Source organism: Tamandua tetradactyla, chromosome 7 (assembly GCF_023851605.1).
Source record: "Tamandua tetradactyla isolate mTamTet1 chromosome 7, mTamTet1.pri, whole genome shotgun sequence".
Classification (NCBI taxonomy): Eukaryota; Metazoa; Chordata; class Mammalia; order Pilosa; family Myrmecophagidae; genus Tamandua; species Tamandua tetradactyla.
This window is the reverse complement of record NC_135333.1, coordinates 16,255,051-16,380,723: the sequence shown is the minus strand read 5'-3', so window position 1 is coordinate 16,380,723 and position 125,673 is coordinate 16,255,051. Positions and strand designations below refer to the sequence as shown.

Genomic DNA, 125,673 nt, shown 5'->3' with positions numbered 1-125,673 from the left:
GGGGAATGCTGTGTGTCCGGTCACTGACGTGGCTCTGGGAGCTGTTCTGTACTGTTTCTGGTTATTTAGTAGTTGTTTTGGAGGACGAACTAAAACGTGCACATTGCTAAGCTGCCATCTTGGCCACACTCACCTTTCAACTTTTAAATCACTCCTTTATGGGGTACTTCTGACTTTCATAGCATCAGAGCTCTAACTCTAAGTCTCAGGTGTCATGTAAATATATGGTTTATTTTTTGCTTAAAACATTCACCTCCCTAAAATGTGATGATGCCATTCTTTCTCTCTTTCCTTGATTGCGTCCCAATCTCTACTTTTAAATTTGCTTTTACTCTTCTTCTATCCCCTAAATTTTCCTGAGAGCTTTGCTCTAGGCCCTAATCTCACTTCATACACTGCTAATGAGCTCAACCGTTCCCAACTCTGTAATCACCATCCACAGTTGCTGGAATCAGTGACTTCCAAGTAGATGGTTGTGGCCCATGCTTTTTGGCAAACTCCAGACTCATTTATTCAAATTCCTAACTAAATCTCTCCTTGGATCACTTGACATACTTAACACTAAGCTCATCTTTCCCTCAAAACCTCTTCCTCTGTTCTGGTCCCCCTCTTATTAAAAGATATTAATTTCATTCTCTCAGATGCTCAATCCAGAAACCTAGGAGTCATCTCTTTTTTTCCCCCTTATCTCTTCCTACATCTATCCATAGCTAATCATCAACAAGCCCTGTAGATTTTATCATCTAAATACATGTTATATCCAACTCACTTTCCTTCGTCACTACCACCATCACAGTCACCACACCATTCAACTGGATTACAACAGTTTCCACTCCAGCTCTGTACTACCCCACCCCATCCCACCCTCATCCATTTGCCCTACTGTAGCCAGAACATCTAAAATCCTATTATGAAACTTGTCAGTGGCTTTTCTTTGTTTTTAGAATAGAGACCAAAATATTTAACAGGGCCCTAGATGCCCTCTGTCACCTGGCCCCACCTAATTCTCACCCACTGCCACTTTGCCACTAGCTCTCTAAGTTATTTCCAAGATTTTGAAATATTTTAAGTGGTTATTGAAAAGCCAGACTTGGTAGGTATTAGTATAAAACAAACCTAATCCCTGGACCCATTCCGCCTCTCTACTTGATGAAATTATGGAGGTGTCCCATAACATTTTTGGCTTCTATCTGTCACGTGAATGGCATCATTTCAAGAACCTTAAAGTGCCCATTAAAAGTTAAATTAAAACTCCATATTTATTTACATTCTGAACTTCACTCCTTCCCTAGTTTGGGTTAGTTTGGGTTAATTCAGGCTTGGAAACTAGCAACTGTTTCTGACCCCTCTGGGTTGGGTCTGGGGGAGAGTGGTAGGATGGTTTTACATGAGTAGCATAGTTGCAATGTGGCATTGGTGGTTCTTGGAGGTGCTGGACACAGTGGGCCCTTCTGGACCCTCAGCCCCAGTCTATCCCTCATGCTCCTAGCTGGTACCCCTAGCTGGCACTCCTAGCTGATGCTCCTAGATGAAATCCTTTTCTAAGACGACCCCAGGCAGCACCCTGTCATGGGGTCCACATATTGTTTCCTAGGAAACTTGACCCTTTGCCCTACCATTAGTTGAGTTACAGCTCATTCTCTTACTCCTCCTCACTCTGCCCACAGACTGGGGCAGTTTTGCCATGGCCTCTCACCTTTTCTACTCTTTTTTTTTACATGGGCAGGCACTGGGAATCGAACATGGTTCTCTGCATGGCCTCTCACCTTTAAAGGCCCAACTTTATGTCCCCCCAACTCTAAAGGATATGTCACGTTTTCTCAAGGGCCTTCTGGAGCCCCCTCACATGGCTTGAGGTGAAGAAGCAGCCTCCTCATCCTCTCCCCTGTGGCAGAGTGAAGAAAATTCACACAGACAACTCTAAGGAAACTCTCTCGACCTCTTCATGAGGTTAGAGGATGGTGATCATCTAATATTGGTGGAACTGGCTGGGATCCCCTTTTACAGGCCCTGTGTAGATGGTCTATTCTAGCTAGTATTTCACTTGACAAAGTGAAGTGACTTGACATTGGTTGTTTGATATTTGGCATTTTGGATCTTATGGAAACTTTGACAATGAAAAGGGTTACACTTAACATCTGGATACAATAACAAATATTTCTAAATTCTGCAAAAAATTTCCCAATCCAAGTCACTGCATGAACTTATAAGCAATAAAAATACAGTTTGTTAAAGGAGAAATAATTATTCTCTAATTAGAATTATAATTTTAAAATAATTTAGTCTGGCCTTCATTTCTATTAATACAAATTAATGTGTTTTCATTGTAATTTACACCAGTGGTGTACATTTAAATTCTGGATAAAATTATTATTATTTTTTTAATTTTGGAAAATTTCAAATATATCCCCTCAAAAGAGGGAATAATGAGCTCTCAAGTGTTTCATCTAGCTTCAATGAGCAACATTTGGCCAATACTAATTTACCTAACCATGACCTCCCTTTTTTGGTAGAATTTTTTTTTTGCATGGGCAGGAATCGAACCCAGGCCTCTGGGATGGCAGATGAGAACTCTGCCTGCTGAGCCACTGTGGCCTGCCCACTAGAATATTTTTAAGCAAATCACAGGCATTGTATTATTTTACCCATAAATACTTCAGTAGCTATCTCTGAGAGAGAAGAACCTTTCAAAATATATATGAACATATAATTTCAATGGTATTATGGTACCTAATGCAATTACCAATAATATCACCTAGAGCCCAATCTGTGTTCAAATTTCCACGAATGTCTGAAAGGCCAACAGTTTGTTCAAATTGGGACTCAAACAAATCATGAACTACTTTTGGTTGTTATGTCTCTTAAGCCTGTTTTAATCACACCTCCCCCCATCTCACCTGCCATTTTTCTCTCTCCATGACATTTATTTGTGAGGAAATCGGGTCATTTGTACATAGAACTTCCCCTATTCTGGATCTGACTGACTGATTCTTAGTTATTTAACTTACTCTTCCACCCTCCTTATTTCCTGTAAATGGGTAATTAGCTCAGGAGGCTTGATTAGGTTCAGGCTTAATTCTGTTGACAAGATACCATTTCACAGTGGTGCCGTGCACTTCCTGTTTCTCACTTTAAAGACTGGTCAGTTGGTTGAGGTGCTGTCAGTTGATCCATCCATTATAAATTCCCTCATCAACCTTTCATCTAACCATTTTATTAGCTGTTGATGATTGTTGCTTAGATCCATTATTTCATTAGCAGGTACCATTTCTTCTGGATTTATTAACTTCCCTTCATTAACCTTTTAGTTGAAATACAGACAATATAGGAAGGCAGGGTAAATGCTTGATTTTTCCCCTTCAACAGCCAGTCTCAGAATAATGTGTTAATACACTAGCAGCCTCCAAAAATAACCAATGTGAGGGGTCTTTGTTTTCATTTGATAGCATTATGAACTCTTAGATTTGTATATTTAATGGCTTTTCAATCCATCGAACTTCTTCTCCTCCCCCCTCCCCGTCCTCCCACTGCTCCCCTCCTCTCCTCCTCCTCCTCCTCCCCTGGCTGTCAGATGATCATTTATTGAAATATTTTCCTTTATAGTTCTTAACTAGCTGGGCATCACTCTGCACCACTGTTGATGTCAGGTGGGTGGTGGCCATCAGCAACAGACTAGATAGTCCCCAGAATCTCTTTAATGGTTCCAGAGAGTTCTCTAGCTAAAAACCAGTGTCACATCTATCAGGCAATGTTGACAGTCTCATCAAAAGTGATATTTCCACTGTGCTTAATGATTTCCTGCTTCTTCCTGTTTCTGAATGGTCCATTAGGGGCTTTGATACCCAGGGCAGAGGCATCAATCTGGGCCTATCTGTTCTGAATGAACAGTTTCACCGTAATTCTTAGACCCTTCCGTCACCAGTTGCCTTAGCAATGTCATCACCAACCTTTTTTTGAGACAGACAGAGTTGATCATGAGGGCTGGGACAGCCATGGTGCCAGCACCCCCAGCAGTACATCTCAGGCACACAACTTTGATCTCCTTGGGGACAAACTTGGGCAGCCTGGTGAAGGCAGCTGGTGGTGGATGAACCCAGATGTGAGGTAATGGAAGAAAGCTGCACCCTGGCTTCCTAAAAACTGAAACATTGTAATTATTCTTTTTGATATTTCAAATTACCCATTATTGACCACTGAGAGCCTTATCAAGTTGATTCCTGTATCTTTGATAAGATCCCTGAGATGTCTGGCAGTTTTCTTATTTCTGGCACAGAAGATGTCTCTGGAACATCTCGTATATTTGTTGGTAGATTGAATTATTTATCCTAGGAAAAGGCATGTTCTTAAGCTTAATATAATCATGAGGGTGTGAACCCATTATAAATAACACCATTTGAAAGTGTTATTTTTAGTTAAGATTGTGGCCCAGCTGAGTGAGGTTGAGCCTTAATGCTATTACCAGAGGCTTTATGTAGACAAAGTCACCTGGAGGAGAAGAAACTGAAAGTCAACAGAACCCAGAAAAGAAAGAAGAAGACACAAGCATGTGCACTGCCACATAATGAAAAAGCCAAGGACCCAAGGATCCCCAGCAGGCAGCCCTAGCCCTTTCTGGGTGAAAGCATTGCCTTGCTAACACCTTGATTTTGGACATCTCTTAGCGTCAAAATGGTGATCCAATTAAGTCATATTGTTTAAGCCAACGTACTGTATGGTATTTGTTTTAGCAGCCAGGAAACTAAGTCCCAGACCTGGAACTTAGACCTGGAATCAGTCATTTCTTCAAAGATCCCTGGTATTTTACTAGATAAAATATTTGGAAACCAATGCCTGTTTAGTAGGTTAGCTCACTATTACTAAATAGCCTATTAAAAAGCAAATTTGTATGGGTTACAAGGTTACTTATGATTTTGGATTTTATACTTCTATCTCTTTTCTTTTATGCTGAAATCTTTGTTTTAAAGATATTATCATGATTTGCTGTATCCTGATACATACATACATACATACGTATGAACAAAACGTAAAAAGTATACTTATGAACATAAGAACAAAGGGCTATACACGATACACTTTTTATTCTTAGGGTATATCCCATGAGGGGTCGGTAGTCAATGCTTTGTTTTAGCTTTTCTGTGGATATGCCACCAGCTTGATATGTAGTTCAACTCATTTGTTTCAATTGGTCTAAAATTTTAAAACATTTCTCTGTTTTTTGTTGTTAATTGCATAATAAAAATATTTCCAGGAGATATGTTTAAATAAATACATTGAGTAAGTGTATCCAGGGAAAAAGAACTTCTCCTTTTGCACCTGTACCCTCCCTGTCCCCAAAATGCCACTAGGGCACACGCAAGTTCACCTGTACTCTGTGCGAGGCACTGTGCCAAGGCTTTTGAAGACACCGCTTGTCTTGATTTGCCAGGGCTGCTATTCAAATACCATACAGTGGGTTGGCTTGAACAATAGCAATTTATTGTCTCACAGTTTATCTAGAAGTTAGAAATAAAAAATCAAGGTTTTGGCAAGGCCATGCATTCTGTAGCATTCTGGTGATGGCGTCTGGCAATCCTTCAACACGTGGCCACCCATCTCTTTCTGTCTCTCCTGGCACTTACTTCTGTGTCCAGTTCCCTTTGCTTGATAAATTTGGGTCAACCTTCATTCAGTTTCTTCACACCTTAGCTAAAACATCTTCAAAGGTCGTGTTTACAAATGGGCTCATACCCACAGGACCAGGGGTTGGGACCTGGACATGCTGTTTGTGGAGGGTGTGCTTCAGTCCCCAACACCACTGCATGTTGTCATCCCTACTGCCAATCAAGCTAGATATTTTTATTACTATTTTGCAAACGAAGAAACTGCTTCTCAAAGAGGTTAAGTAATTCTCGAAGTCATACTGTTAATACATGGAAAATTCAGAATTTTATTACATATGTCTAAAACTTTGTATTCTTCTCCATTCTTTCATGTACTTGTCAGTAATAATCTTACAACACGTATAATACTTAAGTATGGAACTTTGTTCCACAGTGTTTCAGGGGAAGTTTACCATATGCTTATTTTCACTGCTTAAGAATGCATCTGAGTGTTCATAGCAGCTCTCTTGGTAAGAGCCCCAAACTGCAACCCAAAAGCTCATCAACAGGAGAATGACAATGACCTGACTGCTGCTAAGGTGACAGATTGGGTGAATTTCACAAATAGAATGTTGAATCAAAAAAGTTAGATATACTCTCTCTAAGCCAACTCGGCAGGTGAACTCACTGCCCTCCCCACTACGTGGAATGTAATCCCCAGGGTTGTAAATCTTCTTGGCAACGTGGGGCAGGACTTATGGGGATGAACCAGGACCAAGTCTCATAGGATTGAGAAAGCCTTCATTTTTAAAATTTTTTTTAATTTTTATTTTTTTACATGGGTAGGAATTGAACCCGGGTCCTCTGGCATAGCCGGCGAGCATTCTTGCTTGCTGAGCCACCGTGGCCCACCTGAGAAAGTCTTCTTGACCAAAAGGGGGAAGAGAGAAATGAGACAAAATAAAGTGTCAGTGGCTGAGAGATTTCAAACAGAGTCGAGAGGTTATCCTGGAGGTTGTTCTTATGTATAATATAGATATCCTTTTTAGTTTATGGTGTATTGGAGTGGCTAGAAGGAAGTACCTCAAGCTGTTGAACTGTGTATCAGTAGCCTTGATTCTTAAGGACGATTGTATAAATATAGAACCTTTATGATGTGACTGTGTGATTGTGACAACCTTGTGTCTGATGTTCCCTTTATCCAGGGTATGGATAGAAGAGTAAAAAAATAAGGACAAAAATAAATAAATAATAGGCATGGGGGATAAGGGGTAAAGAAAGTTGGGTAGATTGCAATACTTAGTGGTCAGTAAGAGGTATGGGATGTATGTTTTTTTCTTTTGTATTTTTATTTCTTTTTCTAGAGTGATGCAAATGTTCTAAAAATAATCATGGTGATGAAGACACAACTATGTGATGATATTGTGAGCCATTGATTGTATACTTTGGATGAACTGTATAGCACATGAAGATATCTCAATAAAAATATTTTTTTAAAAAGCCAGATATAGAAGTGTATATACTGTAGGTTTCCATTAAAAAAAAAAAGATCAAAAATAGACTAAATAAATCCAGATGCTAGAAACTGGGGATGGGGGTCAGTCAGTGGGAGGAGGCAGAGTGCTGGATGCTGGTGGTGTTTAATTTCTTGATCTGGGATTCAGTAACAGGAAGGTATTCACTTGGTAAAATATCATCTAGTTGTATAATTATAATCCATGCACTTTTTGTCTAGTCATTGTAGTAGTTTGAAGCTGTTATGTACCCCAGAACAGGCCATGTTCTTTTAATCCATTCCTGTGGATACAGACTTCCTGTGAGTGGGACCATTTGGTTAGGCTGTTTCAGTTGAGGTATACCTGCCTCATTCAGGGTGGGCCTCGATCCTCTTGCTGGAGTCCTTTATAAGAGGATAAAACACATACAGAACAATGAAACCTGGGAGTGAAGGAACAGCAGATGCTGCCGTGTGCCTTGCTATCTGACAGAGGTGTCCTGGATGCCAGGAAACTGTCTTCAGAGTCCAAGTATTGCCCTGTTGATGCTATTGAGTTGGACATTTTTATGACCTAAGAACTATAAATTGTAAGTTAATAAATGCCCATTGTAAAAACCAATCCATTTCTGGCATATTGTATTCCAGCAGCTTTAGCAAACCAAAACAGTCATCTTTTTAGTTTTGTTTGTTTTTTTAACCCTAAGACCTATGTTTTATTTTTTTAGATCAAAGCTCTCTTAAATTCTCCATAAGAAGTTTTGTAATTAATATGAATTATGAATTAATTAATAATTAAGTAACTAGTTTAGTGTTCTCTGTATTTGAGGAAACTATCTAATATGGAGGGTGTGCTGGTTTGAAAGGATATATGCCCCCTAAGAAAGCCATGTTTTAATATAAATCCCATTTCGTAAAGGTAGAATAATCTCTATTCAATACCGTATGTTTGAAACTGTAATGAGATCATCTCCCTGGTTGATATGATTTAGTCAAGAATGGTTGTTAAACTGGATTAGGGGATGACATGTCTCCACCCATTTGAGTGGGTCTTGATTAGTTTCTGAAGTCCTATAAAAGAGGAAATATTTTGGAGAAGGAGAGATTCAGAGAGACTCAGAGAGAGCAGAGAATGCTGTAGCACCACAAAGCAGAGAGTCCATGAGCCAGCAACCTTTGGAGATGAAGAAGGGAAACGCCTCCCGGGGAGCTTCATGAAACCAGAAGCCAGGAGAGTAAGCTAGCAGATGACGCCGTGTCTGCCATGTGCCCTTCCAGCTGAGAGAGAAGCCCTGACTGCGTTCGCCATGTGCCTTTCCAGATGAGAGAGAAACCCTGAACTTCATCGGCCTTCTTGAACCAAGGTATCTTTCTCTGGATGCCTTTTATTGGACATTACTATAGACTTGTTTTAATTGGGACATTTTCTCGGCCTTAGATCTATAAACTAGCAACTCATTAAATTTCCCTTTTTAAAAGTCACTCCGTTTCTGGTATATTGCATTCCAGCAGCTAGCAAACTAGAACAGAGGGCTCTACCAAAAGCATTAAAATGTGTTCTCTATCTTCTAAGAGCTTAAAATCAACTATCACCATAAGCACTACCTTTATCTCATTGAGAAGTGATCACTACATTTTCTCATTCATTCATCAGCATTTATTGAAAGTTCAACATGTCTCTGTGATTTCTTTAACAGCTATGCAATAATCTCTTCCACAAAGCAATTTAACATTTGCAAAGAATAGCATTACTAAAATCTGGACTAAAGGTGAGAGCTACATTTTACTTAGCATTTATGGTCCCGGAAATACACTAACCTTTATGTACCTTTTCTCATTTAATCCTCACAATAATGGGGTCAATATTATTATCTTTATTTAATGGAAAAGGAAAGGGAGGTTTAGAGAGTTTAAATCATTTGCTTGAGATCACAGAAAAGAGACTCAACTGAAATTCTCCTCTGTTCTCTTGGAGGCCGAGCCCATTTGTGTAACCACTTCATGGTGTGTGGAACAGGAGGTGGTAAGAAGGCACACTGCATGGCAGAGGGGCCGCCGGGGGTGTGAGACTGGCAGGGGTAGGGGGAAGCCTCACAGTTGTGGTTATCATGGGTGCTCAACAATCCAGGGGCACATCTGTAACAAAATGTGTTCCCGAACCTCAATGAATGTCACTGAGAAGAAAAAGAATGGGTTTTGGCTCAGGGGATGAGGTGAGGGGTCCATAAAGAGTGCTAGGGCTTAGGGAAAGCCCGATGTCCATTCAAGTGGTTATTCCTTAGCTGCGACCCTACAAAGATGGTCCTGCCAGTTCCTTCTCTCCTATTTCCTTTTTTACAATCAATCAGCATTCCACCTCTCCATTGCCAAGATACTATACTTACAGCATAAAGGATATCTGACTAATACCCAATCTCAGAAAATCACTGGAATGAGTGTGTTCTAATACACTTTAATAAGTGTATACATATACATGAGGACACTGTATTACACTTAGGGGATGAATGGCGATATATGGTAAACTGAAATAATAATAATTAGGGTTAAAGGTTAAGACTTACTGTTGAATTATCTATTATGGTCTTGTTGAAAAACTCTAAAACTCAAAGCACCTTTTTCTCAGCCTGTGAATAGTTCATAAGCTTTAATTTTCTGAGCCATATAAAGCATCTGAAGTTCATAATTTATTAACAGAAAGTAGTTATATTACTTGTTCTTTCCCTTTGAGAAAAGATAAGCAACTGTTACAGCCACTCTTTCTCACTTAAGATGCAGACCTGCCTATCTTAGCCTAAACTCATCATTACAGTTCTATTGCTACCACCGTTTCTACACTGCGCATAAGTAAAGATGGTTCTTAGATTAGCAATCACAACTCTGCCGTTTGACTCACCGTTGCTCCAAAGCTTTGACCCTTCAAAGAGCTCCTCTCACTGCACACTGGCACCCAAAATCTGTTGCCATTTCAGAATGGTCCTCTAGTGTTTCTTCCCCTCCACAGGTGGGCTATCATTTCTTCTTAGGAGACCACTGTGAAAACTTTCCACTTTCCATTCTGAACACATAAGCCCCTGTACTTTTGTTCTGATGGCTTAAACTTATTTTAAAGGAGGAAGTTATAGTATCTACACTTCATTTACACGTTGGACCTTATTTTCCAGATAACATTTGGAATTGTTCCATCCAGCACTGGCACTCATTGATCAAAGGACAATGAACAATGATCTGCTTTATCCTGATATTCATGTGACAGTGCATAAACATTTAAAATCCTTTATAGTGCAAGCATAGATGCTGTGGGTAACACATTGCGCACTCCAGTGGCCAAGCCAAGTAATTCTCATTACAGTATTAACTTCAACGTGAAAGAAAAGTTTCAAAAATCCACTGTGTATTTCTGTTGCTGTGAGAAGATGCTAGAAATCCTACCACTGCTTTCTTTATATGATTTTCAAACTTTTGTTTGGAAAATAAATACTGAAAATCACACAAGACAATTTTGTAGCCTAACACATCATTATAAGATGAACACCAGATCATTTGCACCCAGGTCAAGAAGTAGAATTTTGCCAGCCACCAAGAATCCCTCTGTGTACCCATACTAGCCGCATCTCCCCTCCCCACAAGAAACCACTATGATAATCACTTGCATCCTTATAGTTTTACCACCCAAGTAACCATCCCTGGACTCAATAGTTGTTTTTCTAATTTGCTATGACTTTAAGTCTCTTTAAAGTTCTCATTTCATCTGTTTCTCTTTCTTACAGTTTATTTGTTGAAAAACTTGAGTCCTTTGACTTGTGAAATTTACTCCAGACTAGATATTGTTGATGACATACTCTTGGTGCAATTCAACATATTTTAAATTTCCTACAGCTTGGCAGCTGGTTCCAGAGGCTTGATAACTTTTGAGTTCAATCCCTTTGGCAAGACTACACATGGTGATGTGGTCCACAGTCTGCTTGACTCTCTTTTGTTATGTTAATGGACATGATGCTTAATGTCCAAATCTGTTAATTCATTGAGAGTTGCAAATGGTAATATTCTAATTCTATAATTTCTTTTTCGCTTATTAGTTGGAATACTTTCATAAAGAGCTACTTCCCTTCATCTACCATTTGATTACCCAATGGTGGTACATTTCACATAAGAAAGGCAGGAGAAAATGCTTGATTCTTTCCCATTGTAAGAATTTGAGAATTTTGCCACGCAAAGGAGGACTCCAAGAGACGTTCTCTCATGCAACACGCAAGGGGTTTATTTTCCACACATGTGTGGGGCTCCCTGAACACGCAGGAACAGAGAGCCCCGAACCTAAGTCTGCAAAAGCTTTTTAAAGGGTAAGATGAGGGGGGTGGGGGTTGAGCATGGGTCACAGGTGCTGTTTTGCAAAAAAGCAGATAAGAACAGTTTTACAATAAGCATTTCTTAACAGTTTTACAAGTAACCTTGGCGCCAGGATTGTTTATCTTCAGCCTGATGGGGCCCATAATTCTTTTCTTTATAATTCTTAACTCACACTAAATGCATAGCCGTGAATATAAAATGACACAAATGCTTTTGCTGGATATTTCAGAAGCTAAAATATATGTAAATAGCTAAATTAAGCAGGAAAAATTAGCTAAATTAGCTAATTAGTTAAACTTTATAAAATTCCCTTTTACATTCCCCACTCCTTTTCGTATATATCTCTAATCTTAGAGATTTTCTGGATTATTTAACACTGAGAACTGTTGTTTGATGAGCATTAATTTGACATTTCCAATCTGCCCCTGTAAAAACTGTATAATTTTATTTAGAATACATGGTCCTATAGTTATTATTAAAAGTAACACAATTAAAGGCCCAACGAGAGCAGATAATAGCGTCGTTAACCAGGGGGACTTAGTAAACCAAGATTCAAACCATCCCTGTTGCGTCTCTCTCTTTTTTTTTTTTTTTTTTTCACGAAGGCGCTCTTTGAGTTTTGTCATGGACTTTTTAACAACACCAGAGTGGTCCGCATAGAAACAACACTGTTCTTTTAAAGCTGCACATAGTTTTCCTTCTTTAAGGAAAAGTAAGCTAAGTTCCCGCTTATTCTGCAGAATTACTTCTGAAAGGGAGGTTAGAGAGTTCTGAAGGGCTGAGACAGATTTTTCTATTTTTTTTTAAGTCTTGATTTATCACGGCTTGTAATTGACTGGTTTGTTGATTGCTACGTACAATGGCAGCAGTCCCTTTGCTTATACCGGCAGCGACAGTTACCCCCAGAGTGGTAAGATTACAAGGGGGTACCAGGAACGAAGGCTCCCCTGCTCCCTCCCAAGTTTTTATAGTCTTTCCATTTTCCCATCTGGATATTGTCCATTTCCAAGGCTTATGCGGGTTGGAATTGGGTTCCCCTGGGGGAAGGAGGAGAAGGAGTAGTAACCCTACGAACCCGCAGCTTGAGAGGATTGTCAGTCCTTTCCAGTTTTTATTGGGACTCAGAGGGCGAAGGCGCAAGTTTGAGATGAGACGCATGGATCCAGGATGCGATGCCATCGACCTTGACTGCGGTGGGGGTGGTCAAGAGTACCTGATACGGTCCTTTCCAGCGAGGTTTAAGAGTCTGTACCTGGTGGCGGCGGACATAGATGAAGTCTCTCACCTGATATTGATGCAGAGTTCTGTTGTTTCCTGGCTGGTAGGAGGTGGAGAGCTGCCGCCACAGGAACCGCTGGGCTTTTTCCAAGGCTCGCGGCCTGTCAAGCAAGGGGGTATGAAGGGAACTATTAATCTCTAGAATGGAAGACATGTCCTTGACTGGAGTTGGCGCTCCATATAAGATTTTATAAGGGGTTAGATTACACAAGAGAGCAGAGGGGGTATTTCTGGCTCTGAACAGGGCATAAGGCAGGAGCATGGTCCAATCTTTCAAGCCAGTCTCTAAAGCTAATTTGGTTAGGGTCTCTTTAATTGTCCTGTTCATTTTTTTACCTGCCCTGAACTTTGGGGTCTGTATGCGCAATGCAATTTCCAATCAATCCCCAATATCCTGACCACACCCTGACTTACCTGGGCTACAAATGTGGGTCCGTTATCTGACCCTATTACTTTTGGTAGACCGAACTGGGGAAAATTTTCTTCCATAATCTTCTTGACTACAACCTGGGCTGTTTTTCTCTTAGTTTGGTAGGCTTCAACCCATTCTGAAAAGGTGTCTATAAAAACTAGTAAGTATTTAAGTCCATATTTTGCAGGTTTAATTTCAGTAAAGTCGACTTCCCAGAACTGCCTAGGTCGAGTTCCCCTTAGTCTTTTTCCGTTAGGAGCTTTGGTGGGGTAGGCGTTCACAATTTGACATGCCTGACATTTTCTAGCTACGCGATCTGCCAGCTTTTTCCTTTTTGAGGCTGCCAGAGGGTACAATTCCCTCTGGTCTTGCAGGAGCTGCTGTAGTTTCCCTGTCCCCAGGTGAGTGAGCTGGTGGACCTGCTGTATGTAAGCTAGGGCTTCCGATTTTCCTAGGGGTGCAACTTCAGATAGTGTTTCAGGGGGTTGCTGGTTTTCTTTGGTTACTAGGACTAAGTTTATAAGGTTCCTTAATGCTGCCGCTTTTGCTTCTTCATCTGCTTGCTTATTACCCAGGGTTATTGGGTCAGAGACTCTTTGTGTTTGATTTTTTTTACCAGCTGAGGTTAATAGCCCTCTTTGTTGGTAAATTGCTCCATGTACGTGGGCAGTAGCAAAGGCAGAACGGCTATCTGTATAGATAGTTGCTCGCTTTTCTTTTGCTAATTTTAGAGCTTTTGTGAGGGCAATTAGTTCAGCCTTTTGGGCAGATGTTCCCTCCAGGAGGCTAGAAGATCAAATAACTTTTGTCCCACTGACTACCACCGCTCACGCTCGTTTCTTACCGTGTTGGAGAAAGCTGCTTCCATCCGAAAACCAGGTTACCTCCGAGTTAGGCAATGATTGGTCTTTTAAGTCTCTGTGGATTCCGGTCTCTTCAGCTAATATCTCTTGGCAAGTGTGCTGCACAGGTCCCGCGGTCTCGTCCGGGAGCAGGGTAGCGGGGTTTAAAGCTGACGGGGCCCCGAAAGTCACCCTGTCCTTGTCTAGGAGTATGCTCTGATAGTGGGTAATTCTGGCATTTGACATCCATCTATCTGGAGGCTGGTGGATTATGCTTTCCAGGGCGTGAGGGGCTATTATGGTCAGCTTCTGTCCTAGAGTGAGTTTGTCTGCGTCTTTTGCCAGGAGGGCAGCTGCCACGATGGCTTTGAGACAGCGTGGCCATCCACTGGCAACTGAATTTAATCGCTTGGACAGATAGGCCACCGGTCTTTTCCAGGGGCCTAAAGCCTGTGTTAGGACCCCTCTAGCCACGCCTCTCCTTTCTTCTATGTAGAGCGTGAAAGGTTTATTCACGTCTGGGAGGGTTAAAGCTGGAGCTGACAGGAGCGCTTTCTTAATGCTGTCGAAGGCTTCCTGCTGGGCTATTCCCCACTGGAAATCAGCGCTCCCTTTGAGCAAGGGGTATAATGGGGCAGCAAGGGCTGCAAACCCTGGGATTTACAACCGGCAGAATCCCGCTGTCCCTAAGAACCCTCGTAGCTGCTTTCGGGTCGTGGGCGGGGGTATCTGTGTTACAGTTTTCTTTCTAGCTTCAGTGAGCCATCGCTTTTCATTCTTAAGAGTATATCCCAGGAAGATTACTTCCCTTTTACAGATTTGGGCCTTTTTGGCCGAGGCTCGGTTCCCCAGTGCGGCTAGCTCACTTAACAGTTTTCGGGTCCCATACTCACAGTCCTCCTTAGTGTCTGCTGCCAACAGTAAGTCGTCCACGTATTGTAGCAAGGTGACTCTGGGATGCTGACTTCTGAAGGAGCTTAAGTCTCTATGAAGAGCTTCATCAAAAATGGTGGGGGAGTTTTTGAACCCCTGGGGCAAACGTGCCCAAGTCAGTTGGTTCGAGGATCCCGTCTCTGGATAGATCCACTTAAAAGCGAACAAGGGTTGACTGTCCTTATGCAAGGGCAGGCAGAAGAAAGCAATTTTTTTTAGATCAAGCACAGTATACCAAGTCTTTTCAGGATGGAGAGTGCTGAGCAGGTTATAGGGATTTGGCACAGTAGGATGTATGTCCTGCACTCTGCTATTTACTTCCCGTAAGTCTTGCACCAGTCTATAGTCTCTAGTCCCTGGCTTTTTGACCGGCAATAAGGGAGTGTTCCAGGCTGATTGACAGGGCTTAAGTACTCCCAAGCCAAGGAATTTCTCTATATGGGGCTTGATTCCTTCCCGGGCTTCCTTGCTTAAGTAGTATTGTTTTACCCGAATTGGAGAGGTGGTGGGCTTTAGGGTCATTATTACTGGGGGCTGATTGATTGCCAACCCTAACCCGGCAACTTCTGCCCAGGAATTAGGGAATTCTTCAAGCCAGGCCTGAGGAATAGAACTGCGGAGCTGTTCTGGTTTTATATACAGCTGATATTCTTCTTCGACTGGCAAGATGAGGGCAGTTATTACAGGTTGGCTTACTAGCGGGTTTAAAAATTTCACCTTTGGCCCCTTAGGATTGAAGGTGATTCTCGCTCTTAGTTTAGTTAACAAGTCTCTTCCCATAAGCGGGGCAGGGCACTCAGGGATAACTAGGAAGGAGTGTTGAAGCTTCCCCTTCCCCAGGTCCATGGTTCTTTTGGTAGTCCAGGTGCAGTAGCGACTGCCATTTGCTCCCCGCACCAAGGACCTTTTTGTAGAGAGCGGGCCTTTAGGTTCTTGGAGGGCCGATATTACTGCTCCCGTGTCGACTTCAAAATTAATTGGTACCCCCTCCACATTAAATTTTACCCTGAGCTCGGGGAGGGGTGCCAAGCCCTGACTCCCCTAGTCTTCACTTTCTAGAGCCAACGTGGCCGGCTGTTGCCAATTTGGGGGCCTAGTACCCCTCCGGTTTTTTTTTTTGGACAGTTTTTGGCCCAGTGCCCAGTTTCTTTGCAGTAGGCGCATTGGTCTGGATTAAGAGGGGTATGATAACGCCGGCCCGAGGGATTTTCTTTAGCTTGTCCTCTACCTTCAGTGTTTCTTTCAACTACTGTGGCCAGGATCTTTGTTAATTCTTTCGTTCTCCTTTTCTCTCTTACCAACTCTTTTTCCTCTCTCTCTCTTATAAAACATTTTTTCAGCTTCTTTGACTAAATCTCGCAAGGCTAGGTCCTGCAACCCGTCTAAGTGCTGCAGCTTGCGTCTAATGTCCGGAGCTGATTGGCCGGTAAAGGCCATGGCCACTGAGGCTCTTTGATCCTCTGATTGAGGGTCAAATGGAGTATACCTACGGTATGCTTTCATTAGTTTTTCTAAAAAGACTCAGGGCGATTCGTCCGCTCCCTGAATAACCTCTCTTACCTTGGCCAAATTGGTGGGCCGGCGTGCGGCTGCTCGGAGACCCGCTACTAGAGTCTGGCGATAGATGGACAGATGCTCCCTACCTTCAGAGGTGTTCGGGTCCCAATTAGGGCGGCGCAGCGGGAACCGATCGTCGATGACATGCTGCAGTTGGGTGGGTCTCCCGTCTTGTCCAGGAACTTGCTTCCTGGCTTCCAGTAGGATCCAATCTCACTCCTCCGTGGTGAAGAGAGTCCCCAGGAGTTGTTGACAATCATCCCAAGTAGGCTGGTGAGAGAACATAAGGGACTCCACCAATCCAGTCAGCCTAGTGGGATCCTCAGAAAAAGGAGGGTTGTTATTTTTCCAGTTATATAAGTCAGAGGAGGAAAAGGGCCAGTATTGTAGAGCGGGCATTTCTCCCCCATGTCCATCATCCACTGGAGGCCCGTACGGTCTGAGGGGGAGAGTGACCGCCACATCAGATGGGCTTAGTGCTCGTCTGCTTCGTGTACTATGTGCCGGTCCCGGTTCATCTGGGATCATCTCTTGGTGAACCTGCGGGGAGAGAGAACTAGAGGAGGGAGAAGGTGAGCTAAGAGAAGGGGGGTCCTGTACCGGAGCTGAAGGGTAGAGAGGAGGGGAAGAAGGACCTGCGTCGAAGAGGAGTAGATCCGATTGGGACTCCGGTAGGACTGCAGGAGGTAAGGAAGGATAGAGTTTCGGAGCTTGAGAAGGACCTGGCACCCTGATTGGGAGTACAGAGGGAGAGTTATGTTGACCACGAGGAGTAAGAAACGGCTTTACCCATGGAGGTGGGTTTTCACACAGGTCCTGCCAAACCATGATGTAGGGCTGCTGGTCCGGGTGGCCATACGGGCCAGGGCAGAAGATGACTGACTTGACGGCCCAAATCAAGGGTAGATGAAAAGCTCCTTCACAAGGCCATTCCACGTTAAAAGAGGGCCACCCGGCCGAGCAGAACGTCTGCTATTTGCCTTTTTTTTTTTTTTTTATAATAAGAGATAGATTCTGACCTCTTTTCCTGACCTCAGACCAGTGTCTTAAGGTCAGAGAAAGTGGAGTCGACATTCCCTGACCCATCTTCAGTAAAACAAAAACAATTCCCAACACACAAATACAGACAGACACACACAGAGCCGGCACACCACGTTTACACAGTTTCAGAGACACAGCTCAGACTGGCCTGATGACTGTGATCGAGTCTCCCCCGTCAGAAGGGAAACAGAATCAGAGTCGGCCCTGTAGGAAGCCTCCAGGCGTCCCCGGAGGTCCCCCAATCCCGAGGCGTCCCTCGGGAGAGTGACCTGCAACCCCGGACACGTCTGTCGGTTACGGTCGGGGAGTGCTCACGCGACTCTCCGACAGTCACTGCCAGTCTGACAGACTAAGCGATCGCACCTCAGACAAAAAGGCCTCACTTACCCCGAGAGAAAGAGCTGTTGGAGCCTCCCCTTACGAAGAGCCGATCTCGGTGGGACCTCCAAATGTAAGAATTTGAGAATTTTGCCACGCAAAGGAGGACTCCAAGAGACGTTCTCTCATGCAACACGCAAGGGGTTTATTTTCCACACATGTGTGGGGCTCCCTGAACACGCAGGAACAGAGAGCCCCGAACCTAAGTCTGCAAAAGCTTTTTAAAGGGTAAGATGAGGGGGGTGGGGGTTGAGCATGGGTCACAGGTGCTGTTTTGCAAAAAAGCAGATAAGAACAGTTTTACAATAAGCATTTCTTAACAGTTTTACAAGTAACCTTGGCGCCAGGATTGTTTATCTTCAGCCTGATGGGGCCCATAATTCTTTTCTTTATAATTCTTAACTCACACTAAATGCATAGCCGTGAATATAAAATGACACAAATGCTTTTGCTGGATATTTCAGAAGCTAAAATATATGTAAATAGCTAAATTAAGCAGGAAAAATTAGCTACTGTTAAACTTTATAAAATTCCCTTTTACACCATAATTTATCATTTTTCAAGATAAATAATTGGTTCTCTAATGTCTTCCAAATGTGATTAAGTTTTTACAAATGTAATTATGACCCTAAGAAGTTAAACACATTTGATCATTTTTTATCTCTTGGAATGATTGAAGCACGAATGATCCCGTCTTTGGCAAGTGGATGCCCCATTAGTTTGGCTTCCAAATCTTCCTTACATGACCCTGTTGTCTCCCATAGCTTCATTGCTGTCTAATATATAGAGATGGCATGACAAGGCTCAGCTTGTTCATTTCCTGCCTGAAACCAAGGATCAGCCATTTCTTCAAGAAACCTTGGTTTCTTTTAGTAGGAAATGGCATTTCAAGACAATAATATGGATACTAGAGCTGTTCATTGCTACTTTGTTGCTCATTGTTTTGTTTCTGGGCCTTGTTTACACACATGCACTCTCACACACATATGCATATACATATAATACAGTAAAATACCTCATGCGTTCATACTGCTACTTTAAATTCAAACTCACGACTACCAAGTTTTACTCAACTCTTCTATCTTATATCTGTGCATTCTTTCTTCCAAATTGAGAATATGAGTCTCAAAAATAAGTGGATAATAGAATGAGAATATCCCTGACTTTCTCATTTGCTTTATCTCATATTACCCATATAGCAGTCTCAGAGTAATAATGTAATACTATACCACGAATGAGATTGCTAAAACCATTTTAAAACATCCACTTTTGTATGCCACCCCTGATATCCCCCCATTTAAAAAACTACTGTACTATATCACATTGTCAAAGCATATGGCCATTACAAAATATACTCTTTCCTTTTTATTAGTCCAGTCCTGGCACCATGAGATCAACAATGCCATCCTCACCAAAAGGGGAAAAGAAGTATAACAAATAAGGTATCAGTGGCTCAGAGTGTTCAAATAGAGTCGAGAGGCTACTCTGGAGGTCACTCTTACTCAAGCTTCAGTTAGACCTTGCTGCCTATCATAATTTGCCAAACTCCAACCAAAACCATTCCAGCCAATCCTAAAGAGCACCTAAGGCATTAGATAAGATTCTACAAAGTTTCCATGCACTAGAGTAACTTTCCAGAAACCTACAACCTCCAGATGGGTCCCTGGACCAGATGAGTCCTGAAACCTAGAGGCCCCAGCCTCTCCAGAACATCAGATAGTTCCATCTCCCTACTCCATATTATTGACAGCCCCTTCCAACATGAAAAAGCTAGAATGGCCGTAATCCAAATATCCCTAAAGAGTGGGATAGAAAGATCAAAGGTGATGGTGGAGTTATACAGAGAAGGTAGGGTTTAACAAATGAATATGATTGCTGAATTATTAAATTGATATTTCTTTTAGCCTCCAGTATCTTAGAGCAGCTAGAAGTAAAAACCTAAAATTGTGTAATTGTAACCCATGCCAAACTCTGAAATCTGTTCTACAACTAATTGTGGTGCTGTGCTTTGAAATTTATTGCTTTTTCTGTAAATATGTTATTTTTTTACAAAAAAGAAAAAAAAAGTCAATTTTGGTGATAAAAAAATATTTGTTCTTTCTAGCCTCTTATATTTTGGAGCAGCTAGAAGGAAAACTCTGAGAGGATTGTATGGTAGCCCATGACAAACTCTGGGATCTGTCCTGTAACTACTTGTTGAAGAGTGCTTTGAAAACTATTGCTTTTTTTTTTCTTTGCTTTGTATATATGTTATATTATACAATAAAAAAAGTTTTAAAAATGCTCTTTCCTTTTTAACCCCATTTAGCATTAATTCCACAAGTAACTATGTATTTAATGGTTACCATCATTCTTTTTTTCATTGTCTTTCCAACAAAAGTTGTATTCATTACAGGTTCACCCTCCCTGTAAAAAGAAGGGGGAAAATATGACCAATTGTGTCCATGTGGAGATGTTTCATAACTGGTAGATAACATTTCACAGTGCCTACTTAATAAAATTCACCGTGCAACTCAGTGTACTCTCTTGCACATGTGCTTTGGAGAATTCCTCATTTATAACCACCCGATCTTTGTGGTTGTTATTGGTGGTGACAGGGAGAACACAGTAGAAGGGAAAGAGAAGGTTGGCCTGTCTCCCTGCGATTTACCCAAGATCTGAGTTTTTCGATCTCAGCCCTGCTGACATGTTGGGCCAGATAATTCTTTGTTGGAGGGGCTGACCCGTGCATTGTAAGATGTTTGGGAGCATCCCTGGCCTCTACCCACTAGATACCAGTAGCACTTTCCCCACCCTCAGTCGAAACACCCAAAAATGAATGTCTCCAGACATTGCTAAATGTCCCTGGGGCAAAATAGACCCAGGTTGAGAACAATTGCCCTAGAGGTTGCTGTTTCAACCTTCATGGATTAGGCACATTACAATTTTAAGCAGTTAACCACTGCTTATTTTAAGGTAAAGTCCTTATTTTAAGGTAAAGTCCAGACTAATTCAGTCTCATCTTTAATTTTTAAAATTTTAACAATATTAAAATTCCTTGAAAAAAAATCTGTGGCATGTGGGTGAGAGTTGACTTTTAATTATACCTCCATTATGATAATAGCTAATATTTGTAGCATACTATTCAGACAATTCACAAAACACTTTTAACTTACACTCTTTATGAACCATAAAGGGGTTATTACATCTTCCTATTTTATGGATGAGAAAACTGAGGCCCAAATGGTAAAGCGTACAAAGTCAGGAGAGTAAGTGGCAGGATGAAAGTACGTATTGCTGACCAAGCCCTTATCTTCACTGACTGTGTTTTAGCTCATTTCTCTCCTTAATGTGCAAGAAGAAACATACACACACAAACCCATTTCACACACACACTCTTGTTGCTAACTCTATGGAATGCTTCTTAAAATTTCCATATTATTTACTTTTATTCCATTACCGGAGGTTCATGCTGCTATTACATATCTGACCACCAGGTGGCGCGATAGTACACTTACACATTTCTTCCGTTGGTGCATCCCTAATTTACTAAATTCTTCAGCTAATTCCAAATAAGTGTATCATGCAACTCGGAACACCCCAAAGAGCGTAATGAGGATTAAAAGGTGAAGATTGAAATGTTGTCTGAAAAGACCAATGCAACAGGAATCATGGGAAAAGGGGATTTCCCTCCTTTGTCATTGAATTTATACGTAACAGGAAGGCAGATGCTTGACCTTTGCTATCATCCTTTTTGGGAAACGATTCCATAATATTTTACCCTTTGTGATTTTCAAATGATGTAGATATCAAATTAATTAAGGTCCCTGAAAAATTGCATTTGGATTACTAAGTATTTGCTTTATTCCAGAGCAATTAAAAAGTTCTGAGATGGAGAGGAGGGAAGTGTGGTATGGACACCAAGTAAATATAAGGCAGTTCCTACTTTCAAGGCACTTACAGTCTGCCTGTGGGAGAACAAATACCCTTGTGAAAATGAAGTGTAAGAACCGGTTTTTGGTCAAAAATCAAAATGACTTTTCAGATCATACAGATTGTAAGGCTGGGCTCCCCAGGAAGCAGAGTATGAGATGGAGTTAGGGAGGCAGAATGTTTATTAAGGAGTGTCCTTGGGATCAACACCCATGGAAGGGACAGGACAGAGGCAGGATCAGCTGGAGGGAGAATTGACTGTGATACTGGCCCATTAGCAGCCTTGGCCAACCCTGGGGCAGCTCTGGAGCTAGAGTTGTTGTGAGTTGGGCGGAGATAGTGAGGCCATTATCTTCCCAGCTATATCAGCATTGACTATGGGCCATCTCAAAAAAGGGACTTGGATGCCGTCTGTATGGAGTTCAGGAATACTGGAGCAGCCCAGACAATAAGTTCTTCCTTGAAGGGGAATGGGGGGAGGGTATCACACTGTCCACCAGGAGCTAAAGAAGATGTCTTCAACGGAGGAAGGGAGTTATGAGGTCAAGAAGAAGGGAAAGCAATGGAGACAACCAAATCAATAGGCTGAGCCCTCAATATTTTGGTTTGCCCCTATGAAACTTATTCCTGCAAAGGATAGGCTAAGCCTACTTATAATTATGCCTCAGAACCACCACCAGAGAACATCTTTTGTTGCTCAGATGTGGCCTCTCTCTCTAAGCCAACTCAGCAGGTAAACTCACTGCACTCCCCCGCCCCTCCCCCCCCACAGGACATGACTCCCAGGGGTATAAATCTCCCTGGCAATGCAGGACAGAAATCCCAGGATGAGCTGGGACCCAGCATCAAAGGATTGAGAAGTTTTCTTGACCAAAAGGGGAAAGAGAGAAATGAGACAAAATAAAGTGTCAGTGACTGAGAGATTTCAAACAGAGTCGAGAGGTTATTCTGGAGGTTATTCTTATGCATTATATAGATATCCATTTTTAGTTTATGGTGTATTGGAGTGACTGGAGGGAAGTACCTGAGACTGTTGAGCTGCTCCAGTAGCCTAGATTCTTGAAGACGATTGTATAACTATATTAGCTTTTACAATGTGACTGTGTGATTGTGAAAACCTTGTGTCTGATATTCCTTTTATCCAGGGTATGAACAGATGAGTAAAACATATGGATAATAGATAAATAAATAATAGGGGGGACAAAGGGTAAAATAAATTGGGTGGATGGAAATACTAGTGGTCACTGAGAGGGAGGGGTCAGGGGTATGATATGTATGAGGTTTTTCTTTTTATTTCTTTTTCTGGAGTGATGCAAATGTTCTAAAAATGATCATGGTGATGAATACACAACCATGTGATGGTATTGTGAGCCACTGATTGTACATCATGTATGGACTGTTTGCGTGTGAAGATTTTTCAATAAAAATATTAAAAAATGAATAAATAAACAGAAGAAGAAGGGAAAGCCCCTGAGGCAGTGGGCCGGGATGGGAAAGGAGGAAAGGAGGATTTGGTGGGAAGGGGTGCAGAATGCAGGGAAACCCAGAGGCAGGCAAACCTGGGGAGTGCTAGAGGAGAGAGTCTGACTGAAGAAGAGCGTTCAAGTTCTCAATCTGCTGCCTTCCCCGTTTTGTTTATTCCTGTGGGGAATGGACTGGGGGTGGATTGAAGGTGGGAAGAACTTGGAGGGAAGAAGGGAAGATTGTCATCTGACTTGCCTCTAAGGCTGTCATGTACTTAACGGCTCTGACTATTACTACCTCAAGATTAAATCTGACTTTGCACCTGGCCAGTCACAAGAAACCAAATTGTCAAGCTGGCCCTGTAGTTTCTAACTGCTACCTCAGGTCCTATTTTTCGCTACTGAAATACCATAGGTAAATGGTATAATGTTTTGCTATGCCTTTGCTACTTGGATTGATTGTTATTCAATCAGTAATGTCTTAGAGCTCACAGTAATCTTGTAAGAAGCCGTGGTTTCTGTTTAGTTGTTTCAGATGATGTGAAGTCACATATACCACTCTTAGGGTTCAAAGATAATGTACATTCTGAATAATATGATAATGAACCTTAAGCATTCATTGTTGCTTTGGAAATAAATTTGTTTTTAATGTGTTATAAAGATATGTACTAGTAGTTTAAAATTATGAAAGGAGAAAAGTATAAAGAATAAATGAAAATCACCAGAAATATTTCTTATATATACATATATATATGTATTTACATAACGTGTGTTTGTGTACCTATAGATTTAAGTTAGAAGCATAATGTATTTATAGTTTAAGTTTTTAATCTGGTTTTATTTATTTAATTTATTTAGTTTCAGTTGTGGTAAATACTTTCTGAAAAACCACCAAACTGTTTTCCACAGTGGCTGCACAATTTTACATTCCCACCAATAATGTACAAGGGTTCCTGTTTCTCCACATGCTCGTCAACACTTGTTATTTTCAGTTTTTAAAATAGTAGCCATTGTAGTGATTATGAAGTGGTATCTCATCATACTTTTAATTTACATTTCTTTAATGGCTAATAGTGTTGAGTATTTTTCATATGCTTATTGACCACTTGAATATCTTCTTTGGACAAATGTCTATTAAATCCTTGGACCATTTTTAAATTTTGTTGTTTGTCTTTGTGTTGTTGAGTTTTAGGAGTTCTTTACATATTCTGAATATTAAACCCTTATTAGATATATGGTTTCCAAATATTTTCCCCCATTCTGTAGGTTGTCTTTTCACTTTAGAAGAAGGATTTATCTTGGCCATTTAGCTATTTGGTTTTTTTTTGTTCCTCTATTACACCATTACTGCCTTTTTTGTATTTAGCTGTTTTTTATAGTTTACCATTTTGATTCCCTTCTTTCCTTTTCTCTATATTTTTAATTGCCTTAGTGGTTACCTTCATAATTGCAATGAACATTTTCAACTAATAACAACCTAGTTCAAGTAGTGCCAGCATAGTTTCAGTGGTGTACAAACTCCCTAACTCTGTCACTCCCCTTTATACTGCTCTTGTCTCAGATTACATCTTCATGCATCAGATTACATCTTTAGACCTCTGTATACATTATACATTTGCCTGTTAAGTCATATGGGGAGGAAGCAGTTGCAGGATTATATGTTTACCTATGCAGTTATCTTTATCAATGTTCTTTATTTCTTATTATGGCTTCAGATTACTGTCTTGTGTCCTGAGGGACTCCCTTTAGCATTTCTTGTAGGGTAATGAACTTTTTCAGCTTTTTAAAAAAATCTGTAAATGTCTTAATATATTTTTCATTTTTGAAGGGTATCTTTGGTGGATATAGAATTCTTGGTTGACAGTTTTTTTCTTTTTCTGTAAGGACTTTCAATATGCATTCCTATCTCTTCTGGCTCTCACAGTTTCTGATGAGAAATCCACTGTTAATCTTATCAGGGATCCCTTGTATGTTATAACTGGCTTCTCTCTTGCTGCTTGGTCTTTGAATTTTGACAATTTCACTAAAATGTGTTGGTGTAGTTCTCTTAGAGTCTATTCTGCTTGGGAATTCATTGAGCTTCTTGAACGCGTATATTCATATCATTCATCAGATTTGGGAAGATTGTTGGTCATTATTAAATATTTTTCCTACTTCTTGCTCTTTCTTTTTTTTGTCCTTCTGGAATTCCAGTGATGTATATGTTGGTATGCTTGATGGTGTACCACATGTCCCTCAGGCTCTGTTCAGTTTTCTTCATTATTTTTTATTTAGGCTCCTCATACTGGAAAATTTCAATCATCTTATCTTCAAGTTTGATGATTCTTTCTTTGCCTGTTAAAATCTGCTGTTGAAATTATGTTAGAACACTGGATGAAGCTGATGATAGAGGGAGGAGGGCTGGGGCCAAAAATGAAATCATAAAGAAAAATAGACAATAAAGACTGAGATGGTATAATCTAGGAATGCCTAGCGTGTATAATGATAGTGACTAAATGTACAAATTTTAAAATGTTTTTGCATGAGGAAGAACAAAGGAATGTTAATATTGCAGGGTGTTGAAAATAGATGGTAATTCATATTTAAAATTTTTAACTTATGTGTGAGACTAAAGCAAAAAATGTTTGTTTGGTATAAAATTTATATTTTGACTAGGGCATTTCCTAATATAAGCAGCTCTACTGCTGCTTTTGTCTAAGTGAGGTGGGAACAATTGCCACACTCAGAGCTGACCCTCCAGTGATCTCAGGTAGCTGACCAAAAGCTGTGATCAGCCCCGACACCCCTGGATTTTGGAAGACTAGGTCTTTATAGTCTACCCTGGCACCAGCTAGATGCATCAGGAGCCTGGGCTATAGTACCCACTGCTGCCTGCCATGTGGTTAGGGGTGGGGAGTGGTAGCTGCTGCATTGAGGGTGAAGTTCACCAACATTTACTACAACTTACCAGCCTTTTTCTCCCACTCTTCCTTGCACAGTGTCCCACTAGACTCCAAAGTTTCAAAATAGTTGTTCAAACAGTTCTTTTAGTGGAGGGGCTGATTCCAGGAGCTTCCTATTCCACCATCTTCCCATAATCCTTTCTTGTATCTTGTTTTTTTACCTCACATTGTACCACAAGTATTTCCATGTCTTTAAATATTTCTCAAAAACATGATTTTTAAAAATGATACAATATTCTACCAATGGACAAACCATAATATATTTAACCCTTCCCTTTATCATTTATTCAGGTTGTTCAAAATTTTGCTATTATACATGCCACTGTATGAATCTCTGATAATTTCTTTGCTATATTAATAAGAATCTGTCAGTTGCAAGTGATAGGAGCCCAATTCAAACTAGGTTGAGCAAAAAGAAATTGGATAGAAGAATTGCCTCAGGTATGACTGGTCCCAAGGGTTCAAACAATGTCCTCTTTTTTTCCCTCTCCATCTCTCTGTAGATAGGACTCATTTTCTCCTACTCTCTATAACCTTTCTATATGAAGCAGAGAATATGCATTTGGGTAGTTCCAGGTTCGTGTCACTCCAAATTATAATCCCCAGTGGGAAGACAGGACTTTAATCTCCAATTAAGGGTATAAAAATTCCTGGAAAGTCCCTGATTGCCCTTGAAGTATGTGTTGACACTCAGTTTGGACCAATCACTGTGTCTAGGGCATGGGCACCAAAATTGGCAGCCTTCACTAGAACCACGTGGTTGAATAGAAGGAGGGAAAATTCTCCAGGGGAAATGCATGCTGGAGCAAAGTCAATATATCCACCACAGTTAGTGTAGATTCCTAGAAATGGAATTTCTAGGTCAAAAGATTATAGATATGCTCAAGTTAGCTTATCTGTCCCAAATTTGCTACTTGACTTTGGTTCAGTCTTGACCTTTGTAAGGTCACATAGCCTACTTTAATCACTCAGCTATGTTATGAGGATAAAAATGCCAATAATATTAAAGGAATGTCATTTTGATTCAGTGTTGATGTTTCAATATTTACTTCCAAATATGTGACACTCTTTTTTATCAGTTAAAAAATTTTTTTTAATTAGAGAAGTTATGGGTTTACAGAACAATTAGGCATAAAATACAGGATTCACCACCCCACCATCAACACTTTGCATTGGTGTGGAACATTTGCAATTGATGAGAGCACTTTTTTTATGGTTGTACTGTTTTTTTTTTCCAGATTTCTAAGATTTTTTTTATTTTTAAAATTTATTTTGTATTATCAAACCACAATAACGTGCAAACATGAACATTCTTACCATACAAACATTCCATGTATGGTGTACAATCAATGGCTCACAATATCATCACATAGAACTATATTCATCACCATGATCATGTTCTAGAACATTTGCATCATTACAGAAAAAGAAGTAAAAAGAAAAAAGAAAAACTTGCACATACCATACTCCTTACCCCTCCCTCTCATTGACCACTAGTATTTCCATCTACTCAATAAATTTTAATCTTTGTTCCCCTATTTTTTTTATACCCGTTACCACTCCCTTTCATTGTTTACTAGTATTTCAATCTACTCAATTTATTTTAACATTTGTTCCCCTTATTATTTGTTTATTTTTAATCCATATTTTTTACTCATCTGTCAATATTGTAGGTAAAAGGAGCATCAGATACAGGTTTTCACAAGCATGTAGTCACATTGCAGAAGCTATATCATTAGACATTCATCTTCAAGAAACAAGGGCTACTGGAACACAGCTCTACAATTTCAGGCACTTCCCTCTAGCCTCTCTACTATATCTTAAATTAAAAAGGGGGTATCTATAAAATGTATAGTAATAACTTCCAGGATAACCTCTCAACTCTGTTTGAAATCTCTCAGCCACTGCCACTTTATTTTGTCTCATTTCTCTGTTCACCCTTTTGGTCGAGCAGATTTTCCCAATCCCTTGATGCTGAGTACCAGCTCATTCTAGGATTTCTGTCCCACATTGCCAGGGAGGTTTACACCCCTGGGAGTCATGGTCTATGTGGAAAGGGGGAGGGTGGTGAGCTTGCTTGCCATGTTGGCTAAGAGAAAGAGAGGCCACATCTGAGCAACAAAAGAGGTTCTCTGGGGGTGACTGTTAGGTCTAATTTTAAGTAGGCTTAGTCTATCCTTTGTGGGGATAAGTTTCATATGAACAAATCCCAAGATTGAGGGCTCAGCCTATTGATTTGGTTGTCTCCACTGCTTGGGAGAATATCAGGAATTCTCCAAATGGGGAAGCTGAGTTTTCCCCCTTTCTCACCATTCCCCCAAGGGGACTTTGCAAATACTTTATTCACTTTTTGAATCACTCTGGGATTTATAGGGACATCACTCTGGAAAAACCTACAAACTCTCATGCCCTATTCAAAGTTCCATTGAACTGTCCATATAAGCTATATTAGGAAATACACTAGTCAAATTATAAATTTTGTATCAAACATTTTTTCCTTTAGTCTCATGCATAAGTTAAAGTTTTAAAATATGAATTATCATCTTTTTTAATACCTTGCAATATTGACATTCCTTTGTTGTTCTTCAAGTAAAAACACCTTTTTAATTTGTACATTTAGTCACTATCATTGTACACTCTAGGCATTCCTAGATTATACCATTTCCATCTTTATTGTCTATCTTTCCTTCTGGATTTGTGCCCCCAGCGCTCCTCCCTCTATCATTCTCACATTCAACTTGATTTGGTGTACTAACATTATTGTGCTACAATTAGGTGGTATTGTGCTATCCATTTCTGAATTTTTACAATCAGTCCTGTTGCACAATCTGTATCCCTTCAGCTCCAATTACCTAAAATCTACCATATTTCTATCTCCTGATGGCCTCTGTTCTTAACTGAAATTCTCCAAGTTCACTCATTAATGTTAGTTCATATCAGTGAGACCATACAGTATTTGTCCTTTTGTTTCTGGCTAATCTCACTCAGCATACTGTCCTCAAGGTCCATTCATTTTGTTATATGCTTTATGACCTCATTCTATCTTACAGTTGCACAATATTCCATCATATGTATATACCACAGCTTGTTTAGCCACTTGTCTGTTGATGGACATTTTGGCTGTTTCCATCTCTTGGCAATTGTAAATAATGCTGCTATAAACATTGATGTGCAAATGTCCATTTGTGCCCTTGCCCTCATGTCCTCTGAATAGATACCTAGCAATGATATTTCTGGGTCATATGGCAATACTATACATAGCTTCCTGAGAAACTACCAAACTCCCTTCCACAGAGGTTGTTCCATTCTAAATTCCCACCAACAGTGAATAAGTATGCCTCTTTCTCCACATCCTCTCCAGCACTTGTTGTTTTCTGTTTTATTGATAATGGCCATCTGGTGGGTGTGAGATGGTATCTCATTGTGGTTTTGATTTGCATTTCCTTAATAGCCAGGGAAGTTGAGCATCTTTTCATTCGCCTTTTGGCCTTCTGTATTTCCTCTTCTGAGAAGTGTTTGTTTATGTCTTTTGTCCATTTTGTAATCGGATTGTTTGCTTTTTGTTGTTGAGTTGAACAATCTCTTTATATATTCTGGATACTAGACACTTATCTGATATATCATTTCCAAATATTGTCTCCCATTGTGTAGGCTGTCTTTTTACTGTCTTGACAAAGTTCTTTGATGCACAAAAGTGTTTAGTTTTGAGGAGTTCCCATTTATCTACTTCTTTCGTCAATGCTCATACTCTGGGTGTAAAATCTAGGAAACTGCCTCCTATTATAAGATTTATAAGATATTTCCCTTCATTTTCTTCTAAAAGTTTTATGGTTTTAGATCTAATGTTTAAGTCTTTGATCCATTTTGAATTAATTTTTGTGTAGGGTGTGAGATATGGATCCTCTTTCATTCTTTTGCATGTGGATATCCAGTTCTTCAGGCACCATTTGTTGAAGAGACTGTTCTGTCCCAGGTGAGTTGGCTTGACTGCCTTATCAAAGATCAATTGACCATAGATGAGAAGATCTATATCTGAACACTCTATTCGATTCCATTGGTCAATTTATCCATCTTTATGCCAGTACTATGCTCTTTTGACCACTATAGTTTATTAGAATAAAGTTGTTCATAGTATCCTCATAAATTTCGGTATGTTGTATTTTCATTTTCATTTGCCCCAAGATATTTGCCGATTTCTCTTGTAATTTCTTCCTTGACCCACTGGTTGTTTAAGAGTGTGTTGTTAAACCTCCATTTATTTGTGAATTTTCTAGCCCTCTGCCTATTATTGATTTCCAACTTCATTCCTTTATGATCTGAAAAGTGTTTTGTATGATTTCAATATTTTTAAATTTATTGAGACTTGCTTTGCGATCTGGCATATGGTCTATCCTTGAGAATGATCCATGAGCACTTGAAAAAAAGGTATATCCTGCTGTTGTGGGGTATAATGTTCTATAAACATCTGTTAAGTCTAGTTCAGTTACTGTATTATTCAAATTCTCTGTTTATTGATCCTCTGCCTACATGTTCTGTCCATTGTTGAGAGTGGGGAATTGAAGTTTCCAACTATTATGGCAAAGGTGTCTATTTCTCTTTTCAGTGTTTGCCTCATGTATTTTGGAGCACTCTGGCTCAGTGCGTAAATACTTATGATTGTTAAGTCTTCTTGTTGAATTGTTCCTTTTATTAATACATAATGTCCTTCTTTGTCTCTTTTAATTATTTTATATTTGAAGTCTAATTTGTTGGATATTAGTATAGCTACTCCTGCTCTTTTGTGGTTGTTGTTTGCATGAAATATCTTTTCTCAACTTTTCACTTTCAATCTATGTTTATCCTTGGGTCTAAGATGCATCTCTTGTAGACAGCATATAGATGCGTCCTGTTTTTCATTCCATTTTGCCAGTCTATGTCTTTTGACTGGTGTATTGAATCCATAAGCATTTAGTGTTATTACTGTAAGGGCAGTGCTTTCTTCTACCATTTTGCCTTTTGGATTTTATATGTCATATCTAATTTTTCTTCTTTTTATATTTACTGTAAAAAAGTACACCCTTTAGTATTTCTTGCAGAGCCGTTTTCTTGGTCATAAATTCTCTCAGTGATTTTTCTTTGAAAATGTTTTAATTTCCCCCTCATTTTTGAAGGACAATTTTGCTGGATATTGAATTCTTGGTTGGCAGTTTTTCTCTTTTAGTATCTTAAATATATCAACCCACTGTCTTCTCGCCTCCATGGTTTCTGCTGAGAAATATATGCATAGTCTTATTGGGCTTCCCTTTTATGTGATGGATTCTCTTTCAAGATTCTCTCTTTCTCTTTGACATCTGACATTCTGATTAGTAAGTGTCTTGGAGTACGTCTATTTGGATCTATTCTGTTTGGGGTACACTGCACTTCTTGGACCTGTAATTTTAAGTCTTTCATAAGAGTTGGGAAATTTTTAGTGATAATTTTCTCTGGTTTTCTCCTCCTTTTCCTTTCTCTTCTCTGTCTGGGACACCCGCAACATGTGTATTCATGTGCTTCATGTTGTAATTCAATTCCCAGAGTCCCTGCTCATATTTTCCCATTCTTTTCTCTGTTTTTCTTTTTCTTGTTGTATTTCAGATGTCCCATCCTCCAGTTCACTAATCCTATATTCTGCCTCTTGAAATCTAACTTTGTAGGTTTCCATTGTTTTTTCCATCTCTTCTGCTGTGCCTTTCATTCTCATAAGTTTTGTGATTTGTTTCTTCAAACTTTCAACTTCTTCTTTTTGTTTGTCCTTTGCCTTCTTTATATCCTCCCTCAATTCATTGATTTCATTTTTGATAAGATTTTCCATGTCTGTTCAAACATCCTGAATTAATTGTTTCAACTCCTGTGTCTCATTTGAAGTGTTGGTTGTTCCTTTGACTGGGCCATATCTTCAATTTTCCTAGTATGATTCGTTATTTTTTTTGCTGGTGTCTAGACATTTAATTTCCTTAATTAGTTTATTCTGGAGATTGTTTTCACTTTTTTACCTAGGATTTTTTTGCTGGATGACTTTGTTGTCTGTCTGATCTTTGACATTCAGTTCAGTTTATTCTAGACCCTCAGCTTAGATTTTGTTTAACAGATCAGAATTTTTCAGTTCTTGTTTTCCTGTTTCTTGCCCTGCCTTTAGGGTGTGTTTTTCCCCCCTTAGGAGGGTTTACTTAGGTATTATAGACCCCAGTCTAATTTTCTGGGAAAATCAGTCCCCCTCTCAGGAGGGAAGAGTCACCTGCATCATTTTTCCCTGAGGATGAGACCCAGCAGGTTGAAAGTCTTTCCTATGAAGTCTCTAGATTCTGTGTTTTTCCTATCCTACCTAGTATGTGGCACTTGTCTGCCTGCAGGTCCCACAAGCATAAAGTCATATGGTACCTTTGACTTCAGCAGACTCTCCCTGCTAGGGCATGGAGGAGACAGAGGAGATGTTGTAATCTAGCTTTAATAGCTTCAGTTTTTCACATCCTGGGGTCTGAATTCCTTGAGGGTGGGATTCCACCTGAGCTGGGCCACAGCCCTCTCTTGGGGAAGGCATAGCCTCTTGGGAATTAATTCCTTTCCCCTGACCAGCCTCTTTGCCTCTCAGACAAGCTTAATTCTGCCCTTGCTTGGGGCAGTTGGAACCTGAGAAGCCTTGCTGTTGTATGCAAAGAGCAGTCAAGGCTTAGAAACACAGCCACAAAAAAGAAAAGAAAAAAAATCCTTTTCAGAGAAGGACCCCCATTCCTTGGGCTTGCCAATAAAGAGCTTAAGTTGGTATTTTGCTCTATGTATCTCCAGGTCCTATGTGCCCCCTCCTTTCCATCAGGACCCAGACCTTTTCAAATATTTGTGCGGTCCAATCCGAAGAAACCTGATTTTTTGTTTTTATGTTTTTCTTTTTCCATCAGCCCTGCCCCTCTGTGCCAGGGCAAAACCCAGTGAACTCAGCTTTTACTTGAGGTTTAGCTGAGCTGGGGGCCTATCTTTAGTAGTCAGAGCTTGTTAAGTAATTCTGCAATTGGTGCTTGGTTGAGCTCAGCCCCTTGATGTTAGTAAAGTCTCTCTCCTTTCCCCTCTGGGAACCTGCCTGTGGGGGGAGGGGTGTTGACCTCCGTGGCTTGGGGGACTCATGGTTCTGGGTGGGATTGCAGCTGGTCCAGTTTGTCCAGACTGGTGTATGCTGTGTGTCCGGTCACTGATATGGCCCCAGCAGTTGTTCTATATTGTTCCTGGCTATTTACTAGCTGTTTTGGAGAATGAACTAAATTCCACACCTCACTAAGCGGCCATCTTGGACCCACCTGATTTCTGTACTAATAAGTGACAATCTTGACATAATTTATAAGAATCTGTGCTTTATGTTGATATCCTATCAGCTAGTGAAATAATGTATACCATAGAACTTATACTTCAGTTAAGGTTACAAGCATAGAAGGAAGAATGAAGGGAGGAGATGAAGGAAAAGAGTCAAAAGACCTCAGCCTGGCAACTCTCTGCCCTTGACCTTGAGTGTTGGGCTCCATCTTTCCCTGCCAGCTCTCTGGCTTGGGCTCAAGAAACCAAGGGCTAACGTGGCTTGAGTGGTGGGGGGGAAGGTTTTTGCTGAGTGGGGAAAATATTTTGAATTTTGTCCAGTCTTTTAGGATGATTACTTAAAATGTTTGTGCTCTCAGCTCTAAGGCAAAATTCCAATGTCCTTGCCTAGTTGTTACTCTGTGAATAGGGTACAGTGCATAAAGAACTTTAGGTAAGCAAATCCTTTATCTTGGTATCATCCTGCTTTCAGCTAGATTCTCTGCTAGCTCATATGGCTCAAAAGAATTAATACTGGACAGTCAGAGACTAAAACTTAGATTCTAATCTCAGCTCTACCACCAGCCACTTATGTGGTGGTAGATAAGTCATTTTAAAGTCCCTAAGCCTCTGCTGCTATTGTTTTTTCTTCATACTTGAAAAATACTTCAAGTGCTCAGAATTGGATTAATCATATCCTTGTTTATGATATATTCTAGGATTGGCCAATTCAAAGCTCTTTTTCATTCATTTATGAGTTCATTTATAATTCAGATGAGCAAATTTGGGACAGACACTGAAACCAAAGTCAACTTGAGTACATCTCTAAACTTTTGACCTAGAAATTCCATTTCTAGGAGTCTATTCCAACTATGGTGACCAAACACAAAATCTAGGTCACTGACATTTGCTTACCTAGAAAGCCTCCCCATTCTTGCCTCTCCCTTCTCCCTGCTTCCCATCACCTTAGGAAACTACTGTCCTAAATCTTATGTCCATTATACCCTTCCATTCCTTATTATACAGTTTATCACATCTATATATATTTCTAAAAAGTATATTTCTTGCTTTTAGTTATTTTTATTTTATAAAAGAGCATCATTTGTACCTAATCTTTGAGTATTTATTTTTTAATTAAAAATTAATTACTAGATTTACCTATATTTGTATAAGATTAAAGATGGTCACTAATTCTTTGACATTTCTACCATTGACGGGGGAGCTCTCTGTCCTCTCCCCTTGAATCTGGGCAGGCTCTGTGACTACTGGTCCAATAAAATGTGGTGGAAGTGATTCTATGTCCTTACCGAATTGGTAACTTTCCCTTCCTGTCTCTTGGAACACTCTGGGCATCCCAGGCCACCATATAAAAGGTCTTACTATTCTGAGGCCACGAGGCTGAAGAAGCCACCATGGGCTCTTTGGTCGACATTCTGAGCCATGCCCAGCCTTCAGTCATCTCTGCCAAGATGCCAGGCAAGAGAGTGGTGTCACCTTGGACCACCTGAATCAGCCCAACTACCAGCTGAGTACCACTGAGTAAGCACTGTCCATACCATCTGGAGCAGAATTGCCCAAATTAGCCCGGCCTGCCTTTCTTACTCATAAATCAGGAAGTATGATCAAATGGTTGTTATTTATGCCATTAAGGTTTTCTTTAAATTTTTTTCATTAAGTTTTTTAATGCAATTTTATTGAATATATATACAAACCATTTGAAGTATATACCATTAAGTTTTAAGCTAGTATATTTTGGGGATAATCTGTTACACAGCAATAGGTAAATTGGAAAATGTCATTGCATGAAGTTGGTGTATATGGTTCTATTGTGTGACTATAGCCAGGTTATTTATTTACTTTCCTGTCAGTAGGCATTTAAGTTATTTCCAAGTTTTTGATGTTATGAAGTGGGCTATTATGAACACTTTTGGGTATACCCCTCTTTATATGCAGTTTTATTGAGACATATTCACATGCCATATAATCATCCAAAGTATACAATCAATGGCTCAGAGTATGATCATACAGTTGTACATTCATCACCACAATCAATTTTAGAATATTTTCATTATTCCAAAAAAATTAAAAATAAAAAAGAGCACCCAAAATATCCCATACCCCTTATATCCCCTATTGTTTATTTATTTATTTATTTTGTCTTCATTTTATTCCCCATATGCCCATACACTGGATATAGTTCAACAGTTTCAGGTATTTCCTTTTAGCTATTCTAATACAGTAGAAACTAAAAAGAATATCTATATAATGCACAAGAATAAGCTCCAGAATGACCTCTTGATTCTATTTGAAATCTCTTAGCCACTATGCTGGTTTGAAATGATGTATATACCCTAGAAAAGCCATGTTTTAATCCTAATTCCATTTTGTAAAGGCAGCCGCTTCTAAGCCCTATTCAGCACTGTATGTTTGAAACTGTAGTTAGAGCATCTCCCTGGAGATGAGATTTAATCAAGAGTGGTTGCTAAGCTGGATTAGCTGGAGACATGTCTCCATCCATTTGGGTGGGTCTTGATTAGTTTCTGAAGTCTTATAATAGAGGAAACATTTTGGAGAATGAGAGAGATTCAGACAGAGCAGAGAATGCTGTAGCACCACGAAGCAGAGTCTACCAGCCAGCAACCTTTGGAGATGAAGAAGGAAAATGCCTCCGGGGGAGCTTCATGAAACAGGAAACCAGGGGAGAAAGTCAGCAGAAGATCCCATGCTTGCCATGTGCCCTTCCAGGTGGGAAAGGAACCCTGACCATGTTCACCATGTGCCTTTCCAGATGAGAGAGAAACGCTGACCCTGTTCGCTATGTGCCCTTCCACTTGAGAAAGAAACCCTGAACTTCATTGGCTTTCTTGAACCAAAGTATCTTTCCCTGGATGTCTTAGGCTGGACATTTCTATAGACTTGCTTTAACTGGGATGTTTTCTTGGCCTTAGAACTGTAAACTACCAACTTATTAAATTCCCCCTTTTAAAAGCCCTTCTGTTTCTGGTATATTGCATTCTGGCAGCTAGCAAACTAGAACAGCCACTGAAACTTTATTTTGTTCCATTTCTTTTCCCCCTTTTGGTCAAGGAGCTTTCTCAATCCCACAATGCCAGGGCCAGGCTCATCCCTTGGAGTCATGTCTCAAGTTGCCAGGGAGACTTACACTCCTGAGAGTCATGTGCCACGTAGAGGGGAGGGTAGTGAGTTTATTGGCTGAGTTAGCTTAGAGAGAGAGGCCACCTCTGAACAACAAAGGAGTTCTCCGTGGGTGACTCTTAGTCAGACTTATAAGTAAGTTTAGGTTCTCCTTTGCAAGAATAAGTTTCATATGGTAAGTCCCAAAGATTGAGGGCTTGGCTTATTAACTTGGGAGTCCCCAGTGCTTGCGACAATATCAGGAATTCCACAGGTGGGGAAGTTTAATATTTCCACATTTTTCCCTAGTCCTTCAAAGGGATTTTGTAAATTTTTTTCTGCTCATCTTATTCTGGGATGTATCTGGGTATTACATTAACCTGCACAAAATAACAAGATCTCATTCCCTACTCTAGGTTCCATGCAATTATGTTGTTTGAATAAACTGACAATACAGGTTAAATTGTTAGTGTGCAACAGAAAATATAAATTTTGCACCAAATAGATATCTCTTCCTTTGATCTCACACAGAAGTTGAAGTTATAAAATACAGTCAATATCATCCTTTATTCTGCATTCTGATTTACCTTAGTCTTACTCAGATCATCTTCATTCATATATCTAATGACCTCTTAGCCTGACCTCTTTTTCAGCTTTGTTTAACAGTAGCTGTATGGGGTAGTGCTGATTTTCAGGGAGTTGCAAAACTCTAGCTCTGAGTCTCAGATATCATGCAGATACCCAAAGTTTCAAGGAATGACTAGGTTATATACAAAGAGCTCAGCATCTCAGAATTTAAAAATAACAATTACAACTCAGGAATAGATGTGACTGCTGTAACAGCTTACAATCTAGGAATCTTTACAATAAGGCTTATTGAGCATTCCTTACTCCTTAATCATCAATTGCCCAGTCTTTGCCCATTTTCTATCACCTGATAACCTATGCTCTCAAATTCAATTCTCAGAGTCTGTGCATTATAGTTAGTACATATTAGTGAGGAATTACAATATTAGTCTTTTCATTTCTAGCTTATTTCACTCAATATAATGTCCTCAAGGTTCATTCAACTAACTGCATGCCTCTCAGCTTCATCCTTTCTTGCAGATGCTCAATATTCCATCTATGTGTACACCACAGTTTACTCTTCCATTTATCAGTTGATGTACTCTTTGGAACCTCCATTCACTGCAAATCATGAAAACTGCCATCATAAACACCAGTGTGCAAATGTCCATTCATGTCCCTGCTTTCAGTTCTTCCAAGTATGTATCTAATAATGGAGTTGCAGGGTCATACGGCAGTCCTATTCTTAGCCTCCCATGGACCCTCCACACTGCTGTTCAGAGGGGCTGCACCATTCTACTGCCTGACCAACAGTGACTAGATACATATCTCTCTCCCTCTCTCTCCATTTTTTCCAGCACTTGTATCTTTCTGCTTATTTAAACAATTTTGTTCACATGACATTCAATCTATCCTAAGTAACAATCAATGACTCCCACTATAATCATGTAGTTATGCATTCACCCTCACAATCTATATGAGAACATTTTCATTTCTTCTGCAAAGAAAGAAGAGCAAAAGAAAAGAAAAGAAGAATAAAAAATAAAAAGAAGAAGCAACAATAAGAATCCCATACCTCTCCCTTATATCCCCTTTTATTGACATTTAGCTTTGGTATATTGCCTTTGTTACACTTAATGGAGGTACATTACAATGTTACTGTTAACTATAGACCCTAATTTGCATTGTGTTCTAGTCTGCTAGCTGCCAGAATGCAATATACCAGAAATGGAATGGCTTTAAAAAGGGGGAATTTAATAAGTTGCTAGTTTACAGTTCTAAGGCTGTGAAATTGTCCAAATTGAAACAAGTCTATGGAAATGTCCAAATTTCTAGGAAATTTCCATCCAGGGAATGATACCTTGGATCAAGAAGGCCGATGATGTTCAGCGTTTCTCTCTCGGCTGGAAGGTCACATTGCAAACATGGTGGCGTCTGTTAGCTTTCTCTTCAGGTCTCTTGCTTCATGAAGCTCCCTGGGAGGCATTTTCATTCTTCATCTCCAAAAGTCACTAGCTGGTGTACTCTGTGGTTCTCTCATCCCTCTGTCATGGTTATGCAGCTCTCTCCTCATTCTCAAAAGGAACTCTCTCCAAATTGTCTCCTCTTTTATAGGATTCCAATAAGCTAATCAAGACCCACATAGAATGGGTGGAGACACGTCTTCATCTAATCAAGTTTAATACCCACAATTAATTGAGTCAGATCTCTGTGGAGATAACCTAATCAAGTTTCCAACCTATAGTAGTGAATAGGGATTAGAAGAAACCATTGCTTCTACAAAATTGATTAGGATTAAAACATGGCTTTTCTAGGAAACATAAATCCTTTCAAACCAGCACACATTGATTGTATTTTTTTTCCACATACCATATCATTTTAAAGAACTTCCAACATTGACATTCATTTTTCTCCCTCATGTAAAAACTTTCTTGTATTTGTACACTTAATCACCATGATTGTCTACTCTAGGTTTTGCTAAGTTATGCAAAGTCCCAATCTTTAATCCTTTACCTTTCCTTCTCATGTCATACATGCTTACTAGTCTTCTGCCTTCATTTTCAAAGTTTTTTATTGTTGTTAGGTCTAAAGTGAATCTCTTGTAGACAAGCATATAGATGGTTTCTGTTATTTAACCCATTCTTCCAGTCTATGTCTTATACTGGGGAGTTTAATCCATTAATATTTAATGTTATTACTGTAAAGGCAATACTTTCTTCTACCATTTTATCTTTCGGATTTTATATGTAATATCTTATTTTTTCTCTCTTCTTACCCTTACTGATACTCTTCATTTCCACCCTGTTCTCCAAACCTTTCTCTCCTGTCTTTTCCTGTCTGTTGTAGTGCTCCCTTTAGTATTTCTTGTACAGCAGATCTTTTATTCACAAACTCTCTCAATGGATGTTTGTCTGAAAATTTGTTAAACTCTCCCTCATTTTTGAAGGACAGTTTTATTGGATATAGAACTCTTTTTCTCTTTCAGCATCTTAAATATATCATACAACTGCCTTCTCACCTCCTTGATTTCTGCTGAGAAATCTGCACATAATCTTATCAAGTTACCCTTATAGGTGATGGATTGCTTTTCTCTTCCTGTGCTTTCAGAATCCTCTCTTTGCTTTTGACATTTGACGATCTGATTAGTAAGTGTCTTGGAGTAGGCCTATTCGGATCTATTCTGTTTGGGGTATGCTGTGCTTCTTGGATCTGTAATTTTATGACTTTCATAAGAGTTGGGAAATTTCAGTGATTATTTCCTCCATTATTGTTTTTGTGCCTTTTCCCTTCTCATTTCCTTTTGGGACACCCATGAAAAGTGTATTTGCATCTGTTCTTTCATGTATATGATTTCAAATGTCCTGTCCTCTAGTTCACTAATCCTTTCTTCTACCTCTTCAAATCTGCTGTTGTAATTCTCCATCACATTTATCATCCCTTCTATTGTGCCATTCATTCTCATAAGTTCTGCCATTTGTTTTTTCAAGCTTTCAGATTCTTCTGTATACTCATCCAGTGTCTTTATATCCTCCATCTCTTTTGCCATGATTTAATAGAGGAGATTTGTTTGGATATTTCTAATTAGTTGTTTCAACTCCTGTATCTCATGTGAAGCATTAGCTCCTTTGACTGGACCATATCTTTGTCTTTCCTATTATGAGTCGCGATTTTTTTGCTGATGTCTAGTGTGTTAGTTAGATGCAGTTGTTAACTTGGCCAGGTGAGCATACCTAATCTTGTTGCTGCAGACATAAGCCAACGGTACATGAACCTCATCTGTTGTCAATTACATCTGCAGTCAGCTAGGAGGCGTGTCTGCTGCAATGAGTGACGTTTGACTTAATTGGCTGGTGCTTAAATGAGAGAACGCAACGTAGCACAGCCTAAGCAGCTCGGCATTCCTCATCTCAGCACTTGCAGCTCAGCCTAGGCCTTTGGAGATGCAGAAAGAAGTCACCCCGGGGAAAGTTGATGGAACCCAGGGGCCTGGAGAGAAGGCCAGCAGAGACTATCCTGTGCCTTCCACGTAAGAAAGAGCCTCAGGGGGAAGTTAGCTGCCTTTCCTCTGAAGAACTAACAAAATAAATGCCCTTTTATTAAAAGCCAATCCATCCCTGGTGTGTTGCATTCTGGCAGCTAGCAAACTAGAACATCTAGGTATCTGATTTCCTTGATCAGTTTATTCTGGAGGTCATTTTCTGTCTTTTACTAGGATTTTTTTGTTGGTTGACATTGTTCTCTATCTGTTCTTTGACATTCAGTTCGACTTATTCTAGACTTCTAGCATAGCTTCTGTTTAACTGATCAGAATTTTTAAGCTCTTCTTTTCCTGGGTTTTGCCCTGCCAGATAGAATTGACCCCAGTCAGATTTTCCAAGACAAAACAGGCCCAGGATTAATGTTGAGTGTGTAATAAGTACCAGGGTTCCCTGAGGATGAGACCCAGCAGGGTGCCAGTCCTTGTAAGGCCTCTTGATTCTATGTTTTTCCTATCCTGCACAGCAAGTGGTGCTAGTCAACCCAGAGCTCCCCACCAGCTTAAAGTGGTGTGGAGCCTTTGATTATCAGCAGACCATGTCCCTGCCAGGGGTATAGTTTAGCTAGATGCTGAGGCAGAAGGCAGATCTAAATTGTTCCTGTTTTCCAGTCCCTGGGGTCTGAATTCTCTAAGTGAGAGCTGTCACTTGTGCTGGGCCCTGTCCCCTGTTTTTGGGTGGAAGATACACCCTTTAGGCAATTATATCTTTTACCTGACTACTTTATCTCTCAGACAAAGCTTATCTCCACCCTTATCTAGGGCAGTGCTGAAACCTAAGGTTGCCTACAGCTTTATTTACTGGGCTGCTACAATTTTTTTTAAATGGGGGGAAAATCCTTTTCAGAGGTATACTCCAGACCCTCTCTATGTGGGTTCACCAATTGAGAGCTAGAGTTGGTACCCAGCGCTATGTGCCCCTTTATGTGGGTTACAGGCCTATTCTAGTCTTCTGAGCTCAGCCATCTCCAAAAAAACATCGTTGTTTTTTTTTTTCCATCAGCCCCACCTCTTCTTGGCTGCTGGGAAGAGAACTCCTTGTTCTTTTCATCTTGTTCAAGTTTATCTGTGCTCAGAGTTTGTATTCAGCAGTTTAAATTTGTTCATTAATTCTGCAATTGAAACTTGGTTGGGTTACCTTCCCCTGCACCTAGTAGAGATTACTTCCTCTCCCATGGGAAAGTAACTGAAAAACAGCCTGCTGTGCCCATGGGGGAGGGGTGCCAGCCTTCATAGCTTGGGAGTACTTACAGTTCTGTGCTGTGATCTTTTTTTTTTTTTTTAGCATTTCAAACTAAATTTATTTTAACATTTGTTCCCCCTATTATTTATTTTTATTCCATATGTTCTACTCATTTATTGACAAGGTAGATAAAAAGAGCATCAGACACAAGGTTTTCACAATCACACAGTCACATTGTGACAGCTGTATCATTATTCAATCATCCTCAAGAAACATGGCTACTGGAACACAGCTCTACATTTTCAGGCAGTTCCCTCCAGCCTCTCCATTGCATCTTGAACAACAAGGTGATATCTACTTGATGCATAAGAATAACCTCCAGGATAACCTCTCAACTTTGTTTGGAATCTCTCAGCCATTGACACTTTGTCTCATTCCCCTCTTCCCCCTTTTGGTTGAGAAGGTTTTCTCAATCCCTTGATGCTAAGTCTCAGCTCTTTCTAGGGTTTTTCTCAATCCCTTGATGCTGAGTCTCTGCTCATTCCAAGATCTCTGTCCCATGTTACCAGGAAGGTCCACACCCCTGGGAGTCATGTCCCATGTAGACAGGGGTAGGGTGGTGAGGCTTCTCGTTGTGTTGGCTGGAGAAAGGGACCACATCTGAGCAACAAAAGAGGTTCTCTTGGGGGTGACTCTTAGACCTAATTTTAAGTAGACTTGACCTATCCTTTGTGGGGTTAAGTTTCATATGAACAAACCCCAAAACTGGGGGCTCTGCCTATAGCTTTGGTTGTCCACACTACTTGTGAGAATATCAAGAATTCAACTTGGGGAAGTTGAATTTCTCCCCGTTCTCACCACTCCCCAAAGGGGGCTTTGCAGATACTTTTCCACTCACTGATCGAATCACTCTGGGATTCATCAGGGCATCACTCTGGACAAACCAACAAAATCTCATGTCCTACCTGAGATTTCAAGTACTTATGGCATTCAATCAAACTATCTACATAAGTTATATTAGGAAATGCACTAGTCAAAATATAAATTTTGTAACAAATAAACATTTTTTGCTTTAGTCTCACACAGAAGGTGACATTTTAAAATATTAATTACCATCTATTTTCAGTACCTTGAAATAATGACATTCCTTTGTTCTTCCTCATGCAAAAACATTTTTAAAATTGTACCTTGTACATTTCACTATTATTATACACTCTAGGCATTCCTAGATTATACTATCTCAATCTTTAACATCTATCTTTCTTTCTGATTTCAATATATCCCCAGCCCTCTTCCCTCTATCATTCTCACATGCAGCTTCATTCAGTGTTTTAACATAATTATATTACAGTTAAGTAGTATTGTGCTGTCCATTTCTGAATTTTTGTATCCAGTCCTGTTGCATAGTCTGTATCCCTTCAGCTCCAATTACCCAATATATTACCCTATTTCTATGTCCTGATGGTCTCTGTTATGAACAAAATATTCCAAGTTTATTCACTAATGTCAGTTCATATCAATGAGACCATACAGTATTTGTCCTTTAGTTTTTGGCTAGTCTCACTCAGCATAATGTTCTCAAGGTCCATCCATGTTGTTACATACTTCATAAGTTTATTCTGTCTTAAAGCTGCATAATAGTCCATCATCTGTATATACCACAGTTTGTTTAGCCACTCATCTGTTGATGGAAATTTTGGCTGTTTCCATCTCCTTGCAATTGTAAATAATGCTGCTATAAACATTGGTGTGCAAATGTCCGTTTGTGTCTTTGCCCTTATGTCCTCAGAGTAGATACCTAGCAATGGTATTGGTGGGTCATATGGCACTTCTATATTCAGTTTTTGAGGAACCGGCAAACTGCTTTCCACAGCGGTTGCACCATTTGACATTCCCACCAACAGTGAATAAGTGTGCCTCTTTCTCCACATCCTCTCCAGTACCTGTCATTTTCTGTTTTGTTGATAATGGCCATTCTGGTGGGTGTGAGATGATATCTCATTGTGGTTTTTATTTGCATTTCTCTAATGGCCAGGGATGTTGAGCATCTCTTCATGTGCCTTTTAGCCATTTGTATTTCCTCTTCTGAGAAGTGTCTGTTCACGTTTTTTTCCATTTTGTAATTGGATTGGCTGTCTTTTTGTTGTTGAATTGAACAATCTCTTTATAAATTCTGGATACTAGACCTTTATCTGATATGTTATTTCCAAATATTGTCTCCCATTGTGTAGGCTGTCTTTTTACTTTCTTGATGAAGTTCTTTGATGCACAAAGGTGTTTAATTTTGAGGAGTTCCCATTTCTTTCTTTCTTTCTTCAGTGCTCTTGCTTTAGGTGTAAGGTCTATAAAACCACCTCCAATTATAAGATTTATAAGATATTTCCCTACATTTTCCTCTAACTGTTTTATGGTCTTAGACCTGGTGTTTACATCTTTGATTCATTTTGAGTTAACTTTTGTATAGGGTGTGAGATACAGGTCCTCTTTCGTTCTTTTGCATATGGATATCTAATTCTCTAGGCACCATTTATTGAAGAGACTGTTCTGTCCCAGGTGAGTTGGCTTGACTGCCTTATCAAAGATCAGATGTCCATAGAAGAGAGGGTCTATATCTGAACATTCTATTCGATTCCATTGGTCAGTATATCTATCTATCTTTATGCCAGTACCATGCTGTTTTGACCACTGTGGCTTCATAATATGCCTTAAAGTCAGGCAGTGTGAGACCTCCAGCTTCGTTTTTTTTCCCCTCAAGATACTTTTAGCAATTTGGGGCACCCTGCCCTTCCAGATAAATTTGCTTATTGGTTTTTCTATTTCTGAAAAGTCAGTTGTTGGGATTTTGATTGGTATTGCGTTGAATCTGTAAATCAATTTAGGTAGAATTGACATCTTTACTATATTTAGTCTTCCAATCCATGAACATGGTATGCCCTTCCATCTATTTAGGTCTTCTGTGATTTCTTTTAACAGTTTCTTGTAGTTTTCTTTGTACAGGTCTTTTGTCTCTTTAGTTAAATTTATTCTTAAGTATTTTATTCTTTTAGTTGCAATTGTAAATGGAATTCGTTTCTTGATTTCCCCCTCAGATTGTTCATTACTAGTGTATAGAAACACTACAGATTTTTGAATGTTGGTCTTGTAACCTGCCACTTTGCTGTACTTGTTTATTAGCTCTAGTAGTTTTGCTGTGGATTTTTCAGGGTTTTCGACATATAGTATCATATCATCTGCAAACAGTGATAGTTTTACTTCTTCCTTTCCAATTTTGATGCCTTGTATTTCTTTTTCTTGTCTAATTGCTCTGGCTAGAGCTTCCAACACAATGTTGAATAACAGTGGTGATAGTGGACATCCTTGTCTTGTTCCTGATCTTAGGGGGAAAGTTTTCAGTTTTTCCCGATTGAGGACGATATTAGCTGTGGGTTTTTCATATATTTCCTTTATCATTTTAAGGAAATTCCCTTGTATTCCTATCCTTTGAAGTGTTTTCAACAGCAAAGGATGTTGAATTTTGTCAAATGCCTTCTCTGCATCAATTGAGATGATCATGTGATTTTTCTGCTTTGATTTGTTGATATGGTGTATTACATTAATTGATTTTCTTATGTTGAACCATCCTTGCATACCTGGGATGAATCCTACTTGGTCAAGATGTATAATTCTTTCAATGTGTTGCTGGATTCGATTTGCTAGAATTTTGTTGAGGATTTTTGCATCTATATTCATTAGAGAGATTGGTCTGTAGTTTTCTTTTTTTGTAATATCTTTGCCTGGTTTTGGTATGAGGGTGATGTTGGCTTCATAGAATGAATTAGGTAGCTTTCCCTCCACTTCAATTGTTTTGAAGAGTTTGAGCAGGATTGGTACTAATTCTTTCTGGAATGTTTGGTAGAATCCACATGTGAAGCCATCTGGTCCTGGATTTTTCTTTTTTGGAAGCTTTTTAATGACTGATTCATTTTCTTTACTTGTGATTGGTTTGTTGAGGTCATCTATTTCTTCTTGAGTCAATGTTGGTTGTTCATGCCTTTCTAGGAAGTTGTCCATTTCATCTACATTGTTGTATTTATTGGCATAAAGTTGTTTATAGTATCTTATCATTACTTTCTTTATTTCTGTGGGGTCAGTGGTTATGTCTCTTGTTCCATTTCTGATCTTATTTATTTGCATCCTCTCTCTTCTTCTTTTTGTCAATCTTGCTAAAGGCCCATCAATCTTATTGATTTTCTCATAGAATCAACTTCTAGTTTTACTTATTTTCTCAGTTGTTTTCATGTTCTCAGTTTCATTTATTTCTGCTCTAATCTTTGTTATTTCTTTCCTTTTGCTTGCTTTTGGGGTTAGTTTGCTGTTCTTTCTCCAGTTCTTCCAAGTGGACAGTTAATTCCTCAATTTTTGCCCTTTCTTCTTTTTTGATGTAGGCATTTAGGGCCATAAATTTCCCTCTTAGCACTGCCTTTGCTGCATCGCATAAGTTTTGATATGTTGTGTTTTCATTTTCATTTGCCTGGAGATATTTACTGATTTCTCTTGTAATTTCTCCGTTGACCCACTTGTTGTTTAAGAGTGTGTTGTTGATTGTTGTATATATAGCCATACTTATGCTCCTAGGCCTTAGGCTTCAGATTCTTCTCGACCAAACTAGGCCTCAGTTAACTTCCTCTTTAGAAACGGCCCCAGCTTTCAGCTATCTGCCCAGCAACCTATGACAAGTATATCACCCCACACGCTAGCTACCTCTTCATAGGATAGCATAGTAACCGCATATATCACCCCGTATCATACCATCCTGCTTCTCATACCTGATAGGACAAAAGCTAACCACACATTATAATGTGGCTTAACTCATTAACATACCTGCTTAACTCATTATCATGCTAATATAACTATACGTGCAAACCCCGCACCCAATCGGAAACAAACACATATCCTACCCAACCAATCACTATCAGACACCATCCCTTCTCCCAGTTATCTCCACCCTCTCCTTACTGCTATATAAACCCTTGTACTTCCTCAAATAAACGTCCTGGTGCGCAGACTTGCTATCTCCTCCTGGTCCCATGGTCGTCATTTTCTCTCGTTGGCTGAGCGTGCTCCGAGACCAGCTTGAGCCCCCCGGAGGCGACTGATCACCGCCATCCCCGTTCGCTGGCGCGGAGACCCCTCGAGACCAAGACTTTGCAAACTCCGGCCTCCCCAGGCGGGCGGAGCGCGAGGAACCTCAGCTTCCGACCCCGCAACTGGCGCCCAAACAGGGACCTTTCTCTCCGTCTTCTCGCCAGCCCTGATCGCCGCGCTCGACTGGTAAGCACCCCCGTCCCTAACGGCGAGGGACCCCGTGCTCGTCCTTTAATACTAAGGACTCCGAGCAAGCCCTTCTAAAACCCTTCTCCATGAAATACTCGCCTTATTGGCTTTTCTTAATTTGCTCTCTTGCTTTAATCTTTGCTATAATTTTGGCGGAAGTTGCCCCGAACGACTGGGATCCTTTTCAAAAAATCTTGCTCACCATAGCATTTCTACTCATAATAGCTTGCATTAACGTTCTTGTATTTTTCCCCTAAATTAAAACAGTAGTCTTACTTTTCTCTCTTTCTACTGTGATACAATGGGCAACCGCATTTCGGTGCACCAAGCGCCGCAGGTCTGTGCGCTGGCAGCCCTGCTAGACACTCATAAATGCAAAGTTTCGGTTCGCCAGCTCCAAGCTTATTGGGACCTCCTGCTCCCGTTCAACCCATGGCTTATCACCTGCCACTTGTGGGACCCTGCTACTTATGACCAACTCATTGATCGGGCCACCCAAAAAATGGAGCATGAAAACAAACGTTTCCCCCCCGGACTCTTACCTACGCTCATTACCATTCACTCCTGCCTTCACGGCTCACGGCCACCGACCGGTGGCGCCCCCCAAGAAGTCTTATCAGCCGCTAACTTGAATAATACAGAAGAATCTCATAATAACGCTGATTCGGACTCTGAATCCTTATTTGAGCAACTGAATAATGAGCTCGAGCTCTGTCCTCCCAAACTTAACAATCTAGTAATGGAGCAGGATGGCGAACTTCCTCCTTCTTGTTCGAATGGAGACAAAGAAAACAGGAAGTGCCTTTACCCCACCCTTCCTAAGGATGGCGGTTCCTCACCATCTTGCGAGCCACTTCCTCCTTCTCCCTCGAACAAAAAAGGGAAATGCCTCCCATCTGCCCCCCCTCCACAGAGGGAGGAGCCTTGTCCGACATCTTATACTTCGGCCCCACCCTGCCCGCCATCTTGTACTCCTGCCCTCCAGCTGGCCACGCCATCTTGGCCGCCTGCTAATGCCCCCAATCCCTTTACTGCCAACAACCCCTTCGCCCCGCAGCCTCTCCTGCCGCCACCTGTTGCCTGTTTTCCTATGAATACAGAGCTTAATCCCCAGTGCCCTCTTGCGTGGTACCCTCTCAAACCCAACGAGGTCAAGCGCCTCCGCAAAGCGGTAAAAGAGGATGGTTTTGCTAGTCCTTATGCTACCCACCTCTTAGAGGAGATATCACAACAGCTATGCACTCCCCATGATTGGACCTCGCTAGCCCAAGCCATTCTCACTCCTGGTCAATACATTGATTGGAGAGCACATTTTAATTCAGAGGCAGAAAAACAAGCTGTTACCGGTCAGGCGCTTGGACTTAATCTCCCAGCAGAAGCGTATACTGGAACGGGTTTATACTCCCTCCCAGCGCAATATGCACAAGCTCCTCCGGGGTTTTGGCTCCAATTAAGAGAGGTCGCTTTACGCGCCTTCCGTTCCTGCTCAGCAGCTAAGCCTGAAAAATTTACTAGACTCACTCAAGGGAAGGACGAGGACTTTGCCTCGTTTGTTTCGCGAGTTACAGAAACTTGCGAACGAAAAGTGCTGGGGGAACAAGCACAAACCGCCCTTGCAAAGGAGCTTATATTCGAGGGTGCTAGTCTCGCCTGTAAGCAGGCGATACTGCCCATTAAGGAAAAAGCCATGCATGATTGGGTCCTTTTATGTAGCAATATAGACTCTAGTGCAGCTTCACTGGCCCAGGCCATCACCACGGCCATGACCCTAACATCGGGCTGTTTCAGGTGCGGCAAAACAGGACATTTTGCTAAAAACTGCACAACACCTAGCCCACCGCCAAACAGGCCCCAATGCAGGCCTCCTACGCCCTGCCCTCGCTGTAACAAGGGCTATCACTGGGCTCAGGATTGCCGCTCTTCTAGCAGAGCACAGCCTTTAAACTTGAAGGGGGGCATGTCTCAGCCCCACTCCCAAGAGACACAAAACCGGATCAAAACCGGCCCCAAGCCATAATGTGGACAATCCCTATAACACCCAACAAGCCTATCCGCGAAATTAAAATAAACAATCGCTGGTATACAGGCACTGTTGACTCTGGGGCGGAAATTTCATGTCTACCTGCACGCTTTATGACCCAATGGAAAACAGAGGAGGGACCCTCTGTCATCGGAGCCACGGGCTCCGCTCCCTCCCTGCGTTCCGCCACTCCCATTAAATGGGAGGATGCGGAAGGCCACTCTGGTACCTTCAGACCTCTCTTCCTAAACACTATTGACCAAATTTTATGGGGGCGAGATATCCTAGCAGCCTCGGGGGCATATATTACCACGCAGCCCCCTCAAGAATGCTTCCTAACCACAATCGGCCAAGCCCTCTGGGGACGAGCCATTCCCACAGCCGCGGGGGCCAGCAATACCACACAGCCCCCCCAATGATTTACGCCACTGCTCGCATAACACCTCCCGCACCCATTCCTCTGCAGTGGGACACAGAGGAGCCTATATGGGTGGAGCAGTGGCCCTTACCTCCCCATAAACTTACTGTCCTTAAAACCCTTGTAGCGGAGCAAGTGGAAGCTGGTCATATTGAACCATCCACTAGCCCATACAACTCACCAGTATTTGTCATTTGCAAAAAAGCCTCCAGCAAATTCAGACTTCTCCATGACCTGCGGGAAATTAACAAACACATTCTGCCTATGGGCTCCCCGCAGCCTGGACTACCACACCCAGTGGCCATACCTTCTCACCTGCACATAGCCACTATAGACATTAAAGACTGTTTTTTCTCAATTCCACTGCATGAGCGAGATAGGCCCCGATTCGCGTTCACGGTCCCTGTCACTAACCATGCTGGCGCTGCTGAATGATACCAGTGGAAAGTTCTTCCTCAAGGCATGCGCAATAGCCCGGCCATTTGCCAACATTTCGTCAATCATGCCATTATCCCCTTGTGGGACAAGGCCCACATAATTCACTATATGGACGACATCCTCATAGCCACAGAAGACCTTAACAATCTAAACGCCGTCCTTAACCTGCTTATAACCAATCTTTCTGCACTAGGCTTAAAAATACAGCCCGACAAAATCCAACTCAGGCCTCCATTCTCCTTTTTAGGATTTAAGATTGGACGGCATGTCACCCCATCAGCACCTAAATTAGCCATACCAGAGCGAGTCTCCCTTACGGAGCGCCAACGACTCTGCGGGCAAATTAATTGGCTCCGCTCAGCCTTACCTATCACTACTGCTGAGCTTCAGCCTCTCTTTAAACTGTTGCAAGTACAAGGACAGCCCCCGGAAGTCATAGGACAGCCCATACAGCTCGACACCAGGGCTAAACAAGCTCTGCAAACAGTTAACATGCACCTTGGGGCGTGTCAGCTACAAAGATACGACCCTAAGTGTCCCTTGTCAGCTCTAGTCTTAAACACAAACATCACACCCACCGGAGTGCTTTGGCAGGAGGGCCCCCTGATGTGGGCTCATCCAGCTAAAAGCAAGCTCCGAAAAATCTGCCCGGCAATCCAAATGTGGATCAACCTGGCTACAGACTTAATTACACTAGCCCTTCACACTTTCGGAGTCCAACCCAACACCATCATCTGGCCACTAAATGCTAAACAAACTAACCTTTTAATCCAAAACAACACCGACATGCAAATACTCCTAGAAATATTTTCAGGCGACTTTGACAACCATTACCTGAGCCACCGCCTTTTACAAGGCATATCACACCTGCCTTTCCAAAATCCTTTTCATCCATTCCCCTCTTCAGCTCCCTTTCCAAACTCGACCACAGTATTCACCGATGCATCAGAAACCAAATTCGCTCTCGTGGCCTTTCATCCCGGACAAAACAAACCTAACCATTTCACTCATACCAACCAGCATTCAGTCCAAGTTGGTGAAATCCTTGCTGTAACACGAGCACTCAATTTATACCAACACCAGCCATTAAACATCTTCACTGACAGCTTATACACTTTCCAAGTTTGTTGCGTACTCGCCCTCGCGACCTTCTTCCCTGACTCTACACCCATCGATGATGCTCTAACCGATCTAAAACTCCTCCTAGAGCGGCGGCAGGCACCTTGGTTCATTGCACACATTTGCAGCCACTCCGGCCTCCCTGGACCGCTTGCAGCTGGCAATGAAGCAGCCGATAAAGCAGTCTCTGTCTCAGCTGTCAACACACTCGGTGACTCCATTAATACAGCCAAACAACTCCACTACAGATTTCACTTTTCAGCCAACTCCTTACACCATCTTTGTGGCCTGCCCAAGGAAACCTGTAAACACATAGTCCGCAGCTGCGCAACGTGCGTGCCTTTTGCCCCGCTTGGGCCCCTGCAGCCGCAAGGCGTAAATCCCCGTGGCCTTAAGCCCAATGCCAGATGGCAAATGGATGTCACCCACATCTCCTCGTTCGGGCGTCTGAAATATCTGCATGTAATTGTAGACACTTACTCAAGCATGTGTTATGCTGTTCCCCTACCAGGGGAAGCCGCCAAACACTGCATTAAAGCACTTCGTCAGGGAATCCTCTTTATGGGAATTCCCTGGGACCTAAAAACAGACAATGGCCCTGCCTACCGCAGCACCTCCTTTGCAGCCTTCCTGCACCTCTATAACATCACCCACCACTTTGGAATCCCTTATAACCCACAAGGACAAGCCATGGTGGAATCTTTAAATCGCAGGCTAAAAATCCAAATAGAAAAAGAGAGGAGTAATCTCCCTCAGGCCTCACCAGGTGACCTTGTCACAGCCGCCCTCATACACCTCAACTTACTCACATTTGATAAAGAAGGACTATCTCCCCTGCATAAACATTGGGGACCTTCATACAGGCCTTCCCTGGTCCCTTCAGTTCGCTGGCGTGACCCAGCTACCAATACGTGGCAAGGGCCAGCCCCTCTCCTTGCCCAGGGGCGCGGTTTTGCTTGTGTCTTTCCAGAAAATGAGTCACAACCAATCTGGATCCCAGCAAGAAACATCAGACCAGCCACGGAGACCAAGCAGACGCGAGCGATGCAGAATGAGGACGATGGTCTATCAAATGACTCAACTGGTCCTTGAAGAAGACTCCCCGCAGGAAGACCCAGCAAGCCAAAAAAGACGACTCTTTCTTCTATACCATGCAGCACGGGCTAAGTGCAACGATCCGCACCCTACCTTAGCCCAACTCCTTGTAATCATGCTAACACTTGCTTCCACAGGCTCTGCCGCAGAACTCTGGGCCGCCGTCCAAACGTCCCCCCGGAGTTCTCTTCATCACCCCTAATAGCCCTTTCTTTCCTTCCTTTCAGCTCAGCAATTGCTCACTCCAGCTTCCCTGTGACCCTTTTCTTCTGCCTTCCCAGGCCCCTATGAACATCTCAGATCGCCGCCCGCCAAAAGATGCGCTCGTGTTTAAGCTAACCACATTCCAGAACTTTACTAATAATTCAGCGAAAATGCCGTGTCCTAACTCTTACACCAACTGTCTTTTCCTCAGAAATAGCACCATAGTTGACTATGCTGGCGAGATCCGCATTCACAGTGCCTTTAATTACAAAATCGTTGGATATCTCCTTCATTCTATTTGGTGGTTCCCTGGAAAAGCCACGGGCAACCACGCCGATATTAACCCCCATCGTCATGCCCGTCCGCCCACCCCCCTATGCAATAAGCATAACTGGACTCGTCCTTTCTACTCCCCACCGCTCCTCAGACAGTTTTCCTGGGAAAACTGCCATCACCCAATCGCTCCTTATCCAACTACTTCCTTTACCCTCTATACCACTGGTGATAATATCAACACTACTGGTATATACAATCAAATTACTGCCCACTACTTATGTGGCAGATACTCCTGTCTTGATCTGCGACCTCTCATAGGCGTCATGCCGGTCGAGGTGGCAACAATCATCCGCGATGCCATCTCTGGCCCCCTACCATACAAGCCCCCATTACTCGATCTTAGCGATTTTTCTTGGGTCAGTAATTTCTCTGTTCACACCGCTGTCTTTGTCAACCTGCCATTCTTCTTCTTTCTCTGCAACAGTACGGATACTTTCGAAGACTGTGTCCTTGCGAATTTTTGGAACACTCTTATTCATATGCCTTTATTGTTTTACAGCCCCGATTAATGTGGATCCCTCTAAACGTGTCCTCCTGGGTAGCCCCACAGCTTCCATATACGGTTAGAACCGAGGACCTACCCTCGATCTCCCGCCGCAGGCGAGACTTTGGTATATCTGCCGCGATCGCCACCGCAATCGTTGCGTCTATAGCCGCTGCTACCACGGCAGCCATCGTGCTCTCCCAAACATCTACGACCGCAGACGTCATCGACAACCTCACTCAAACTGCCGCCGGTGCACTGGGCAACCAAAACAATCTAAATCTTCTCATGCGCCGCGCCGTCTTCAATTTGCAACAACAAATTGACCTTTTAGCCCTCGATATCTCAGCTCTCTATGAACTCGCTTCCTCCACGTGCGATGGATGTTACCCTTTTACCCGCCTCTGTATTACCCCTGTTGTTGTTAACACTTCCCAACCCCGCCTTACTTTGCGTGACTGGATCTTTACCTCCTATAACGAGTCCTTCTGGAACTATACTCATCACCTTCAAACGCAGATACTTGCTATTGAAAACACGGTAGTCCCCAAAATCTCAGCTTCCTTTTTTTCCGACCTCCTTCGCAAGATCACTTCCTTCCTTCAGCCTTCTAATCTCATTTTCTACGGCCTTCTTATAATCACTATTATTATTGTCATCCTACTCTTCCGTTGCCTCCGTAAACAAATCTCAATTCATAAAAAACAAACAAAATTACTTGCGTTAGCAGCCCTCGAGCTTCAAAGCCCCTTTTCGGATGCAAGCAATCGCCAGCAGGCTCAAGTTTGGTTGGCAAGTGTTGCCCACTCAGAGGATTAATATATCCTCTGGGGTGCGTGGCCTGCGAACGAGGCGAGCCCTGTCCTCGCAGGCCCCCAGGGAGCCTACCAACCACTTGTGGCCTAACAGGCATGCTTCATCTCCTCTCCTCAACTTGCAACCCATTCCTCTCCTTTTAATAAAACAAGAGGGGGAATTGTTGTATAGCCATACTTATGCTCCTAGGCCTTAGGCTTCAGATTCTTCTCGACCAAACTAGGCCTCAGTTAACTTCCTCTTTAGAAACGGCCCCAGCTTTCAGCTATCTGCCCAGCAACCTATGACAAGTATATCACCCCACACGCTAGCTACCTCTTCATAGGATAGCATAGTAACCGCATATATCACCCCGTATCATACCATCCTGCTTCTCATACCTGATAGGACAAAAGCTAACCACACATTATAATGTGGCTTAACTCATTAACATACCTGCTTAACTCATTATCATGCTAATATAACTATACGTGCAAACCCCGCACCCAATCGGAAACAAACACATATCCTACCCAACCAATCATTATCAGACACCATCCCTTCTCCCAGTTATCTCCACCCTCTCCTTACCGCTATATAAACCCTTGTACTTCCTCAAATAAACATCCTGGTGCGCAGACTTGCTATCTCCTCCTGGTCCCATGGTCGTCATTTTCTCTCGTCGGCTGTGCGCGCTCCGAGACCAGCTCGAGTCCCCCGGAGGCGACTGATCACCGCCATCCCCGTTCGCTGGCGCAGAGACCCCTCAAGACCGGGACTTTGCAAACCCCGGCCTCCCCAGGCGGGGGGAGCACGAGGAACCTCGGCTGCCAACCCCGCAGTTGAGCCTCCACATATTTGTGAATTTTCTGGCACTTCGCCTATTATTGATTCCCAATTTCATTCCTTTATGATCGGAGAAAGTGTTGTGTATGATTTCAATCTTTTTAAATTTGCTGAGACTTGCTTTGTGACCCAGCATATGGTCTATCTTTGAGAATGATACACAAGCACTTGAGAAAAAGGTGTATCCTGCTGTTGTGGGGTGTAATGTCCTATAAATGTCTGTTAAGTCTAGCTCATTTATTGTAATATTCAAATTCTCTATTTCTTTTGTGCTGTGATCTTGATCCTTCCACCCCTTCTGTATTGGTGTATGATGTGTGTCTGGTCACAGGAGTCCCCCAAACAGTTGTTCCAGATAGTTCCTGGTTATTAACTAGATGCCCTGGAGGACAAACTAAATTTCACACCTCCCTACGATGCCATCTTGCCCCATTCTTATATTCTTTGATGTTCAAGTACAGGAGATAGAGTATATCTAAAAGGGGTATTGCTACATTGTAGGGCATATACATATTTAACTTGACAAAATTTTCTTAAATTGTTTACCAAAGTGGCTCTACTAATACATGTTTTTATTTGCAATGTGCAAGAGACTATTGATCCACATCCTCTCTAACCATAGTATTGTCAGTCTTAACTTTTTGTCATTTGAATGCAGATAAAATATTAACACATTGTGGTCTTGATTTTCATTTTCCTGATTGCTAATGAGATTGAACATGTTTTTGTGTGTTTTTCCTGTCCTCTGAAATAAGTGCTCATGTCTTTTGCTCATTTTTTCCTACTGAGTTATTTGTATTGTTTGTTTGTTTATCTGTTATTAATCTATAGAAGTTCTTCACATGGTCTTTATGCTAATCATTTATACTAATTTCTTGCAAATGTCTTCTAGTTTATAACTTGTCTTTTTACTTGCTTAAGATACCTTTCGATAAGTAGATGTTCTTAATTTTAATATAGTCAAATTTATCAGTCATTTTTAAGACAGTTTATACTATTTGCACCTTGTTTAAGGATATCTTCCCTATTTCAAGGTCCAAAATATATTCACTTAGGTATTTAAAAAAGAACTGTTACATATTTTTGGAGGGTTTTTTTTTTTTTGCACGTGGAGAAAGGTAGGGTTCTAATTTCATTTGTGTGTGTGTGTGTATGTGAATAATAAGTTTTCCCTAGTTCCACTGTCATATATTAGTGCTCTATGAGGTTGTGGTTGCTAGGCTCTCTATTCTATTCCAGGGGTCACATGGTTTACCATTACACTGTCTAAATAGCTATAGATTTATGATGTCTCAGTATATGGTGAGGGAAGGCCCCCTCCCCAGGATGTCTTGATTATTATTGGCCTTTTGCTTATATGCATATTTTAGAATCAGATTATTAATTTATGTGATATTTTTGTTGTAACTACATGAAGATCATAGATAAATTGGGGAGAATTGATATCTTACCCTATTAAATCTTCTAACTCCTGAACACTGTATCTTTTTTTACACACTTTTACGCCTTTCAGTGTTTTACAGTTTTCCCCATATGAGCCTCTGATTTTTCATTTGTACATGAAGTTTGAGAATCATTTCCAGGTAAAAATATTGCCTGATTCTATATCTGAACTGATTCACGATCTGAACTGAATGTTGAATTATGCCATCACTACTGATCCTATTTTATTCTGCCACCTTCCTCATGGGACCCATCTCAGAGTCATGTTTGGCCATTCTATTTTTTAGCCATATTGTGCCCATGTTCATTTCAGGGAAACTATGTTACTACCAACATCATTTTAGTACTGCTTAAAAAAAATGAGTTCAAAGGGATCGTGAAAACTACCGGTTGGTAGTTTTCAGGAGAGTCTTACTGGTCTTTATAACTGGTGGACTTAAAATGACAGCAGGTTTTTTTTTTTTTTTTTTTTTAAAGAGAGAGGGAGGAAGGGAAGGAAAGACAGAGAGAAGGAAGGAAGGAAAGGAAACATCTTTAAACATTTTCTTGTTTTATTGTATTTTGTTTGTTTGTTTTTTACATGGGCTGGGGCCGGGAATCGAACCGAGGTCCTCCGGCATGGCAGGCAAGCACTTTGCCCGCTGAGCCACCGCGGCCCGCCCAGACAGCAGGTTTTTTAAGTGAGTTTCTTCTTAGGTAATATCACAGAAATAATTTTGAAAACTATAAACTATTTCAGACTTTGGAAACTATGAAAAGCTTATTTGCACCTCAGCATTTGTCTGGGTGAAAGCTGATGCCTTTTACAAGAAGGGAAGGCTTAAGGGAGGTTTTTCTTAGATGGGGAAATTTGAGAAAAATAAGAACACATAAGAGTCAGCTAATTATCTCTGTAATGGTCAATATAACTACAGTAGAAGTTCTCCAAAGCAATTAGGATTAGTAGTTGGTGCATTAATTAAAAAATAAAGTCAAAGTGGGAATTAATAACAAAAAGATCTATAGCAAATATTTTAACCCAAAACATACAAATGAAATGTGCCTCGCTAATCTCTTATAGGCCCAGAGCCTTCTCTTTGAGTGTGGGTCAGCTGATTGGAATATGGAACAGACTTTCTTATGTAACCACACTCATAACTGATTATGAGTATCCAGTTTTGGTTACTTAAGTGTAGCATGAATTTAGACAGATGCTAAGCAATCGGAGTGCCAGATCCTTCCAGATTATCACTTTCTCCTCTAAATTTAGACAGCATTTTTAAAAATAATTCACTTATATCTTATCTTTCCAAAGTTTTTCACTTAGCTAGCAAATTTTTTGCCCTTGTGTTTCATTGGTGTACATACATCTTTTGGATTACATTGTTACAATAAGTGAGATCTGAATGTTCATAAGCAAACAATTTACATCATCTAAGGGAGTATCCTCTGGCTGGTGAGGACTGACACACAACACTGTCTGGAAAAGCAGCACACCTCAGGCACATGCAATACTCAGCACAGCTCAGGCACATGCAAAATATATTTCAGAAGGAATGGAGGGCAGTGTGCAGTTGGGTGAATTGATTAAGGGAAGTCAGTTATAGGCATTTCCTTTATGTCTAAATAATAGTGCAAATATTTAGCTATCTCAAAGCACTGCTCTTGATTTCCAAAATAAATTTTAAAAGGCAAAATAATATGTAAAGAAAAAGAAAAGCTAAATACAAGTTAATTTTTATCAATTACGACTTAACTTATTCTAGATTTTGTTTCCTTAGAGTCTAAAGCCTTCTAGTAATTCTCAAACTTTAGAGTGTTTGGGAACCACTTGGGATGTTTGAATATGTAAATTTTGATTGAATGGACCTGGGCGGGGCCTGAGATGCTGCAGGTCCAGCCTCTGCACTTTGAAGAGCAAGGCTGTAGGCTCTAGTGGACGCTGACAGTCCTCCATCACTCAGGGGAAAGCCCCACCAGATATTTTGCCTTTTGCTTTTCAACAGCATTCTTTTGGGGGGATATAATTCATGTACCATATAATTCACCCATTTCAAATGTACAATTCAGTGGTTTTTAGTATATTCAGAGTTGTGCAATCATCACCATAATCAATTTCAGAACATTTTCATCAACCCCCCCCCCAAAAAATACTCCCTTACAAATTAGCAGTGCTCTCTCCTATCCCTTACACTGTAGGCAATCAATAATCTACTTTCTCTATGTAGAGATTTACCTATTCTGTATAGTTCAAATAAAAAAACTTTACAATATGTGGTCTTTTGTGTCTGACTTCTTTCACTTGGTACAATGCTGTCAAGAGTCATCCATGTCATAACATGTAACAGTACCTTATTTCTTTTTACTGTCCAACAATATCCCATTGTATGGATATACCACATTTTGTTTATCCATTCATCTGCTGATGGACATTTGGGTTGTTTCCACTTTTTGGCTATTATGAATAATGTTCTTATGAAAAGTCATATGCAAGTATTTTTGTGGACATGTTTTCAATTCCCCAGGGTATATATCTGGGAGTGGGATTGCTGGGTCATATGGTAACCCCAGGTTTAGCATTTTTAGAAACTGCCAAACTGTTTTCCAAAGAAGGTACACCATTTTAACATTCCCACCAGAAATTTATGAGGCCCTCAATTTCTCCACACCCTCACCAACACTATCTGTCTTTTAAATTATACTTCCTGTATGGGTACGAAGCAGTATCTCATGGTTTTAATTTGCATTTCCTTAATAGCTAATGAGATATTTTCGGCATCTTTTCATCTTCTTATTGGATATTTGTATATCTGCTTTGAAGAAATTTTTATTTAGAGGCTTTGCCCATTTTAAAAATTGGGTTAAAAAATTGGATTGTCTTTTTATTATTGCATTGTAAGAGCTGTTTATATATTCTGGATACAAGTCTCTTCAGATATATAATTTACAAATATTTTCTTTTGTTGCTTATCCTTTGGGTATCATATATAAGATCACCCAAGATCACAAAGCTTTACTCCTATGCTTTCTTCTAAAAATTTTATGTTAGCTTTTACATTTAGGCCCTTAATCCACTTGGAATTAATTTTTGTGTGTTGTTTAAGGAGGGAGTCCATCTTCATTCTTTCGTATGTGAACCTCCAATTATCTGTATACAACTTGTTGAAAAGTCTATTCTTTCCCTCATTGAATTGTTTTGGCACTCTTGTCAAAAATCAGTTGACCATAGCAGAGACCACAGTGGCTCAGCAGGCAAAGTTCTTGCCTGCCATGCTGGAGACCCGGGTTGGAGTCCCGGTGTCTGCCCATGCAAAAAAAAAAAAAAAAGGCAATTGACCGTTAATGTGAGGGTTCATTTCTAGCTTCTCAAATCTACTCCAATGGTCTAAATGTCTATCCTTATGCCAATAACATATTGCCTTGATTGATGTAACGCTCTAGTAAGTTTTGAAATTGGGAAGTGTGAATCCTTCAACTTTATTCTCCTTTTTCCACATTGTTTTGTCTATTCTGGGTTCCTTTATTATCCTTTTTTTTTTTATGCTGCGAGTTGGGGGGGTCACATTTCATTGTTTTTTTTCCATGTGAATATCCTGTTGTCACAGCACCATTCATTGAATGTCTTTTTTTTTTTTTTAGAGTGCTGGGAATTGAGCCCGGGTCTCCTGCATGGCAGGTGAGACGTGTACCATTGAACTATTCATATACCAGGTCCATATGTTTTTTTAGGAACAGCTTGTCAATTTCTGTAAAAAAGTCAACTGGGCGTTTGATAGGGATTGCACTGAATCTGTAGATTAATTTGGGGATGTACTGCCGTCTTAATAATATTGTCTTTAAATCCATGAACATGGTGATATCTTCCTATTTATTTAGGTCTTCTTTAATTCCTTTCAGCAATGTTTTGTACATTTCAGGGTACAAGGTTTGTATTTATTTTGTTAAATTTATATCTTAATTTGCTAGGATTGCTATGACAAATACCACAGGCTGGTTGGTTTAAACAATAAAAAATTATTGTCTCACAGTTTTGGAGGCTAAAAGTCCAATTCAAGGTATCAGCAAGTCATGCTTTCTCTGAAGTCCGTGGTCCTCTGGGGAGAGCTTGCTGGCAACCCATATGGTTATTTGTCTGCTTTGGTCTCTCTGTAGCTTCTGTTTCCATGTCCAAAATTCCTTTGGTACAGGGACTCCTGTCATATTGCATTAAGGTCCACCCGGCTTCAATTTAGTATCATCTTAGTAGGATTTTCAATGAGTTCACACCCTTAGAGCCAGGGTTAGGACTTGAACATGTTTTCTGGGGAATATGATTCTGTCCCCAACAAAGTATTATATTCTCTTTGATTTAATTGTGAATGGAATTGTTTTCTTGCCTTCATTTTCAGATTGTTCATTACTAATGTTTAGAAATACAACTGATTTTTTTTGGGGGGGTTGCATAGTCTGGGAATCGACCCAGGTCTCCCTCATGGAAGAGGGGCATTCTAATCCCTGAACTACCCATGCACCCCAATTGATTTTTATATATTATCTTGTACCCTGCAACTTTTATTAGTATTAGTAGGTTTATTAAATCAAATAGTAGATTCTTTAAGATTTTCTATATACAAGTCATGTTATCTTCAAATCGAGATAATTTTGCTTCTTCCTTTCCAATCTGGATGCTTTTTATTACTTTTTCTTATTGTGCTCCCACAAGATTCTTAAGACTGTCATTATCACCTTGATTGGTCAAGCCGTTTTTTTACACATTTCAGTTCATGGGCCTCTGGGTGAGCAGAGCTTTCTCCTTTAATAATCTGTGATTTTGCCTATCGGTTTTTGTGTTAGCTTGTCTCCCAAGCTCTGCTAATGAATGCTTCAGTAGAGGAACAATCTGAGATCTGCTTCCTTCAAGTCAAAAAAGAAGCCTCACATCTCCGACACCGCAGAGGCACATATACCCTGTCGTTCCCGTGAGGCTTTCCCTCATCCACATCCCGCATCAGCCACCTCGGGTGCCTTGATCAGTATTCTTTGCTAAGCCCTGCCCCTCAACAGTTTGCACAGGCTCAAGCTCCTTTTCTCCAAACATTTAATATACATCTGAACAGTTTTTAAACCTTTTCCAGTAGAGAAATATGGGTGTATTCCCACTTTTCACTCAGAAAACAAGTATAATCAGAAAGATGCTGGAGTCACTCAATCTGAAGAATACACACCCCTTTAGAGCTTCTGTCTGACAGAGGGAGGACTCCTCCAGGACTGGAGTGGAGAGGGGTGGGGAATATAACCTTCTGCCATTTGGCTTTCTGCCTCCTCTCATTCCCCTGCAGAACTCACCACTCAGAGCTCACCACTCAGAACTCACCACTCAGAGCTCACCACTCAGAGCTCACCACTCAGAACTCACCACTCAGAGCGCACCACTCAGAACTCACCACTCAGAGCGCACCACTCAGAGCTCACCACTCAGAGCGCACCACTCAGAGCGCACCACTCAGAGCTCACCACTCAGAGCTCACCACTCAGAACTCACCACTCAGAGCTCACCACTCAGAGCGCACCACTCAGAGCGCACCACTCAGAGCTCACCACTCAGAGCGCACCACTCAGAGCTCACCACTCAGAGCGCACCACTCAGCGCACCACTCAGAGCTCACCACTCAGAGCGCACCACTCTGGGACCTGTGTGGGCAGCAGGCCAGGCCTGCAACAGTGACTCCCCGGGGATGGACTGGTGGACTCGAAGCCCCTATTTCTGGCCACCGAATGGCCGAGCAGACCAGCCTCAGAGCTGTGCTGCTGATATGAGGAAAACTAAGAGTGCAACAGAGGTGACCTTTCCTTTCGTTAACTGGGAATGTTGCACTCCAGCAGAGCTGGAGTAAACTGAAGGGATAAACTGGAGGAATAATCCGAAGGTGGTGATTGTTCTGGTGCCAACAATCCTACAGGGTGGTAGTGGGTTTCTCTGTATTCAGCTCTCTTGTCACACCGGATTCAGATCAGCATCTCTGAAGTGCAGATAAGCCACGAGTCATGGTCAAGCATCCATCACCGACACCATACTCGGCTGACAGGTGGTGCTCAGCTGGGGGCAGGAATGGACAGAGGGCCAGCTGATATGTTTGTTTTCTGCTCTGCGTTGCAAGCGTTTGTTTGCCCAGTCAAACACGGTAGCTAAATCGAGACATCATCAGCTGTAGTTGGATGAGATGGTGACGTTATCCAGCATACGTATATGATTCTAACATCGCTAGTGTTTGTGGAGGACATAACTGTTTAGAAAGAAAGGACCCTCACCTCTGTCATCGGCTCACTTACTCCTCAGCTCCCGAGGGGTTCACTGTCTCACAGCAAACCTGCCTCCTTCAGCCTTAAGTGCCGAGCTCTCTGTGCTGCAGTTCCTTCCTCTTCACACAAGATCACTCACAGACAGGCAGCGTGGGCCTCTGTGTTCCATTAAAGCCCAGGATTAAACCATGGATAGTTGCACAAATTAACCCACACTCTTGAGTTCAGTGCTGTCAATAGGACTCTCTGTGGTGATGGAAATAGTCTGTATCTGCTGGTTTAATAAGGCAGCCACTAGCTACTGAGCACTTGAAATGTCACTAGTAAGACTGAGGAACTGAATTTTTAATTATGTTTAACTTTAATTAATTTAAAATTAAGTAGCCATGTGAAACCACTGGCTACCTTATCAGATTGTGTTGCCCTGTATGGAAAACACTGACACCAGAAGCCTGCATGTCTATTTCTCTGACCCTGAGACATGGTTGCAACAACAAAAAGGTATCATCTTGAAAAGTCTGATGAAATTAAATGAATTGAAGTCTTTCCTGCTAGTGAGGAGAGTGTCAGTTATCACAGAAAATTTTAACCACCAGCAAAGATGTCATTGCAAAAAAAGAAAAAAAAAGAATGTTAAAAAGAGAAATCTGAGGGACTCTGTTTTTCTAATAGGGTAATATTTTTAAAATTTTAACACCAAATAAAAGGAAATAATATATTTAGAGGAATTACAGTTGTAAATGGCATAAGAGTTTGAATTAATCTTATTGTCTCTTCTATTGTAATGGAGTCTTTTTTCATTAGTCAGGAAAATCCAAATGAAGTGGCGAAACCTCTTCTCCCATAATAGGGATATATGTTAGTTTAGCTATATTAGGGGTGCTCAATCCTGGCTGTACACTAGAAGTACCTGGGAAGCTTTTAAAAAACACTGCCTAGGCCCCAGCTCTAGAAATCCTGATTCATTTGGTCTGACTGGGGCTAGACCAAATTTCCTAAGTGAGTCTAACATGCACCCAGGATTGAGAGTCACTGGTCTATACGGCAATGCTGAAAACATGGCCACCTTGCTCTGCTCAGTGGTATTAATTCAAATAAGACACAGGCTCTCAAATGTGTTGCTTAAATATGAGATTCAAGAGAGTCCTAAATTTTATTTACTCTCCTTACAGGTGGGAAGAGAGAGACAATGATTTCCTCTGGCTTAAAACAAGAAAACTCACAAGTGTTGAGGAAACAAAGTATCAGTTTTAATATTGTTATTACCAAGGAACAATTTTTTTAAAGTTAAAGGTTGTTTTTGAAACAATCTCTGATCCCAGGATCTTACCAGATCTTGCTCAAGTCATATTTGTGAGGATGGTTTATGATGCAGAAGGCCATCTGCTTTTCTCCAGTTTTTGGAAAATAGTGCAGGCATTTTCCTTCTATCTCAGTGAGGTTTCTTTTACCAGCTTTTTAGAAGAGCCTACAGTTTTCAAAGCTAAGTGCTTAAATTTCATGTGTAAACAGAGTATAGATTAAAAAAAAAAAAAAGGAAGAGGAAATACAAATAGCCAAAAGGCACATGAAGAGATGCTCAACATCCCTGGCCATTAAAGAAATGCAAATCAAAACCACAATGAGATATCATCTCACACCAACCAGAATGGCCATTATCAACAAAACAGAAAATGACAAGTGCTGGAGAGGATGTGGAGAAAGAGGCACACTTATTAACTGTTGGTGGGAATGTCAAATGGTGCAATCGCTGTGGAAGGCAGTTTGGCAGTTCCTCAAAAAGCTGAATATAGAATTGCCATATGACCCAGCAATACCACTGCTAGGTGTCTACTCCGAGGACATAAGGGCAAAGACACAAACGGACATTTGCACACCAATGTTTATAGCAGCATTATTTACAACTGCAAGGAGATAGAAACAGCCAAAATGTCCATCAACAGACGAGTGGCTAAACAAACTGTGGTATATACAGATGATGGACTATTATGCAGCTTTAAGACAGAATAAACTTATGAAGTATGTAACAACATGGATGAACCTTTAGAACATTATGCTGAGTGAGGTTAGCCAAAAACTAAAGGACAAATACTGTATGGTCTCAATGATATGAACTGACATTAGTGAATAAACTTGGAATATTTCATTGGTAACAGAAACCATCAGGAGATAGAATAGGGTAAGATATTGGGTAATTGGAGCTGAAGGGATACAGACTGTGCAACAGGACTGGATACAAAAACTCAGAAATGGACAGCACAATACTACCTAACTGTAATACAATTAGGTTAAAACACTGAATGAAGCTGCATGTGAGAATGATAGAGGGAGGAGGGCTGGGGACATAAATGAAATCAGAAAGAAAGATAAATGTTAAAGATTGAGATGGTATAATCTAGGAATGCCTAGAGTGTATAATAATAGTGACTAAATGTACAAATTTTAAAAATGTTTTTGCATGAGGAAGAACAAAGGAATGTCATTATTGCAGGGTACTGAAAATAGATGGTAATTAATATTTTAAAATGTCACCTTATGTGTGAGACTAAAGCAAAAAATGTTTGTTACAAAATTTATATTTTGACTAGTGCATTTCCTAATATAACTCATGTAGATAGTTTGATTGAACACCATAAGTACTTGGAATCTCAGGTAGGACATGAGATTTTGTTGGTTTGTCCAGAGTGATGCCCTGATGAATCCCAGAGTGATTCGATCAGTGAGTGGAAAAGTATTTGCAAAGCCCCCTTCAGGGAATGGTGAGAATGGGGAGAAATGCAACTTCCCCAAGTTGAATTCTTGATATTCTCACAAGCAGTGTGGACAATTAAAGCTATAGGTTGAGCCCCCAGTTTTGGGGTTTGTTCATATGAAACTTAACCCCACAAAGGATAGGTCAAGTCTACTTAAAATTTAGGCCTAAGAGTCACCCCCCAGAGAGCCTCTTTTGTTGCTCAGATGTGGCCTCTCTCTCCAGCCAACACAACAAGCTATCTCACTACCATCCCCCTGTCTATGTGGGACATGACACCCAGGGGTGTGGACCTTCCTGGCAACGTGGGACAGAAATCCTAGAATGAGCAGAGACTCAGCATCAAGGGATTGAGAAAAACCTTAGAAAGAGCTGAGACTTAGCATCAAGGGATTGAGAAAACCTTCTCGACCTAAAGGGGGAAGAGGGAAATGAGACAAAGTGTCAATGGCTGAGAGATTCCAAACAGAGTCGAGAGGTTGTCCTGGACGTTATTCTTATGCATTAAGTAGATATCATCTTGTTATTCAAGATATAATGGGGAAGCTGGAGGAAACTGCCTGAAAATGTAGAGCTGGGTTCCAGTAGCCATGTTTCTTGATGATGATTGAATAATGATATAGCTGTCACAATGTGACTGTGTGATTGTGAAAACCTTGTGTCTGATGCTCTTTTTATCTACCTTGTCAACAAACGAGTAGAACATATGGAATAAAAATAAATAATAGGGGGAACAAATGTTCAGATAAATTTAGTTTGAAATGCTAGTGATAAATGAAAGTGAGGGGTAAGGGGTATGGTATGTATAATCTTTTTTTTCTGTAATTGTTTTACTTCTTTTTCTGAATTGATGCAAATGTTCTAAGTAATGATGAGTATGCAACTATGTGATGATATTGAGAATTACTGAATATATATGTAGAACTGAATTATATGTTAATGCTTTTGTTTGTTCTCAATTTTTTTGAATTAATAAATAAATTTTTAAAAAAAGGCTGGCAAGGGTTATTGACAAATAGAATATGGTGCTTGCAACATTTTGCAATTGAAATGAAGACCTACTAATTTACAAGGGTTTGGTCAGCGGCCTCAATTTGCTGTGGAGTCTGCAGCATCTCTGTGGAAGTGTCATTTTTGTGGCTTGCAAATCCAGATTTCTCAACCAGAAAGGTCCAGGGAATCTGTGACTAGATAAACCAGAGTATACTACTATTTAAAGATCTGTGTCTATTCTTTAGGTAAGCCTGCTTCCATAGTACTATCCCTTAAAACTGGACAATTCTCTGTAGGTTGAACTGAACTCTCTTTTTGTAGCTAAAGCATATGTCCTCCCATGTTCATGTCTGTGGAAGTAGCTAGCAACCCATCTGAATCCTTCTGATAAGTCTGTTGAATTCTGAAAATCTCACCAGTGGGATTCTTCCCAGGCCAACTACCTTCCTAAAATAATAAAATCATTATTATAAAAATAATTTCTGTTCTCCAACTGTCTGTTATGTATCAGACACTGTAATAAGCCTGCCACACAAACGATTTCATTTACTCCTTCCATTGTCTTATGATGTAGCTTCATTCCCACTTTACTGTTTTAAGAGACTGAGGCTTATAGAGATGATGTGATTTTCCCAAGGTCAAACTACTACTAACAGGGGCTGGAATCAGCTCAGGCACTCTTGACTCCAGAGAGCATGGTCTTTATAGTCTTGCTCTGCCTCCAGGAGTTAGATGGAAGGGAGGTCAGAGTGGTGCCAGCACTGACCTATTTCTCTGTAGCACATGAGGCTGTGGGTTCTGAAAACCATAGCACATATGTGACTCAAACCACAGGCTATGAAAATAATCTGCGGGATCACCCCATTGGCTGAAGCACTGGCCTTCTTGTTTCTGAAATGACTAGCATTTGTCGAGCCCTTGCATGTGCCTCTGAGAATGCTCCTAAATGCTGGGATATGGTAGTGACCCAAACAGACAGACTCTCAGCCCCTTATGGCATTTTAGTGGGAAGAGAGACAGTTAAGATAAATAAGTAAATCTATCTAGGCTAGATGGCAGTACGTCCTCAGGAAAAAAATGAAAACAGGCAAGGGAGATAAGAAATGGTGGTAAGGGGAATGAAAGTTCCAAAAGAGTGATAAGGGAAGAAGTCATTGAGAAGATGGCTTTTGAATAAAGCTTGAAGGAATAGTGGGAGCTAGCTATAAGGTTGTCTGGAGGAAGAGAACCTTAGGAAAAGGGAGCAGAAAGGTCCAAGGCCTTAAGTGGGCCTGGCATGTTTTAGGAACTGCAAGGAGGTCAGGGTGGTTTGAGCAGAGCACAGGGGGAAAACAGTAGGGGAGAAGTCAGAGAGATGAGGGGGCAGGTCAGGCAGGGACTTGTGGGCCATGCTAAGGTTTATTATTTTTTTTCTGAATGTGTTTTGACCAGTGGGTAACAGGATTTAACCAGATCATTCTGAAAGCTCTGTTGAGAACAGACTGTAGGTGGGGAAGGAGAGACACAGAGGGGCTTTTAGAGGTTAGTGCAATAATCTAAGCAAGGGATGATAATGGTTTGAACAAGGAAGGTGGTGGTGCAGGTGATTAAAAGTTGTTGGATTTTGGATATATTCTGAAGGCATAGCCAACAAGTTTTGCTAACAAACTGGATGTGTTGGGCAAGAGAAAGAAAAGAGTCAACTGTGATAGCAATGACTTAGGCCTGACAAACTTGAAGAATAAAGTTGCCTTTAGCTGAAATGGAGAAGACTGCTGGAAGAACTAATGAGGGGAGAATCGGGAACTCAACTTGGGGCCTATTCAGTTTGAGATGCATATTAAACAGAGAAGTGTCAAGCAGCAATTGGATATGTGGGTTTGGAGCAGAGGAGAAAGGCTGTTGATAAAGCTCAAAATTTGAGAATTAACAGCATAAATAGTATTTAAAGCCATAAGACTAGATGACATTTCCTAAGAGTTGAACATCAATAGTAAGAAAGGAATGTGCGATAAAATGGAAGCCAAGAGAAGAAAGTACTTCATCTTGGGCAAACGTCTCTGATGGGTCAAGCAAGGAGAGGATTAATAATGACCGTGGAATTCTCTGGTGGCCTTCAGAACTGGTGAAGTAGCTGGGGGAGGGGTGGGGAGAGCCTGGTTGCCATGGATTCAAGAGAGAAGGTGAAGAGAGAAATTGGAAGTGTTAGAGACAATTCTTTCAAGAAGTTTTGTTGCAAAGGAAGGAAGAGAGATCAGTGGTAGCTAGAGAGGGAAATGAGGCGAACACAATTTTTTTTTCTTCTTAAATAGGAGAAATAATGGTATCTTTATATGCAGATGAAAATAATTCAATAGAAATAGAAAGGATGATAATGCAGGAGAGAGAAGACAGAATTGCTGGACGATTTCCTTCGGAAGGTGATGGCTATTGGTTACATGTAGGAGTTGCCTTGGCAGGGCAGAGGCTGCTCACCTATGTACCAGGAAAGATGGCCACACACTTGGACACAGATATGGGGAGGTGGGTAGAAGGAGGGAGGAGCATGTAGGCGTTCTTTTCTGATTGCTTTAATTTTCTTGGTGAAGTAGAAAGCAAGGTTGCTGAGAGAGAGGATTGGGGAGGAGGAGTTGAAGGTTTGGGGAAAAAAAGAGAAAGCATGAAATTGTCATCTGGGAGAGTGGGCGAGAGAATAGAGTGGATAAGTGTAACATGATTGCAGAGCATCATTCAGGGCTCACTAGACCTTAATTATCACGAATTTAAAGTATGAATAGAGAGCACGATTGTGTGGTTTTCTCTAGCCTTTGTGAGGTACAGGCACAGGGAAAGTGGAGAGTTAGGTTTAATCAGGGGTGTAGTTTCATCAGGAGAGGACCTCACATTGAGCGAGGGGTAAGCAGGTGTGTGATTGTAAGGATTGGCTATGAAATAAGATGGGCAAGGAGTCAAGAGAGGACGAGAGGAAGCTGAGGAACAGTGAAAAGGTGGTAGACTTTAGATTGTAGGATTGTAGATCTCAGTGGGATCAACAGGTTGTTGGCATTAGAGTACTGAGGGAGTAAACTGGACAGATAGGAGGTGGTGGCCTGAGCATGAGCTGTGGCGGGGTTGCAGTTATAGGTAAAGAACAAGGTTAAGAATATAACTGGGAGAATGGGTGGCTGAGACAGGACGAGAGGAGGGCCAGGGTTGCCTGGACTGAGCTGACTGGTGCTCCTGTCGGTCAGGCTGAACCTTTTGTCCCAAGGGAGAGCCTCTAGGAGGTATTCTGCAGCCTGTTTATAGGTGCCAGCAGACCTGCTTAGGGAAAGAGCCCCAGAGATGACCAGAGGGTCAAAAAGGACAAGAAGAAAAGAAGAGGCAGGAGGAAGAAGAGGAAACAGGAAACAGAACAAAGTCTGTTTCACATTGAGCACTGCATTTATGATTTTGATTGCATAACAGTGCTCCCACAATGTAATCACAGGCAATAGCTGAATAATTCTGGGTGAAGAATGATCAACTCAGTAAGCTCTCTTGTTTAGTGGACAGGAATTGATCTTAGCTAGGCTTGAAGCTGTGACCTGGTGAAGGACACTATGCCTGGAAAACTTCCGCTTCCTTCAACCTCCCAGGATTTTCACTAGTAACCTGCAGCTGGGGAACAGACTGGCATGTGTCCCATTCTGAGATAGACAGGTGGGTAGGGCTGGAGTATGTGTGTGAAAACGTGTGCATTTTGGGGGATGGGAAAAGACAGATAAGTATAATGCCTGCTCATCCCCAGTGAGAATAGCGGAGGTGAGCTTCTGTGCGTAGGGGAATCCTCACTTGGCACCGTGTCCTCCCTGGAGACCTGTCTCCTACACATGCAACTATCTCTGTAAGTTTCTGTGCTGTTTGCTTTGAAAGAAACTCTAGGTGCTCTCACCATGTCTGTTTTCACATGCTTCATGATAACAAGCAGGCTGGTGTCTAGCAAGTTGATGGGGTATTTGATTTGCTCCACTTAGGATTAGGAGGTTTTGCAGTTAGGGGAACTTGGGAAGTCACTTAACCCCTCTCATGCTAAGTTTCCTGGTCTGTAGAAATGGGTATATTTTTCTACAAAGTTGCTAAGATGCTCGAATGAGATATTTATGAAAGTTCATTGTAAATTGTTAAGTTCTAAAGAAAAGTTACTTGTGTTTTGTTTTATCATCTTTGTAGAAATACCAGCAAATGAGAGAGAGAGAGAGAGAGAGAGAGAGAGAGAGAGAGAGAGAGAGAGAGAGAGAGCAAGAATTATGTCCTGGATGGAAAAAGACTTTAAATACTGTTAAACTTAGAGGGGGTATGTGAGGGTAACTCAGTGGTAGAATTCTCGCCTCTATGTGGGAGACCCGGGCTCGATTCCTGGCTCATGCACTTCCCAAACAAACAAAATACAACCAAACAAAAATTCAATAAATGGTGCTGCAATAACGGGATACTCACATGGAAAAAGAATGAAATGTGACCTCGCCATACAGCATAGGGAAAAAAAACTTAAGAGAACCCAACCATAATAGGCCAGAATCCCATAAAAACCAGATCAAGAAAGAATAAAGAAAAAATGTTAAAGTTCATTGCTAAAAAACCATGTTTTTCTTCTAGCTCCTGTGGGAAGGGAATTATTCTTTTGGTGTGGGAATAGGGACATAATTCAGTTTTTTTCCAGTCAGAGCCTTTTGATGTGCTACTATGATTCATAGGCTATGACTCAAATATTAAAATTCCCACTAGTATATTACTAATAGTTTATATTCCTTAAAAAAAGAGATAAGATGAAGCAGAGAAATTACATAATTATTTCATTTCAGCTTATACCTTGGGTTTAACTGACACAATAATTTCAAGAAGAGAAAGTTTCCTTCGTCCTGCCAAAGAAAAAATCCCATTACTTTCTTCAGTAATTACATTTTCAAAATGCTTGTTAAAATTGGTCTCAGTACTTTGTCACACTTTGTAAAATACTGAGTAGGAAATTAATTTTTCTGAGGCTAGAAAATTAGGTTAAATTGATGTAAAAAAAAACAAGATTTCTTCACTGTCAAAAGTCAGTCTAAAATACATTTTTGAATTATATTTGTCATTTTGAATTATATTTGTCAAGATTTAAAAACCTGACAGTTCATCAAGTGAGGTTAAATACACTGCTTTCCTAGCATGCACTTGTCATCAAAAGGATCAAAGATAATGAAAACAACATCAGCTATAATAAAATTTATTTTGAAATTTTATTTATTCCATTTTATCGAAGACAAGCTTACCTAATCACACATATTTCTAATCTGGTAGATTCAAAACCTGTTGGTGATTTGAACCTGGTCTAGAGTCTATTTAAATTCCCCTGTTGAATGAAAAGCTACAAACTTCATGAAGGATAAGTGAGTTCATACACTTTTCCCCCTTAACTATACCAACTTTCATTAGGCCAGTTTCACACTGATGTCACAGGATTCTGAAATAATAATAATAATAATGATGAATTATATATATATTATTTACCTGAGTAACTACTCTGGTTGAAGCACTTTGCATATATGCATTTTAATCCATCCCCACCACTGCAAGGTTGAGGAAACAGCCAAAAGTCACGTGCCAAAAGTCCCTTGGGCATGGGTGGCAGTGCTAGAGTCCCAAACCAGGGTCATCTCCTTTCAACCTATGACATGATGCCTAAATAAATCTGCCAAATGAAATGATAAAGTTTAATTTGAAGAATTTTATAAGGTAATTGATTCAGACCAAATTATTAATTTGGAGCCCAAATCATTTAGATTAGCCTTCTGCCTTGGCTAATCTAACCAATTTTTATTTCTTTAGTGGCAGAACTTCCCCCTCTCCAAATGATAACTGCAAATAAAGTAACAGGAAGTACAAAATTCCACTTACATGCTAAATACAGAGGGCTCAAGGCCTGGAGCTGCCACCTGAATCCAAGCTAGTTGCCAAAAATATGTTCACTGATGGATGTTTTACTTAAACTTGAGGTAAACTAAAACCAAACCCAACTCACAGTTACAAATTTGAAGTGAATTTTATCAAAAAAAGACTTGTGATGGGTGGGCAATGGTGGCTCGGTGGCAGAGCTCTCACCTGCCATGCAGGAGACCCGGGTTCAATTCCTGGTACCTGCCCATGCAAAAAAAAAAAAAAAAAAAAAGTTGTGATGATCAGTCACCCAATCAGAGGTGTGAGGAAAATTCATCTGGGGCCAGTGAGCTATCCACAAGCATTTCCATGATAATGCCACAAATGAGTCAACTAACCCCTCATTTATTTGACTATAATCCAAAAGTTAACTAAGGCCTCCCTGTCCATCTGGTTTCTGCATTCATAAAATGTCCCAAAACCTCACATTACCTCCATTTAAAACTTGGCCCCTTCACTGGTATATAACAGGAGTCTACCCATATCAACTATTTTGTGAATGTTGAAAGAATTTTACTGAAGATTTTTGGGTGAAGGTGGGAGACACATCATACAGTGTACATGTCCCTGCCTCATTCCCAATTCTCTTTTTTTCTTTCCCTCCTCAGAAACTCTATAAATATTTCCCTTGATCATTTGTTGCTTAAGAATGCCCTGGGAGTCCTCATTCTTATCCTCAAAGAACTGTGTCAAAGTATTTTGGCTAAACACTTTCAATGCTTCCCCAAAGAGATCTACTGAAGAAAAATAATTTTCCCGTCTCTTTATAACTTGATGAATTACATGAGTTTTCTATTTGCTCAGCATTAATCTAGGCCCAGAGAAAAATATAAAAAATGGTTCCCTAACCTCAAGGCATTTAGAGCCCAACTGAAGTGAGAAAATTAATATACATGAGACTTGGGGATGATTTCAATGTGAAGATCTATGATAACGTCCATGTAGTGGCAGTGGAGAGAAGGTGTAGGTCAGAGTGCCTTAGATGGAAAAAGGGATCTCCAGTTGAGTCTTGTAGCATAAGCAGGATTCAGAGTGGTGGGATGAGAGCTTTTCAGTGTAAGGGCACAGAATCAATAAAGTAATGAGTTTCCAAGAGGCAGAGAGACAAAGATGGAGAGAGAGAGAGACAGAGAGAATGAATGAGCATGAGCATGCTGTGGTAAGGATATTGGGCACTTGCTGAGTACTGATGGGAAATAAACTTGGTTTGGAGGATGGGATGAAATTATGAAAGACCGGGAAAACCAGGCACAGATGTGGATCTTGGGACCAGTGATGATGGAGATTCCCCAGCAGTTTCCCTGAGCAGAACGGTCTATGCAGGAAACCATAGCAAGAAGATCTGACCGACAGAGTGTACAGGATACACTGGAGGGGAGCAAGGGAGACCATCTGTTACAGTTATTAAGGCCTGAAATGTTAAGGAGAAGGCAGGGAAAGGAAACGGAAAGGCAAATCTGGGAGAAAAGGAAGGCTTGTCAGTCTTGCTCGCCAGTAGGCTGTAGGATTTAAGGAAAGGAGCATGGTCTGAAGAGGCAGCACCTCTCTGAGCTTCCTGCTTGAAATCAGAGCAAGGTGGCTACTGGGTGGGTTAAACACTCTTTTTTTTGTCTAGATGCTTGTCTTCCCCTCTCCATTATTCTCTCACCTTCTATATTCATTCTTGCCAAGGCACCACTCTACTTCACCACCAATAGGACCTCCTGATGCTCTGCTTAGACCAGGGGCTCAAGGCTCCTAATGACTCAGTGGATAAATAATAAATGGATTCATTCTGCATCATCTGAGCATCTATGTGGTGCTGGAATGGAAATCCTCTCTAAGTTATGGAGAGCCTTAAATTGTTTGCTGTAAGGAAGGATTCTTAATCTGTAATCTGCACATAGATGTCAGGAGGCCCAAGGACTGAGATGGGAATTTGACTAACCTCTACCTGAAATTTATCATTTCCTTCCATTAGAAATGCAGCAACAAACCATAGTAGCATTAGCAGTCCCTGCAACATTGTCAATAAAAATCACAGGCATTTTTATATCATGTTATAATGCATTATTGTTTGTACCTGCCACTATCTCACAATTTTGATGATTATGTTAGACCTGCTGCTCAAACTTGTAATTTAATGTGTTGAAAATGAAATAAATATATTTTTTATCACAAATCTGAGAAATATTGGTATGGATGGTTTGCTTTATAATCTTTTGTATTTTATTTTTAATGCATATAGAAACTGTGCTGGTTTGAAAGGATGTATGTCCCCTAGAAAAGCCATGTTTTAATCTAAACCCCATTTTGTAAAGACAGAATAATCCCTATTCAATACTGTATGTAACTAGATCATCTCCCTGGACATGTAACCCAATCAAGAGTGGTTGTTAAACTGGATTAGGTGATGACATGTCTCCACCCATTTGGGTGGGTCTTGATTGGTTTTCTGAAGTCCTATAAAAGAGGAAACATTTTGGAGAATGAGAAATTCAGAGAGAGCAGAGAAGAATGACATAAACATGAGAAGCAAAGAGCCCACCAGCCAGCGACCTTTGGAGATGAAGAAGGAAAATGCCTCCCGGGGAGCTTCATGAAACAGGAAGCCAGGAGAGAAAGCTAGTAGATGATGCTGTGCTTGCCATATGCCCTTCCAGCCAAGAGAGAAACTCTGACTGTGTTCACCATGTGCCTTTTCACTTGAGAGAGAAACCTTGAACTTCATCGGCCTTCTTGAACCAAAGGATCTTTCCCTGGATGCCTTTGATTGGACATTTCTATAGACTTGTTTCAATTGGCACATTTTCTCGGCCTTAGAACTGTAAACTAGCAACTTATTAAATTCCCCTTTTTAAAAGACATTTTGTTTCTGGTGTATTGCATTCTGGCAGCTAGCAAACTAGAACAGAAACATTATTCTTAAAAAAGGTCCCTAGACTCTACCAGATTGCCAAAATCATCCATGGCACCGAAAAGATTAGAAACCTGTCATGGTTAGGGACAGGTGTCAACTTGGCCAAGTTGTGGTATCTGTTTATCTGATTGGGCAAGCGCTGGCCTGTCTGTTGCAATGAGGACATTTCGTAGGATTAGGTCATGATCACGTCAGCTGCATCCACAGCTGATTCCATTTGTAATCAGCCAAAGGGGAGTGTCTTCTGCAATTAGTGATGCTAAATCCAATCATGGGAAGCCTTTTAAGGAGGACTCAGAGGAGACAAGTTACATTCCTGCTTTGGCTGGTGAGCCTCTCCTGTGGAGTTCATCCAGGCCATCCATCGGAGTCATCGGCTTCGCAGCCTGCCCTGTGGATTTTGGACTCTTCGTTCCTACGGTCACATGAGACACTTTTATAAATTTATATTTGCAAGTGTTCCCTGTTGATTCTGTTTATCTAGAAAACCCTAACTAATACAAAACCCCTCTAAGATCCCATCAGTTTGGGTTTAGGCTGTGTGCCTCTGCACAGAGTTGCTATAGTTTCACAGGAAATCTGACGCATGCATCAACGAACTGCCAAAACATGGGACTTAGTGGAACACGTTGCTTGGAAACTAAAGACCATTAGATTATTAATTTTTTTTTTTAAAGCAAAAAAGAGAAAGAATCTGATGCATATAGAAAGCTGACATGTAGCCTATCTGCTCCCACATATTTCAGAAGACCACCCCCAGGCATCTTCTGCCCCACCAGAAGTCAGAGGCACTCTTCCCTCCTCTGCACTTGCATGATGCCTTGCATTCTCCTTCACTTCATGGTTTTCTACTGTGTGTGTGTACTTTGAAAAAAATCATAATAATTTTCCTTGTCTGCAAATGTTTACTAAGTACTTTGTACATAAAGGGCAATGTGCTGGGTGCTAAGGTATTACAATGATCCTCAGTTTCTTCATGGATTCATAATAATAACTAACATTTTATTGCACCTAACAAATACTTTGCTACTTCCCATTTAACTCTCACATCTTTGACATCGATATAATAATCTCCATTTCACAAATGAAGAAACCAAGGCTCAGAAAAGTGAGAAAAGTGGTGCAGGGACAAGCCCTCTGACCTGCCTCTGGAGGTGAGTTTCTGTTATGATCAGTGACAGACACTTGAGCTGGTGGCTTGGGTTGAGTGTGGTTTGTGGCCTTATTAGGGCCCTAGCTTTCCTAATCAGAGAGGGTCCAGGGCTCAGAGATGACAGCCACAATTGTCATCTGGCAACTTGGAGAGCCCCATGAAGTGTGTTCCCCCTTGTGGTCTTGAGCAATATTCTCACACTGATCCAAGTAGGGCCCTCTTCATAGCTCTCAGGAAGTAAATCCTCATCCAAGAACAGTGCCCATTGGAACCTTTAGGTCTGGGGAAGTGGCCCTGGTCTCCAGAAAGCTATACTATGATGAAAGAAGCACATTTCTCAGGTCCTAACCCAGTCTGGGCACATATCTTCTATGGCCCACCAATTCTGTTTGCTCGTCAATTAAGCTTTTAATCACAATTTCAAGTTCCCTGAACCTTGACACCTAAATGGTTGACTTCTATAGATACTATCTCCATCAATTCTGTGTTGATGTTTATTAATGCAAACTTCTAACGACAAACTTTTGGAGTGGAAGAGGTGAACCTTTACCTCTTTGTGCATTGTAAGGGTTGATAAGAACTTTTATTTTTATTTTTTGTCTGCCCAGCCACTTTTCCATTCCTGGTAGTGCTGGTTGGACCAACTTCCCCGTCCACCTCAGTGATTAGTTCATGGATAAATCCATGAAAATTAGGGATCAAAAGAAGCTTTCACTCAGTATTTCTGATTGAGCTCTCTAGAAGGGCTGCTTCTTGCTTTTGTGTTTATGGTATTGGAAGGAGTAAGTTTGAGCTCCATTTTTTCTGTCCACATGGGGAGGAAGCCATCTGCTATAGTATGAATGAACCAGTCCCCAGAAGGGAGCAGAGTAGTGCTGAGCCTGGAGGGCATCACTTGAGCCCCTGGATCCAGATGTACTGGAAGCCACTTTATTTCTGTTACACAAGCCAATTAATTCCAATTTTTGGCATAGATTATTATCTTCATGTTACTTGCAATGGAAAGCATCTTATAATATATTCATTACTACAGTGGCTTGGCAAATTAGTCAGAATAGCCTAAATACTTCAAAACTAAAATCTCAGTGGCTTCACGCAATAAAAGTTTATTGCTTACTCACACCACAGTCCAAAGCATGTAGTAGGGGGAGGGAGGTGGAGACATCTGTGCTGGTTTGAAAGGATGTATGGACCATAGAAAAGCCATGTTTTAATCAAAATCCCATTTCGTAAAGGCAGAATAATCCCTGTTCAATACTGTGTGCTTCAAAATGTAATCAGATCATCTCCCTGGAGATGTGATTTAATCAAGAGTGGTCGTTAAACTGGATTAGGTGATGACATGTCTCCGCCCATTTGGGTGGATCTTGATAAGTTTCTAGAGTCCTATAAAAGAGGAAACATTTTGGAGAATGGAGGAGATTTGGAGAGAGCAGAGAATGCTGCAGCACCATGAAGCAGAGAGTCCATGAGCCAGCGACCTTTGGCGATGAAGAAGGAAAATGCCTCCTGGGGAGCTTCATGAAACCGGAAGCCAGGAGAGAAAGCTAGCAGATGATGCCGTGTTAGCCATGTGCCCTTCCAACTGAGAAAGAAGCCCTGACTGTGTTCACCATGTGCCTTCTCACTCGAGAGAGAAACCCTGAACTTCATCGGCCTTCTTGAACCAAGGTATCTTTCCCTGGATGGATAACTTTGATTGGACATTTCTATAGACTTGTTTTAATTGGGACATTTTCTTGGCCTTAGAACGTGTATTAGTTAGGGTTCTCTAGAGAAACAGAATCAACAGGGAACAGTTGCAGATGTAAAATTTATAAAGTGTCTCATGTGACCGTGGGAACACAGAGTCCAAAATCTGCAGGGCAGGTTGTGAAGTCGACGATTCTGATGGAGGGTCTGAATGAACTCCACAGGAGAGGCTCACCAGCGGAAGCAGGAATAGAGCCTGTCTCTTCTGAATCCTTCTTAAAAGGCTTCCCGTGTTTAGATTAAGCATCACTCATTGCAGAAGACAGTCCCCTTTGGCTGATTACAAATGGAATCAGCTGTGGATGCAGCTGATGTGATCATGATCTAATTCTATGAAATGTCCTCCTTGCAACAGGCAGGCCAGCACTTGCCCAACCAGACAAACAGGCACCACGACTTGGCCAAGTTGACACATGAACCTGACCATGACAGAACATAAACTGGCAACTGATTAAATCCTCTTTTTTAAAAGCCACTCCATTTCCGGTATATTGCATTCTGGCAGCTAGCAAACTAGAACGTCATTCAAGGACCCCAACTCCTTCTGCCTGTGTCACCGCATCACCTCCAAGGGTAATGCAGGTGGGGTAGAGAATGGGGGGTTGTATGTGGGAGATTTTTATGGTCTATTCCTTTCTTTACTAGACATGTATTAGTTGTCCGTTATCCTGTTACCTTTGAACATCGGGCAGAGGGAACCCTGGGCAGATAACTGTGATTGTGTCTGTTGACTCCTTAGCCTCCTTCTGATGTTGCTCTGCAGTTTCTCATCTTCATCCGCCTTCTTCCCCATGCTGGTCTCCTCTCCCTGTCCACTGAGGAACTCAGGAAACCCACTGCCTTCCATTCTCAACCACTTCAAAGAATAATGCTCCACTAATGCAAAACAACAGTAGGAAAAACTGTGTGTATGTGTGTGCATGGGTGCAGGGGCACATGGCAATTTGTATGTTCTGCATGATTTTTTTTTTGTAAACCCACAACTGCTCTAATAATAATTTAAAAACATAATGCTCCAACCCCTTGCTTCAACAAACTCATTGAGGAACCACTCAATGAAGCCAATTTCAACCCCTTCGTTGAGATTATTAATACTTCTACCTCCCATGTCCAGCCTGGGGAAAGAGGTCAGCCCTCACCTCCCTATCCACTGTTCTTGTTAAACGTCACTCCTCTACCTCATATTAACACCTGTGTCTCCTCCTCTGTATCTGACACCACCTGGCTGTGTCATTACACCAGCAGGGTAGCCAACAACAGAAACCACCTGTAATTTTAGCAGAAAATGCAAGTATTGAAAGGCTATTGGTTGGGTCACAGGATCACATGGAAGTCTGGGACACAAGGCTCAGAAAATGGGTAGAGACTAAGAAAGCAGGGCCTCTGGCTATACCTCCAGATCTTTCCAATGGGAGGATCCGATTAGGATGCCTCTAATTTACCTCTGGGCTCTTGCTGCCATGCTGCTGTCTCTTGTCACTTTAAAACTCTCTAGCTGACCACTTGTCTTTAAAGGCCTCCCTCAAGAATTAAAGAATTATTCGGGGAGTGGTGAGAACGGGGAGAAATTCAACTTCCCCAAGTTGAATTCTTGATATTCTCACAAGCAGTGTGGACAACCAAAGCTATAGGCTGAGCCCCCAGTCTTGGGGTTTGTTCATATGAAACTTAACCCCACAAAGGATAGGTCAAGTCTACTTAAAATATAGGCCTAAGAGTCACCCCCAAGAGAACCTCTTTTGTTGCTCAGATGTGGCCTCTCTCTCCAGCCAACACGATGAGCAGTCTCACCACCCTCCCCCTGTCTACGTGGGACATGACTCCCAGGGGTGTGGACCTTCCTGGCAACGTGGGACAGAGATCCTGGAATGAGCTGAGACTCAGCATCAAGGGACTGAGAAGAACCCTAGAATGAGCTGAGAATTAACATCAAGGGATTAAGAGAAACTTCTCGACCAAAAGGGGGAAGAGTAAAATGAGTCAAAGTGTCAATGGCTGAGAGATTCCAAACAGAGTTGAGAGGTTATCCTGGAGGTTATTCTTATGCATCAAGTAGATATCATCTTGTTATTCAAGATGTAATAGAGAGGCTGGAGGGAACTGCCTGAAAATGTAGAGCTGGGTTCCAGTAGCCATGTTTCTTGAGGATGATTGTATAATGATATAGCTTTCACAATGTGACTGTGTGATTGTGAAAACCTTGTGTCTGATGCTCCTTTTATCTACCTTGTCAACAAAGGAGTAGAACATATGGAATAAAAATAAATAATAGGGGGAACAAATGCTAAAATAAATTTAGTTTAAATGCTAGTGATCAATGAAAGGGAGGGATAAGGGGTATGGTAGGTATAATCTTTTTTTTTTCTTTCCTGTGTTCGTTTTATTTCTTTTTCTGAATTAATGCAAATGTTCTAAGAAATGATGAATATGCAATTAAGTGATGGTATTGTGAAAAAAAAAGAATTAAAGAATTAAAGGCTTGGGCAGGAACATCAGGCTGACACATTCTTATGTCTTCATTGGAAGGACCTGGGATAAGGAAAGTCAGGCCTTGTTTCATATTCTCCCTTTAAAAGGCGGTGTTTGGAAATGACAAATGTCCAGTACAGTCACACGGTTCTCTTTCTTGTCACAGTCATTCACTAACTTCTGGGGCACACTCCTATATCTGCAAAGGATATACAATCCAGAATAACCTTGGCCTCTTTCACATTAGCCTCATTGTTCCTGATTATCTCACCTCTGGGAACCCTCATTTCTACTGCTGCAGCCATTTCTAGAACTGTTTCCTTCTGAAACATTAATCTCCAGTATTCCATTTCATTTTGCCTTTGTGTGTGTGTGTACTGTATGGCGGGATCACATTTCATTATTTTTCCATGTGAATATCACGTTACTGCAGTTCCATTTGTTGAATTTTTTTTGTTTGTTTTTGTTTTGGGGAAGTGCATGGGCCGGGAACCGAACCCGGGTCTCCTGCATGGAAGGTGAGAATTCTACTACTGAACTACCCTTGCACTCCCCAGTATTCCATTTCATTTTATGACCATAATCACCTCTCACTGCTTTGAAACTGCTCTGGCCAAAATCGCCTCTTTGCTACCAAATCTAATGAACACCTTCCAGTCCTTGCCTTATGTGGAAAGATTCAGGTTTGGAGTGGAAGCTGATCAATTCAGCCTGGGTCATGTTCAGTTTACAGAAACTCCCAGATGAATTGTCTGATCGTGAGAAGAATCCATTCGCATCTCAGGGAAATATGAATGTGATGCATCCCTTATAGCAATCCAAGCTGCTGACTCAATACTTTGTTGTGAACATGTTTCTGGTGGAGGTTTTTAGATCTGAATACCAAGGAAAACTAAATCTTCTCTTTTCAGCCTTCTCAACGACCTCATACCTAGAGAAAGACTAAGTGTTAATGATTTAATTTATCAACCTTGAGGAATGTTCCAATTACAAAGAGTGTTACGTATTCTACTATGAAGAAGCAAAAATTTAAAACTCCATTTGTGTTACCTTCCAAAAATATAACAGTGCACAACCTGAGAAATTACACTGTTTCTGCCCCTGAAATACAGGTGAGGAGGGCATACTTAATAGATTCTTGTCATGACGATTTTCTTGTGTTCTTACAAATGCTTTTGTAGGATCAGAAAGCTAAAAATAGAGCTGATGATAGCATTCATTATCTAAAATATACATAATTTGGAAGGTGTGCTGGATACAATGATTTCAAGGCTGGCAATTTTCTGCTGAATGCTAGCTGTTTTAATAATCCTCCTAGACCTTTCAGGGTGTAAAAGCTCCTTAGCCCTTACCACTGAAAGATATTTTAATCCACATTTTCTGGGTAATTGAAGCTGTGTATAGGTGGCACTGCAAGGGAGGCAGCAGTTTTTATTATGCATAGGGTATAAGCTGATTTTGGATCTGAAAAAATCCAAATGCCTGTTTGCTTTCTTTACTGAGTTATTGCATGACCTTGAGAAATTGCATCACATATTCATTGAAAAATTTTAGTCTGTCCTATCCAACAGAATGAATATTTCTTGCTCAAAACAGTTTTGAGTATATTGAAGGGTCAGATACTTTTCTCCTTCTTCTTCTCTCTATGGTGCCCAAATCATGAAAGCTGGGGTCTCGTGGTGCCCAAAGGCCTTGAATATACTTGGCTTTCCAGGTCCTGGACCCATACTCACCTGGCCAGAATCTCTGTCCCAATTCCCAGTATCTGGAGAGAGAATCTCTTTGGCCCAGTTTGTGTTCTACAGTCTATGGTTTGAGCATCAGGGTCATGTACTATGAGGCTGGGGACTGGGGCAATTCTTAAAGCAGGGAGGGTGGGCCGAGCAAGCTCCCTTCCCCAGTTCCCTGCCCCTTCCCCTGGGTGAATATGTTCTGTCTGAAGGAGATGGACAAAGCACATATGGAGCTGCTGACTTCCCAACAGTGCTCCTGCCTGCAAAAGAAAGCCACAAAGAGATCTTTGCTTTTCTGATATCTTTTGATTTCTGCTGTCCCATCAGCCCTCCATACCTTCACAGAGTGGCAAAGTCCTGAAAAATATCTGATCCTAACTTTTTTCACAGAAATTGAAGATTTTTTCCCCCCCAGAAACAACATTAACTACCCTCCCAAATGTTTTCTTTTGAGGTGATATTGGCTGAGTGTTAAATAGGGAATTCTTTGATTGAAACAATTTTTTTGTTTTAGGTTTTCTTAAATAGAATGCTCGCCAAAGTAAATGCCCAAGTCTCTTTCAACAAAGCCAGAAATTGGGATTGAGCTGCTCACCCTAGAATTTTAGATCTCAGACTGGGTATATTTGAATTGCCTGGATTTTTTTATCCAGCCAACTCAGGGATTTTTGATAGAATCATGAAGCAAATTGCCCAATTTTTCCGGAAGCAAAGGCTTTGGCTTTACTGTCTATAAAATGCACCAAGGGCCAGCGGGGTCCTTGTATGACTTATAATTATTCTCCAGTTTGCTGGTTTGTAATCATCTTACCTGGGAGCCTGCAATGATTATACCTGAGAGCTTTATGGCTCCTTGGTTATCCCCATTTAATTATTTTGTGTATTTTTTCCCAGATGTGAAAACTGAGGCACCAAGAGAAAGCAACTTGACTGTATGGTAATCATTTTGGATTTGTGATTTAGAAACTCTGAGTAGAATGAGAAAGCCATCCTCTGGGTTTCAGGAAGCACTGACCTGTAGGCTGGAATGGCTTCCTGGCATGCGACCTTTCGGAGGTAAAATGTGGGGGGACACCTTATGTCCTCTGAGCGCTTTTTTTCTTGGGATGTCCTCTAGGCTGCAGATTTTGCCAAATTAGGTGGAAATCCAGTTCAATTACTCAGACAAATCTCACTTTCCCCTGAAATGGCTTAGACAGTTTCAAGCTTTTGTTTAAATCACTTGGTGAGTGTGTCTATTCTCCTTTTCATGTGCCATGTGGGGGGCACAGTGGCAAACTCCATACCAAGATCTCCACAGTGTTTTTCTTTGGAAATTTTCAAATATGCATAGCAAAGGGGAATAAAATAACCTTCAGGTACCCATCACCCAGCTTTTAACAACACCAACATTTTGCCTGATTTGTTTTATCTATTTCTCCTCCCCGCCTTTTTCTTAGGCATCTTGAAAATTCTGGACATAATGATGTTTCATCGTTCAATTCTTAGTATGCACCTGAAAATTTTTTATTGGAAAACTATAATGTCATCACTACACATTAGGATTTTCTTTCCTAATATGAGAACCAGGACTTTCCTAGGATTTCAATGATATTTCATCTCAAGATATCCGGAGAAAACATTTGGTTTTTACAATAAAGAGCAACTTGGAAAAGTTCACCTTGTGAAGTCTATCTACTAGAATGGGGGCAATATCTGCAAACAGAAGAGGCCAAAGCTCTCCTATTTTTTTCAAATTCGACACCCCACTCCTGGCCCAGTTACTTGGGTAATAGCAGGTGTTGCTCCTGGGTGATCTCTCCCACGTCCTGGCTCAGCCTAAAAATGGGTTACCTTTCACAGATAAGGATGACATCACCATCCTTGCCGGGACTGAGTGCTGACACACTCTTCTGATCCTGGGGCCCGGCTGTCTGCTGCACCTGTACCTGGCCTTCTGGTCAGCAGGTGTCTGAGTCGGTCAGGGCTGGGATGCAGAGGAGAGGGAGACCCGTTGCCTGGGCCAGGTCCCACTGGCACTGTGTGCTCTCGGACGGCTGACTGACCTTCCACCATTTGTACCACACATACACACACACACACACACACACACACACACACACACACAATAGCCATCTGTTTCTCTAGAACACATCTCTGCATCTAAAGTTTTCATGGGAAGATTTCCAAGAGTCTGAGCTCACAGAATCTGTCACCAGGTCTACACCTTCAGAAACAAAGGCAGTGCTAGGATTCATGTTCGGAGAAACTTATGTGCTGGGGAGTGTTTGGGGAAGGAGATGTAAGCAGGCAAAAAAAATGGCCAGGATTCCATAGCAGCAGCAGCTAGAGGTACCAGGTACTTGCTCTGTGCGAGGCACTGTGTTAAGCCCTTCCTTGCATGATCTCATTTGAACCACACAACAACTCTATAAAACAGGTAAGAGGAGTATCCTCATGTTCAGATGAGACATCTGGGGTTGGGAGAGTTTCCAGAACCTGCTCATTCAGAATCAGACTTGCATTTTACTATCCTGCCTCTTTTTCTGGATTTGGGGGTAATGTGAACTATGTTCAAATGTGCTGTCATTTCTCTAAGATCCTGGAGAGGAGTAGTGGCCCCCACACTGCATTATTTTATAATTGGAACTTTGGAGACTCAAGGCCTCTGGCGCTATTATGGGTACCTGGGTTAAGAGCAGGTGGACTGGCGCAACCTGCTTCTGCTCAGGGCAGGGGAACGTGGACAGCTCTCTGGCCTCTGGGCTGCTTTCAGTTCAGGAGATCTTCTGGGGACCTGGAGGAAAACCCTCTAAAGTGCCTTTATGGGGAATGCCATGACCTTGTTTGATTGATTCAACAAACAAAAATAGAAGATGCCCTGCTAAATTTGAATTTCAGATAAACAGTGAACAATTTTTTTAGTATGGCTATTTCATATTTGGGATATAGTTATGCTCAAAATCAGTCATGGTTTATTTGAAATTCAGATCTGACTGGGTATTCTGTATTTACCTGGCAACCCTAGACCCAAGGTCCTCTAGGACTGGTTTGAGAGGCTGTGGATGGTGGTGATAGGTGTCTTCTGAAAATGCTAATCTTAAGCCAAGCTTGCCGTTTGGTCTGAGGCAGCCCCAGCTTGGAGCTGCCTGGTGGCCTGGGGACACTGGGTACCTGAGAGCAGCTACAGGTGCGCAGGCCTGGCAGGAATTGCGTGGGAAGTATCCACAGCAGGGATCTTTGCACAGAGGACCCTGAGCACTGGGGTGCAGAGAAAGCACTTCCTGGTGTCTTGGGAATGGAATGACTTAGGAAGAAGAGAGAGATTTAGGGTAAAATAAAATTGGAGGCAAATGCCAGTCAATCAGAGAAAGATTTGGGAAGTATGTGAAGTGGTCTGCACAGGGAAATGGCTCTGTCATGGCTCCCTGGGGACCTTGCACATGACCACATAGGCAACGCTTGAACTGCAGCTGAATGTAAGTCTTTGCAGAATAGTCCGTAATCCTGCTGGAACATGAGATCAAGGGAGGCTTGTGCTACAAGACAATTTTCCACACCTTCCTGTCTTCCTGGAACGCTGTCATGAGAGAGTTTCTCATCACCTCTCAAGTCTTGATGAGAAGGTATGAGACTCTGGCTTGCAGAGCTGGGCTAGAGGCAGTGGCCGCGGGGCATGCACACTGAGAGAGCTCAGCTGCAGCACTTAGCAGCCCACCAGCCCTCTGGCCCCCTTTTGTTTTGGTATTGCCCTGTGCAAGGGCCACGGGGAGCTAGCACCTTTGGTCATTGCTTTCACCGTCTAACTGTGTCAAAAAAGGACTGGTAGTTTCTTACCAGCTGAATCTGTCATTCAGGTCTTGCCTCGCACTTGACTCTGCAACAGGAGACAGGAAGCTGCAGACAGCTTGAATACAAGGTAGAGGTCCCAGTGGAGAACTGGGGAAGAAGAAAATAAACAGAAAGCAGTTTTTAAAGGGGAATGGCTTCCATGCAATCTGAGTCATGACAAGGTGAGGGGACATGGAAAGGATGCTATCAAGGTGTGCTTAGGAGTGATGGGTACCTAATATGCTCCTGTCAAGATGACTGGAAATTAAAAAATTGCTAGAAATAAGGACCAGACAATTTGTTTTCTTCCCCCGCCACCCCTGCTTTTTGTATCTAGAGGCTGCACGAACATTAAATGCGGATGCCTAAGCGTTGACTGGATGTGTTGCAGGATAAGTATACTAGGAGAAGGGACACAATACCTGTCCTGTAAATAGCCGAACGCTCAACAGCAACAAAGTCGCTCAACAGCCACAAAGTCATTCAATACACTGGATCCTGAAGAATCTGGGGTTCAAATCCTGTCTCTTCCACTTACAAGCTATGTCACCTCAGGTAAATTATTTTATCTTTTTTGACCTTATGTTTTCTCAATCTGCAAAACAGGACTATTATTTCATTTAGAAGCACTTCACTTGGGATATTGTGAAACTGCATAATAAAAATGTATTCATTGTGCACTTACAAGGTGTCAAGCATCTGGTAAGGGTTTTACATGTATTGTCTCAGTTAATTCTCACAACAACCTTGTGACCTAGGAGTATTAATAAACTGAGGCACAGGGTGGTCAAGTAACTTTCCCAAGGTCACAGCTAGTAAATGTCTGTGCTGGAATTCAAACTCAGGCAGACTCACTCCAGAGCCTGTTCACTCCTCAGCAGGCTACAAAACAAAGGAGAAAAATTATGCTAAATGCTAAGGAGAGTGCTTAACCACAAAATAAGCACCATACATAGTAGCTATTATTATTTTAACATTTCCTTACTTGAAATTTGGAAAAACGAAAAGTCCAGAAAAGTATACAAAGCAGGAAAAAAGGTAGTATTTTCCCTTGTATTTGTGTTTTTCAATTTTTTTTTTTTTTTTTTTTTTTTACAGCAATCTATGTTTGCAATCAGGAACGAATTACAACTAATATGTAGCTTTCCTACAAAGAAGTGGACTTGGGATAAAGTAACACGTTTTAAGCTTTTTCTTTCAATTCTGGCTCCCAGCTGGCAGCAGAAAGGAGCAGAACGCCTGGGTCCAGTTCACAGAATATTTTACCTCCCCACCCCCCGGGGCAACAGCAGCCTATAATCCCCTATTTGGTAGCTGTTTAATATAATAATAAACAGGGGGTTGGACCATGGGGACTTCCAAGATCTCTTCTGGCCTGTCTGAGGCCATGTGCACAAATCACTCAACAGTGAACGTGGCCGACTTACATTTGGACTAAGCGATTACTTGGGAGTTTGGATTCTGGGGTGTCAGCTGCAGTGGCTGGGGTGACGCCCCGGGCCCTCCCTTCCTTCCAGGCCTGGGGCCTCTGCTGGGCATTGTGGGGTCACCGGCAGGGTTTCCCTGGCAACCCGTGGGGAGGCCGCGGAAGGGGACGCGGGTCCCTTCTGGGACTTGGTGGCAGCGGCCGGGCTGTCCGGGCGAGGAGCTCCGAAGAGTGGCGCCCCGGCCCCTGGCCCCGCTTGTTGTGAGGAGAGGCTTGGGGCTGGCATGGCGGAGGAGCCGCCCTGCGGGCCTTGGCGCGGCGGCGTCCAGCACGAACTGCTGAAGAAGCTGACGCGCCTGCAACAAGGCGGCGCGCGGAGCGGGGAGCCCGCTAGCGACGGCGGCCCCAGCGCCGGCTGCTGGTGCTGGCTGCGGCTGCTCGGGCGCAGCGTGCCGCGCGGCCCGCGCAGGAAGAAGGGCAAGTCCGGGCGGCCGGGCAGAGCGGCGCCGGGGCGCGGCCTGTGGGACCACCCAGGTCTGCAGAGGATGCTCCAGAGGCTGGCGGCGTGGAGGCGGCGCTACCTGCGGCCCGAGAGGCTGGAGGAGATCCCGCTGCTGGGGCTGGAGCGCGCGCGGAACGCCGACTAGGCCGGGCCTGGTCGGGCCCTGCGCCCGCGGCGCCCCTGGCCCGGGCGGCGAGGCAGTCAGTCCGTCGTTGTGGAGCCGGAAGCCCTCCACCCGCCCCCCTGCATTCAAAGTATTGGTTTTGTTTTAACGAAGAGACGAAATAAACCCAACACCCTATGACAGAACATGGATATTTTTTTGTTTGGTATACGCATTTGAAACCTTCTTCAGAAGTGAAAGGGTTTGAAGTTTCGAGTGAAACGCACAGGCTTTGACCTGGTACGCTCCTCTGGACCCCGCGCACTGACGGCTGCTGGGGAGGCAGTGGTCGCAGAGCCCCGACCCCTCCAGCTTCGCATTCCCGGGCAGTTGCTGCCAGGCTGGAAGACAAGAACCTGAGCGGCAGAAGTGTATCTGCCTCAAGACGCCCAGGGAGGACTGTGGGAGCCGCAGTGGCTTTCAATCTCGGCAATGCCCTCGGGTTCTTGCTCTTTCTTTGTTTTTAAAGTGGGATGCCGAGCTCCTCATCCCATATCAACGTTGAGCAAATCAACTTTAATCTTCCCTTTATAGGCCTCTATGAACCTGTGTAAACCATTAGAGCCAAGGCTTGAGGGTGCGAGGCGGAGAGTTTGAAAACTACTGTAGAGATACAAGAGCAAAGGGAGAGATATCCAAGGACTCCTGGAAGGGGTTTCTTCTATTTCCTAGACAATAAAAATCTGCTAATGATATTCTGGCTCTACAGACCTGTGAGGATGAAAGTATGAGAAGTGAAGGCACTGCAAGTACCCTGAAAGAGCTATACATAGTCTAGGTTCTTATTACACTGTTACAATCTTTCTCAGATTTTTCCCAGACCACTGCAGCACCTATCTTCTCCCGGCCCTTAAGAAGCAAGCTAAGAACTCTAAGCAGTGAGCCTACAAGTTCTCCACTTGATGTTGCTGGTGAGCCTGCAGAGTTCATGATGTGTTCCAGGCAGTGGTTTTTCCCTGCCCTTGACCTAGAGAGTCAACCTCTAGGGAAAGGGGGCGGTGGGGGGGTCTTAAAGCCTTTTTCGTTCATTTCATTGGTAGGGAGCTGATGACCAATCTCTGGGCAGAAGTCCAGAAAGCTGAGAAAATCAGGAAAACAAACAAACAAAAGCATAGGCCAGAATGCTGGCACCAGGAACCAAGGCCCCACAGGGCATAATCCTCTAATTCTGTGATTTGGGGTTAGACTCAACTCAAAGTTTTTTTTTACTGGTCTCTTTACTCCTGCCATTGCCCAGCTAGCTTAAATTATTCTGTAGGTTTCTGCTAGGAAAAGCCATTAAGCTTTTTAGATAACCAGTCCTACCTTTATAAGGAAACCAGTTGTGTTATCCCGTTTATAACTGGGTGAGGCTGGGATCCTAAAATGGGTGCTTGAATTAAACACTGTTCTGTAGGGAGCAGCCTAGTTAAATTCTTCCTGCTTGGAGAGGCTGAAGCTAAGAGGCCAAAAAAGGAAAGACCACTAAGAAGAATCCCAAATTGCTGAATCCACAAATACTGGAACAGAAGTGCTGTTGAATAATGTGTAAGGAATTCAATCTAATCTTTTCTGGGTTTATTTCAGTCATGAACGCCCAACTAAAGCACAGCTAATCCTCTTACCTTTAATTTGAACGTAATTGTGTCTGGGTTTTGATGAACCATTCCACAGCCTCCCATTCACAGTCTAAGGAAATTGACCTGAATTGTGTCCCTGCCTATGTGGACCCATCTCCACTATCAAACACACACAATTAGAGGTGTCAGCTCTGTGTATAAGTACATGACAATATAAAGTTTAATTTATTTAAATCATTTATTATGGACGCTACTGTGTATTCTTTTTCTTTCTAGTTTAAGTCTCAGGTATCCATACAAAGCCTCATGTTTTTGGTAACGCTGTCTGCCTGGGATCCGTGTCTCCAGGCTGTTGATCATAATGGATTACACCAGGCAAAGAAAATGATAGCTCCTGCTGGATTTTCTGGGTTGATAGATGAGAAGGTAGCCCCCACTAAAGCCCGAGTTCTGCAGAAACATGTTCCTTGGGTGCAGATGCTGCATCATTGTCTTAAGATCTTTACCTACTAGCGGTCCCTTCCCCAACTCTCCCCCAGGCTAAGAATTTTACAGTATTTCATATTGACAACTTGCATCTTTGATACTCCAGGGCTTGGATAGCACCAGCGTAGGACCTGCACCTCCTTCTATATCTACATTCTTTCAGGCAAAAAAGCAATTTTAAAAAGATGCAGAAACTTTTTAAAAGATGCTTTTAAAAAGCATTTTCAGTTGAGTATTTTCTGATGTAGATATTCCAGAAGCATGTCTTTTGGCCAGAGGATGGTAACTCAACTGAGTCTTTGCGTTAGTGAAATTCATTTAGTTGTCCCTTTTAGAGACCAGATTCCCTTAAGGCCATCTCAAGGGGAAAGTATTTGTTGTAAGAATACCCTCTACTGGAACTGGAGGGGGAAGACTGTTGGCCCAGAGGTAGCTCAGGGGACAGGCTCCTCTCTCTGCTGCTCAGGGGTGCCACCCCTGCTTGCCTCTGCTGGTCTGCCCCCTTTCTCACCACTGGCAGCCAACCACCAGATCTGAGGGAAGTGGTCTGACGGGCTTAGATAATTACCATCATTCCTACTGGGTGAAGCCAGGCTACTTCACTGGTGGCCAGCAAGGCTGCAGTTTTGCCACCTTTGGATAAAGAGAGACTGTTCATGGTTAAGAGAGGTCTAGCATTGCTTCCCCGAAAAGGCAGTGGATGTGGGTTGTGGGCTGGGTAGTCTTCGTTCGAGTGGGCTGTTGGGTAAGACAGGCACCATGATATGTTCAGTTTGAGTTAGTGGAACTTGCGGCTGTTGTGTTTTAGGTCCATAATGGGCAGCTAGAGGGAACGAGGGTGTCCTCATGAATTCTGTACCCTGGAAGCCATGAGCTGGGTTTTTAGTCTTGTCTTTGTCCTAACAGGTGGCTAGGCCTTTCCATCTTGCTTCCCTCTTTAACATTTTCCTTCTCTTCAGCTATCACTTTGGCAATGTTACTTCCCTGTTCATCTGCAGTTCTTAGGTGACCTGTGTGCAATCTTGTGAATTCAGCAAGATTCGGAGTCTTATTGCATTTTAATATAACTATGAGGCTCAGAGAATTTGTACTGTGGGCTAAAAGCAAAATAGTGTTAAAAGAAAAAAACATTTCACGCAATTTAGGATTTATTGAGCTTTATTGAGTGGTTAGAATTGGGCAGTATCCCATTCAGAAAGTAGAAGGGAGCTCCACTGAGGGGAGGAAAGAGATGCTCATGTAGGGTGACCCTGGAAGCCAGTGAGGAAATGTTCTGATTGGCTGACACTGAGTTTCTATTTCACATAGGCGGGGAACAGAAATATATTGATTAGTAGGGTATGTTTGTCCATTCTGATAACTTATCTCTACTGACCTAAAACTAGTTTTATCACCAGATATTGCTTACCAGCAATCCTGTAGGGTGTGTACCAGTTCTTGGAAACCCCCGGCAGATCAACTGTTTCTGTCATCTAAACAGGCTCTTCTCCAAAAAGCCTAATGCAGACAGTCATTCTATTTTACTTAACAAGAGATTTGGACTTATTTCAAGTCCAGTACAATCTGTAGATCAGAAATATGAATTCTGGAAGGTCTTTATAAATAGAAAAACACTATCTGAGAAGTATCTTCCATATTGTAGATGTGCTTATTGAGTGAACAAATGAATGACAAATGAAAGAATCTGAAGGAAATTAGTAAACTGTCTTTGCTATGGAAAGCTTCCTTTCCCAGAGGAAGAATGCATCTAGTTCAGAGCTTTTCCTCAAGTAACAAAGAAAGTTGCCACTGAAGGTAGCTGTTTCTATCCTAGGTAGAGTAAGAAAGACTCAAGGCTATTCCACAAAATTTAGGGATCCCACTGGCTCCAAGGACAAAATGAGGTAACTTGAAACATGAGGAATTATTTCCCTTTTCAATATGGTTTAGGAAAAAATTAATGGTGTGTTTAATTAAGCAGACCACTACAGGTATTATTTTGGTGCTAAAGCTGGCAGAATGCAATATACCCGAAATGGATTGTCCTTAAAAATGGGATTTATTAGATTACAAATTTATAATTCTAAGACTATAAATATGTCCAAATTAAGGCACCAAGAAGAAGATACCTTCTTGGAAGAAACATTGAGACTCAACTTTGAATGGGAGGGGTCACATCTCTATCAAATCAAAAGGTCCCACCCACAACTGGGTGGGTCACATTTCTGAAGAAACAACCCACCCAACAATACGTCTGCCCTCACTAGATTGGATTAGAAGAATATGGATTTTTGGGGTACATAACAGTTTCAAACCAGCACAGGTACTGTTGCTGGATTTGTGCTTCCCAGGTTCTTGGCCATAGCAGAAGAAAGAATTCAAGGGCGCAGCACAGCACAGAGTAAGCAGGCAGAAAATTTATTGAGAACACAACATAAGAGAACATGCTGGCACCCTCATAAAGAGAGGTGATGGAAGTGAAAGGCCTCTCCATGTTGGGGCACTGCTTTTATTGCCTAGCTTTACTTACTACCCCACCCCCTTCCTTTTTGGGGGCTCTTCTTCCTACCCTCTGCAGGGTGGTGCCTGGTGGTAGATAGTGCATTTGGGTGGTTGATTGCTCCACCCGTCTCTGTAGATAAGTTACTTAGGTGGGGATTGTTTGACTGCTGCCAGGTGTTTCCCATAAGTGCGGAGCCCTCCATGCCTATGAAAGATGTGGGTACTCCTGGACTTGACTGTCCTTGCTCAAGGGCTCTTTCATGGTATTTTCTCTCTCCCTTCTTTCCCTGTTCTAGCCTGCCTTAGTACCAGCAAGCATGTGGTTGGAGAAAAAAGGAGCACTGAGTAGAATTCTGGCTCACCACTGATCATGGGACCCAGGCCGTTTCTCCTGCATAGTCTGGTGTGGAGGTCTTGGGAGACTGAAAGGAAAAGCGTGAGGGAAAGGAAGGCCTGACTTACTGTATTCCCTCAGTGTCTCCATGGAGAGGAAGCCTCCTGAGCAGGCCATCACACGGGCTCCAGAAGTGGCTGCAGTAGAGGACGGCAGCTCTTCACAAGACTGGGAGCTGCAGGAGGAGATCCATGATGCTAGGGGTTCTTCTTGGAGAAGAGAATCCAAGAGATGGCTCAAATATCTTGAATTGCTTCCTGTGAAAGAGAAGGATAGGGAAACTGTCTGGGTGACCACAGGCAGAGGAAGAGAAGCCTCTGTACTGCCAACAGAGCAATCCTGAGCAACAGGCCTGCCTCTGCCGTGGAGCTCCAGGGTATGCATGTAAGAAGAGGTAGGCTTTAAGATGGAAAAAAAGACTCTGATTTATATGGTTCAAGGAGACCTTATTTTATACAACACAGTGTTCCTGACAACCACAATTTAGCTCGATCATTTTAAAGTTACAGGAAACTTGCCTCCTAAAGGACTCCAAGGTTAAACACTTTTGCAAGGTGAGGAATCCTTTTGTTGCTGGAGAGTTCTGGGAGTTCTTGGAGAAATTGAGACCTTAACCAAGGGCTGGTGCCATGAGGGTTCTTGACTCAGTTGCAGAAAAGAATTCAAGGACTAGTCAGTGTATACAGCCAAATAGTTTAATAAACTCCTTACCAGGGAGTTCTGGGAATTCTTGGCTGGATGCTGGAGAGCCCCAGGAATTCTTGGAGAAGTTGAGAACTTGACCAGGGGCTGATGGCATGAAGTTTATTGACTCACCTGCGGGAAAGAACACAAGGACTAGTCAGTATGTACAGCCGAAGAATTCAAAGAGTAACCCAGAGTAGTCAGAACTCCACTAAGGGCTGATGCTGTGCAGGTTCTTGATTCAGCCTCAGGAAAGAACTTGAGGACTAGTCAGTGCATACAGCCAAAGAATCCAAAGACTGGCTGTTGCACAAAACCAGGGACAAGGCTGCAAACCTCCAGGATGTTACCTGGAAATAGAACAAACCAGGGCTGAGGCTCCGAAGTTTCAGGAAGTAGGTTTTTATTCATCCATGGCCACAGGGCTCAGCTGAGTAGGCTCTGAAAGTCTGAGCCCCGAACAAAAGGTTAACATCAGTTTTTATAGACAGGATGACATATTAAAGACAAGGTATGCCTAATATGGTAATTGGTGGTGTTGGAAGGAAATGATTGGCTGGTTTAAATCAGGAAGGGTGTGAAGCTGGGCTTACAGAAATGGATGAGTGGTTAGGGGAGGGGTTTCTTTACAGGAATTTGTTTGATCTTGCCTACGTGCAGTTTCACCTGTTCGCGGGGCAAGCATCCTGTTTAAGTGTAGTTCTGACTGCTCAGTGGAATTTGGGGAATTTTTAAAGAGGAGGTAGTTTAAATGTGCAAGGAACCTGCTTGTTATATCTCCCCCCTTTGATGCTTACCCCTATTTAGAAGAAGGGGTTATGGCATCATCTATTTTTGTCTTTTTCTTGTTGCAGGTATTGGTATGTCCCCATTTGAGCTGAGCATGGGAAACAAGGTAGCCATGCAGGGTTTAGGCCCCTGCAAGGTTGGGGGAGGGGGAGGGTCTGTGCCCCACCTCTCTTGGCCCCAGGTTTTCTCCTGATGGCCCCTTTGCTACTGTGCCTGTCTCAGGTTGATCCTTCCCTGAGGAATCTTACCCATCTTTGGCTAACCAGCCATCCTCCAGGGCCAAGCAGGGTGATGTGAGGTGTTCAAGTGAGGAAGGGGCAATTTCCCCTGAGAGGGTCTGATCTGTTTCCTCGATAGCCTATGCCCTCTGGGCTCCATGCCCAGCACCTGCCTTGGGATTTCCTCATCTGCTGGTGGACCCTGGCTTTGGTCACATGTTTTGCAGAACCCAAGTTTTTTTGCTCCAGTGAAGGCCCAGCTCATAGCTCTGGGGAAGAGGCAAACTGCACGGCACCAGCAACCAGGAGGCCTCCACCTCAGCACAGCTAAGAGCTCCCCCCAATCTCATACGCATTGCATTAAAGGAGGACCGTCCTGGAAAAGGTGTCAGATTTGGTGGGGGGTAAAACTGTACATGTGTTGAAAGTCAGGTAGACTTGGGAACTGTTTCCCTTTCTAGGGGTTATGGCAATAGCCTTGCCAACCTAGAGTCGTGAAAACAGCACTACTGATCATTGATCACTAGCATTTCAATCTACTGAATTTATTTTAACATTTGTTCCCATTATTTATTTATTTTTAATCCCTCTGTTTTACCCATCTGTCCATACCATAGATAAAAGGAGCATCAGACATGAGTTTTTCACAATCACACAGTCACATTGCGAAAGCTATATCATTATACAATCATCTTCAAGAAACATGGCTACTGGAACACAGCTCCACATTTTCAGGCATTTCCCTTCAGCCTCTCCAATATACCTTACCTAAAAAGGTGGTATCTATTTAATGCGTAAGAATAACCTCCAGGACAACCTCTCGGCTCTGTTTGAAATTGCTCAGCCACAGACACTTTGTCTCATTTCTCTCTTCCCCCTTTTGTTCTAGAAGGTTTTCTCAATCCCTTGATGCTGAGTCCCAGCTCATTCTAGGAACTCTGTCCCACGTTGCCAGGAAGGTCCACAACCCTGGGAGTCATGTCCCATGTAGAGAGGAGGAAGCCAGTGAGCCTGCTTGTCATGTTGGCTGAGAGAGAGAGGCCACATTTGAGCAACAAAAGAGGTTCTCTGGGGGTGATACCTAGGACTAATTTTAAGTAGGCTTAGCCTATCCTCTGCGGGGATAAGTTTCATATGAACAAACCCCAAGATTGAGGGCTCAGCCTATTGTCCCCACTGCTTGTGAGAATATCAGGGATTCTCCACATGGGGAAGCTGAATTTTCCCCTTTTCTCATCATTCCCCCAAGGGGACTTTGCAAATACTTTTTTATTCACTGTTCAAATCACTCTGGGATTTATCAGGGTATGATTCTGGACAAACCTACAAATTCTCATGCCCTATTCAAGGTTCCAAGTACTTATGGTATTCAATTAAACTGTCCACATAAGTTATATTAGGAAATGCACTAGTCAAATTATAAATTTTGTACAAAATAAACATTTTTTGCTTTAGTCTTACACATAAGTTAAAGTTTTAAAATATGAATTACCATCTATTTTCAGCACCCTGCAGTATTGACATTCCTTTGTTCTTCTCATGCAGAAACATTTTTAATTTGTACATTTAGTCACTATCAATGTGCACTCTAGGCATTCCTAGATTATACCATCTCAGTCTTTATCATCTATCTTTCCTTCTGATTTAATTTGTGCTCCCAGCCCTCCTCCCTTATTCATTCTCACATTCAGCTTCATTGAGTGTACTAACATTATTGTATTACAGTTAGGTAGTATTGTGCTATCCATTTCTGAATTTTTACAATCAGTCCCTTTGCACAATCTGTATCCCTTCAGTTCCAATTACTCAATATCTATCCTATTTCTATCTCCTATTGACCTCTGTTCTTAGCTGAAGTTCTCTGAGTTCGTTCATTAATGTTAGTTCATATCAGTGAGACCATACACTATTTGTCCTTTTGTTTCTGGCTAATCTCACTCAGCATAATGTTCTTAAGGTTCATCCATGTTGTTACATACTTCATCACTTTATTCTGTCTTACGGCTGCATAATATTCCATTGTATGTATATACCACAGCTTATTTAGCCACTTGTCTGTTGATGGACATTTTGGTTGTTTCCATCTCTTCGCAATTGTAAATAATGCTGCTATAAACATTGGTGTGCAAATGTCCGTTTGTGTCCTTGCCCTCATGTCCTCTGAGTAGATACCTAGCAATGGTATTGCCAGATCATATGGCAATTCTATACTCAGCTTCCTGAGGAACTGCCAAACTGCCTTCTATAGTGGTTGTACCATTTGATATTCCCACCAACAGTGGATAAGTGTGCTTCTGTTCTAGTTTGCTAGCTGCCAGAATGCAATATATCGGAATTGGAATGGCTTTTAAGAAGGGGAATTTAATAAGTTGTTAGTTTACAGTTCTAAGGCTGAGAAAATGTCCAATTAAAACAAGTCTATAGAAATGTCCAATCAAAGGTATTCGGGGAAAGATATCTTGGTTCAAGAAGGCCAATGATGTTTAGGGTTTCTCTCTCAAGTGAGAAGGCACATGGTGAACACAATCAGGGTTTCTCCCTCATCTGGAAAGGCAGATGTGGAACATGGCATCATCTGCTAACTTTCTCTCCTGGTTTTTTGTTTCATGAAGCTCCCCAGGAGGCATTTTCCTTCTTCATCTCCAAAGATCTCTGGCTGGTTCTCTCTGCTTCTCGTGGCTATGTTGTTCTTCTCTGCTCTTTCTGAATCTCTCTCATTCTGCAAAATGTTTCCTCTTTTATAGGACTTCAGAAACTAATCAAGACTCACCTGAATGGGTGGAGACACACCTCCAACTAATCCAGTTTAACAACCACTCTTGATTAAGTCACATCTCCAGGGAGATGATCTAATTACAGTTTCAAACATGCAATACTGAATAGGATTAGAAGAAATAGCTGCCTTTACAAAATGGGATTAGGATTAAAACATGGCTTTTCTAGGGTACATACATCCTTTCAAACTGGCAAGCCTCTTTCTCCACAACCTCTCCAGTACTTGTCATTTCTGTTTTATTGATAATGGCCATTCTGGTGGGTGTGAGATGATATATCATTGTGGTTTTGATTTGCTTTTCCCTAATAGCCAGGGAAGTTGAGCATCTTTTCATGTGCCTTTTGGCCATTTGTATTTCCTCTTCTGAGAAGTATATGTTCAAACCTTTTGCCCATTTTGTAATTGGGTTGTCTGTCTTTTTGTTGTTGAGTTGAACAGTCTCTTTATATATTCTGGATACTAGAACTTTATCTGATATATCATTTCCAAATATTGTCTCCTACTGTGTAGGCTGCCTTTTGACTTTTTGACAAAGTTCTTTGATTCACAAAAGTGTTTAATTTTGGGGAGTTCCCATTCGTTTATTTCTTTCTTCAATGCTCATGCTTTGGGTGTAAGGTCTAGTAAACCATCTCCTATTATAGGATTTATAAGATATTTCCCTACATTTTCTTCTAACAGTTTTATGGTCTTAGATCTAATGTTTAGGTCTTTGATCCATTTTGAGTTAATTTTTGTATAGGGTGTGAGATATGGATCCTCTTTCATTCTTTTGCATGTGGACATCCAGTTCTCTAGGCACCATTTATCAAAGAGACTGTTTATACCATAAGCTGGCTTGACAGCCTTATCAAAGATCAATTGTCCATAGATGAGGGAGTCTATATCTGAGCACTCTATTCAATTCCATTGGTCAGTATATCTATCTTTATGCCAGTACCATGCTGTTTTGACCACTATACCTTCGTAATACTCCTTAAAGTCAGGTAGTGTGAGACCTCCGACTTCATTTTTCTTTTTCAGGATACTTTTAGCTATTTGCGGCACCCTGCCCTTCGAGATAAGTTTGGTTTTTGGTTTTTCTATTTCTGAAAAGTAAGTTTTTGGGATTTTAATTGGTATTGCATTGAATCTGTAAATCAATATAGGTAGAATTGACATCTTAACTATACTTGGTCTTCCAATCCATGAACACGGTATGCTCTTCCATTTATTTAGGTCTTCTGTGATTTCTTGTAACAATTTCTTGTAGTTTTATTCATACAGGTCTTTTGTCTCTTTAGTTAAATTTATTCCTAAATATTTTATTCTTTTGGTTGCATTTGTAAAAGGAATTTTTTCTTGATTTCCCCATCAGATTGTTCATTGCTAGTGTATAGAAACACTACAGATTTTTGCGTTTTGATCTTGAAACCTGCTACTTTGCTGTACTCATTTATTAGCTCTAGTAGTTTTGTAGTGGCTTTTTTGGTTTTTTTGACACATAGTATCATATCATCTGCAAACAGTGGGAGTTTTACTTCTTCCTTTCCAATTTGGATGGCTTGTATTTCTTTTTCTTGCTAATTGCTCTGGCTAGAACTTCCAACATAATGTTGAATAACAGTGGTGATAGTCAACATCCTTGTCTTGTTCCTGATCTTAGGGGGAAAGGTTTCGGTTTTCCCCCATTGAGGATGATATTAGCTGTGGGTTATTCATATATTCCTTTTATCATGTTGAGGAAGTTCCCTTCTACGCCTATCCTTTGAAGTGTTTTCAACAGGAATGGATGTTGAATTTTGTCAAATGCCTTTTCTGCATCAATCGAGATGATCATGTGGTTTTTCTGCTTTGATTTGTTGATATGGTGTATTGCATTAATTGATTTTCTTATGTTGAACCATCCTTGCATACCTGGGATGAATCCTACTTGGTCATCGTGTATAATTATTCTACTGTGCTGCTTGACTCATTTGCTAGAATTTTGTTGAGGATTTTTATGTGTATATTCATTAGAGAGATTGGTCTGTAGTTTTCTTTTTTTGTTGTCTGGCTTTGGTATGAGGGTGATGCTGTCTTCATAGAATGAGTTAGGTAGCTTTCCCTCCTCTTCAATTTTTTTGAAGAGTTTGAGCAGGATTGGCAGTAATTCTTTCTTGAATGTTTGGTAGAATTCACATATGAAGCCATCTGGTCCTGAACTTTTCTTTTGGGGGAGCTTCTTAATGACTGATTCAATTTCTTTACTTGTGTTGGTTTGTTGAGGTCATATATTTCTTCTCAAGTCAATGCTGGTTGTTCATGTCTTTCTAGGTAGTTGTCCATTTCATCTACATTGTCTAGTTTATTAGCATAAAGCTGTTCATAGTACCTCTCATTTCTTCCTTTATTTCTGTGGGTCAGTCGTTATGTCTCCTCTTCCTTTTCCGATTTTATTTATTTGCATCCTCTTTCTTTACTTTTTGTCAACCTTGCTAAGGGTCCATCAATCTTAACTGATTTTCTCATAGAACCAACTTCTGGTTTTGTTGATTTTTCTCAATTCTTTTCATGTTCTCAGTTTCATTTATTTCTGCTCTAATCTTCCTTATTTCTTTCCTTTTGCTTGCTTTGCAGTTAGTTTGCTGTTCTTTCTCTAGTTCTTCCAAGTGGACAGTTAATTCCTCGATTTTTGCTGTTTCATCTTTTTTGATATAGGTATTTAGAGCAATAAATTTCCTTCTTAGCACTGCCTTTGCTGCATCCCCATAAATTTTGATATGTTGTGTTTTCATTTTCACTTGCCTCAAGATATTTACTGACTTCTCTTGTAATTTCTTCTTTGACCCACTGATTGTTTAAGAGTGTGTTGTTAAGCCTCCATATATTTGTGAATTTTCTGGCCCTCTGCCTATTATTGATTTCCAACTTCATTCCTTTATGATCTGAGAAAGTGTTTTGTATGATTTCAATCTTTTTAAATTTATTGAGACTTGCTTTGTGATCTGGCATATGGTCTATCCTTGAGAATGATCCATGAGCACTTGAGAAAACGTATATCCTACTGTTGTGGGGTGTTGTTCTAGTTTGCTAGCTGCCAGAAAGCAACACACCAGAGACGGATTGGCTTTTAATAAAAGGGGATTTATTTTGTTGGTTCTTCAGAGGAAAGGCAGCTAACTTTCCATTGAGGTTCTTTTTTACGTGGAAGGCACAGGATGGTCTCTGCTGGTCTTCTCTCCAGGCCCCTGGGTTCCAACAACTTTCCCCGGGGTTACTTCTTTCTGCATCTCCAAAGGCCTGGGCTGAGCTGCTAGTGCTGAGATGAGGAATGCCGAGCTGAGCTGCTAGGCTGTGCTACATTGCGTTCTCTCATTTAAGCACCAGCCAATTAAGTCAAACGTCACTCATTGCAGCAGACACGCCTCCTAGCTGACTGCAGATGTAATTGGCAACAGATGAGGTTCACGTACCATTGGCTTGTGTCCGCAGCAACAGAACTAGGTATGCTCACCTGGCCAAATTGACAACTGAATCTAACTAACACAGGTGTAATGTTCTATAAATATCTGTTAAGTCCAGCTCATTTATTGTATTATTCAATGCAATAAATTGATCCTCTTTATTGATCCTCTGTCTAGATGCTCTGCCCATTGATGAAAGTAGGTAATTAAAGTCTCCAACTATTATGGTAGATGTGGCTTTTCTCTTTGTAGTGTTTACCTCATGTATTTTGGAGCATTCTGGCTTGGTGCATAAATATTTATGATTGGTATGTTTTCTTGTTGAATTGTTCCTTTTATTAATACATACTGTCCTTCTTTGTCTCTTTTAATTGTTTTACATTTGAAGTCTAATTTGTTGGATATTAGTATAGCTACTCCTCCTCTTTTCTGATTGTTGTTTGCATGAAATATCTTTCCAAACCTTTCACTTTCAACCTATATTTAATCTTGGGTCTACAATCTGTTTCCTGTAGACAGCATATAGATGGGTCCTATTTTTATAATCCATTCCACCAGTCTATGTCTTTTGATTGGGGAGTTTAATCTGTTAACATTTAGTGTTATTACTATACAGGTAGAACTTCTACCATTTTGCCTTTTGGATTTTATGTGTCATATCTAATTTTTCTTCTTTTTACCTTTACTGATAGTCTTCATTTTTACACTCTTATCCACACCTTTCTCTCCTGTCTTTTCCTATCTGTTTCTAGTGCTCCCTTTAGTAGTTCCTGCACAGCTTGTCTTTTGGTCACAAATTCTCTTAGTGATTATTTGTCTGAAAATGTTTTAATTTCTCCCTCTTTTTTGAAGGGCAATTTTGCTGGATATAGAATTCTTGGTTGGCAGTCTTTCTCGTTTAGTAATTTAAATATATCATCCCACTGTCTTCTCACCTCCATGGTTTCTGCTGCGAAATCTACACATAGCCTTATTGGGCTTGCCTTGTATGTGATGGATTGCTTTTCTCTTGTTACTTTCAAGATTCTCTCTTTCTCTTTGACCTCTGACATTCTGATTAGTAAGTGTCTTGGAGTATGTCTATTTGGGTCTGTTCCATTTGGGGTATGCTGCACTTCTTGGATCTGTAATTTTAAGTCTTTCATAAAGATTGAGAAATTTTCAGTGATAATTTCCTCAATTAGTTTTTCTCCTCCGTTTCCCTTCTTTTCTCCTTCTGGGATACCTACAATACATGCGCTTCATGTTGTCATTCAGTTCCCTGAGTACCTGCTCATATTTTTCCATTCTTTTCCCTATATTTTCTTTTGCTTGTCAGATTTCAGATGTTCCACCCTCCAATTCACTAATCCTATCTTCTGCCTCTTGAAATCTGACATTTTAGGTTTCCATAGTTTTTTTTTTCATCTCTTCTATTGTCCCTTTCATTCCCATAAGTTCTGTGATTTGTTTTTCCACACTTTTGATTTCTTCCTTTTTGTTCATTTCTTGTCTTCTTTTTATCCTCCCTCAATTCATTGTTTTGATTTTTGATGAGGTTTTCCATGTCTGTTTGAACATTCTGAATTAATTGTTTCAACTCCTGTATCTCATTTCAGTTGTTGGTTTGTCCCTTTGATTGGGCCATATCTTCAACTTTCCTGGTATGATTCATTATTTTTTGCTGGAGTCTAGACATTTAATTTCCTTAATTTGTTTATTCTGGAGATTGTTTTCACTTTTTTTTACCTAGAATTTTCTTGCTGGATAACTTTTTCTTGTCTATCTGTTCTTTGACATTTAGTTCATCTTATTCTGGACCTCTAGGTTAGTTTTGTTTAACAGATCAGAATTTTTCAGTTCTTGTTTTCTTGTTTCTTGCCCTGCTTGCATGGTGCCATTTTCTCCTCTTAGGAAGGGTCTACTTAGGTGTTATAGACCCCAGCCAGATTTTTCCAGACCAAGCTGGCCTCCTGTTGGGAGGAAAGAGTCACCTGCATCAGTTTTTCCTGAGGGTGAGACCCATCCGATTGAAAGGCTTTCCTATGAAGCCTCTGGACTCTGTGTTTTTCCTATCCTGCCCAGTATGTGGTGCTTGTCTGCCTGCGGGTCCCACTAGCATAAGGTCATGTGGTACCTTTAACTTCAGTAGACTTTCCTTGCTGGGGGCGTGGTTGAGACAGAGGAGAGGCTATAGGCTGGGTTTAATCTCTTCAGTTTTCCAGACCCTGTGGTCTTAATTCCTTGAGGGAGGGAATCCACCTGAGCTTGGCTCCACCCCTCTCCTGGGGAAGTCCAGGCTCCAGAGAAGCTCTCAAACAAGCTCAATTCTGCCTATGTCTGGGGCCATTGGAGCCCAAGAAGCCTTGCAGCTGTATCAATGAGTAGTCAAGCCATAGAAACACAGCCACAAAAAAGAAAGAGAAAAATCCTTTCCAGTGCAAGACCCCTGTTCCTCTGGTTTGCCAATCAAGAGCTTAAGTTGGTATGTTGCTCTGTGAACCTTCAGGTCCTATGTGCCCCCTCCTTTCCTTCAGGGAAAGACCATTTCAAGTATTATGTGCTATTTTGACCAAAAAACCTCTGTTTCTTTTTTTATTTTTTCTTTTTCCATCAGCTCTGCCCTCTCCACGCTGGGGCAAAACACCAGCAACCTCCACTTTGACACAAGGTTCAGCTGTACTGGGGGCCTAATTTTAGTAATCAGAATTTGTTAATTAATTCCACAATTGGAGCTTGGTTGCACTCAGCCCCTGCTGCAGAAAAGTCCCTTTCCTTTCTTTACCCCTCTGGGAAGCAGCCTGTTGGGGAGGGGCACCGGCCCTGCCACTTGGGGAACTCATGGTTCTGGGGGCATTTGCAGCTGGTCTAAGTGGTCCAGACTGGGGTATGCTATGTGTCTGGTCACTGATGTGGCCCCAGCAGTTGTTCTGTACTGTTCCTGTCTATTTACTAGCTGCTCTGGGGGACTAATTAAGTCCCACACCTCGCTAAGCTGCCATCTTGGCCCTCTCTCCCAGGAAGTAGGTTTTTATTCATCCATGGTCATAGGGCTCAGCCAAGTAGCCTCTGAAAGTGTGAGTCCTGAACAAAAGGTTAACAACAGTTTTTATAGACAAGATGACATGTTAAAGACAAGGTATGCTTATTATGGTAACTGTTGGTGTCAAAAGGATACGATTGGCTGGTTTAAACTGGGAAGGGCACGAAACTGGGTTTTCAGAAGTGGATGAGTGGTTAGGGGAGGGGTTTCTTTACAGGAATTTGTTTTATCTTGCCTATGTGCAGCTTTACCCGTTCTCAGGGTGAGCATCCTATTTACATGTAGTTGTGAATGCTCAGAGGAATTTGGGGAATTTTTAAAGAGGAGGTAGTTTAAATGTGCAAGGAGGGGTGAGGGGCCTGCCTGCTGCTAGGGGGCTGCTTGCTACATAGCCGGTGTCCACAGCCCCAAATTTTAATGTGTAGCAAAAGTACACACTCGTAGGGAAATGAGCACGGACATTTTCTAAAGGAGGAGAAGTCCCCTGATGTCAGGATTCTTGAATTATAAGGTCTTACAGGGGCCCTTCCCCAGCTGGCTATGCTAATAAGGGATTTATGAGCTGCACTCTTCATTGGTTCATTTCAGGGGCCGATCTCAGTGAGGGCCAGGTGTGCACGAGCTAGGTGTGTGCACAACAAAAGGAACTTTTTGCTATGGGTCTTAGGGTCTCTTCCCCTCCCTCCTTCCCTATCTAATCTGCCTCACTTTCACGTGGCAAATCCCTATGTATTTTAATCTGTATGTCCTATATATTTTAAAATCCACATCTTCATGCAGTGGATTTTCAAATAATGCTCTTTTTATAGAGGGACTCACAGTTTACAAAATGCTTTCCTGTATAATATCTCATTGGGCCCTTATAAAAACTCTGCAAGATCAGCATTTTACAGGTAAGACTGAGGAAGGTAAGTAAGGGAAGTCTGAACCCTCATCTCCTACCTTCCAGCCCCGTGGCCTCCCTGGCTCACAAGGTTCCTGACTGCTGTGAGCAAAGGCAGGATGAGGTGCTTAATGGTTTTAGTTCTTTGATTTAGAGTAGATCTTTGGGCATGTGGAAGTTATATCAGATCAGAAAAAGCAACCAGGGATTTCATTAGTTTAGAAATAATGGCAGTTTAATTCTATTTTACCTTCAGTTAGAATAGGGGTTAATTAAAGGCCATTGTTGCAAACTGAATCCCTGGAAAGGTCAATCAGATTTGCAAACTATTCCTTGTTTCTAGATATAGAGCCCTTGGCTATTACTGCTAGTCTCTGTGTTCACCCTAAGGGAAACTGGAGTGGTAGGGAGGGGAGGTGTGGAGGAATGCAAGTACCCATTCTCTCTTCCAGGAAAAGAAGTCAGTACCAGTAGGTCAGGATGCTTATCTCCATTTTAAAAAAGCCCCTCAGCAACATTGCAAAAACCAGGATGTAGTCTTGTTCAATTATGGGCTGTCAGCTACTGGGACAGGAATCCAACTGAATATGTTGTCTTTAATATTTTTACTCATCTCTCATGGGTGCATGCTTATTTGCTGCTCGACATTCATTTCTCATACTACTTGGTAAAAGTTTCCCACATTTTCTTTTGGAAAGCCTCTTTCCCCCACATCAGCCATTAGATCCAGGAATTGACCCTGATTGGCATTACCAGTAGTTCTCAGTCCTGGCTGCACATGAGAAGTAAAAAAGTGCCGGGCCTAATCCCCAGAGAAGCAGATTCAATTGTTCTGGGTAGGATCTGGGCACGAATTTTGAGTGGTTCTAATCTGCAGCCAAGTTTGAGATCCAGTCCTAAACCAGCCAGCATATTCCATTTTGTGGTTCCTATGTTTGGTTTGGAATGGGGAAGTTTCCCCAGGATATTCAGACCAGACCTTAGGACTGTTGCTCAGGCTGCTGCCTTCCAGCTGACACCTTTGAGCTCAGGATAAAGCTGTGCCTGAAGCGGGATCTACCCCTGAACTGGACAGATGCATGTGTTGTGAGTTAGGACATTTTTGGCTGCAAGCAATAGTAACCCAACTCAAAGTAGCTGACAAATAAGGATATTTGTTGTCTAACATTATAATAAGCCTCAGGAAGGCCAGCTCCAGGTGTACTAAAGCATCAAAGACCAAGTCGTTTTTTTTCCCCCCATCTTTCTGCTCTGCCATCTTTTGTGTGGCAGATTTGTCCTCAGACCACAAACTCCCCTCAAGGTCACAGTTCCCATGCCCCTTCTAGGTATGACAGAATCCAAAAGAAGAGGGACCATGTCTTCCAATATTCTTCATGAGTGAAAAACATTTCTCACAAAAACCTCAGCAAACGTCCCCCATGTCTCGATGACCATGCTCATCCTGAAACCAGACACAGTGAGGGGAATGTACCACCATCCCTGGCTAAGACTAATCAGGGTTTAACCCTGGCCTGGGATAAGGTCAACTTCTCTGAGGGTTGAATTTTGGGTTAAATTGGGACTTCTAATTCTCTAGCAAGAGAATTTAGAGAAGGAAGGGAAGATGGATGATGGATAGGCAGAGTGACCTTTATTGTTTATTGCCATTCAGGCCAAACATTTTTGTAGATGCCCTAACATGGGCTTTGGGGATAGGACCAGGAAGTACTGGCAAAGACATGAAAATGGCACCTGCAAGTCTAGCAGGTCCCTGTATACCTGTTAGCAACCAACCACTTACTAAATGGCATCTTGCTATGGAGCATCTGATCTGCTTATGGTGAGAGAATTTCTGGATTTATTTCTATCCTCTGGCAACCACAGTACAGTGGTGTCAGGCAGTGGTGCTAAGCATCTGAGTTTTTTCTCTTGCTAGGCTGCACCCATACGACCTTGGGGACGTCTCTCTGCATCAGCTAAGTTGCAAAGCAATGCTGGTAAGATCAAACAAAACCAACCAGAAGAGTTGTGGGGCGGCACATGGTGAAACAGAAGAGGGTGTCCTTGGGCTTACATGACAGCTTATCTATTATGAACTGTTTGACTTTGGGGGAGCTACTCCAACCTCTCAGAGTCTCAAAATGTGGATAGTGATCTCCATACAAATTGGTATGAGGACTCCATGAAAAAAAAATGTCCATGAGAGGGCACCATGTAGTAAGCTCAAAAAACATGCTCTTTTTACTAAAACAAGGCACCTGAGTCATGAGAAAGAGCACAGGCCACGAAGTCCATCTTGGCTGACTGTAGGAGCCAGCAATACACTCATTTTACATAGGAGGAAACTGGGAAGTAAGCTTGCCCAAGGTATCAGAGCTGGAAGTAGAATAAAAATTTCCCATCTTCTGTCCAATAGCACCAGCAAATGGAGCTCTCCATGAAGTAAGTGAAGCCTAAGCTTCAGGGCCCCTCACTGTTTGCCCAGGCCTCTGGAAGGGAAGCCAGGGGCAATTAGGAAGCTTTTCCATATAAGTATTTCTGGTAAACTGCCTAAAAGAGATCTTAAAAAAAGAAACAATCTTCAAGATGCCAGTAATTTGTTATAGTTTCTTTACTCATTCTAGATACATATTTCTCTTACATTGTGCGAACTTCAGACCGCACAAAACCTGTGCACCAATCCTCGTGGATGATTGTAAAACTTAAAACTGTCTTTTGCTCCCAAATCACCCTCCCAGCAATGGGGAGGGCAAAAGTCTTTGATGAGGTAGCCCCTAAGTGCCCTATCAGGCAAGCCATGCCAGAGGTCTGGAATGGAAGGACTCGCACACAATTAAGATGCTTGAGTCGCATGGTTTATGGGATCAGTTAAAAACCCTCAGCCAAAGCAAGAGGAACAGGGTGGGAAAGATTACACATAAATACAAAGGATAGCGTACAGGCTGGGTGGAAGGACCATACCACCTGAATCCCAGGTTATATAATTCTCGTAAGGCCAGGAACCCAACTTCCCTTCCTACCTGAAATATTAGAGGTCTGGACAAGTGTGGGGCTCTGAAGCTTAAGTTTCTGTAGCTTCACAGAGAATCCTATTTGTGTCTCCCCTCTGCCACACCAGCCAGCCCCATTGATGTAGGATAAGAGCTAAAGACTTTTAAGGTGACCCGATTGATAGAGTGCCAAGAACCAACTCACACTTGCTCTACCAGAGACACGGGGGCAAGTACACCAGGCCATAGCTGTAGTTCGTTCATTAGCCTGCTGAGCAGACATGGCTTTATCTGGCAAGCTGGAGCCACATTAGTGTCACCCATGGATGGTCAATTTAAGACTCATGAATGTTGAGTGCTTCATGTGCATCATGTATATTGTGTAGCATGAATTCTGGTGCCTTGGCTGCCTCATGTACATTTACTGTATCAAAGTATTTGGAGCTTCAGTGTATTATGTATAAATAGCATATCATGACTATTTGGTGCTTCATTTGCCTTATCAAAATTTGGTACCCACTTGGCCTTTCCATTCCATCCTACCTATGTTTAGTACACCTGTTCTCTACTTATCTATCTTTAATATGTCTTACAGATGACTAACTTACTTATTGAATAAGATACTCATAACTTAAGTGTTTTATCCACATCTCACAAGTGATTAGCTGATTCCTTATTTATGCTTAACACATAAGTTTGTTATTCCCATTTGTTTTGCTTGCTTTCTATAGCAGAATTATATATTCTCAATCAAATAAACAAACACTGTGAAAGGGCTGTTAAGGCTGAGCTCCCTCCCCAGCTGATGCTGACTGTAACCACGGAGAAGGACCTCTTTCCTCACAGCCTCTCACTCTGAGCTGTTGGATGGGGGATTGAGCAAGCACCAAGGGAGCAAAGGGAGGCCCAACCTGGGCCCCTGGGTGGACTCAGCCCCAACCTGTGTCAAGGCCTCAGAGTCATTGAGAATTGCTGCACACCTGGTCAGTGACCCACACAAATGTTTGCCTCTGAGGGATGCTGGGGACGTGAGAGAAAGCGGTTACTGAGCTGAGATGTAAATCTGGAAAGAGGTGCCGAAATCTGTGCAAGAGAAGGGCAGCTCTAAGTCAAATGCTCTGGTTTTCAAAGGAGAGGAACCTAACAGACTGGGATTGTTTGGCTGTTACAGAACTTTGGCTGAGACAATTGATTCAGATGTCTGTGGGCCTTAAATGAAAACCCAGGGAGGACTAGACCAAGGACAAATCTAGGTGGCAACAGCACTCTCTCTTCTCTTGCTTTCTGATGATGGAAGCTCGGCTTCTGGGTCAAACTGGTTCTCTTTTTCCTTAGGGTGAATCTGTCATGCTAACAGATTTCTGGCCAGCCTTTCCCACAGACTGGCCTGGACTTGTCAGAATTACTGTTAGGCTCAGGCCTAGACCCCAAGACACCCATTTATGAGAAGAAAGCACAACTCTGAGGATCGAAGTCACTCAAATACAGTAGAACAAGTGGGAAGTCTCCTTTCAGGCCAGTGAAAAATGGTAGGAAAAAACCCTGGGCTCTGGAGGTGGCCAGACACTCACTGAACTTTGGATCTGCTAGGTGAGCTCATCTGTGAAATGGGATAATAGAGTTTCTCGGGGGTGTTGTGAGGATTAGGGTTTTGACATTTGGTAGACATCCTATTCATGTTAGTTACCTAGTAGGATGAGAGGAATGCATCCATTACCCCCAACCTCTGATTTCCAATAGAGGCATGACCAAGGATTACTTAAAGTTTCTTTTCTCCAGTGGATCTTGTTTTGAAATATTTAATCTACCTAACTATATTTATTACTTTCATATTTTTACATTTTTATTTTACTAACCTTATTTCCCCTATCTTATTAATCAAGAGCATTTTTTATCAAGACATTTCAACTAGTACAAGATAACCTGTGTTAGCACACTCACTTGAGAGAATTTGAACCAAATATAGGAAAAAATGTTTGTAATGTTATATAGTCTTATTGAAAATTAATACAGGAGACCCTTGTTACTACTTTAAAACCCTTGGGGACCCTAGCTTTAGAAGCTTTACTCCAGGTTAAATAACTGTAACAGCACTGGCTGGCATTTCCTGAGCATATGTGTAAGGCTCTGTTCTGGCACATTTGTGATTTATATAATCGCATCTTCATCACGGCCCTCTGATCAAGATCATTTGTGTGTTACAGGTGAGAGACTGAGGTTAGAGAAAAGCAATTGGAAACTCACAAAGGAGAAGTAGAGCCCTCCTTCTGTTGCCTGTGAAAGGAACTGTGTCTTCAGAAGAGAAATGGATTTTACTTTCGTAGCCAAGAACAGTATTGCCTCTTACTTACATTGTACTAGAACAAAATGATCTGCTCTAGCAGATACATTTTACATAAAATGTTTGTTACTACAGTTTTAGAAATAACTTTGGGGAAACAGAGGCAGGATCACGATCTGATACTTTCATCTCTTAGATACTTTATTAATTATATTTAAAGATCGAAATGTTTCAAAAGATAATTCCTTAAATTTTTCTATTCCTGCCTTCCCTCCCAACCCATCCTGTTCTCTGGGTCTTTACATTTCCATATACATGTTATGTCTAACACAGTGAGTGGTGTGATACAAAAAACAGGTGGAGAATTTGGCTTAAAGTGATCCTGAGTGTGTTCTCATAGGCAACTGACAGAAACTGATGCATATCCTTTAGGAAGCAACACAACTTCAACCTGGACTAAAGGAATCTTCACAAAGTTCCAGGGAATGTGACCTCATTTTTAAAAAATTATAAAACACACAAAGAAGCAAGGCACTGTGTGTGAGGATGAAAAAAAAAAAAAGGCAGCAGAAATAAGCACATAAAGACTACAGACACTGGAATATTTAAATAAGGAATAAAAATAAGTGTGTTTAAAAAATTGTTTTTAAAAAAAGCTTGGAAAAATAATCAGGGAACAAAAGATTATAAAATGATCAAGCAGATTTGAAAATGAACCAAACAGAAATCTGACATGAAAATACATACAATAAATGAAATTAAAAATGCAATGGAGGGGGCGGGCCGCGGTGGCTCAGCGGGCAAGAGTGCTTGCCTGCTATGCTGGAGGACCTCAGTTCGATTCCCGGCCCCAGCCCATGTAAAAAACAAACAAACAAACAAAATATAATAAAACAAGAAAATGTTTAAAGATGTTTCCCTTTCTTCCTCCCTTCCTTCCTTCTATCCTTCCTTCCCTTCCTCCCTTTAAAAAAAAAAAAAAAAAATGCAATGGAGGCCTTAAGTAGCAAATTGGACCCAATTAAAGACAGAGTTAGCAAACTGAAAAGTAGATCCAAATTATTTAGAATGTACAATAGGGAAACAAAGAAATGAGAAAATATAAAAGAGAGAGAGATATAGAAAATAGAGAAAGGCCAATAAAAGTCTAAGGAAGAGATATTAGAGAAATCAGATGAGAAAAAATACTTAAAGGGTTATGGTTGAAAATTTTCCAGAATTGTTGAAAGACATTGTTCCTCAGATTCAGGAAGCCAAAAGAATCTCAATCAGGGTAAATAAACAGTAATCTCTACCTAGACACATTGTGGTGAAAATGCAGAATACCACAGGTATTTAAGACAGTTAGACAGAAAAACCATTGCCATTAGAATGCAAACCCATTTGGGCAAAGATTCTGCCTATCTTGTTTGCTGATCTGTATCTGGTAGCCAGAAGACTGCATGGCATATGGTATATGCCATAAATATTTGTTGAAAGAAGGAATGAGTGAATTAATCACTAGACTGTTAGCTGATTTAACAGAAGTTATGTAATCCAGAAGATAAGAAAGGAAGAAAGGAAAAAAGGAAGGAAGGAAGGAGGGAAGGAAAGGAGAAATTGCAAAATACAAAGTAAGGAGGTAGAAATAGAATCAATTATATCAGTTATCAGTTAAAGTTTAAACGCATTAAACTTTGTTAGAGACAAAGAATCTCAGGATTAAGCAAAAAACAATCCAACCATACGCTCTTTACAAGAGACACAGAAAAGGTGAAAGTTAAAGTATTGCAAAGGATATACTAGGCAAATACTAAACAAAAGAAAGCTGGTGTATCTATACTTATATTTGATAAAAGTGAACTTTAAGATAAAGAAGCTTTATAGGAAATAAGGAGGGTCCCTACCTATTGACAAAAGGTTTATTTCACCAGAAAGATGTAACAATTCTAAATATGCATGTCATTAATAACACTGTCTCAAAATATATAAAGCAAAAGCCAGCAGAAATACAAGGAGAATTTGAGAAGTCAATCATTATAGCAAGGGGATTTTTAACACACTTTTCTAGTGATTAATCAAGTACAGGCATACCTTGGAAATACTGCAGGTTTGGTTCCAGACCACTGCAACAAGGTGACTATTGCAATAAAGTAAGTCACATGAATTTTTTGGTTTCTGTGCTGGTTTGAAGCTTTTATGTACCCCAGAAAAGCCATTTTCTTTTAATCCAATCTTGTGAAAGCAGAGTATTGTTGGGTGGGATCTCTTGATTAGGTTGTTTACATGGAGATGTGACCCCATCTGTTCAAGTTGGGTCTTAATCCTTTCCTGGAGCCCGTTATGAGAGAAAATGCAGAGCCTACACAGATGCATTCATTTGGAGATGCTAAGCTAAGAGATGAAAGCCAGAGTTTGCCCTGGAAAAGCTAAGTGAGGAAGTGAGGACCCGCAGACACTTAGAGAAAAGTCACTGGATTCAGAAGATGAAAGCGATGAACTGGGAGCAAGGACTAGCAGAGGCCATCCACGTGCTTTCCCAGCTGACAGAGATTTTCTAGATGCTGGTGGGGTAGTCTTTCTTCAAAGTCAACATATCTTTCTCTGGATGCCTTAAGTTGGACATTTTCACAGCTGTAGAACTGTAAATTTGTAATCTAATAAATCTGCTTTGTAAAAGCCAATCCATTTCTGGTATGCTGCATTCCAGCAGCATTAGCAAACCAAAAGAGTTTTCTATTAGATATAAAATTCACGCTTACAGTATACTGTAGTCTATTATTTTTCCATCACTCCAGAAAAAGAAATAAAAAGAAAAAAGAAAAAATTCATACATACCATACCCCTTACCCCTCCCTCTCATTGACCACTAGCATTTCTCTTTACCCAATTTATTTTAACATCTGTTCCCCTTATTATTTATTTATAATCCATATTTTTTACTCATCTGCCCATACCGTAGATAAAAGGAGCATCAGAACAAGGTTTTCACAATCACACAGTCATTTTGCAAACCCTATATCATTATACAATTATCTTAAAGAAACACGGCTACTGGAATACAGCTCTACAGTTTCAGGCACTTCCCTCTAGCCCCTCTAATACACCTTAAACTAAAGAGGGTTATGTTCTAGTTTGCTAGCTGCCGGAATGCAACACCCCAGAGACAGATTGGCTTTTAATAAAAGGGGATTTATTTTGTTAGTTCTTCAGAGGAAAGGCAGCTAACTTTCCACTGAGGTTTTCTTATGTCGGAAGGCACAGGATGGTCTCTGCTGGTTCTATTCAGGCCCCTGGGTTCCAACAACTCTCCCCCAGGGTGATTTCTTTCTGCATCTCCAAAGGCCTGGGCTGAGCTGCAAGTGCCGAGGTGAGGTGAGGTATGCTGAGCTGCTTAGGCTATGCTACATTGTGCTGTCTCATTTAAGCACCAGCCAATTAAGTCAAACATCATTCATTGCAGCAGGCACGCCTCCTAGCCGACTGCAGATGTAAATCAGCAACAGATGAGGTTCACGTACCATTGGCTCATGTTCACAGCAACAGAACTAGGTGCCTTCACCTGGCCAAGTTAACAACTGAATCTAACTACCACAGGTTATCTATATAATGCATAAGAATAACCTCTAGGATAACCTCTTGACTCTATTTGATATCTCTCAGCCACTGATATTTTTTGTCTCATTTCTCTCTTCCCCCTTTCAGTTGAGAAGGTTTTCTCAATCCCTTGATGCTGAGTCCCAGCTCATTCTAGGATTTCTGCCCCATGTTGCCAGAAAGGTTTACACCCCTGGGAGTCACGTCCCATGTAGAGAGGGGAAGGACAGTGAGTTTGCTTACCGTGTTGGCTGAGAGAGAGGCCACACCTGAGCAACAAAAGAGGTTCTCTGGGGGTGACCCTTAGGCCTAATTTTAAGTAGGCTTAGCCTATCTTTTGCGGGGATAAGTTTTATATGAACAAACCCGAAGATTGAGGGTTTGGCCTATTGATTTTGTTGTCCTCACTGCTTGTGAGATCAGGTCTTCTCCAAATGGGGAAGCGGAATTTTCCCTCTTTCTCACCATTCCCCCAAGGGGACTTTGCAAATACTTTTTAAATCTATTGTTCAAATGACTCTGGAATTTATTGGGGCATCACTCTGGGCAAATCTACATATTGTAGTCTATTAAATGTGCAACAGCAGTCTGTCTAAAAAAATCAATATGCATACCTTACTTTAAAAAGTACTTTGTTACTAAAAATTGCTAACTATCATCTAAGCCTTCATTAAGTCATAATATTTTGCTGTAGAGGGTCTTGCCTTGATGTTGATGGCTGCTGACTGATCAGGGTGTTGAAGATTGGGTAGCTGTGGCAATTATTTAAAATAAATAGCAATGAAGTTTGCCACATCAATCAATCTTCCTTTAATGAAAGCTTTATCTGTAGCACATGATGATATTTTATAACATTTTGCCCACAGTAGAACTTCTTTCAAAATTGGAGTCAATGGTATCAAACCCTGCCACTGCTTTATCAACTAAGTTGATCTAATAGCTTAAATTCTTTGTTGTCATTTCAACAATTTTCACAACATTTTCACACAAGGAGTAGATTCCATCTTTTTTTTTTGCTAATAAATGTATTTTACTGCACAGTGTTGGTTTATGAACAGCAATTTGATTCTACTTTCTTTTTTTAATTGAGAAATTTTCACACACATTCTATACATTGTGTACAATCAATGGCTCAAAATATCATCACATAGTTGTATATTCATTACCATGATCATTTTTTAGAACATCTGCATCACTACAGAAAAAAAGAAAAAAGAAAAAACTCATACATACCATACACCTTACCCCTCCCTCTCACAGACCACTAGTATTTCCATCTACACAATTTACTTTATCATTTGTCACAATTTACTTTATCATTTGTCCCCCTTATTATTTCTTTTTTTTATCCATCTTTTTAATTCATCTGTCCATACCCTGGATATAAGGAGTGCCGGAATTTCCCTAGGGAACAGGGGAGAAAAAGGGGCGCTGCGTAGGATAAAGAAATGACAGACACAAGAAGTTAGTTAATGGTTTCAGGGGACTCGAGCTCATCAGGTGCAAGAGTCCCAAATAAACTGATACCTACATATTTATTGTGCTCTTACATGGGAACTGTTTTAGGGAGTATAACAAGATTATTTTTAATATCTGTCATGCCTGCAAAGCTACAAAGTTTGGTTCACGGTTCCAGTCCCAGGAACTCTTTATTACTTATCAGAATGTTTTCTATACAGCTCTCTTTGGGCTCCAGAGTCAGCATCCTTGAGAGCAGAGTGAGCATTGACTAAGCTGCCTGAAACTGCAGAGGAAGAACTTTCTCACAGTAAGGCCAGATTCGATAAGGTGAATACAGGCTGTACCTCATTTCACAGGAGACCAAGGGGCTGTGCCGCCAGGGTCATTCTGATGTGGCTCTGCCAACAGTCAGAGGCCTGCTTCTGGGCCCCAACAAAGGAGCCTCAGAAAAAGGTTTTCACAATCACATAGTTATGTTGTAAATGTTCTATCTATACAATCGTCTTCAAGAATCTAGGCTACTGGAACACAGCACAACAGTTTCAGGTACTTCCCTTTAGCTGCTCCAATGCACCATAAATAAGAAGGGATATCTATATAATGTATAAGAACAACTCCAGGATAATCTCTCGACTCAGTTTGAAATCTCTTGGCCACTGAAACTCTATTTTGTCTCATTTCTCTCTTTTGGCCAAGAAGGCTTTCTCAATCCCATGACGCTGGGTCCCATCTCATCCCAGGATTTCTGTCCCACATTGGCAGGGAGATTTATGCCCCTGGGATCATGTCCCACATAGGAGGGAGGGCAGTGAGTTCACCTGCTGAGTTGGCTTAGAGAGAGAGGCCATATCTGAGTAACAATATAGGTTCTCTGGGGGTGACTCTTAGGCCCAATTATAAGTAGACTTAGCCTATCCTTTGCAGGGATAAGTTTCATAGGGGCGAACTTGAACACTGAGGTCTTGGCCTATTGATTTGGTTGTCCCCACTGCTTGCAAGAATATCAGAAATTCTCTAAATGGGAAACTGAATATTTTCTGCTTTCTCCCCATTCCCCCAAGGGGACTTTGCAAATACTTCTTTATTCACTGCCCAAATCACTATGGGATTTATCAGTGTCTCACAATAACCTGGACAAACCAACAAAATCTCACACCCTAGTCAAAATTCCCTGTGCTGATGGTGTTCAACTAAACTGACCATACAATTTAAATTAGGAAATGCAGTACCCAGAATATAAATTTTGCACCCAATAAACATCTCTCCCTTTAGTTTCACACAGAAGTTGAAGTTTAAAATATGGACAATACCATTCTTTACCCTGTATTCTGAATTACCCCAGTCCCATCCAGATCAGCTTCATTCAAATCTTTACTCGATGTCTGGTCACTTTTTCAACTTTTTAAACAGTTCCTTGTATGGAGTACTGCTGATTTTCATAGCTTCAGAGCACTAACTCTGTGTTAGAAAGAATGCCATACCTGAAAGAGAATAAATGCTCACCTGATTGTGGAAAAGAAAAGAATTTATCATGATCTTGCAAGAATGGGCACCCAACTATGAAACGGTGGCTGGCATGCCCAGCAATAGAATGCCACATGTATTTATACCCTAAGCCTGGCATGCAGGCCCCTCCCCTGTTTCTCCACGGATCGGATATTCCACAGGTTACAGCCTATCCGGATAGTCTAACTAATTCAAGTTTCCCACGGAAGATTCCTGCTTTTGATTACGTTTTACATTTCAATGACCCTGGCTGCTACTTATTCAAACTTTGTTTCTACCCATTTGGTGCCAATTCTAGGCTTGCCTCAGAAGCTCTCTCCTTCCCTGCCTGCAAGACTGGTTTCAGCTGTCCTACAGCCCTTTCCTGCGACTTCTTATGTGAAAGCTAAACTTAATTTTCTTACAAATCTCCCCTTTCTTTTTGAACTCTTTTAGTTTTCACATTTTAGTGTTTAAGAGTCTTTTCAAACTTTTCATCATAGGGATCTTCCTTTTAAGGGGGTACAAATTGTTTTTCCTGAATAGGCATTTGCTTGGTTAAGGCAGCCTCAATGAGTCTCGGAACTAACCCTCCAGCACATGGGATAATGCAGCACCCAAGAGCTGTGAGTACCCAGTTACTATGATTAAAGAAGTTAGCATGGACAATGCCACACCTTTCCATTTTCTAGACCAGCTTTCTAACTATCTCATGAGGGGGTTATCAATGCCTGAATTTTTCACCAATTCTTCAGATAAGGCCATTAGGCCTTGTTTAGCTTTGGTAATAGTTCCATCTGGGGTTGTATAATTGGGGATAAATGTACAACAGCTCCCCTCAACCATAACACAAATGCCTCCCTTTTCAATTAGCATCATGTCTAGAGCCATCCTGTTCTCCCATGTCATTTGGCTAGTAGCATCTGACAGTTCTGCTATTCCCTTAACTGCATCTTTGTGTAATTTATAAATCTTATCCACTAGAATAAGGATGACTCAAATCCTGCAGCTACTTGATTCCTAGGCTTAACTCATCTAGGATACCCCCTGGCATCGTTATCATTAAAGGAACCAAGAAGCTTCTCCTTGGGTTAGAACTTCCTCCTTTTCAAATGTCAAGGTGAATGGTACGGCCAATTGGACCAGAGCACAGGTCCCCTTCCACTTTTTATGTAATACTGGTTGGAGGATGCCCTTTACACAATACACAAGGTCTGCTCGTGGTATGGTTAATCTGGAGAAATTGCCAGTACTATCCTCAGTCACATCCCATGATTGGGCACGGCCCATCAGCCAGTCCCATGGGTACTGTCAGGTCCCTTCCCAACAAGCTACTCTCAGCTTCTGGAATGTACAGCAGGGGGCTTATAATTTGGTTATCTTCCCAACAGATATTAGTAGACGTTAAGTCTTTTCCCTTTTACCCCTGAAACAGTGAGGGAGCTATCAGAGAATTCAATACCCTTTGAGATATAGGTCACAGAAGACTGAGCTGCCCCAGTGTCCACCAAAAATGTAATTTCTCCCTGATATGGGCCCGCCTTTAGATTCACCAAATGCTCCCAGTGGGCTCTTGAGATGAGGAGGCTCTGACATCCCTAATCTTCAAAATTCAGCAAGGGTATCACCCGACAGTCTTTCTTTAAACTCGGACATTCCCTTTTGAAATGACCAGGTTTCCCAAGGTGATAACATCCTGCTGAGTCTTGTGCCATTCTTGCTCCTTTATCCTCTTAGGAATTCTCCAAACGGGGAAGTTGAACTTTTCCCCCTTTCTCCTCATTCCCTCAAGGGAATTCTGTAAATACTTCTTTATTCACTGTTCAAATCATTCTGGGATTTATTGGGGCATCACACTAACCTGGACAAACCAACAAAATATCATGCCCTATCCAAGGTTCCATGTACTTATGGTGTTCAATTAAACTGACCATACAAATTAAATTAAGAAATGCAGCAGTCAAAATATAAATTTTGCAGCAAATAAACATCTCTCCCTTTAGTCTTACACAGAAGTTGAAGTTTTAAAATATGGATGACCATCTATTTTCAACACCTTACAATACTGACATTGCTTTGTTTTTCCTCATGCAAAAACATTTTTTAATTTGTACATTTAATCACCATCATTGTACACTCTAGGCATTCTTAAATTATACCATCTCAGTCTTATTGTCTATCTTTCCTTCTGATTTCATATGTGCCTCCAGTCCTTCTCCCTCTACCATTCTCACAGTCAGCTTCATTCAGTGTACTTATATTACTGTGTTATAATCAGGTAGTATTGTGCTATCCATATCTGAATTTTTACAATCAGTCCTGTAGCACAATCTGTATCCTTTCAGCACCAATTACCTAATCTCTATCCTATTTCTATCTCCTGATAACCTGTTTTCTTATCTTCAATTCTTCAAGTTCACTCACTAATGTTAGTTAATATCAGTGAGATCATAGTATTTGTCCTTTTGTTTCTGGCTAATTTCACTCAGCATAATGTCTTCAAGATCCATCCATGTTGTTACATGCTTCGTGACTTTAGTCTGTCTTACAGTTGTATAATATTACAGCTTGTTTAGCCACTCATCCATTGATGGACATTTGGGCTGTTTCCATCTCTTGGCAATTGTAAAATGCTGCTATAAACACTGGTGTGCAAATGTCTATTTGTGTCCTTGCTTTCACGACCTCTGAATAGGTACCTAGCAATGGCATTGCTGGATCACATGGCAATTCTATACCTAGCTTCCTGAGGAACCACCAAACTGCTTTCCACAGCAGTTGTACCATTTTACATTCCCACCAACAGTGGATAAATGTGCCTCTTTCTTCAAATCCTCGTCAGCACTTATCATTTTCTTTTCTTATTTTTGATAATGGCCATTTTGGTGGGTGTGAGCTGATATCTCATTGTGGTTTTGATTTGCATTTCCCTAATATGCTGCAACTTTTGAATCTGTAACTTTATGTCTTTCATAAGAAATAGGAAATTCTCAGTGATTATATCCTCTATTAGTTTTTCTCCTCCTTTCCCTTCTCTTCTCTTTCTGGGACATCCACCACACATATATATATTTGTGTGCTTCATGTTGTCATTTAATTCCCTATATAGCAATTCCTGCTCAAATTTTCCCATTCTTTTCCCTATATTTTCTTTTGCTTGTTTTATTTCAGATGTCCAGTCCTCTAGTCCACTAATCCTTTCTTCTGCCTCTTTAAATCTATTGTGGTGGGTTTCCATTGTTTTTTCATCTTTTCTATTGTGTTTTTCATTCCCATAAGTTTTGTGATTTGTGTTTTCAAACTTTCTATTCCTTTTTTTTTTTTGTTTGCCCAATGCCTCCTTTATATTCTCCCTCAACTCACTGATTTGATTTTTGATGATATTTTCCATGACTGTTTAAACATCCGGAATTAGTTGTTTCAACTCCTGTATCTCATTTGAACTATTGGTTTGTTCCTTCAACTGGGCCAGAATAGAAGGGCTTTGTTAATCATTTGGGGTGTTCAGTGGTGATCACTGATGGCTCACAACTCAAAAACAAGAAGAAGAGGTGGGGCAAGATGATGCCATTGGGAAGTGTAAAATTTAGTTAATCCTTTAGAGCAGCTAGTAAATACCCTGGAACTTTTTGGAACAACTGTTTGAAGGACATCCAAGACTGGACACATATCATACACCAGTCTGGACTGGGTGAAAGGGCTTAGATCACTGCACAGAACTATGGGTAAAGTTTCCAAACTGTGGAGGCTGGCGTTGCTCGCCCAGTGGCATCTCTCCCCACTGGTGGGAAACAGAAGCCCTCTTTACTAGGAGCAAGGGAAGGAGAGCTCCACTAGGCTCCAATTGTGGCCTTAATTAACAATTTTGGACTGCTGAATACAAGCTCCAAGCACAGAAAAACCTAGAGAATGCAGGAAAGTAACCCTGAATGCAGTAACACCCTTGGCAGAGAGGAGCAGGACTGATTAAGAAAAAAAAGGAGGCTTTTGGAGTCTGCCATGGTCAGAACACAGGAAAAGGGCTGTTCCCCAAGAAAAGGGGCATGAAGTGCTGAGTATCAACTTTGGCTCTTGACTGGCAAACCCTGGGAGCTGGGGAGACTGGCACTGAGAAGAGATTTTATTCCATTTTGTTTTTCTATCTCTTTTTAAAATAAAATTGTAAGTAGCTCATTAGAGAAAGCCTTAGGCATTTTCAATTGTCAGTGCTGACCTAGGTAAGGGCAGAGTTAAGATAGGTCGGAGAGACAAAGGAACAAGTCAAGTGAAAGAGGCTATTCCATAAAGGGCGTATCTTCCCCAAGAAAAGGGGGGTGGGGCCCAGCTCAAGTGACTGCCTTTCTTCACAGAATTCAGACACTATGGGCTGGGAATCAGCAACAGCTTGTTTCCCTTTCACCTGATTCTCTGTCTCAACCATGCCCCTGGCAAGTCGAGAATTAAATGCTCCACATCACTTTAAGCTGGTGGGGAGCTGCAGGCTGATAAACGCCACCTTTTGGACAGCATAGGACAAGCACAGAGTCAAGAGTCTCTATGGAAAGATAGAGACTCATCCTGCTAGATCTCATCCTCAGGGAAGCTAGATACTGATTACACCCTCTTCTTGAGACCTGGGCCTGCCTTGTCTGGGAAAATCTCATTGGGTTCAATCATATCTGGGGAGGCTGTCCTCAAAAAAAAAGGTTCAATATAGGTGTGCTGGTTTGAAAGGATGTATGGACCCTAGAAAAGCCACGTTTTAATCTAAGTCCCATTTTGTAAAAGCAAAATAATCCGTATTCAATACTGTATGTTTGAATCTGTAATTAGATCATCTCCCAGGAGATGTAACCTAATCAAGAGTGGTTGTTAAGATGGATTAGGGGAGATGTGTCTCCACCCATTTAGGTGGGTCTTGATTGGTTTACTGGAGTCCTATAAAAGAGGAAACATTTTGGAGAATGAGAGATTTCTGAGAGCAGAGAATGACGTACCCATGAGAAGCAGAGTTTACTAGCCAGCAACCTTTGGAGATGAAGAAGGAAAACACCTCCTGGGGAATTTCATGAAACAGAAGCCATGAGAGAAAGCTAGCAGATGATGCTGTGCTCACTATGTGCCCTTCCAGCTGAGAGAGAAACCGTGACTCTGTTTGCCATGTGCCTTCTCACTTGAGAAAGAAACCCTGAACTTCATCGGCCTTCTTGAACCAAGGTATCTTTTCCTGGATGCCTTAGATTGGACATTTCTATAGACTTGTTTTAATGGGGACATTACCTCAGCCTTAGAACTGTAAACTAGCAACTCATTAAATTCCCCTTTCTAAAAGCTGTTCTGCTTCTGGTATACTGCATTCCGGCAGCTAGCAAACTAGAACAATAGGCAAGGCAAGGACCAGAAAAACAAGAGCTGAGAAATTCTGATCAGTTAAACACACTGTTCTAGAAGTCTAGAATAAGTTAACCAAATGCCAAAGAACAGATAGAAAACAAAGCCAAATAATAAGAAAACCTATGTAAAAGAGTGAAAATGACCTCCAGAATAAACTAGCCAAGGAAATCAGATGCCTAGACACCAGCAAAAAATTATGAGTCATACGAGGAAAAATGATGAAATGGCCTAGTCAAAGGAACACACTAGCACTTTAAATGAGATAGGAGTTGAAACAACTAATTAAACATGTTCAAACAAGCATGGTGAATCAATTAAAAAACCAAATCAATGAGATGATGGAAGAGATAGCAAAAGAGATGAAGAGTATAAGAAAGAGATTGGTGTCCATAAAGAAGAACTCAAAAACTTGAAAAAACAAATGGCAGAAGTTATGGGAATGAAAGCACAATAGAAGAGATGAAAAACACAATGGAAAAGTACAATAGCAGATTTGAATAGGCAGAAGAAAGGATTAGTGAATTAGAGGACTGGTCTCAGGGAATTGTAAGACAACATGAAACAAATGAATATACATGTTACGTGTGTCCCAGAAGGAGGCGAGAAGGGAAAAGGGGCAGAAAGAATAATGGAGGTAATAATCACTGAAAATTTCCAAACCCTTATGAAAGACCTTAAATTATAGATCCAAGAAGCTCAGCATACCCCAAATAAAATAGATAAGAATAGACCTATCCCAAGACACTTGTTAATCAGCTTGTTAAATGTCAAAAGCAAAGAGAGAATTCTTAAAGCAGCAAGAGGAAAGTGATCCATCGCATACAAGGTGGCTTGATAAGGTTATGCATGGATTTCTCAGCAGAAACCAAGCAGGAGAGAAGGCAGTGACATGGTACCTTTAAGACACTGAAAGAGAAAAATTGCAACCTTCAAAAACTGTCCTTCAAAAATGAGGGAGAGTTTGAAAAAATTTCAGACCAACAGACACTGAGAGAGTTTGTGAACAAGAGATCTGCTCTACAAGAAATACTAAAGGAAGCACTACAGGTAGGTAGGAAAAGACAGGAGAGAGCAGTCTAGGGAAGTGTATAGAAATAAGTCTATCAATAAAGATAAAAAGAGAGAGAGAAATATATCAGAATAAAGTCATGAAGCATGTAACAACATAAATGAATCTTTAGGCCATTACATTGAGTGAAATTAGCCAGAAACATAGACAAATACCGTCTGGTCTCATTAATATGAATTAACATTAATGAGTGAACTTTGAGACTTAAAGTTGGGAACAAAGGCTATCAGGAGAGAGAGAGAGGATAAAGATTGGGCATTTGATACTGAAGGAGTAAAGAATGTTCAACAGGATTGATTGTAAAGATCCAGAAACGGATAGTACAGTACTATCTGATGGCAGCACAATACTGCAAGTACAAAATATTGAACAAAGCTGAGTGTGAATATGGTTGAAAGAAGAAGGCAGGGGTCATGTATGATACTAGAAGGAAAGATAAGAGATAAAGACTGTGAGTGCACAACTTAGTGAAACCTAGAGTGGACAATGATGATGTTGTAGTTTGCTAGCTGCCAGAAATGGAATGGCTTTTAAAAAAGGGAATTTATTAAGTTGCAAGTTTACAGTTCTAAGGTAGTGAAAATGTCCAAATTAAAGCAAGTCTATGAAATGTCCAAATTAAGGCACCAACAAGAGGTTATCTTCACTCAAGAAAGGCTGATGAAGTTCAGAATTTCTCTCTCAACTGGAAAGGCACATGGCAAACATGGCAGCATCTGTTACCTTTCTCTTCCGGCTTTTTGTTTCATGAAACTCCCATGGGGGCATTATCCTTCTTCATATGCAAAGGTCTCTGGCTGTGTGGGCTCTCGTGGCTCTCTCCAGAATGGTTCCTTCTTAAAGGGCTCCTGTAAGCAACCCTACCTTGAATGGGTGGAGACACAACTCCATGGAAGCCATCTAATCAAAAGTTACCACCCACAATTTGGTGATTCACATCTCCATGGGGACATTCAAAAAGCTCCCAGCCAGCAATACTGAATGAGGATTAAAGGACATGGATTTTTTTGGGGTCCACAAAAGATTCAAACCAGCACAGGTGGTAATTAAATTACAAATATAAGAATGTTTGCATGAGGGAGAAAAAAACGAATGTCAATACGGCACATTGTGGAAAATGGGATGTCATACAGGAAAAAGTACAATCACTGCTACTTTGGGTCTATAGTTGACAGTAATATTATAATATGCTCCCATTAGGTATAACAAAGGCAATATAACAAAGCTAAATGTCAATAAAAGGCATATAAGGGAGGGGTATGGGATACTTGGTGATGTTGTTTTTATCTTTTTTTTTCTTTCCATTTTTTATTCTTTTTTTTCTTTTTTCCCTCTTCTTTTTTCTTTGCAGAATAAATGGAAAGTCCTCACATAGATTGTGGTGGTGAATGCTTAACTATGTGATTATACCAGGAATCATTGATTATTTACTTAGGACAGATTGTATAGTGTGTGAATAAATAGAAAGATACAAGGGCTAGAGAAAATGTGGAGAGAGAGATGTACCTAGTCACTGTTGATAGGAAGTAGAAGGGTGCAGTCTCCTCTGGAGGGCCGTGTGGTGGTTCCGCAGGAGGCTAAGTATAGGGTTGCCATATGACCCTGCAGTCCATTATTTGGTATATACTTGGAAGAACTGAAATCAGGGATACAAATGGACATTTGCACACTGGTGTTTTGGGCAGCAGAACTCATGATTTACTAAGGGTACATTGACTGATTAGTGGAAGGGTGAACTGTGTTGTATATATACAATGGAATACTGAGCGGCTGCAAGAAGGAATGAAGTTGTGAGGTATGCAATGAGGTGAATGAAACTTGAGGACAGTATGTTGAATGAAATAAGCCAGGAACGAAAAGACAGATATTATAATGCCTCACTAATATGGACTAACTACAAGATGTGTAAACTCTGAGAATTGAATTCAAAAGCCCAGGTTATCAGGGGAGGCTTACTGTAAAATTTCCTAGACCATAAACTCTTACAGCAATCACATCTATTCTGGAGTTATTTCTAAATTCTGAGATGCTGAGCTCTTTGTGTATAACCTGGTCATTCCCTGGAACTTTGGGTATTTGTGTGACACTTGAGGCTCAGAGCTAGAGTTCTGCAGTTCCAAAAGTCAGCATTACCCCAAACAGCAATCATTAAAAACACTTAAAATCATCAGACTTCAATTAGAGATTTGAATGAAGCTTATCTGGGTAGGAGTAAGACAAATCAGATTAAAGGATGATATTGGCTATATTTTGAAACTTCAACTTCTGTGAGAGATCAAAGGAAGAGATGTTTATCTGGTGCAAAATTTATATTTTCTGTAGCATCCTCTCTAATTTAGGTTGTATGGTCAGCATATACAAACACCACAATTTGTATATGGAATCTTAAATAAGGAGTGAGATCTTGTTGGTTTGTACAGGTCAGTGTGATGCTCTGATACATCCCAGAGTAATCTGAGCAGAACATAAAAAAGTATTTGCAAAGTCCCCTTGAGGGACTGGGGAGA

At 41.3% G+C, this 125,673-nt stretch overlaps 2 protein-coding genes and 2 long non-coding RNA genes across 4 annotated transcripts; 3 read left to right on the top strand and 1 right to left on the bottom strand.

Moving 5' to 3' along the window:
* Nucleotides 1-11,265: 11,265 nt before the first annotated feature.
* Nucleotides 11,266-46,963, bottom strand: LOC143689443 (uncharacterized). The gene is made up of 3 exons (XM_077167802.1): nt 46,891-46,963; nt 13,956-14,606; nt 11,266-12,800 (listed from the first exon to the last, which is right to left on the bottom strand). Exons 1-3 carry the CDS (start codon nt 46,961-46,963, stop codon nt 12,703-12,705), a joined length of 822 nt encoding a protein of 273 aa, XP_077023917.1. The 3' UTR covers nt 11,266-12,702.
* A 22,285-nt stretch (nt 46,964-69,248) lies between these two features.
* Nucleotides 69,249-83,971, top strand: LOC143690828 (uncharacterized). The gene is made up of 4 exons (XR_013179209.1): nt 69,249-69,291; nt 81,510-81,710; nt 83,226-83,387; nt 83,771-83,971. It is a non-coding gene; the product is annotated as an uncharacterized LOC143690828 (long non-coding RNA).
* A 3,500-nt stretch (nt 83,972-87,471) lies between these two features.
* Nucleotides 87,472-88,219, top strand: C7H1orf202 (chromosome 7 C1orf202 homolog). The gene has a single exon (XM_077168514.1). The coding sequence runs from the start codon at nt 87,852-87,854 to the stop codon at nt 88,212-88,214; it is 363 nt and encodes a 120-aa protein (XP_077024629.1). The 5' UTR covers nt 87,472-87,851; the 3' UTR covers nt 88,215-88,219.
* LOC143690826 (uncharacterized) lies at nt 88,220-110,420 on the top strand. Its single transcript, XR_013179205.1, has 4 exons — nt 88,220-89,759; nt 93,055-93,546; nt 109,257-109,511; nt 110,126-110,420. It is a non-coding gene; the product is annotated as an uncharacterized LOC143690826 (long non-coding RNA).
* Nucleotides 110,421-125,673: the final 15,253 nt, after the last annotated feature.

Excerpts from the sequence above, each read along its gene's own strand:
- LOC143689443 (XM_077167802.1), bottom strand. The coding sequence starts at position 46,963 with ATGGGACCAGGAGGAGATAGCAAGTCTGCGCACCAGGACGTTTATTTG. Across the intron at positions 14,607-46,890 it reads GTACAAGGGTTTATATAGCA|GGTTTGCAGCCCTTGCTGCC; the intron begins GTAAGGAGAGGG and ends TGTAAATCCCAG. Across the intron at positions 12,801-13,955 it reads AAGCAGCTTTCTCCAACACG|GCCGCGAGCCTTGGAAAAAG; the intron begins GTAAGAAACGAG and ends CTTGCTTGACAG.
- C7H1orf202 (XM_077168514.1), top strand. The coding sequence starts at position 87,852 with ATGGCGGAGGAGCCGCCCTGCGGGCCTTGGCGCGGCGGCGTCCAGCAC.